The sequence below is a fragment of the Polypterus senegalus genome, chromosome 13, assembly GCF_016835505.1.
Source record: "Polypterus senegalus isolate Bchr_013 chromosome 13, ASM1683550v1, whole genome shotgun sequence".
Classification (NCBI taxonomy): domain Eukaryota; kingdom Metazoa; phylum Chordata; class Cladistia; order Polypteriformes; family Polypteridae; genus Polypterus; species Polypterus senegalus.
Window position 1 is genome coordinate 142484728 of NC_053166.1, and position 144179 is coordinate 142628906.

The window sequence follows — 144179 nt, forward strand, 5'->3', positions numbered from 1 at the left end:
TATTTTGCAATATAGTACAACCAACTGTGTACAGTCAAGTACATTACGTTAACTCTGTACATAAAGAAATGTAGAGTGAAATGGGCACGAAAATTAATTAAGCGAACAGCTTCCATCATATTTAATTTGAAACCAAATACATTGGGCCAAATGAAGTAAACAAGCTGTATAGATACACAGATTGGTACGCCATCAACCATGTTGGCTCTTTGTGCGCACGCATGCGTGTGTGTGCTCATTTCATGCTCATCGTCATCCTGCTTGTGCTCTGGTAAGGCAAACAAATTCCATGCTATCTTCAGTTTCATTGATTTCGTGAGTTTGAGTGTGCCTCCGTGTGTGCGTAAATGTATGTTTAAATAAATTATGACGTATCATAAAATCTACTCTTACAAAGTTTTTGAAAATCAAGAGTCTTGGTACTTGTGGCGTCGTATTTTTTTGGGCCTGGGACTGAAACCTTGATCTCTGGCGTCCAGCCCCTTGGTCTTTATTTTAATGCAAACCACCCACCATAACCCCCCACCCGACGTGAACGACTCGCGTGAGATCTGAAGGGGAGGCAATTACCCTGATATCTGCAAACATTACTGACGCCCCTGTCTGGTTTCAGGACTTGACAGAGCAAACTGCAAAAATCTCGGTTAAAACAGTTTCTACAGCGTTATCGTAGGACGCAGATCAAACAGTTTGGAACCCGTAATAAGACAAACAAGTCATTTTTTTCCAATGTTCTGAACATCGTAGAATCAGATTGCGAACGAATTCGATAGCGAATTTTGACGCCATCACCAAACTTCCATTTACATGGAAGTAAAAATGGCAATTTGTGGTATGTTCTAACCCGCATAATTATATGTCAAACTATGGACTGATTCCAACTTTATGCACAAGAATACCAAGGTAAGCGACTTCTCTCTTTAACACTGAATTGAATAACAATGTGGGAATGGACTTATTGACAGATCAACAAATGTTACTTCGCATAAGACAGATAGATAGTATAGCTGTATTTGTCCCTGGGGGAAAAGGCTCTTTAAATAAATACTGTAGATCACAAACTATGGTCCGAACACACCCAAATGACTAAAAAGGAATACAAATTTAAAATGAAATAAAACTTCTAACTTGGTAGTCCCAGTCACAGAGAGGCATTATGCAGGCTTATTGCTCTTGATATAAAGGAATCCCTGTAGTGTTTCTTGACACACCTTTGCTGAATAGTTCATTACCTAAAAGTCCTCAGTGTTAGTGTGTCAGAGTGAGGATGTTCAGCATTGTTTATAATGGCACTCAGTTTTGTCTTAATTCTCTTCTCCTCTATTACCTCCAGGGGCTCCAGAGTATGTACCATAACTAAGTCTGCCCTTTTAATTTGCTTTTTAATTCTGTGGGCCTCTCTTGGAGTGATGTTACCAACCCAGCACACCCCAGCATAGAAAATCCCACTTGCTGTCACAGAGTTGTAGAAGATGTGAAGGTTGTCACTTCCCACATTTAAAGAACACAATCTCCTAAAAAAGAAGAGCCTGCTCTGTTCTTTCTTATGTAGATCTTCTCTGTTATGAGACCAATGCAACCTGTCATTGATGTGGACCCCCTCTAAATCCACTCCTCGAATAGTGATTAGACATAGAGGCTCTTTAGTGTGGTGAAAGTCAAGAGCCAGTTCCTTGTTTTGTTAACGTTAAGTTGTAGACAATTCTTTCTGCACCTAGAAACAAGGTTATTCACTTGACTCATCTCCTGTGCCTCACCTCCCTTATCGATACACAGCATAAGTGCAGAATCATCTGAGAACTTTGGCAAGGGACATGACCTGGTGTTATTTTTATAGTCGGAGGTGTACAGGATGATCAGTAAAGGAGACAGGACTGTTCCTTGTGGTGCTCCAGTGTTGCTCACATCCACATCTGAAACACAGTCCTTGGGTCTCGCAAACTACAGTTTGCCCAGCAGATAATCCATTATCCAGGACACCATAAGCTCGCCCACCTATGTATCTCAGAGCTGACCCCTTAACAGGGATGGCTGGATGGTATTATATGTACTGGAGAATTCCAAAAACAGAATCCTCATAGTGCTACCAGCTTTGTTCAGGTAAGAATAAACCTTGTGGAACAGATAGATAATTGCATCCTCCACTTCGTTAAGCTCTGCTTGGAGGTGTTTACTCTGAGTGAGATGGGATATAATGGATAGCTGGTACTGAAAAGATCCAATCTGTAAATGTCATTGAAACCCTTTTATTTAATTATAGTCTTTTACATTTACATATAACATATTACCATTAAAGCGCTGGACAAAAAAAAAAAAAGATAAAGTGATTTTAAAACGTTTAAGTCATTCTTATGAATACAAAGAAGTGGAAGCACTGTAGTGGGAGAAAAGAAATTTTTGGTATGGGTGGGTGGATTTTTAAGTCAGAAATAATAGCACATCATTTGCAGCAGGGGGATCTATAGAGCATTAGCATTTAAAAGATCAATGCAAATATCTAACTTTGCGCTACATCATAAACACATTCCCATGGCACTTACTTCTTTGTTTTATTTGTAGGTTGACATGTTCATTAGGCATTTCAGCAAAAGTTTAGGATGTTTTAATGCTGTATGCAAAAAAAGACAATTTTGACCTAGTGGAGCACTTGTGTTCTGAAATTGGACACATGGATGAGGTATAAATTGATTTTCAAAACAGTCATACCAAGTCGGAGTGAGCATGGGTGTGTGTGTAAGTGGGCTCTGTGGTGAACTGGTACACTACTAGGTTTGGTCATGTCTTGCCTACAGTGTTGACAGGACTGGTATCAGATTCCTATGACCTGAAATTGGATAAGCAGCTTGCAAATGGATGAATGGATGGATATTTGGCAATGATAAACTTACAGCACTGTACACAGTTAAATAAAATGAAATAAGAGACTGCATAATACACAACAAAGACACAATTTATCAAAATACTTAACTTGATTATGTTAATATATCAAAAATATAATAATAAATAATATACTGAGTTAAAGCCAGCTGGCAAGGGAGAAAAAAATTGGAATAACCTTCATAAAATTACACCCTGTAGCATACTGCTTAGAACATGTAGGAGTAGACGAAAAAGCAAACATAAACTGTAAGAGCTTTAAATATGTTTACAGGCATGCTTTTCTGCTTGTTTTTTTAAAATGTTCAGATATAGCTGGAATTTTGTTTAACATTTTTCAGCCATAATTTTTTAGAATGGTTAATGTTATGTACAGTATAGAGAAAAACTGCTTGTATGTCGTGTCCATCATCAAACACTTGAATCACAGAATATAATGTTGTGATGTTTGGATCTGATTGTTTTGCCACACTAGTGGCCCGAGACGGGTATTTATTGAGAACTGATTAATGGCTACTCTTACAATGCTTCAGAGTAGTTAGTGCTGCAGATCACATCCCCATGAACCTTCACTAAAATTCATTCTGTTCTCTGTCTGTGTGTAGTTTTCATGTTGTCCTTGCGTTTAAATATGATTTCGTTTGGTGCTCCACTCTCGTCTCACAGCCAGAAATGTGTGTTTTATGTTGATGGGTAACTTTAAATTGGCCCAGAAGAGGAGAGCATACCGCTGAGAGGATTCCCTTTCACCGTGTTTGGGGCCTGCTCTTGACAAAATCAGTTCTTCCATGTCCTTTTAACTCAGTTTTATATAAACAACTTTGTAAATTGAGCAGATGAACTAAATAGGCTATGGATCTCTTTGTGTGGATAGATGCACATTTATTATGGAATTACAAGATGTTTATTCTTTTATAATAAACTAGCCAACCCGCGGTGTACCATACGCCGCATAATCAGGCCGGTTTTTAATGATTTTTAAGCACAGGGAGAAAATTAACATTTGAAAAATCGGTAATGTAGTAAATCAGCAAGAAAAGCAACATTATAACAATGCACGGAATGAACCAACACAGTAAAACAGTTTGCTATGGTGCACGTGTGTGCGTCGTAACGAAAACTCGGTTTTTAAAGACTGCTTACTTTATTGTGTTTTAACCTCAGTTGTAAAGGATTGTTTTGAGGATCCCATGGGATACCCCTCGCAAACCGTTTTACACGCTGCATATGGCGGTTCACCTCCGCGAGAAACAGTCTCTATGAACAGTCAACGTGGCTCGGAGGTGCCAGGAGTTGGTGGGCATGGGTCCTTCTGCGTGCGCCATAGGTGTCTTACTTGTCAGCGGCCCAGTGAGTCCACGCCCCTTCCGGCGTACTTTCCATGGTTGTCTTGCCTTAGTGAATTATATATATATATATATAGATGTAGGTGTGTCCTGTGATTGACTGACATCTCTTCCATGGTTTGTTCCTGCCTTGAGGCCAAGGTTGCCAAAACATGCTCTGCCACCTCATGCAACCATGTTTTGCAATAAGTAAGTTTGGCAGATTAGTAAATGGATGCAGTGACCTACACTGACTGAACAAATTCTTAGAAAACGCTACTCTAATACTGAGTACAGCCTCCTATTACTCTCAAAAAGCTTCTTCATGACATGGATTCCACAAGCTGTTGAAAACATTCTTTTGAGATTTTGGTCCATATTGACATGATTGCATCACACAATTTCTGCTGATTTGTCAGCTGCACATTCATGCTGTGAATGTCCCATCCTATCACATCCCAGAGGTGTTCTATTATATTCAGATCTGTTAGCTGAGGAGACCACTAAAGAACATTGATTTCATTGTCAAGTTCATGAAACCAGTTTGAGGTGACTTTTGCTTTGTGACATGGTGCTTTATCATGCTGGAAGTAGCAATTAGAACATGGCCATGAAGAGATGCACATGGTCAGCATCAATATTTTGATAGGCTGTGGCATTCAAGCAAAATCTGTTTGGTATTAATTGGTCTAAAGTGTGGCAAGAAAACATTCCCCACACCATTGCACCACCAGTGCCATCCTGGACTGTTGACACAATGCAGGTTGGGTACATGGATTCATTCTGTCGACCCTACCATCTGTGTGCCTCAGCAGAAATTGAAATTTACCAGACCTGTCTAAATTTTCCTTGTCTTCAGCTATCCAATTTTGGTGAACTTGTGCCCACTGTAGCCTCAGCTTTCTGTTTTTGACAGACAGGAGTGGAACCTGACATGGTCATTTGCTGTTGTTGGCCATCTACCTCAAGATTTGGCATGTTGTATAGAGTGGTTATCTGAGTTACCACAGCCTTTCTGACAGCTTGAACCAATCTGGACTACTCCCTATCAACAAGGCATTTTCATCTTTAGTACTGCCAATCACTGACTGTTATTCTTTTTGCCCTATTCTATTTAAACTCTAGACTGTTGTGCATGAAAATTCCAAGAGAACAGCAGATCCAGAAATACTCAAACCAGACCGCCAGGCACCTACAATCATGCCAAACTCAGAATCACTGAGATATATTTTTCAGAATCACTGAGGCATATTTTTTTCTCCATTCAACTGTTTGATGTGAACATTAACTAGCACCCCTGACCTGCATCTGTAGGATTACATTGTATTACACTGCTGCCATGTGGTTGGCTGAGAAAATACAGAGCATCCGGAAAGTATTCACAGAGCATCACTTTTTCCACATTTTGTTATGTTACAGCCTTATTTGAAAATTGATTAAATTCATTTTTTTCCTCAGAATTCTACGCACAACACCCCATAATGACAACATGAAAAAAGTTTACTTGAGGTTTTTACAAATTTATTATAAATAAAATAATTGAGAAAGCACATGTACATAAGTATTCACAGCCTTTGCCATGAAGCTCAAAATTGAGCTCAGGTGCATCCTGTTTCCCCTGATCATCCTTGAGATGTTTCTGCAGCTTAATTGGAGTCCACCTGTGGTAAATTCAGTTGATTGGACATGATTTGGAAAGGCACACACCTGTCTATAGAAGGTCCCACAGTTGACAGTTCATGTCAGAGCACAAACCAAGCATGAAGTCAAAGGAATTGTCTGTAGGCCTCCGAGACAGGATTGTCTTGAGTCACAAATCTGGGGTAGGTTACAGAAACAATTCTGCTGCTTTGAAGGTCCCAATGAGCACAGTGGCCTCCGTCATCCGTAAGTGGAAGAAGTTCGAAACCACCAGGATTCTTCCTAGAGCTGGCCGGCCATCTAAACTGAGCGATCGGGGGAGAAGGGCCTTAGTCAGGGAGGTGACCAAGAACCCGATGGTCACTCTGTCAGAGCTCCAGAGGTCCTCTGTGGAGAGAGGAGAACCTTCCAGAAGGACAACCATCTCTGCAGCAATCCACCAATCAGGCCTGTATGGTAGAGTGGCCAGACGGAAGCCACTACTTAGTAAAAGGCACATGGCAGCCAGCCTGGAGTTTGCCAAAAGTCAACTGAAGGACTCCCAGACCATGAGAGACAAAATTCTCTGGTCTGATGAGACAAAGATTTAACTCTTTGGTGTGAATGCCAGGTGTCATGTTTGGAGGAAACCAGGCACCGCTCATCACCAGGCCAATACCATCCCTACAGTGAAGCATAGTGGTGGCAGCATCATGCTGTGGGGATGTTTTTCAGCGGCAGGAACTGGGAGACTATTCAGGATAAAGGGAAAGATGACTGCAACAATGTACAGAGACATCCTGGATGAAAACCTGCTCCAGAGCGCTCTTGACCTCAGACTGGGGCGACTGTTCATCTTTCAGCAGGACAACATCCCTAAGCACACAGCCAAGATATCAAAGGAGTGGCTTCAGGACAACTCTGTGAATGTCCTTGAGTGGCCCAGCCAGAGCCCAGACTTGAATCCGATTGAACATCTGTGGAGAGATCTTAAAATGGCTGTGCACCGACACTTCCCATCCAACCTGATGGAGCTTGAGAGGTGCTGCAAAGAGGAATGGGCGAAACTGGCCATGGATAGGTGTGTCAAGCTTATGGCATCATATTCAAAAAGACTTGAGGCTGTAATTGCTGCCAAAGGTGCATCGACAAAGTATTGAGCTAAGGCTGTGAATACTTATGTACATGTGATTTCTCAGTTTTTTATTTTTAATTTAGAATTAATACATTTGCAAAAACCTCAAGTAAACTTTTTTTCACGTTGTCATTATGGGGTGTTGTGTGTAGAATTCTGAGGAAAAAAATGAATTTAATCAATTTTTGAATAAGGCTGTAACAACAAAATGTGGAAAAAGTGATGTGCTGTGAATACCTTCCAGATGCACTCTAATTGCATGGATAAGCAGGTATACAGCTGTTCCTGATTCTTTTTAAATGAAAACATGTATGGGACGCCCTGCAGTGGGCTGGCACCCTGCCTGGGGTTTGTTTCCTGTCTTGCGCCCTGTGTTGGCTGGGATTGGCTCCAGCAGACCCTGTAGTTAGGATATAGCGAGTTGGATAATGGATGGATAGATGGAGATGTATGGGAATAAGCAGATTTAGAAAAAAAACAAATAATGGATATATATATATATATATATATATATATTTTAGAAAATAGATTTTTTATGTTGTTTTGATAAAATGCCCAATTATCCATCATTTGTGCCCAATGATGTAGTGGGAGCTGTTGGGCACAAATGTAGGCCCCCGAGTTCAGAGCGCAGCTTTTTAGCCAGCTGAGCTATAGGAGACCTCCCCTCTCTCAGTAGTCGCCAGTCAGGCATCTGTGTTTTTTGCAGAGGGCTTTCTTGAATTTAGTGTCACGACAGGCCTGACATGTCCCGAGTTGGCTGCTACCTTGGAACTGATGCCCCTGAAATAGACTCCATCGTGCTGATGCAGAGTTTTGGGAATATTGCAGCGCTAAAATTCTAAATTAATTGAACAGTCTCTGGCTCTCATGTTTCTTGAGGGAATAAAGCAGATCCAGAAAATGGATGGAGGGATGAATATGTTTTTATTATGAAAGCAGACCTTTAATGCTGTAGCCATAACTGGGGTAGTGCTGTGTGATGGGCTGATGATTTGTCAAGTTCCCCCAGTGCTGTTGGGATAAATTAAATGAGCTCAAAAATAGATGGTTTATCTTTTTTAAAAAAAGTCAGTTTTCCAAAAAAATACATCACCAGTTTAATGTGATTGCATTCACATGTCTGAAAGCCTAAGATTGAGAGATTCAGGTTGGAAATCGTCTATAAACAATAAAACTTGCAGCTTAAGGATGTCTTCCACACTGTCACTTGATAATTAACAAACAGCTGCTGTATAGGATTTATGTGAAAAATAAAGAGACTAATTATGGGTCTGTACACACAATTTGTCAAAAATAATACACCTCTTTTTTTTCCATTTAGCGCCCACAGAGAGGAAATGTATGAGGCAGCTTAATGGCTAAGGCATTGCACTGTAAATCAAATGGATACCAGTGCCGTGCCCACTCACTGTGTGACCCTGAGCAAATTATTTTATTTTCTTTGTGAGGAGGAATGTAGAATAATTGCATCTCAATATAAATTTAAAGTGCCTTTACATGATGGTCACTATAGAATTTGCTATATAAATTAAACATTCCTAATTTGTGCTAAATGTTATATGTTCTAAATGTTATCACTGAAGCTGAGAATCAAAAATCCATAAAGTGTATCATAAAGCAATAAAGAAAGATTAAAGACAGAAATTCACTTGTGGTTGAGAGCTCAGTTGGAAAGGCAGCAGGGGTTTTAGAACACTGGTACAAATACAATGAGGACAGGCCATTCAGCCAAACATGTCTGTATGGTTATAGAAGACTGGAATTCAAGCAAGCAATTCCAAAGAGCACAATGTACAGCTTTCTTACAGCACTATCTGATCCTGGTCACAGGGTTCAAAAGTTTATCCCAATAACATAAGGTACAAGGCAGGAACAACACCAACCCTGGATGAAATGCCAGTCCATCACCGGGTATGCTTATGCACTTAGCCACACTCACCAGTTAACCTAAAAGACACATCTCTATGATACAGAAAGAAAATGGGGGAAACTAGAAAAACTGTGAGAATATGTAAACCCTACACAGACAGTGAGCAGTGTGGGTTTAAACCCAGACCTCTGAAGCTGTAAGGCAGTAATGCTAAACGCTGTGAAACCCTGTTATAAGACATGCCCATTGAAATCATTTTAATGATGGCTTTTCTCCAAAAGCTGAGAAATAACAGATGCATTACTGTCCTTAGATCTGTCACACAGGAAACTGAAAATGGAATATTCAAAGTAAATATGTGAAAGGACCACTGCCGTGGCCAAATTACCTTAATAGGTAATAAATGTGTTGACTGAAAAACAGACTGAGTAACAACATTGACATTGGGCACCTTACCTGAAAATTCTCTGTGGCATTGGTCCAATTTCACTTCAAAATGCTACAAAGAGCAAAATATAATTATGGAAATGCTATGCTCTTTGGATGTCTAATCATTTTCTTGAAATGGTAATATTTATAAACCACTAAGTGACAACATCAATTAAAAGAGAACAGTCATTAATTTATATATGTTTATATGCCAGGGTATTTTTCTAATGGTGCCTATTTATGTTCAGTAATTTTCAAAAATGAAAAAGCTGGAGAAAGTAGCATTATTTCAGATGTGAGTGACCAGGTGCAACATGCAGAGCAGAGAGTAGAAATTGAAGGGAACAAAATGAGAGGAACAATATAGAGAATGCAGGCAGTCAGTGCAGCAGCAATTTGAATAAGGTGTGTAATGACCTGGGCGGTCTGAGGTAAGGAAATGGATTCAGCACTTAGACAATGCTAGTGGCATATGGCTCTTAAAAGAACTGTTATTTCTTATGCATCAAAAACCACCATTGCAGCCCTAACATTGCTGGGTTCCGTTCTGTGCAGACCCATGCACTCTCGTCCACCTTTTCTGCCTTATTTACTGTGTGTATATTCACACTACCGGCTCCACCTCACACCTGTCACCTAGGTTCAGAAGCAACACCATAAGTCACACAACCCAGGCTACATTCACGCTACTACATTTTGATTTGAAAATTCAGACATTAGTTTTTGTCACCCCATTTCACCCATACTTCCTCAGTGTAAAGGCTCTCCAGATCTGTACAATTCTGAAAACACAAGTTCTGTGTTGGAATGTGGATGGGTGAAAACATAGATTTTCAAAAACATTGGCTGTAATCGCATCTTGATCTTCTTACATAGTCCTAACATGAACACATTTGCTCATTGCAACATCTTATTCCCTGATTGGTCATCCATATTCCAACATAGCAGACAAAGAAGAGTTGCTTTTCACAATGCTTGCTGTATTGCTTACCTGTATGCATTTAAATTGCATTTGGTACATTACAAATCTGTCCAATTGTGCAAAAGACATAACATTTACTGGTCGCTGCAGTTTTGTGATAAATCCTGTGGCCTGTAGAGTTTCAGTCTCCTCAAGTATTTTTCTGATGATGCACACATGCCCAGTATAGGAGACCTTCAAAGTCATAATATGTTTTCGGTCATTTTAGTTTGGCCAGAGACACTTTTATTAGCAATGTGAAAATGCTGGCGTGCACATAGTGTAGATTGTTTTTATTTAAAATGTATGTTTTTAAATGAAAATGTAGTCATGTAGTCATAGCCTCAGTGTGCAAATCCAGCGCCAGGATCCTTCTTGAGACTCACCAGCGCCCATGCACCCAGGCCATAGAGCTTTAGCAGCTGAGTGCCTCTGAAGTGCTCATATAAAAATGGTCTTGACATGTTCCCCTTTCCCTGCTCTTCATGGGGTTATGGCCAGTTTTTTCTTGTGGCTCCACTCCTTTCCACAGTCCATTGATAGCTGTTTTTCAGATCCAAACCATGGATGTTACAGGTGCTTCATCAAGGATTTTGTACTTGAAAGGTTCAAAGACATGTGCCTCAGACACTGACATTGTAGCTTATGAAAATATAAGAAGGGCAGATGTTTTTGAGAAACTAACCACCACATCTGTCACCAACAATCATACCACTGTCAGATGTGCTTAGATGACCAATCTTGCCCATTTTAGTGTTTAATTGAAAAACAACAAAAATCTTAATCATGTCTGCATACTGTGTTTATTGAACTTCAGCCAAGTCAAGGTGTGGAACATAGAGGACCCTATGGAGGCTCAGAATCATCCATTTAACCCTTATGAACACCTGAAAGTTTTACAATCAAAATGGTCTGTCCCTGAAAACAATTTTTAATAACTTCTGATGATGTTATGAATCATTCAGTGCCCATTATTGATTTTATGAGAAAATATGTTTAATTATTATTTCAGAAGTTTTTTGTTAGTGTGTTTCATTTTATTTTAACCTGTTTTCCCCACAAACACAGTACTTCTATCTCCAATGCTCTTAACAAATTAGAATTGCAGAACCTGTCTGTGACATGGAAGCATTGTAGCAAATGTGTTCAAAGTACACAAACTAAAACTCTACAAGAGGAAATAATTGTGGAAAAGAAACTTCTGGAAGTGTTGCAGAATTTTCAATCAAATGCTTTGGTGATGTTGAGCAACTCTGCCTCTTAGGACTTGGTGGGTTTTGCTCACCTACACAGTGGCAGGTATGCGTCATGACAAGTGGCTGAACAGAAGTGCAAAGTGGTTTAGCTTTTGATTGCAGATTTTGCATCCTTGCAAGCTGAGGCTCATCTACTTAAAATATGTGTTAGCATTCTAACAGTTGATTCTATAGTGTGTTCCAGAGTAAGGTGTCCGTGTTCATCCAATGCTAGAGCACCAATGAGCCACCTGATCACCACAGCACATTTTACACACTGAGGCAAATGTCTATTTGGAGGAATAAGCTATTTGTAAGCAGGAAGACTTATTAAAGTGTCTACTGAGTATATACTAGAAAACTATTGGCTGGAGGTGGCTCTTAAAAAGAACATTCACTATGTGCTGGCCAAACCTTTCCTTGCTCTCCTATTCTGCATTAGCTACCTGGGCTGTTTTGAAGTCTCCATCTGCTCACATGGAGTCAAAGGTACTGTGAACAGGTCCAAGCCAAGATCTTTCACAAGAGACCCTGAGGACCACATTCCAGGGATGATGGATTTTTGTGGAAAAGAGTAGGTAAGTACACTCCCCCCATCTTCTTCCATGCTGTGCACTGACTTGTTCTACTGCTGGCTTTTCTATAAAGTTACACATCTTCTGGCAGCTCACCTACTCCTTAGCAGCATTTCTCTCTGTCTGGTCCTGTCCATGGACTTTACAATACTATGTACAGTGTATATGTATTATGGCTTTGTATCTCTGTAGTGTCATGAATGGGAGCTGGATTGTGTACTTGTAGTCCAATTAAAACAATATGTACGTGTACAATTGCATGTTTGGCACAGCATAGTGGCAAAATGGCTAGACTGTAAAAACAATTCCAATATTTCCTAATAAAAAACAGAAGGTCACCAGCTGTGTTGGGGAATGCTGCTTTTAAAAGTAACTCAGTTACGTTACTCATTACTTACAAAATAAATATTGAAATATGCTATATAATTACTTATAAAATGTAATGTTATTTTATGTTACTGTTCACTTGATGGCATATAACACATGTACTTAACCTCTTCTTTACTAGCTGTCACTAGCTTTAGAGACACAGAAATGTAATTTGTAAAAATATATTAAATGAAGTAAACGCTCAGAAAAGCAATTAAAGTGGCTAAATGTCAGTATGAGGATATACCGGAGAACAGCTACAGTAGAAGTAACAACTCACACAAGCTTTGACCTGGGTTAGAGATACTTACTGTAGATCTGCTTCAAAGGTTATTCCTTTGCCTAAAAAAACAAAGATGGTGTGCCTCATTGACTACAGACAAGTGGCTCTCACTCCCATTATAATGAAGTGCTTTGAGAAACTGGTGCTGAGCCAAATTAAACCAAATATTACTGTTAGTCTGAACGCCTCCAGTTTGTTCATGGTTACAACTGGTCTACAGGGAGTGCCATATCCCTGGCGCTTCATACCATCCTGGCACATTTGGATAATTAAAAACTACAATGTCAGAGATTTGTTTAGGGATCTGAGCCTGATATTTAACACTGTGTTACTATCAAAGCTGATCACTAAAGACAACAAGTTGGAAATTAGTGCTCCCTCTGTAACTGGATCATGGACTAAATGGCAGAGTTCAGCATGTGTGATTCAGCACCATTATATCCTCTACATCAGGCGGTCATTTCAACTAATGTCTTAATTTGAAGCCAGTCCTTGCTGATAATGAGACTTGGTATTTAATTATGTGGCTTTTCATTATTCTAATATGAATCTTCATCACATTGTAGATTTATATTATCTGAGAACATTATCCATTTGTTTTGTGAACCAGAACATATTTGTACCTTTTGGTCCTTCCTTTTTCTCTTTGATTTATTTCAAAACATTTTGTTAACACAAGATACTTGCATATACACAAATTTAAATGGAACCACATCAGCCAGTTCTGGTGGCTTCTTTGCCATTTGCACCTCATTAACTGTTGGCTGGTTAAGATACCAGCCAACAATTAAAATCTAAATGTAGATATTTAAAACTAAAATATAAAATTAAGGGTTCTGAATCATACCAAGCAAGCTAAATAAAACAAAGCACAAAAGACATATTCCGTTAGCAAAAAATAAATGGGCTCTAATTAAGAAATTTTTATTACCATTCATTTAATCACGGCTAGTGGCGGAAAAATTATAAAATGGAAGGAGTATGGCTTTACCAAAACAATTATTGATGGCGAATCGATTATTCATAAAGCTTGAATTGGTGATCTGTTTTTCTGTGTTAACCTCATATTTTGTCATACTTCTTCTCAAACTAAGGTGGTGCGAGGGTAAAATGAATCGGAATGCGCTGATCAAAGTAATCGGTGTACCAGGAAATCATGCATTGACAAAAGCTCCCCTTTGCTTGTAATGCAAAGTGTGATTAAATGCATTATTTTTTAACGCGTTATGGAGCACATGCATCGAAGCTTCTCAGCTGTGCTTGTGCTAAGAAAAGGAAAGATTTTAAAAATAACGTAACACGATTGTCAATGTAACCTTTTGTAAGTAGTGCCTGGAGAATTCAGTGTGGAGAAACTCTATAGAGACAGCGTGTGTATTAACTTGTGGATTTTTCTGTGAGTATTTGGTGGCAGTCTGACGAAGTTGCTTGGAGGCGTTAGCTGCAGAGCTCAGCTCAGAGCCAAATGAGATGAATGGGAGGGGAGATGATGACGTGACTCCCCCACCCGCCTTAACTGTCAATCCCCCACAAACACAGTCTCTCGGAATTTGCATAAGCACACCCCTTCACCTACAATTTTAACTTAGTTATAAAGTGATCAAAACTCTCGTTTATATCCTGCGTCCTCTCATTAAACTTGTATCCCGCATTACCTGTGGGCATGTGAAACGCCAGCGGTAGCCTGTCTATGAACTTAATTTAAAGTTTAGGTTTACACCTTGCTTTCTTTCTGAGGTAGCAGCAGTCATGAATATGGTAGTATATGTCACTCGCTCGCTTCTTATTGTTTCGCTGCCTTCTCAATTATATAATGCATGTTTTCTTAAGCGCTTTTTGGAGGTCTTCCTGGTTTTCTATGCACTGCGTTGACAGTCAGTTCACGTGATTACGTGAGAGGCGTGATGATGTCACACGAAACTCCGCCCCCACGTCATTCCAGCTCCACTCCATTACAGTTAATGGAGAAAAATACCTTCCAGTTATGACCATTAGGCATAGAATTTCGAAATGAAACCTGCCCAACTTTTGTAAGTAAGCTGTAAGGAATGAGCCTGCCAAATTTCAGCCTTCTACCTACACGGGAAGTTGGAGAATTAGTGATGAGTCAGTGAGTGAGTGAGTGAGTGAGTGAGTGAGGGCTTTGCCTTTTATTAGTATAGATAGATAGATATGAGAACAACATATATATATATATAGAGATATATATATATATATAGATATATATATATATATATATATATATATATATATATATATATAGAGATATATATATATAGATAGATATGAGAACAACATATATGTATATATAGATAGATATGAGAACAACACTCATATCAATGACAAAACAATTACATTAACAATCATGTTACGTTATTTTTAAATTTTTCCTTTTCTTTTTCGTACCTTCTTTAACACACTACTTCTCCGCTGCGAAGCGCGGGTATTCTGCTAGTGTATGTATGTATATGTATATATATATATATATATATATATATATATATATATATATATATATATATATATTACATATTACTAGAGGATTCCACCCTGCTCACTTTGCTCACCAACCCCCCCCCAGCCTGTGCTACGTGCCAACCACTTTCCGTCTCTGCCACTCGCGTTATGAAGAGGGGGGCTGAACATTCCCCAAAGGTTCACTCCTCCGAAACTCCCTCTTAAACGGTGATACAAAGGGAAACAAATACAGTTTTTTTTTTTTACCTCTTCTTTGCTCGATCAGCTGCTGGCTTGCTGCTGCTGCTGCAGTGGCAACATGATCTGCATCCCACACGGTACTTCCAACATTTAAAAGCCTGCACAGCAGCTGTCCTACTCTTTGTCTTTTATTTCCGGCCCTGGGCGTGGTTAAATCTTTTGGCACAAAGTCTAATCTTGCGGGATGTGAGTTCTTGATATTTTTTAATTTAGAATTTAAAAATCTGAAAATCTAACAACATCATATTAAAGTTCGATAAATTCTGAAAAGAATGATGCCAAACATATATACGTAGGTTTTAAAATAAACCCGATTTAAACGTGACAAAAAATATGACATTAAAAGGTCACATAAAATCGTTGCACAAAATCGTTGCACTTTTAGGCTTAGGATTTTATATACTGTATATAGAATAGATATGTAGTAATATTATACATTGTATTGTGTGTCTTTAGTTGATATTGTATTACTATCTCTATTCTAATGAGGCATGTAAGAAAAGATTTACTTATACTATGTACACATGACAGGAAACTTGAACTGTTGCCAAATGACTCCAGTAAACCTCTAACCATCTAGACAAGTGCATAGAGCTCACCACTGGAATCTTGGATCAAAGAACAGTCAAGAAGATATAGCATGGTGCATTAGTAAGGCAGTTTCAGGGTTAGAAGAGGATGGAGATAGAGAATTAATTGAATATTGATTAGTTATGTAATGTACTACATTATTATAGGTGCTTACAAATATATAAAAGTGGGTAAGGATGCTTTAGAGGTAGCTGTAGAGTGTAGTTAACAAAATTATTTTACAGCAGTTATAGGCAGCATGTTGTAGCAGATTAGGCTTTGGACCTTGTACTTCAGACTGACAGAAGTTCAAATCCTACTACTGACACTTTGTGACCATAATTAAGTCACTTCACCTGTCTGAACTCCAACTGGAAAAACAAAAAGAAATGTAACCAATTGTATCTCTCAATTGTTGTAAGTATCCTTAGATAAAGGAGTTGGCCTAATAATAATAATAATAGAATACTTCAAGACCAGTAGGCTAATAGAGAGGTTGGAGGAATTGGCATTGGACACCAATGTGCATGAATGCATGGCCTTCCCTCATTACCTCTCATTTCCACCTACAGTTTAAAGATATGCAGTCAGAACTGCACAGGATAAACTGAATTAAACAAAATTATGAATGTTTACATTTTTAGACTGTATGAGAAGTTGCTGTGCCAGTATTGCAATTGCAGATCATATGCTTTGCTTGGGCCCTCTTTATAAAATATTTTGTTTTTAGTATAGTAATGCATCTCTTTGTGACATAACTGTTAGGTCATTCTTTTTGTTGTATATAGTTAATTACGAGCTGAACTTATACTATATAAAACATTACATAAATTATTATTATTATTAAATAATTTATTACTCCATATGGTACATTAAGTAGGTAATACAGCTAGAATCCTTCAAACATCAGAAAATTAAAATCAATATTTAAAAAAACAAGAACAGTTTAACATTTTTTCCATCTCTGAGATTTAATTGAAATTCTGCTCTTTTTCTGCAAGGATGTGCAAATTCATTGTCTCGCTGTGTGCCCTTTGCTAAAGAAAGGCAAACCAATTAAAGTCTACCTGCACACAGGAGAAACTCCATATCCCACTGTCTGATTTGATCCTTAGGGCCAGCAATCATGTACAGTAGCTCCAAGAAGAAGAAGCCCTGGCAGTCTCATCAGAGGCACTGGCTTGGTCTTTTTGTACTGCTGCCGTGAGCATAACACATAATCGACTACAGCCGTGATTTAGAGTGGCTAACACATAAACTGTTCAGATACATGAGACATCAGTATTTGTCAGCTTTTAAATGTCTTTATTTTGTTTTATTTTTATAAAATATTTTGTCCTCCTCCTAAAGGGACATATACATCTAATAATCCATTTTTTTAAACCTGATTATCCAAGAGCTTATTCCAGCAACACTGGGTTCAAGGCAAATCAGGAAGGGGCACACTTATATATACACCCACATTCACTTATGGAATGCTAATTTATATTTGTCACAAATCTTTGGGCTGTGGAAGGAAAACCAAAGTCTTTTGAGGTAAACTCCATGTAGAAATGGAAAAAATGAACAAATCCTAAATAACCAGTGACCTCTGTCTGCGGCACTATTCTTTCATGATGCCTTCTCCTTCACAAACCTAAAGGGCCAGTCTAGAGTAACTAGTAAAAAAAAAAAACATTCACATCTTTAGGTTATCAAGCTATAACTGGAGAAGTCGAAGAAATACCCATGCTGACATGGGAAAAATGAGTAAATTATAAGAAGACAGGGATCTGTCCTACCATGCTCTCTTGTGCTGTGAGGCAAAAGCACTAATCCCTGCACCAGCATGATATGTCATGTTTATTTTTATCACATTGTGTATTCAAGAAAAATAAAAATTAGGTAACTAAAAGGCTCTGTAAAACCCCAAGAATTTAACTAGAAACTGACCCAAGCTTAGTTTCATTGAAGTTTAGGGGGTAAAATTCTCTATTTTCTGTTTCATTTAACCCTTCAACAATTAAATCTTTCTAGCAACATTCCTTTTAATAATATTGGAGGCCGCCCCATCTCTTTTCCTCCATGAGCTGCACAGGGTATTTGCACACTCTATGATGAATGGATCAAGACATTGCAGTTACTTATGTTCAAATATTAAATTCCTTCCAAATCCTCTTCTTTTTCCTTTAGCTGCAGTCAGTTTTTAGGATATGTGGAGTCCCATTAACCTCCACCATTCACACCCATCACCTTTTCTCTTTTTCTTCATCTCTCTCATCTAAATCCAAACTTGTATCTCTTCTATCCACTCTACTTATTACAGCATCTCTAAACTATCCCTATTATTTTTAATTGATGTCGTGTTCTACCCAACTAGCTATCATTGTGATGGATCTGCATTTTCCAAATCCTTAAAAATTCTTCAAAAATCCTGATAACCAGAAGAAGCAATTTAAAACTGTATATCAATTATATTCTGCCCTACAAATCTGTCATCTAATGGTCCTAGACCCTAATCCTATATGTCACATTTGATTCCTTAGTACTCTGGAAACTTTGTCCACTTGTTCTGGGGCTATCCCCATGTGGCTTCTCTTTGATTTAATATTGCTGAGTCCACCTATTCAGTTCAATGAACTTCATGTCTTTAAAAGGCATGGTCATGACAATCAGAAAAAGACCACAGTATGATACAATCATGATGATGTCACTGACATAACACTAAAATAGTATAATCATTATCCATACTAATCACAAGTAAAAAAAAAAAAAGATTACCAAAATGAAAACTAGAGGTCCATTAATGTGGTAACTACAGCATTACCTATCTGACAGATCATTTTGTGTATCACAGTCTGAGTTTCTGTTTTCTGCTTGGAAGCTTTCCACAGGTGTGACTCAAGGGTCAGAATCAGATCCTTTTCTCTTTCTACATTCTTTCCCAAGACACCTTTGCTTAATCTCATGGTTTCTTTGGTCACCTATATACCAGTGAAACGATGATTGGCATTTCATTCTCTTCGGTTCTCAGTTATACGGTCATATCTGCAACTGCCTCTCTACCGTCTCATCATGGACCAATAAACATCAAACTGATATCTTGTATTTGCCTTCTGCTTCTCTATCCACAGATCTTTCCTTAAGCATTGACCCTGAAGATGTCATGTTCTTATTATTGGTGACTTTTAGCAATCTTGGTGTGAATCTTGACTATTTCCTTTAATTCCACCAAAATATTTCTTCCCTGACTTATCCTTACTTTTTCTTTTTTAATAACAATCACATGAGTAGAATCTTCCTCAGCACCTATAACAATCAGCTTCTTGTTCAGCTTTTTGATCTCTCTTTTCTTAACTGCCTCCTTACAGAGATCCCAGCAACTGCCCACAATACATCAGCTTGGTGTTCTCTGTTCCCTCTTTCACCCAGACCACCAAAACAGCTTCCCTCACTCCACTCCATGCTGGTACATCTTTGAGAACTTTCAACACTATTCTGACTGAGTAAAATATTACTGTTATTTTTAATACCATTGTAGTAGAAGAACTAAAAACATTGGAAAATCTATTATCAATAATATTTTTCACAACATACATCACTGGAAATACTTCTGAAATACATTAAAAATCATAATGCAAATCTGAAGTTAATATAGTCACAACAGCTCAAATCTGTAAATCTGTTGTTAAATTAAACCAGCAATCATTTACCTAGAGTTATGCATCAATGCTTCCCTCAAAACATAATATGCTGTAATCACTTAATTACCATAAATTCATGACTCATCTCTGTTAAGCCAGTCAATTCCCTTCTTTTAATTTCCTCCTCTTATAACAACTCCTACATCATATAAAAAATTGTATTTGTTTTGGTTGTTTTTTAATTGCCTTGTGCGGTTTTGGTTTAATTATTAAATATTTTAATGAGTGATGAAAAAAGAGGGAGAAAATAAGTGTTGGGGACCTGCCAGTAACCCATTTAATTGAAACAAAAAGTGTGGGAAAAATAAAACAAAAGTATCAGTCTAGTAAATGTAGAGATTCTTTAGTGCCTCTTTATTCAGGCTTCTAGGTACACTTTCAATTAAGGAGCTCCTTCCTCTTCTTTCTTGGGTTTGTGTTTGAATGGCATCTTCCAGTAACATCATTAATTCTGCATGAAATGGAATAGATAGATAGATAGATAGATAGATAGCTTGATTTAGGATGAAAGTATAAAATAGTGGAGAATTCCTCAGAAAAGGTTGTGGGACCCTTGGGGTCACCCTGTTTAATGTCTGGACAGGACTTAGTTGTCCCCCAGTGGGTGGCTTCTCAATGCTACAGAGGAAGAAAGAAATAAATCAGTTAGCGTGGGCACACCTTTTTGCCCGGGAGTGGAGCAGAGTCTTGTGGGGGATCCTCATGCGTCCATGTGTGACTTTAAATATATATATATAATATATATATATATGCTTCATAACCATTGACCTTTGCATCTTCACCTTCCATTTCATACCTGACTGTAGATGTCAAATGTCATCACATCTGATTTTTCTTATCCAGGACACGACCCTGTCTTTAGTTATCAGTTAGTTCTGGTTAGTTCTGCTGTTCAGCCTGTCAATAATTTCTGCTCAATCCTTCGTTTGTATAAAGCACACTGCAGAGCATGTAAGTTAGCATAATACTAATATCATCAACAAATGAAAAAATTATCGACAGATTAAAAAACACAGGTTGGCTAATTTCCTTTTTTCTATAATGTCACCAAATTTCATTCAAATCCATCAAGGTATTTTTGAGATTTTGGGGGTACTTAGTTTTTCTGTTGTGGTGGGGTGTACATGTACAGTAAATATTGATATATTGAAATATCATTCCTTAGTAGATACCTACTGTCCTAGATGTACTATCCTGCCAAATTTCAGCTTTTTAACTGAGTGTTTGTGTTAATGAGTTTGTGAGTGAATGACTCAGTCAACTTTGCATTACATGCTGTACATGATACATAAGGTGAGTTGGTGGCCCTGTTTAATGTCCAGTTTGGTTGGTTGAAATAATGACATTTCTTTGCAATTTGAACTCTCTAGAGACTTCTGTCCTTCTTGAGGGCTTCTTCCAGAATGACAAAGGTTGAGGTTGTTTAAACAGAGACATGGAATTAGAAAGGGTGGAACAACTATTATCCTGGTGCAAGTGACATCATTGGCCCACCAGACAGTTCACTTCCTTTCTAAAGCAAATGAAAACAGGGTTCATGGTGGTGCTATATATTAAAATTGTTCCCTGTAATATCAGTCAACCCTGTATGTATAAGACTTGCTTCTGACTGTACATACTATATATATATATATATATATATATATATATGTATATATATATATATATATATATATATATATATATGTATGTATATATATATATATATATATGTATATATATATATGTATATGTATATATATATGTATATATATGTATGTATATATATATATATGTATATATATATATATATATGTATATATATATATGTATATATATATATATGTATATATATATGTATTGTCAGAGATGTGCGGGGACACTGCCGGCCGGACGCCTGGACAGTCCCCAATGGGGACAATACTTCTCCTCGCCACGAGAGGGCAGCCGCCTGGTCTATTTGGGGGCCACGGAGACAGAGCTGGGATGCCCGTGAGAGGACGTGGCCACCGCCAGGGGGCGCCTGGTCAGTTGGGGAGTCCTGGATGGCAACATTTCCGCCACACCAGGAAGTGCTCCCGGAAACAGTTCTAAGACGACCCGGAGTGCTTCCAGGGGCTTTCCTGACACTTCCGCCACACCAGGAAGTGACGTCAAGGGGAGCACCTGGGACTCATCCGGGTCCTGATAAAAGGAGCCGCCTCCTTCCAGACGGAGAGCCAGAGTTGGGAGGAAGGAGACGAAGCTTGTGAGGAGGAGGAGGAGGTCCAAGAGAAAGAGAGAGAGAGAGAGAGCAAGAGCGAAGAAGAAGAAGAAAGAAGAAGAAAGGAAAGAGTTAATGAGAGAAGGCATTGTGGTGTAGTAAATAAAGGAGCCTGTTTCATACATCCTGGTGTCGGTCTGTCTGTGTTGGGGGTACGGATTCCGCAATGGCGCCCGAACAGGGACTAACCCCCTGCTAAAAGGGGGGGACCCCGTCTTTATAAATATTTTGTGGAGCCAACCCCGCACAGCAGACGGCGCACTACGCCGCGACACGCAAGCCTGCGCTGACGCCTCTGTAAACCACGCCAGACGGGCGTCTCTGTTATGGGGAAGAAAAGGGGCAACCGGGCCCTGAAGGTAGCGACGCCTCTACCCGGCGTCGTCGTTGCGGCTGCACGGGACGGCGGGGCGGCGGAAGAAGCCGTCCAGCGACAGCGGATTCGAGAAGACGGGATTCGGGAGGTAAGTCTCGCGTCGGAGAGTGATACGCTTGGCGGGACTTACCCTGCGGTCGCCTGGTCATGTTTTTTAGCAGGGGACTGCCCGAATCCGCGTCTGTGGCCGAAGCATGCCGACCCGTGGTCTGACAGCGAGACGGCGACGGAGGCGAAGAGGAGCCGTTCTCGACTGCAGAATGGCTGCAGGGCGGAAGCTGCCCGGAAGTCTCTTCCCCGAAGACGTCTGCTCATAGGGTGGAGGGAGCGTTGGAAGACCGGAAGTTCCTCCCCAAAACAAGTACGGGATTGGACGGTGTGTGTTGTGTCCCCGCCGGTGAGTACAAGAAGGCGGGACCAACGAACGTCAATCCTGGGACACCCGAAGACCCAACGGAGCATGCGCAGGAGCTCCACGGCTCCCAGCCGGCAGGTGAGTCAGAGAAACGTACGACTTCAGTGCCGGCTGGCTTAAGTGACTTGTTATTGGCTGTACAGGAGTTAGAGAAAGTCTTTCGTCCTGTACAGCCTCTTTTGCAGGTATTACAGAACCTGACGAGTGTACTCAAGACGCTGGAGGAGACTACGGACGCGCCCCTGAGAGCCGTACTGGGGTGGTTAACGCGGCGCGAGCGGGATTCTCCAGTAAGTCTGATGCGTCGGTACAGGTAAGTGACACGGTACCGAACAGGATTATGGAATCCTTAGCGAAAAGAACCTGGATGTAACGGAAGGGATTCAAGTAGCAAGGGTTCCGACAGTAGACCGGGGGACGAGTACTGAGACCGCAGTACAAGCAGAGTCGGGGCGGTGCCGGCTTGTGTGTCGGCACCCAGACCACCCGGCGCCAAGAAGCGGCGGTGCTCGGAGCCCGATCGAGAGGGGTGCAAACGGCAAGGGGTCCCGCTTTAATTCATAAGGGGATCCAAGCTGTTGCGGCACCCCAGAGCAACGGGAGGCCCCGGAGAAAAATGGAGGGGTCTCCGGACAGGGCAAAAAGAGTGAGCAAGAGCTCGTGTGCGAGAGAGATCTCCGAGGCAATGGAGGGCTGCCCCGAGCCAACCTGAACGGATACCGGCACGGGCGTTCCCGTCCTGTTTTCAGGCCCGGAGAACACCTGAATTACAAGGTGCGCCGGTGTTACAGGTGCCATGGAGCTGGGCATTTGTGGAGGCGTTGTCCATATGCCCCGAGCAGAAATGCCATTAGGCGGCGTCGGGACGACGTCTCCGCACCTGTGTCTTCTTTTTCAGGTCTAGACCATGGAAGATGGTACGCCGGGACGAAATGGGAAACTGTTGACCCTCGCGGGACGGGCCGCTTTGCCGGATGGGCTTCAGCTGGTGAGGGGGCAGTGTCAGAGATGTACGGGACACTGCCCGGCCGGGACGCCTGGACAGTCCCCAATGGGGACAATACTTCTCCTCGGCCACGAGAGGGCAGCCGCCCGGGTCTATTTGGGGCCACGGAGACAGAGCTGGGATGCCCGTGAGAGGACGTGGCCACCGCCAGGCGCCGGTCAGTTGGGGAGTCCTGGATGGCAACATTTCCGCCACACCAGGAAGTGCTCCCGAAACAGTTCTAAGGCGACCGGAGTGCTTCCAGGGGCTTTCCTGACACTTCCGCCACACCAGGAAGTGGCGTCAAGGGAGCACCTGGGACTCATCCGGTCCTGATAAAAGGAGCCGCCTCCTTCCAGACGGAGAGCCAGAGTTGGGAGGAAGGAGACGAAGCTTGTGAGGAGGAGGAGGAGGTCCAAGAGAAAGAGAAAGAGAAAGAGCAAGAGCGAAAGAAGAAGAGAAAGAAGAAGAAAGGAAAGAGTTAATGAGAGAAGGCATTGTGGTGTAGTAAATAAAGGAGCCTGTTTCATACATCCTGGTGTCGGTCTGTCTGTGTTGGGGGTACGGATTCCACAGTATATATATATATATGTATATATATATATATATATATGTATATATATATATATATGTGTGTATGTATATATATATATGTGTATATATATATATATATGTATATATGTATATATATATATATATGTATATATATATATATATATATATATATATATATATATATATATATATATATATATATATATATATATATATATGTGTATATATGTATATATATATATGTATATATGTATATATATGTATATATATATATATATATATATATATATGTATATATATATATATATATATATATATATATGTGTATATATGTGTATATATATATATATATGTATATATGTGTATATATATATATATATATATGTGTATATATGTATATATATATATATATATATATATGTGTATATATATATATATATATATATATGTGTATATATGTATATATATATATATGTGTATATATGTATATATATATGTGTATATATGTATATATATGTATATATATATCCTATCCAGGCAAGGGTCATCAGGCAGCTGTTGCCTATTCCAGCTATCATTGAGTACAAGGCAGGAACAACACCTGGCCACCTGTACAAGGTGTCAGTCCATGAATGTACAGTATATTTATACTGTATGCTCTTTAGAACAAATTCTGACCCTATTATCTACATGTTTTTGAAGGATTCTTGCTAATTATTATTTTCAAACATTTCTGACATTGTAATCATCCAATTTTGGTTATCACTTGCCCAACTTAGAATAATCGTTCAGTTCCATGTGAGTAACAATAGAAGCATGGTTGTCTTTTGTTGTTGTAGCCAATTATCTTCAAGGTCTGACTCATTGTGCATTCAGAGATGCCCTTCTGCATACCAATGTTACACAGAGCTGTTACTTTAGTATCGGTGGCCTTTCTGTCAGCTTACATAAGTCTGGCCATTCTCCTCTGATCTATCTCATTGCCAAGGTGTTTTCGCCGACAGAATTCCTGCTAAATAGAAGTTTTTTTGTTTATCATATCATTATCTGCAAGCTCAAAAGAATGTAGTATATGAATATCTCAAGAGGTCAGGTGTTTCAGAGATTTTGGATCCTCCATATCTAGCACCACCAGTTATATCACAATTAAAGTCACTTAGATCAGCCATTTTGCTCATTTTAATGTTTGGCCCAGAAACTTCTAATCCTCTTGACTGTATCTGCAGTCTACACCATTTCAAGGAGCAAACTATTTGTGTGGAGGAGCAGGTGGACTTACGTTAACAAAATAGCCACTGAGAAACAATAAATTATTTTAAATTGATATTTTTACACAGCTCTTTCTCTTTTACCATCCACTGATCACCCTAAAGGTACAAGGAAGACCACTAAAAAGGGGTTAATAATTACAGATGCCTGTACTCTTCTTTTATGAATGGAGTGTGAGCACAATGGCACACTTAATAAGGAAGCCCAGCAAAATTTCTACCTAGGAGGAGTTTATACAGTATCTACACATTTGTTGACACTCTTTAAATGTTTAAATGACTCAGGGTTTAAACCTGCATGGTTCCTCAGAGCAAATAGCAGTAGAATGGCAGCCATTTTCTGAGATGTAGCAGGAATTTCTGAAAGCCCAGGTGGAGAAGTTTGCTCCTGGTCTAAAAGAAATTTAAGTTAACACTTTCAAATTAAAGTCAAGGTGGATGTAGATACTTTTTGGCAGGACTAAGAACAAGGCAGCAACCAGCCTTGGAGAGAGCACCAGACTGTTGAGAAATTCACTCAGGTGGTAGCCCTCTAAGCTACATGGCTTTCCAAAGACCGCTGGGTTTAGAGTGGCGAGTACAACTAGCTTAGTCACTTAAGCTAAACTCCTTCCTTTGTACTGACTTTGAGGATTTCTTTTTTTTTTTGCTCTGCATACTTCCACATTCACAGCCAGTAAATTTACAGTCATCAATTATTCCTGTCTGTATGTTTTTAGGTTTTGAAAAAACAACTGAATTCACTAGAGGAAATCCCAAGCATATACACTGAGAACGTGCAAACTCCAAATAGAATAGAAAATGTCATGTGTTGGATTCAAACCCAGGAGGCTGAATCCATGAGGCAGCAGTGCTAAACACTGGGATGCTGTGCTGTCTTAGCTATAAAAAAATCAATATTGGGATATATAAATGGCTCAATAGAGATTTTCTGCAGCATTTACTGGGTTAGACTCAGGAATTTTAGGTCAAGAATTCCAATCTCTTTGTTGCTTAATACTGGCAGAATCTTAGAAAGAACCAGTAGATAGACCTGAGGAGAATACAGCCCCTGAATAAAAAGTATTCCATTGACATAAGGCCACCATAACCTTGGAAAGTCAATAATTCCATTTCACTTGTAGGTTCTCAGAACCCTGGAAAAAAAAATATATAAATGTGAATATATTCCCTGTGCATTTGCTGTTACAGACCGATTAACAGGGCAGTGCTAAATAAGTCACTAGCATAAATTCGTCAAGGGATCAGGTTACCATGGTAACAATGTGGTCAAAAGAAGTAGCATCAGAGGGAAATGAAAAGTAGTCAGAAAATAGGCAAGCAGCATGGCATCCTAACAAGTTAAACAACCGTTTCTTTTCTGCATTACCACTGAAGCTCTACAAGCCCTGGATGTGTAACACGGGAGCTCAGTGGTTAGAGGATTTGTATCCTGGCCCATCTGCACTAAACACCTTTTCCCAGTGTCTGCATGGGTACTCCAGTTTTCCTCTCACATCGCAAAGATGTGCATTTAATTGGTGACTCTCACTTTGCCTGTATGAGTAAGGGTGAGGAGCAAAATAGCTGGTTATTTGGCACTGCTGCCTCATGAATATGGCATCCTGGGTTCAAATTTCATATTTGGTCTTGTTTGTGTGGCATGTACATGTTCTGTAAATGTTACAATTCAAAGACATGCAGGTTAGGTTAACTGGTAACACAACAACAACATTTATTTCTTATAGGACATTTCATGCATGAAGTATAGCTCAAAGCGCCTTCCAATAAAAATAGCTAAACATAGTTACAAAAACAAAGTACAAACTAAAAGCCAGCAGTCTTAAGTGAGTGAGGGCCTCTATGTCTATGTCCTGCAATGAGTGGCCATCCTGTCCATGTTTTTTTCCCCTGCTTGAACTCAGTGCTGCTAAGATAGTCTGAGGAAATGCCCCACTGGATAGTGATTTAAAACAACTTTACTCCTTTTTTAATTAAGCGTGTTGGAAGGCATCCATAGGAAAATTTTAACTGCTCAAAGGCTGATCTTAAAAGATATTCTCATTTCTGTTTCATTCATGAATCAACTTTGTCCTTAGGAAAGTTAAAACTGAAATTTGGTTTGAAAAGCATGTGATATTTTGTAAGATCCCTTTGTAGTTTTAATCTTTTTCAAGACTTCATATTTTTGCTTATTATTGGACTGATGCCTTCATCCAAGGAATCCTACAACATCTGAGACACAACCTGATATATTTCTTTTGTTTTTCCAGTTGTAGCACAGGCAGGTGAAGTGACTTTCTCATGGTCACACAGAATTAGTGTCAGGGTTTGAACTCCCACCTTCAGGGTTTGGTCCAAAGTCTTAACCACTATGCCATACTCCCCACCTTTTCTTCTGGAATGAGTATGATCTAATTGGAGCACAGCAATATAAATTAGAACAACTAATAAAATTATTCTGAAACATAGAGTACAGTTTTGTAATCATATTAAAGTGTTTTGTTAACACAAACAACTGTCCATACATTGCGCTGTGTATTACTGAGCACACAATACAGATACTTTCAAATTGCAAGAGAAATGTGAAGATATCACTTGGAAAACCTGAGCCCATTGCGTGACATTGCTGAGATCTCTGCTGAGGCCCAACAGGAGACACTGGTCAGAATACCAGGATAAAATATTCAGGAGAAAAATCTGAGAAACAGAGACAAAAGAAAATGTCTCCATTGTATTTCTTTCTGACCTCATTGTTGTCTAGGAGAAACCCAAAAGATATCAAGGAGATCTGTTTGTTGATGTATCATTCCAATTCACTTTAACAGAAATTAAAATGTGATTTTGTACTTACCAGTTTGTTCTCTGAGTCCACATGGGGAGTGGCTGTGTGTTGTCAAGTTTAGAGTGATAGGGAGTTTCATTTGATGGGCTCTTGAGTGGTAACATGTGCCCATTGCCGACCGCCTTCATCCCGGGTTGTTCCATTGCGTTTTTGTAGTGTGGTTGTGCAGAAGTGGTGACTGGTCTGTGATTAATGCTGACATGAGGTGAATATGGTGGATGCTGGGTGATGCAAGGAGACTGCCATGTGTGCTCTTGTGAGGTGTGACATGCGCAGATAGGGTTCTGGTTGGATACATGACAAGGGAGAGAGGTGTTCGACACTGACCAGGTGATGTTTGGCCCAGGATCAAAGCAGGCCTAATTGTTATTGGGAGCAGTTCAGTTTAGGCGAACAGGAGATAGACGAAATGTTGTTATTTGAGATATGTGGGAGCAGTCTGTGCAAGACTAGAGCTGCTGTAGGACAACTTCCATACCTTTAAATTGTTATTCCTGTTTTGCCAGAGCAAGCCAGTTTTCCCTCTGAGCTTTGAATAGAGAGTGCAAAAGATTTTTTTTCCTTTTGATCTTCAGAACTGACTACATAGAGCCCATTAGAAAGGAATTGATTTTTTGAGATTTCTTTTAATGGGTGCAGACAGTACCAGTTTTAGAAAAGTTTTCTTGTGCTTCTAATGAACATTTTGTTATTCGCAGTTTTTTCACTTATTTATAGAAATATATACTGTATATATTAACTGCTCATTTTTGTATTGTATTTAAATCAATAGTGACGTCAGCACAATAAATGCACTTTTTTGCCTGCTGCACCACATGTCTCTTCCTCCCTTCTCCGTCTCGATGCTCATTGTCCTCAAGATCGTGCTAAAGCAAAAAATAACAACCTCTAGGTACTTTAGATAGACTCAGACATTCTATTACTCTGAATTAGATTAAGTAAATTTAAGGATTTACGCATGAGTAAGTGTTGGCGTACTGAAGTGGACTCACATGCCAACCATGTTTTCTGCCTGCCATATACATGATGCTGGTATAAGTTCTGACTTGCAACAACCTTGAATTGCAATGGATGTGTCAGGTATTGGTGTGGGTTAACACATTAATATGTTGGTTAGTTGAATTCTCAGTGGATACAAATCAACTTCATGACTTTTTCACATTGTATTCCTAACATCTGGTGCTCTTGCAATTCCCGTAATGCAGAGTAAGCTGATAGGGTTGCTAATTATGCTCCAGATGAAGGAACTTTCATTTTTATTCTAATAAAGTACAACATACTGACTTACAGCCTCGTACCATTAATTTGACAGGGAGAGTTTTCTGAATTGTTTGCCTTTCGATGTGAGGGTTTCATTTTCACTTTCAATGGGGCACATGCATTTCTGATGAAAAGAAAAATGCGTCCCTTGGCAGCAGTAGGTGTGGGGAGTAAGTTTAGTAATAATGCAAACAGCTGGATGTATTAATTAGATGTTGTGCAGCCTTGCCAGTCATTGTGATGCAAGTGCTCTTGTTGGCTTCACTCATAGCCCTGTGCCCAGTGCTAGCAAACACAATAGGTGTCGATTACAGATGCACATCACCAACAATTTTGTAGTACAGTTTAGAAAATAATGAAAGCAGAAGTTGACACCAATGCAGATTTCAGGATTTCTCTCCTTCCAGCCACTTCCTGAGCACTCTCTTTTTTTATTCAAAGATGGTCAGTAGCATCCAGCAAAAAGTGAGAACAAGTCCTGAATGGACCATCCATCCCAGACACCTATCCTCATTTTGCCATTCAATTTCATGAAGAGGTTAGCTAAGTTCATTGGGATCCCTGAGATATAACTCAGTATTTTTTTCTGCCATGAGAACTACAGTTCTGTAAGACTGAGGAGTATTATGGTGTTTTGTCTTGGTAGAGTAATATATTACTCTAGTTTCCCCTTTTGTATTATTAAAATGTAGCCTTTGTCAATATGCCTCAAATCTCACAGACTTACTATTGTTTATAAGTTATTGTACCATATTACTTCTCCCCACCTTCCCTTCTACATCTATAACCTCAGGCAATTAGGAGTAGTAAAAGACAAGCAGGAGTTAAGTTACACTTTAAATTATTATTGATAATATTCATAAATAACAATATTCAAAGTACATTTGAATATTGGCAGCCATACAACATGATAAATGTTGATGTGTAGTTTCAGGCGGTACACAGACTTGTTAGTTATTTAAAATGTCTCTAGTTAAGTCCTCATTTTTGGTCAGCTTTCTTCAGAACAGGCCGCATGCCTGTCTCAATATGGCTGCCGAGCTGTGCTCTTCACTGTGTTGACCTTTTCAGTTCATGATGTGTGGGATGGTCTTTCATCAGTTTGGTAAGAGAGATAGAGAGAGTGGGGTAAAGCAAGGAAATTTATAGGTTTTCTGTCCAACTCCTACAAGCAATAGGGCGTCATGGTACTTAATGGCTTTTGATACAAGCCAATTCCAAACAGCCATATTTCAGACCAATAGGGCAGCGAACACCTTCACACCTGCTCCCAAAACCATATGCTGAGTTGAAGCTTGCCAGCTAGGCAGTCTGGCTTTAATTTGGGGGATGATTGATAGAGCCCTGCAGAGAATCATTTGCCAAACTTGTTTGAGGCACTTACACCAACCGTGTCGTAAAATTCACTGTCCTGACTTAGGCCAAGGGGGTAAACATGAATGCATCTCACTAATAAAATACTAATATTACTTTGATATGCTCAAGTTACAAATAAAGACATACAAAATATTTATCAACTTGTATGCACAATTGCACACCACAACATATGGTCTCTCTGTAATCATTGTTGAAATGGCTGCTTTCATTACAACTTCATTGCCTTACCCCTGCCTACATTGTGCCTACTCTTTTCTGTTTACCTTCACTTTGCTAATTGCTTTTGACTGGTCGGTCTGTTTTTGAGGTGCTGGGGTCTTACCTTAGAGGCCTATAAAAGACTCCTGTCTGTGATGTGTTCATTACTTTGGCATTCATTTGCTTTTCCTTGCAGACCCTGTTCTCTGAGTCAGTCGTGTAAAGATACAAAATTTATATTTGTAATGAATGTTATTTTTTAACACTTGCAGAATAATATTGCCTCATTTTTGGATTTTTTGCATGTGAATTTCTCACAGTTTATTTTTAATAGTTATTCCCACAGTAGCGTTGTGTTTCTTGTTGTAATATGCTCAGTGCCATTTTGTGTTGATCTTTTGCATGGTCATTGCCATGTTGGTTACATGCGTGCCCATTGATGGTCAGTGACACAAGACTCCATCATCTTGTTCCTCCTATAAAATGTGACAACATGAATTTCCTATTTATCCAAGTGCTGGATCAATTTTTAAAACAAAAATTAAAAACTACTTGTTTTTATTTAATTTGTGATCATATTTTTAGAAGAAGGAAAAGACAATGGAATAACAATATCTAATAGGATGCAAATCATAAATCATATAAAGACCCCTCTACACAAGAGACACACTCTCCCACCTACACATACCCATGAAAAACAAATGAACAAGAAAAAGAGCAAGAGAAAATAGTAAGGAAAATGGGAAGTCAATGGACCACAGCTACCTGGTCCCCTGTTGACAGGGCTGCCACCAGTCCACACATTGATAGTGGCACTGGATATCATGTTTGTCCAAGACACAAAAAGTTACTAAAGCACTAAATTATAAAAGAAGATTTCAGGAGATTTGTGGTCTAGGGAGTTCCTCCAAATCATATCCAAAATAGGTAACTGGCACAACACTTTAAAGTCCCAATAACAATTGCAAAAAGCAGCACAATAGAAATAGTCACCATCATAGTTACAACAGAAAAAGGCAACCAAAGAATCTTTATAAAATTAAAGGTGTATTTTACAAAAAGGCTCAACAGCAAAAGAAGTTCAGAGGAGTACAAAAGGCACAGAAGGTGTTGCCTCTAAAAACAAGCAATCCAGTGGCAAACAAGGTCCAAGAAACACAAATCCACAGAGGGGCCCAAAAACAGAGCAAAAAGAAAATGCAGTAAATCAACAAAACCACAATAATCAAAAAGATAAATGCCTGCTTGTTAGTGTGTTTGATGTTGCGTATAATTAGTTTAGTCTTTACTGGTGGTGCAAGTGTTTACTGGGGGTTTGAACTTTTCACGTTCTTTTCACAGCATGTCCGTAGCATAGCCTTATATTTGCAAACCTACATAAACCATTTCATGGTTAGGATGGGGTACAGGGAAGGAGTTACCCACCAAACAGAAGCCTTTCCATGACAGGGTCCTATCATTAGCACATGTACATTTACTCTCACACTGGGCCAATTTTGAATTTAACTAACAAATGTGTGTAATATAAAATTGCCAACATACAAGTAGAAATGAGGACCTGGCATCTATCATTTGAACTCAACAAACTGCATTATACTGCAGGACATATCATTATATCATCACAGGAATAAAAACTGAATAAACGGGAGTACCTGCCAACAGCTGTGCTCAAGATTCTCCTTCAACCCCTCTTATCTCTGCGGAGTGGAGTGGAGTTCAGTTTTTATGACCAGATATGCTTTTGATGCATTAACTCTGCATGGTCGAGGCTTCTGAAAAAGATTTTAACTTTTGAATAATTCTCCATTTCACCCCTAATGCAAACTTTCTATACCCAGTTTTTCCATTCTGTACTGGTAGCATTGCGTGTAAAGGAGGAAGCAACCCTAAATGTGAGGCCAGGCTGTCACAGGGTGGTGTTGGGAATTACTTAAACTAAAAGGGAAGAAGAGTCTCAAAATGCAGGTTAGATATATGAGGAATGAGTATTTATGTTTTTTAACTATCTCAGGTTTGGATCTGAAGCAGATGTCTGTGGTTCCTAACAAAATTCTGAAAGCCAAAGGCTAAGTCTGAACTTTCGTCCCTGGAGTATCCAGCTCAGTCCTTCAGATCTTTTTTTATCTTTTGTTTTAATGCAAATTGCAAACATTATACTTATTTGCACCTTTCTAAAATCAGTGCTGACTAGCTAGGAATCACAGCCTATTGAATTAGTATACCAAACTTTAGTCACTAGGGGACACCACTGTTCTGGACCTTATCCATTATCAATAGTGGAGTGATGTCTTATGGTATTTTTACATGACTCGCCTCCATTATCCTTTGCGGGATCCACATTGCTGATCTAGAATCTGTCTGCAAAGAGCACTTAATAAACTTTTGTTTTTCTTTATACCCTTATTACTTCTCTACATACATGGATGGCTTCATTTTAAATACTCTAAACTTGTCCCTGTTAAGATGGTTCTGTAGGGTATGGTGTCACTCAAAAAGACCTTGAGGCATTTCAGACTGGCCTGCTGCACATATGACCTCTTTAAAGCAAGCCAACATATTTTTTTTTTCCTTTTCCATATGTTAGTTTAAAAAAAACATTTGCCTTCCTTTAAGGCTCTTATTATTTATTAAAAATGTAAGCTGAAACTATGATAAGCACCAAAGATCATGTAGAACAAAGTTGTATTGGTGCCATCAGTTTTGTTTTTTATTTTAACTTTAACACACAGAAAGCAAATTATACCCAAAAAAGTAATCAAAAATATGAGTTTCAGTGATCTGGTTACAAGCTCTTAGTAAATGTGATAGTGTGGAACCAATGTCCTGGTGTTGCCCAGTCTGTCTCCTCAATGAAACACAACTGGTTATAGATTGTCTGCATCCTTTGGGGGTGTAGTGGGTACCTCATCATAGCTGGACTTTCTGGCTAAATAGGGCTCTACAGGACAAGGTACAGAAAAAACTGAGATCTGGTGGGAATGACACACGCTTCACTACCACCAGGAGAAGGTTGATCCTGTATTTAGAGAATGTGGGTAGGTAATAATTACGTTATGGTACTAGCAGCAAGAAAATGAGAATGGGGCCAATTCATAATATAACAAACAGGAGATTGTTTACTCTGAGGTGGGCACCTGCTGTGTGTGTAATGAGGATAGTCAATCTTGGGAGTGCCTGTCCATTTAAAGCTGACCTGGGGCTATTAGAGGGAGCTCTATGATTACAGTCCCAAGAATTCTAGAAGGCTATACTGATAGACATGGTTAGAAGATTAACTCCGGAGTGGTCCACTTGTGGTCAAGAGCTCAGAGTTGGGAGGCTCTAAAAGTAAAGCTATTTGTGAAATGTTTGAGAAGTGAGGTCTTGGTGTGGTACAGAGGAGGGAAGGTAGCTAGGCAGCCCAGTAAATGAACGGGATAAACAGGAGCACGTCAAGAGTACACCAGTCTGGGGTTTCAGTTGATTGTAGTCTACAGTGGTGTGAAAAACTATTTGCCATGTAGGTTAGGATTTTTTTTTCTCCCTAAATAATAAAAACCATCATTTAAAAACTGCATTTTGTGCTTACTTGTGTTATATTTGACTAATGGTTAAATGTGTTTGATGATCAGAAACATTTTGTGTGACAAACATGCAAAAGAATAAGAAATCAGGAAGGGGGCAAATAGTTTTTCACACCACCTGTAAATGAATCTGAATTAAAAACACTGAATATCCAGCTAAATAAATCCTGACAAAATGGAAAAAGCATGGCACACCTGTAATTCTGCAAAGAGCAGGCCATCCACAAAAACAGATTGATCCTGAACAGGATCATGAAGAAGCCAGAGCCTATCTCAGCAAGCATAGGGCATAAGGCAGGAACAATCTGTTGCATAAACACATTGCATAAACTTGTGTACTTTACTCTGATTTGTGGTGTGTGTTTGGGTCTCTCCATCTCAGTGCTTGTAACAGTATTATTCTTCATGTTGCTGCAAAGAGGCAATAATTGCATGCTCCTTAGTGCAATATCCTACCTTCTTATCTTTTCCTTCTTTTTTTCTAACAATTATTACTAGAATTAGCATCCGGTGTTGCATGGGTATGTAATGTTGAGCTCTGGTTTATTTCTTTGCTAGTCTGGCTTTTAGTCTGTTCTGATGTTTCACTTGTTCTGAGCCTCCAGGTGGCACTTTTTTTCAATCTGTAGTAAAAAGAGCAAAAAGCAAAGGTATCTCCAGTGTTACAATTTTTGACTCAGTTTATTGTCTTACCCTGATCAAATAAAGGAGGTGTGAAAATTTTGGCAGAGACTGGTCCAGCGTTGTTGTTTTGTATACTATACTAGGCATACTCAGTGGTGGCTCTGAGTCTAGGGATCTGTGCCGGCAATCAGATGGCTGCCAGTTCAAATTTCATAAATGCCAGAAGTGGCTCTACTCCGTTGGGCCCTTGAGCAAGGCCCTTAACCTTCAATTGATTAGTCATGGGGTATGAGATTAATCTGCATCCAGCCCAGCAAGCAGGTCCTCCAACATACAGGGAAATCTTGGGGGTTGGTGGGAGGATTGGTACTCAAACCACTGTAAAAACCTCATACTCTTCTAGAGTGGTGCTGAGGAGTAACCCACTGGACTTGGGTCCCAATCCAAGTGGTTCGTTGTGTGGTGGGTGTGGCAACATGCTATCAGTGCAAGTTCCCAACCTCATATATAGTTTATACAGTACACGTTTATTTACGAGCAGGGAAGCGCTTTTCCCTCACTCCCCACAACAGCAAAGTACAAATAGCACCAAATACACAATCCCTTCTGTCTCCTTTTCCTCTCCCTTTTTGCTTCCATTCCTCCACGATCAAGCTTTGTCCCTCTTCCTCCCAAATATGGCTCCTTGAATGACCCTTTTTTATGTTACACCTGGTTATGTCCCAGGGGGCTCATCAGAATTAACTGGAAGTGGGTGTGATGGAAACCCAAAGTAGGGCTCTACAGCTTCCCCTGGTGGCCCCCAAGGAACCCAACAAGGCTGTGCCAAACACACACACACACACACATCGATTTTGACTTTATATTATTATTATCATCATTATGATGAAGTCGTACATTACTATAAGAAAGTTGTGAATGCCATTTTTTGGTTCATGATTCATTCTCAGACATGACATCCTACTTTTTACTGGGACTGGAATCAGGCAACCACTCAGAATAGGACAAATTGTTCTTCTAGTTCAATTTCTAGTGCATTTCCAAGGAGTAATTTTGAGATACAGTACTTGATACATACTGTACAGGCCCAGATCTCAATCCAGTTGGTGTTAGGATTTGAAAAAGGCTGTTCACTCACAATCAATGTGCAGCCTGACTGCGCTTGAGTGCTTTCACAAAGAACAAGAATGAGAAAAAATGACAATGTGTAGATGTGCCAAGCTGATAAGGAGAAAGACCAGTGCACACAAACTCAAGGTTGTCATGGCTGCCAAAGTTGCATCTGCTAAATATTGACTTGAAGGGTGTGAATACTTATTAGATTCATTATTTTGTGTTTTGTATTTGTAATTAATTTAAATCACTTTGCAGAGATCAGTTTCACTTTAAAGAGCATTTATTCTGTAGCTCAATGCCTAAAAAGCCAAATTAAATCCACTGTGATTTAATATTGTATAATATTAAAATGTGAAAAGATCCAAAGGGGTTCACACATTTATTTTTGTTTTTTAGTTCACTCACCCCAGTATCACAATGAAGAATGATTGGCTTCCACATCAACTTTAACAGCAGTTGCTTCCATTTCTACCATAATAAGCCATCATATGCAATTTCCCGACCCCTACTAGAAGGTTACTTCTGTAGACATTTTGGTTTTTGTAACTTTGGCTGAATCTTTTCAATATTTATTTTCAAAGACTATACTGCACTTTTGTTATTTTGTTGCTTTTAAACTTTTTTAAGTGCTTTGTAAAGTACCTTGTGATTATTTGCTCAGTAAATGAAACTATATAATATAAAATTAGTCATCTAAAACACCAAGCTGCATTTATTTCTTTTACACCTCTCCGGCTTTAAGATTTATGAAATCCTTATCCCTTGGCTTCAAAGCCTTGACTGTCAAGAAAGAATTCCAACAATGCCTCCCCATTATGGTTGGAACAAAAGCAATTGAAATGAGAATAAAAATAACTTAAATAAACACTAAAGCTTACGCAACAAAGTCCTTCTTATCTTTATGTTATTTACTTTTCCCTTTTCAAAAAGTTTGTCTCTTAAACAGGCAGGCAGTCTGACAAGATATTTACACCTCATTTACAAAACACTTTGGGATGCTTAGAACTTGATTTCACTCTTTTTTGCTTCAAAATAATTTAAAAATACACCCTGAAAAATATGCATTTGCAAGTGAATGCAGTCATCTCATATTCTTCTCTCAGAGCTCAATGATTTAAAGGGCATGAAAGGAAACCGATTTTTTTATATAAAAATGAACAATTTGGCATATGCTCAAGGGTATGAAATTGAATATGTATCTGAGAGAATAACCCCATAAACAAAAATCAAGTAAATGGTGAGTATACAGTATCTATATATATATATATATATATATATATATATATATATACACACACACACTAGGGGTTCTGCCCCCTGCTTATTTCACTCACCCACCCCCGGTTTACCGGATATACCATTTAAAGAGATTGTTGTTCTGCTTGTCACGCTGCACGTCGACCATTTCAAAGCCTGTACAGCAGCTGTCCTTTTGCCACTTCACATCTCTGCCGCTCGTGTTGTGTTTGGGGGCTTTTGGGCTTGGGTTGGGGTTGGGGTTGGAGCTAAGGAGCAGCGGTCGATTCATCTGCTGGCTTGCTGCTGCCGGTGAGCTGCGTGTTCTACTTGTCGTTGTTTTAGGAGCTGGGAGCACATGATGTCTGTCTGCCAAAAGCATTCCAATGAGTGCTTAGTTAGATGTCCGTGAACTTGTTTGAAATGTTGTCTCACTGCCTTGTCTCGTGTGACATTAAAGTGTCTTCTGAGAAGATCATGTCTCGTCTCCCTAGTCTCTTTCACAAGATTTTTTTTTATAATAGAGATATGTGGAAAAGTTTTAGGCAGGTGTGAAAAAATGCTGTAAAGTAAGAATCCTTTCACAAATATAAATTTTAATTGTTTATTTTTATTAAATTACAAAATGCAAAGTGAGCTAACAGAAGAAAAATCTAAACCCAATCAATATTTGGTCTTTGCCTTCAAACCAATGTTTTGTAGGATTATAGTCAGGTTTACGATTAACCAATTATACCAAACAGGTGCTAATGACCATCATTTTCATATGCAGGTTGAAACACAGTCATTAACAGAAACAGCTGTGTAGGAGGCTTAAAGCCAAACTCTGCTTCCATGGTGAGGTCGTGGAAGAGACTGAGCACAGCAACAAGTCACAAGGTAGTTATATTACATCAGCAAGGTCTCTCCCAGGCAAAGATTTCAAAGCAGACTGGGATTTCAAGATGTGCTGTTCAAGATCTTTTGCAGAAGCACAAAGAAACGGACAATGTTGAGGGCTGTAGATGCAGTGGTCAGCCAAGAAAATTTAGTGCAGCAGGTGAAAGACACATCATGCTTATTTCTCTTCGAAATTGAAAGATGTCCAACGGAACCATTAGCTCAGAACTGGCAGAAACCTGTGAGACCCAGGTACAGAAGAGGTCTTCATGGAAGAATTGCAGCCAAAAAACCATACCTCCGATGCGAAGACAAGGCCAAGTGACTCAATTATACATGAAAACATAAGAACTGGGGTGCAGAAAAATGGCAGCAGGTGCTCTGGACTGATGAGTAAAACTTTGTAGCAGAAGGCAGTTTGTTTGCCTAAGGGCTTGAGAGCGGTACAATAATGAGTGTCTGCAGGCAACAGTGGAACATTTTGGAAGTTCCTTGCAAGAGTGGGGCTGCATTTCTGCAAATGGAGTTGAGATTTGGTCAGGATTAATTGTGTCCTTAATGCTGAGAAGTACAAGCAGATACTTATCCATCATGCAATACCATCAGGGAGGTGTCTGATTGGCCCCAAATTTATTCTGCAGCAGGACAACAACTCTAAACATACAGCCAAACTCATTAAGAACTATCTTCAGTGAAAAGAAGAACAAGGAGTCCTGGAAGTGATGGTATAGCCCACACAGAGCACCTGATCTCAATGTCATCGAGTGTGTCTGGGATTACATGAAGAGACAGAAGGATTTGTGGCAGCCTACACCCACAGAAGATCTGTGCTTAGTCCCCCCAAGACATTTGGAACAACCTACCTGCAAAAACTGTGTAGAAGTGTACCTAGAAGAACTGATGCTGTTTTGAAGGCAAAAGGTGGTCACACCAAATATTGCTTTGATTTAGATTTCTCTTCTGTTGATACACTTTGTATTGTTAATTGATAAAAACAAACTGTTAGTACTTCTATTTGTGCATGCATTCCTAGTTTGCAGCATTTTTCACACCTGCCTAAATCTTTTGCACAGTAAACAATCCGGTTACTTCTGTGGCATACCAATGGACAGTATATTAGTTTTTTCCTCTCTGGCCTCCCAAGCTGCTGAAATAGCTGGACAGCTCCAGGCCATCAGTACTGCTGATTGTGATAAGATGGATTAGCATTTGAGGAGGTTCCTAGACATCTTGAAATGAATGACATACACAAAGTTTTCAGACCCCTTCACTTTTATCACATTCTGTTGTGTTGCATTCTTGTGCTAAAATCATTTCATTTTTTCCCTTATTCATGTTACACTTAATATCCCATAATGAAAACGCAATAAGAAGATTTTAGAAATGTTTGCAAATGTATTAGAGATAAAAAAAAACAACTGAAATCTCACATTGACACAAGTATTTAGATCCTTTATTCAGTGCTTAATTGAAGCCCCTTTGGTAGTGATTCCAGCCTGGAGTTTTCTTGCTTTTGACATAGCAATGTTCACACACGTAGATTGGGCATTTTCCTCCATTCTTCTCTGCAGATCATCTGAAGCTCTGTCAGGTTGGATGGAAACGAGACTGTAGGTGGACAACTATTTTCCAGTCTCTAAAGAGATTTTTGATTGGGTTCAAGACTGGGTTCTGGCTGGGCCACTCAAGGACATTCCCAGAGTTGTTCCTAAGCTACTCCCCTGTTGTCTTTGTTTTGTGCTTAGGGTCATTATCCTGTTGGAAGGAGAACCTTCAATCCAGTCTGAGGTCCAGAGGTTTTCATTAAGGATATCTGTGTACTTTGCTATGTTCGTCTTTCTCTTAAACATGACTAGTTTTCCAGTCCCTGCTACTAAAAAAACAACCACACAGCATGCCTCTGCCACCACCATGCTTCACCATTTGATATGGTATTGTGTAGGTGATAAGTGGTACCTGGTTTCCTTCACACATGATGCTTAGAATTTAATTAGCGGTTTCATTAGATTAGAGAATCTTGTGCGAAAATACTTTGCTTGCCTTTTTACAAATCCCTTTTATTGTATTGTCTGGGACAAATATTAGGTAACCCTGTAAAACCAGACTCGAACAGGACAGCAATTATCTTAGAGGTAGGAATTTTAAGTACTGTAATGTTAATTTTATTTTCCCAGTATTTGTGGAACACCTTCATCGACAAATCCACTATATAACATTAGAGAAGATATGTGGTGCCACCTAAAGACCACTTACATGACAATGGAATACATGGCATCAATGCCTATCATGCCCCCTCACATCTATGGTCCTATAAGTTGAATGCCTCACACTTCTATATCTGCTCAGCATTTCCTCACTCCTCAAACAACCAAAAACTTTGCAACCAGAGACACTTATAGTCATGCTGACTCTTCTTCTTCTTCTTTCGGCTGCTGCAGTTAGGGGTTGCCACAGCAGATTATCTTCTTCCATATCTTCCTGTCCTCTGCATCTTGCTCTGTTATACCTACCACCTGCATGTCCTCTCTCACCACATCCATAAACCTTCTCTTAGGCATCCCTCTTTTCCTCTTCCCTGGCAGCTCTATCCTTAATATCCTTCTTCCAATATACTCAGCATCTCTCCTCAGCAGATGTCCAACCCAACACAATCTTACCTCTCTGATTTTGTCTCCCAACTGTCCAATTTGAGCTGAACCTCTAATGTACTCATTTCTAATCATGTCCATCCTCGTCACACCCAATGCAAATTTTAGAATCTTTAACTCTGCTACCTACAGCTCTGTCTCCTGCTTTCTGGTCAGTGCCACTGTCTCCAACCAATATAACATAGCTTGTAGTCCTGCTGACTCTGTTTAACTTTAATAAATAGGTCCTCCTTCATCTCAGTTCCACAGGTGACTCCTATCAATAATGTCCTGCAGTACAAATCTTTTGCTCCACACATTTGGTCCTATAGCAGGAGCAAGTATAAATGAATTGGCCAGTGCACTGTGGCTTGCAACAACAACAACAACAACATTTATTTATATAGCACATTTTCATACAAACAGTAGCTCAAAGTGATTTACATATTAAAGAATAGAAAAATGAAAGACACAATTATAAAACAAAATAAATCAACATTAACATCGAAAACGAGTAAGGTTCAATGGCCAGGGGGGACAGAAAAAACAAAAAAACTTCAGACGGCTGGAGAAAAAATAAAATCTGTAGGGATTCCAGACCATGAGACCGCCCAGTCCCCTCTGGGCATTCTACCTAACATAAATGAAACAGTCCTCTTTGGATTTAGGATTCTCACGGAAAGGCTTGATGATGATGATGGTCACGTAGACTTCTTCCTTTTAATCCATCCATCATTGTTGGAGCATCATGAAGCTTTGAGTAGGTGGAGGTGGCGCAGGCCACCACCACAAAGAAACCGGAAAAGAAACAGAAAAGAGAGTAGGGGTCAGTACCGATTTTAGAGCCACCATGAATAGTTATTATGATGAATTGAACATACAGAGTATCAGGATTAAGTTAAATTAAGATTAAAATGAAGTTATAAAAAGGCCATGTTAAAGTAATGTGTTTTCAGCAGTGTTTTAAAGTGCTCTACTGTATTTGCCTGGCGAATTCCTATTGGCAGGCTATTCCAGATTTTAGGTGCATAACAGCAGAAGGCCGCCTCACCACTTCTTTTAAGTTTTGTTCTTGGAATTCTAAGGAGACCTTCATTTGAGGATCTGAGGTTACAATTTGGAATATAAGGTGTTAGACATTCCGATATATAAGATGGGGCGAGATTATTTAAGGCTTTATAAACCATAAGCAGAATTTTAAAGTCAATTCTGAATGACACAGGTAACCAGTGTAGTGACGCTAAGACTGGTGTGATGTGTTCTGATTTTCTTTTCCTAGTTAGGATTCTAGCAGCTGCATTCTGCACTAGTTGCAAACGATTTATATCTTTTGGGTAGTCCAGAGAGGAGTGCATTACAGTAATCTAGTCGACTGAAAACAAACGCGTGAACTAATTTCTCAGCATCTTTCAGTGATATAAGAGGTCTAACTTTACTTATGTTTCTTAAGTGAAAAAATGCTGTCCTAATGATCTGATTAATATGTGATTTAAAATTCAGATTACAGTCAACAATCACCCCTAAGCTTTTTACCTCCGTCTTGACTTTTAATCCTAATGTATCCAGTTTATTTCTGATAGCCTCATTGTATCCATTATTGCTAATCACTAAGATTTCAGTTTTCTCTTTATTTAACTTGAGAAAGTTACTATTCATCCATTCTGAGATACTAGTCAGACATTCTGTTAGTGAATCAATAGAATCGGGGTCATCAGGAGCTATTGATAAGTACAGCTGTGTGTCATCAGCATAGCTGTGGTAGCTCACGTTGTGCCCTGAGATAATCTGACCTAACGGAAGCGTGTAGATTGAGAATAACAGCGGACCCAGGATAGAGCCTTGTGGAACACCATATTGGATATCGTGTCTTCGAGTTGTAATTCCCACAACTAACAAAATATTTTCTCCCTGTCAGGTAGGATTCAAACCAAGCAGCTAATCCTCTGTTGCCCTTCAAGAACTCATGGATGAGACGGTTGTTTACAACTGCAGCTGACAACACAAATTACTGTCACATAAAGTTTGTTTGGAGTTTCATTATTTCAAGGTAGGGCCGGACTGAGGCCCACTGCTGCCCTAAGGAAAGTCCAACAGTCCCTTGACCCTTCCTTTGCTTAAATGACAAAACATTGAGACTCAATAAGTGCTGAAAGTGAAACAAGGGAATAAATGGTAGCAAAATAAGGAACTTAAGGCTCTTTTTACACAAATCAGCTGATGCGTTGAATGCTAGCTAAGAAGAGGCCAGCTATGTTTACACTTGATGGAAGTGAAACTCTTGCACCAACAGATGGAAACAAATCTGATGACACCTTCAAACCAAACTTTAAATTTTAAGTCACTCAACATGCCATAGAAAACCCCTTTTTTAACAATACAGATTAAAACTGAAACATATCAGATGAGAATGATTACAAAAATTCACATAGAGTCAAGACTACAAGTGAAAAGATTAAGGGCATCAGAGCTAGGGGTAAAACTCTGTGGTGTCTGCCCCCCTTCCTTTATTTTGGTTATTGTGCTTAGTGGTTAACGCAGGGCTGTTCCAAAGATTACTCAGGCTTATGGCGTTATTTCAGTGCCACTATTCTGAGCGCACGTAAAAAAATATTGCAAGTGTTGCATTTTGAGGAGAAATTTATTTTGAGCGTACAAAAGCTGAATTTGAGTGAACAAAATTCATTGCTGCGTGCAAAAAATGTATTTCAGTGTTTGCACTTATCCATATACACACACACAAAAATTATTAAAGATATTATCCGCAAATTGGGGTTTAATTGAGTTTAGCTGGATTTAGCTACATTTCGGACTGTTTCCGGAATGCAGCAGCTAGCGAGCTGATTGGAGACCGTAAGAGCCAATCAGAATTTTTGAAACCAAGTCTGTGATTGGTTGGTTTTGTGGCACACTTATAATGGTGTACAGAGAGTTGAGCGCTTGCAGCAGAGAATGTTGTGAGCGCAAGCAACACATTGCGAGCAAGCGCAAATGAAAAAACTGAGCGAGAGGGGGTGCTATTGTGTGTGTGTATATGGATAAGTGCAAACACTGAAATACATTTTTTGCACGCAGCAATGAATTTTGTTCACTCAAATTCAGCTTTTGTACGCTCAAAATAAATTTCTCTTCAAAATGCAACACTTGCACTTGCAATCTTTTTTTACGTGCGCTCAATATTTTTTTACGTGTGCTCAGAATAGTGGCACTGAAATAACGCCATACAGGCTCAGCACTCCATCACTAAGACTAGTCTATCCTCAGGCTTGTCTTGCTTTGATTTCTCTGCATTTTAGGCTTTGTACAAATTATTTACAGCTTTATCTTTGATTAGACTTTTTTATCTTAAATATTGTCTGGTTTTCATCAGCTTCTTTAGCCTTCTCTTTTGTTCTTATTTTAGTCCCAATTGGCTTCCATGTTTCCATATGTTCTAGGCATTCAACCCATTTTGCTCTTACATAACACTGCTAGTGGCACATGTCTCACTCAGCTGACACAAGTTCCCCATCTCTGCATGGTTATAATTGCTCAATAAAATAAAAAGTGCAGGGTCCTCGAACATAGAGGTTTATGTTCTACACAGAATGCTATTTTAAACACTGGTGTGCATTTTCAAATTGGAGCACTGCTGGGTTTATGGCCTCGCTCAGGTTCAGTGATCTGGCAATTCAATCTGGCAGCCCTTTCTCATCCGTTTTGTAAGACGACAAAGCCTCTGAAGATTACTTAAAAAGCTGTTGTTGGCAGCCTCACAGCTACAGAACTGATTTCATATCAGGAGTGGAGTTAGAACATTCCCTTTATTTTTGCAGGTACTCCTGTTCCCTGGTTTGGTTGATTAACTACTCTTGCGTGGGTGAGTGAGTTTGAGTTTGGTGCCTGACTGCCAATTGAGATAGACTGGCACATAAAGTGGAGTGGGTTTTTGTTTTGTTAGTAATATCTGCAGCACAGACTCTGGTGCCCTCAGACCCTGCTTTGGATTAAGAGATTCTGAAATGGATGAATGGAAGGAAGGATGGATGGATAGATTAAATGACTAATTTATTATAGGCAGCATATCACACTAGAAACAAAATTGATTCTGTAAGATTCCAAAACATGGGAGAAAAAACGTACAGACTGCAAAGAGAAGAGTCAAAGACAAGGTACAGGATTTAGACCCAGAATACATCTCTAAACCATTGTGGCAGTTTGTTGCTGGAAATTCTTTTTATGATATCGAGAAAAAATATTTGCAATATCCTAACTAGATTTTAAACAGAAATGAATAACTTACATACTCTTGTAATAGAGTTGAACATTTAATCCCAAGATTTATTAAAGCTGGCATTATATTTTAAGGTCATATACACTTTGAGAGATTAGAAAATGGTAATTTCGCCAGCAGTACTTTACACTGTCTCTTCTGCCATCCCTTAACCTTCCCTTTCCCCATGAATGTTTTATACAGCAAAAACATTATCTTTATGAATCTTGTGATTGTTTTCAAAGGACAAGGAACTATGCCCTCATCCTATCATGCTCCGTCCAGATGGCACGGCACAGGGCTGAATGGCTCTTTCATAATACTAAGGGTACTTTACATTGCATTAGTTCTGCAGCCTCCATGGAGGAGCCCCTCTACCCAGCTTTCATAAGCACTGTTCACTTTTAACAATGCTTTCTTGTAGGTCTCTCGGTTTCATGATTAAGGTAATGGGTTTCAGTGCTGTTCACATAGTACTTCAGAGAGAGAGTGGGAGGAAGCTCAAAGGATTAGGTCCATTAATAAAGAATGTATCAATAAACCTAAAACCCCTGAATGAAGCAAATATAACTTATGTACCAGCACAGCTCCTCCTCCATAATGGACACTGGTGAAGCTTTTCCTCTCAAATGCTGCATCAGAATTGTATACCTTGTACGTGTTTAGAGAATATATACATCAGACTACAGCTGCTTATTCTTGTTCTACAACTAAGAACAGATTAAGACCCCCATGGGCCCCAAGGTGTCAATAGCTCAAAAAACACTAGCTCACCTCACTGGCCTCATTGAAGACACTGCCACTAGGCACATGGATAAACTCACAAATCATTAACATCACATACTGTATATCAATAATAAAAATGGCACAGGGACTGAAATAGGAAAAAGTCAGAAATTTTACGTATATCAGATCAATTGCAGCTTCCCTTCTCGTTCATTAGTGCATTACAATGAATATAACAATCTACTTGATGAGTGCAACATCACATCTGTGGAAAATCATTTTTCTTTTTATAGTGCCGTGTGAGACTTGCCCGCACACCACCAGTTAGAGACCACATTTTTATAAAAGTCACACGTTTATTCATTCACAAATAACACAGTCCCAAACACGACACAATGCTCACAGCAATAATCACCCCTCTATGGGCATCTTTCTCTTAGTCCTTGGCTTCCTGTCTCCTCCTGGGGAGCTTCGTCCAGCTCCCACTCCCGACTCTAGCTCGTCGACTGTTAGGAAGCGGGCTCTTTTATTCCCGCCCGGATGCATTCCAGGTGGCTGGAAACGATCTTCCAGCAGCACTTCCTGGTGTGGCGGAAGTGCTGCCCTTTGCCCCGGAAGCACACCGGGCGTTCCTGGCAGGTTCAGCCGCCAACTTACCTGATGTGGCGGAAGTGACAATTCCTCCGGTCCGACGAGACTTAAGGCGCCCCCTGGCGGTGGCCATGGGTCCCAACGGGTTAAAATCTTTTTATCCCTTTCCTGTGGTCCTCTTTTTATCCAGGGCGGTTGCCCTCTCTTGACCCGGAAGCTATTATTGTCACCTTCCGGTCCTTTTAGACATCCCGGTTGGGTAAGAACCCCAGTCGTCTGTGACAGCCGTTAATGAACATCAATTAATCATTTTTAAATGCCTATGTCATTTTGTGGCAAAAAATTGAGATGTAACGGTACATTTTGGGGTCGCATATTTGCACCAAATAATTGGTTTGGACATGTGCAGAGTAGAGATGCTGAGTATATTGGGAAAAGCATGTTAAGGATAGAGCTGTCAGGGAAGAGGAAGGCTTAAGAGGAGGTTTATGGATGTGGTGAGAGAGGACATGCAGGTGCTGGGTGTAACAGAGCAAGATGACGAGGACAGGAAGATATGGAAGAAGATGATCCACTGTGGCAACCCCTAACAGGAGTAGCCCAAAGAAGAAGATGATTGCACCAAATAAAACAAAACCCTAGTAAGGGGACCCTTCATTGATGTTTGGTGTTGACTGGTGTGTCTTTTCTGAAGTAGTGGTCTTGTTGTCTATCACATTGTTGCTCATGTCTATGTTGAAGGAACATATAGGACTCCTCAGAAATAGCCTGCATGCTGCTGCTAAAGCTGCTGGAAGTGGTGATATTAACTTGTTCATTATTATTGTAAGGTTTGTCACTTTAGTCTCAACTACAGTTTTAGTTTGTTAAACTCATCATTTTTTTTTGAAAATGTCAGGTATAGATGTCAGCAAAACAGGGCCTTTTGCTTCTGTCTCTTTTTAAAATTTTCTTTTTTGCCGGACCACTTGCCTCTTGTTTTGAACGACAATCCATGTGGACTTTTTCTTCACATGAAATGTACAAATTCATAAAAGTAATCTATTATACATCTGCTCTAATTGTGCCTTGTTAACTCACCAGGAGTCCTATTTTTCTTTATAATGTTTTTCAATTCAGATTGGACAGGTTTATAATTGTGTGGATTAAAGTGGAGTAGAGGTGTGTGCTCGATAGCAGATTTCTTGTAAGCTCCTCTGTTATATGTAAAAACTTAAACTTTTCCTTTTATTAGGCATTTTGTTCTCTTGCATATAAGAAAGCCCCTTTGTAAGCAAGGCCCCAGGATGTACACTCAGGTCACCCTGGTGGTAGGTCTGGCCATTTATTAGATGACAGCTTGGGTTTCCTCCTATATTAGCAATTCTGATTTCTGAGATCATAATAATCCATGTTTCTTGAACTACAAGGCAGTCTCATTTCTTTTTATTCATATTCATACACACTTAATCCAATTAAAAAGACCTTCTGTGCACCAGCCAGGTGAATCTGGAATCAGGTATGGATAAGAGGCAAGGGCTCATCTGGCAGAAAACAGAAGAAGGAGCAGGAGAAGGAGAATCCCCTGGTTCAATCATAGTAGAATCAGCAAGGTGACAAGGAAGTGTGACGTGGGAAGTGGATATGTGGTTTGGGTACCCCGCACAGTAGACAGGGGAGAGTGTATGGACAGGGTTAGAAGGGCATGTAGGTTTATTGTTTGCTTTTGTTCATTTCTTACTCTGTGGTCTCCCTGATTGTTAACCTTCCCTTATACTGTTGTTTAGTTATAAAAAAAATCCTTTTTTTAACACCTTTTAGTTGATTGTTGGTTGTTTTTGGTTTGGTGTCTGATCTACTTATCCTATAAAAGGTAAAAATGGCTATTTTGATTTCTAGTTCTTACATAGATATCCAAGTGTTGCTTCATTGGTAACCCAAATCATTACAAAAAATCACATTAGAAACCCATCTGCCCTGTGAGACATGTAACCTACAGTGGCTGTAAATGAGCTGAGTGCAATGATAGTCTAAATGTAAAAGGCGGATAATACAGATGCAGAGACAAATCCATTCATCCATCCATTTTCACACTTATGTCCTACATTTTAGGGCACTGGAGTCTATTCTGGCAGCACTGAGAACCAATTAGTCACCCACACTTACTTATTGCAGGAATTAACCTAAACTGTTTACCTTTGGAATTGAGAGAAACCAGAGTACCCAGAAGAAAACCCATGCAGGCTACTGTGACGATGTGGGTTCTGGCTCCACGCTCCCATGGCTGTTTGGGAACCCTTGAACCCAACACCGTCGATAATGTAACCGAGTGAGCTAGTCAATGGAGGCAAATTACTGAGCAAGGGGAAGGTAAAAAGTGCAAAAGTGCTTTTATTTAAAAATCAACAAAAACAGTGTTCCATAAATAGTGCAGTTAATTCAAATTCTTCATCAAATAATCCATAAAAGAACGTGGGGGATAAAACCAATAAATAGAAAAAAAACACATCCTTAAAACCAGAGGTTAAAATCTTCTCTTGGAAGCAGTCTTAAAAACAACAAACAAGCTCCGTGCTTATTTTCTGTTAGCGTCTCACCTGCTTATCCCGTTTGGGCCAAGCAGCAGGCAAGACGCTCTTTGCAGCTGCCCTCTTCTAGACACACACACACGAGACTGGAGACCTCCCGATCCCTGGCTCCGGTATGGCACTCATCCCAGTCCCGGAGAACTTGGTTTCCACCAACGGCCAGGTCGCTCACGTTGGGGATTCCCACCACCAAGTCTCCCGACTTCCGCTGCCTTTCAATGGCCTCTCTGCGGCCAGTCGCCTTCCCTGGTCACTCCCGCTACCTGATCGTTCAGCGGGAGCGACATCAACACAAACACCTGGGTGTCGGCCTAACACCCAGCTTCCACGCAGCTGTCCACGAGCACTCGATCGCGCGCTCACCACACTCACGCACCGCCTGCTTCCTCTCCTGCTCCCGGTAACCTCCGTCCTCTCCTTTCCTTTTTTCTCTCTCCATTTTTTTTCCCCCCTCCACACCGACTCGCGCTTCTTTTTAAAACGTGAGGGGCCATCACAGCTGTAGCATTAGCCACGGGAGCAATCACAAATGTGGGCGGTTCCTCACCTGTGCACACGGTGAGAAACGCCCACATCGACGACTGCCCCGCGGCTCGCTACAACAACGCCCCCCTCACGAAGCCGCCTCGGGTGCGGTGATTATTTAAAAATGGCCTTCGCTCAATGAGCTGTGGACCCATAACACTACAGCTACACAGACAGTGACCAGGGATGGGATTTGAGCTTGGATCCCCTGGACCATTAGACAGCATCCCTAGCCACTTTGCAACCAAAGACATGTCATATTTGTGATTAATTAATGTCCTGTGTGTTGCTGAGCTCATGATGGTGGAAAATCAAAGCTCAGAGAAGCTGTGCCCACCCAGTCCTGAGAAATACATTCCAGCCTAAAATGGCTCCATAATGGGAAATTGTGATAACAGTAGAGTGGTGTCGATAAGAAGCAGAAGGTTCCTCTTTTTCAGTTAAGTTTAGAAAGACATTATTTCAGTATGAGTTGGAGATCTGGAATATGTGTGGATATGGAAATCCATTTCATCAAGAACTGGAGCTCAGAGTCACAGGAGGACTGTAGTGCATGAAAGGCTTAAACTGCCTGTTACTGCAGTTTACCATTTTCTTATATAACAAACCCAGATTACCTTCCTTACATCTCTTAAATTTGTTATTTTTTGATGAGCTAAAACTGGATGTTTATAAAAATATCCCTTTCTGCTTTAAGAGCTTGCCAAACACTTGTCATTTTTGTTCCTGCATCACCTTATTGTTCACATCTTGTTGGTTCCTTTTCAATTGTGATTCTTAAAAATGCTTTTTAAAACATCATAGAAAGCTTTTAACTCTTTGGCTGCCATGCTTGTGTAAATCACTTTTAGAATGGGAATTCATAAAATGCATGAAACATTTTTCAAACCAGTTTAGAATTGAAGTTGCCTGGGTAAAGGATGGGATGACACTCCATCAGATGACATGCTTCCTTACACTGGACCACTTTAGACTCACTAGTCCAATCCTGTCTCAGGGAACTGGGAAGAAATCTGAGGATCCAATGAAAATTCAAAGTGATATGCCAAGAATGTGCAAACTCTACACATATGGTCACCATTTCAGCATTCAGACTCAATTTCACATTATCAGATCAATGTTTAAATGTTGCTAGTGAGTCCTGTCTCTTGCTGCTGATATAAGACCTTCATTCATGCCCACAGATCAATAAAAGGAGAGACTGAATGCATGCAAGGATATGAAGGTGCCCACTTAGAGTGATGTGACACGAATTTCTGCTTTCACTGACTTGTGAATAATGAATGTGGAACCAAAATGCAAAACCTTTGCCTAATCTTTAAAAAAAAATGTTGTTGTAGTGAATGAGCATAAGTATGAGATGCACACTGGTCCTGGCCTGTGTATATAACCATCTGAACCTCACAGACTTCCATAATGATGATGGTGACACCCTCTGGAGGTCTTACAGATAAATTTCTGACCTTCTCAACTTATAACTAATCAGGTGACTTCCCAATATTTCCTTCTTTGGATCATATACTGCAATTCATATCTATTTATCATGCAGAAAAACAGACAAACCATTGTACATGGAATAAAGGACATAACGTTATTTTGCATGACACCCAAAGTCAGACCAAGGAACCAAATCATTAAATCATACCTTCCCTTAAGTTATAAATAGGGAAAAGCCTTGTGAGTTCAGATCTCACTTTTTTGTAAAGGAGAAGGATATTGCTCCAAGCAACTCAGTGGGAGATCCTCGGATTAAATGCCTGATCTATTTAAAGAATAATAATGTTAGCAGCCTGGCTGGGCTTACATTCTAGTCTGGAATCACATCTCTTAAGATTGTCATGTGCCCCATTCAGTAAGTATGTTATGTAGCACCCTCCATCGATAACCTTGTATAACATTCTCAAACTTGATTATTGCATTATTGAAATCTATCTATCTATCTATCTATCTATCTATCTATCTATCTATCTATCTATCTATCTATCTATCTATCTATCTATCTATTATATAGTGCCCTTCACATCTATCTATCTATCACTGATATAGTGCTTTTTTGCTTGGTTATTTAGTCTGTGTAAGGCCTTTAAGTGCTGTTCTATATAATCCTCAGCTCTAACTAATTTTCTGTAATTTCCAACAAGAATCGTAAAGAGAGAGATAAGGAATGTATGTGAAGAGACACTGGAGTGGGGTATAGGGACTAATTTCCATGGCCATGCTAAGTTACATTTAATTGAATCTTATACCAAGATCCAGTTTCTTGTGTGCTGTGCTTTACTCCTACAAGCCTTTATTTTCAATAATCCACTCTGTGCTAATTTTCCCTTTTATTAAGTCTAATGATTATTTAATGCAACAGAAAGTCAGGTAATGGTTTTGCTAAGTAAATCTATTTTGTGCCTCAGTAAATCATTCAGCATGCAGACCTCTTTTTTTATAAGTCACAAAAGTCATCTGCTAATAAAAACATATCACTTTTGACAGCCCAGGTAAGAAATGCCATCTTGGCCACAGTGCTTGTATCAGCAATAATGGTTTCAAAAGCACTGAATTATAAAAATGTTTTTGGCACCTTTGTAAAGTTAGTAGCCAATGCTAAGAGTAGGCAATATTGCTGACATTAAAAATGATCAGGGTACCATCTTTACTTTTGCTACAGTACATTTAAGTCAGGGTCTCTAGTCTCATTTACATTTAAATTCCTTTTTTATATAATTTTTTGTTAATTTGTTACCCTTTGGTTATTAACATTTATGTTATTTCTACTGATTATTTGTTTAATTTTGTATTTCTATCACTTTTTATTATTTTGTTTCTATGGGTGGATGCTTGTTCTGCCATTTCCTTTGTATTTTGGAGGTGGTTCTTCAAGAGGCATGTCCACCTAGCAATCTCAAATGAGGGGCTGCTCCCTGCCCAAAAAAGGCTGATGGCACCTGCAGTCCCCCGTGGTACATTTTAGGTGCTTGATGAGTTTTTCCTTTTTCCATTTTACTATTGCTATTTCTTTGTATTTTCTGACATTTTGACACTTTTGGTTCTATTTTTGGGATTCAGGTTTTTGGATAGTGTTTTGCGACTTTTTTTGCTTAGGATTGCCTTGTTAAGAAGTCCTTCTCAGCATCTATTTTGATTTTTGAATTTTTTGTAAATAAATTCTCTATTTCTATTAAGATTCCTGATTGAGCTTGGTTCTGCAAGCTGGAGTTCATTGTTCTACTTCTTGAGAAATGTGTTTACTGTTATTTTGGGACTATTGAGTTCTGTGAAGCAAAGAAGCATATTTTGGCACTGTATAGGGCAAAGCAAGCCACTAGAGTGAGAGCTCAGGCTGCCCTCATGTGGGCCTTCTCTGGGCAGGCACTTGGGAATTTTGGCCAGCTTCTCTGGCTGTTCTTTGGGGCTTTACACTAATTTAGGGATTTTGGGTTAGTGGATCACTACGGTTTTGACTTAGTGTGCCACCATTAATTTACTCCTTTGCAGGAGGTATTAATGTAATTTATGCAATAAATTACAAGTAAGACAGTAAGGCAGGAGTCAGTTCTGTCATCATGGGTGATGGCTTTATTCTGAGCTGTGTGGAGTACCTCCAGTGCCCCAAAGATGTACTTTTGGGTATTTGTATGAATTTTGTGATGCATAACCATCTTGATCAGTTTGTTTTTCTGGGCTTTGGATTTCTACATGCCTTAACTGTATGAGTGAGTTATCAAATGGGTATTTGAAAAGTGAGACCAATAGGAGTCCTTTGGAGCAATCCATGACACCAAATAAGCAACAAGCAAATTGAAGTAATATTTAAATGAATGGATGTTTTATTAACAAAATTAAAGACACTGAATGGGTGAACAAATGGAGTTCTTGATTTAAGCAGAGTGATGGCTCTGAGGTTAAGGGCTGTGGTAATCTCTGGAAGGTTGCTGGTTCACATTCCATTCCTGGCATTCCTGGACCTTTGAGCAAGGTGTGGCTCCATTGGTGCTGTACAATGGCTGACCCTGCGTTCTGACCTCTAAAGGTCACGAAAAAAGACAATTTTCTCTCAAGGAATAATGAAGTGTATCAAATCAAAAAACTCAAAGTATAAACTGGAACAACAACAATAAACCAAATGCCCCATGTTGGTTTAAAAGATCTTGAACTTCTTTCTATTGAATGGAGTGCTTTACACAATTACTCACCATAGTACCTCCACAAAATGCTCATTTTTCTTCTCCCATAACTATTGTCTTGTCATTCTGTCTTCTCTTCCTTCCACAGGCTGGACCGTTATGTAATAATTTTGGGTATGGCGAAACTGACAAAAACATAGGCCCATTTCATACAAAATTAAAACCATCCATCCATCCATCCTCTTCCGCTTATCCAAGGTCGGGTCGCAGGGCAAGCAGCTTGAGCAGAGATGCCCAGACTTCCCTCTCCCCGGCCACTTCTTCTAGCTCATCCAGGGGATAGTCCCAAGGCATTCTCAGGCCAGTCCAGAGACATAGTCCCTCGAACGTGTCCTGGGTCTTCCCCAGGGCCTCTTCCCGGTTGGACGTGCCCGGAACATGTCACCAGGGAGGCGTCCAGGAGGCATCCTGATCAGATGCTCAAGCCACCTCATCTGACTCCTCTCGATGCGGAGGAGCAGCGGCTCTACTCTGAGCTCCTCCCGGATGACTGAGCTTCTCAACCTATCTTTAAGGGAAAGACCAGACACCCTGCGGAGGAAACTCATTTCAGCCGCTTGTATTCGCGATCTCGTTCTTTCGGTCACTACCCATAGCTCATGACCATAGGTGAGGGTAGGAACGTAGATCGACTGGTAAATTGAGATCTTTGCCTTACGGCTCAGCTCCTTTTTCACCACGACAGACCGATGCAAAACCCTCATCACTGTGGACGCCGCACCGATCTGCCTGTCGATCTCATGCTCCATTCTTTCCTCACTTGTGAACAAGACCCCGAGATACTTGAACTCCTCCACTTGGGGCAGGATCTCGCTCCCAACCCTGAGAGGGCACTCCACCCTTTTCCAGCTGAGGACCATGGTCTCGAATTTGGAGGTGCTGATTCCCATACCAGCTGCTTCATACTCAGCTGTGAACCAATCCAGAGAGAGCTGAAGATCACAGCCTGAGGAAGCAAACAGGACAACATCATCTGCAAAAAGCAGCGACCCAATCCTGAGTCCACCAAACCGGACCCCCTCAACACCCTGGCTGCGTCTAGAAATTCTGTCCATAAAAGTTATGAACCGAATAGGTGACAAAAGGCAGCCCTGGTGGAGTCCAACTCTCACTGGAAATGGGTTCGACTTACTGCCAGCAATGCGGACCAAGCTCTGACACCAAACTCTAATTTATTAAGTCGAAGTATTCAAAATGCTTAATACAAAATATCAAATCAAAAGGAAAACAAAAGTGAAAGTAAAAATCAAAGTTCAAAAAGCAGTAAGTAATTATTTCAACAGCAACTGAAAATAGATTAGATTAGATTAGGTCAGTCAGTCATTCTCCAACCCGCTATATCCTAACACATGGTCACAGGGGTCTGCTGGAGCCAATCCCAGCCAGTACAGGGCGCAAGGCAGGAACAAATCCCGGGCAGGGCGCCACCCCACCGCAGGATTAGATAAAGTAAACTTTATTAATCCCAAAGGGAAATTCACATGTCAGATCAAGCCAGAAGCCACAAAACCCAAAGTGCCAATTCATAAATAACAAAATTAAAAGCAAGAAAAAATACAGTAAAAGTGCAAAACAAATTACAATAGACCAAAAGCACAAAATACAGCTGTAAAACACTATTACCAGGACTAATGCCACAGCAAAGAAACTGTGGCAGCAGGTAATTTAAAGGTAACCACACTCTTAATAGTTAAGGCACCTTAAATCTGTAACCAAGTTAGTGGCTAAAAAAGTTTAAGGTGTCAGGAGAAAGTGAAAAATGATAAAACAAAACATAAGGACAACCAAGCAAAATGGGGGTTGGGTTATAATTACAAACATACAGAAGAAGATGGACAGGGGTGAAGAATGGACCAATCCCTAACTTCTTGACAACAGTAATCTTACCAAACTAAAGGAGCTTTTAAGTCCAAACCAGAAATTACATCAGTGGGATCACCTTAATCTCTTTTAAGACTACATCTGGATCAGGGGACAAGTATCCAGGTGGACTAAGAACACCCTGGTAAGGCTCCATTTAGAGGGTCCTGGTGTGCCTACATTCTTAGCTTAATATTAGTCTTTAAAGTCTAAAACCTTAACTTAAGGTCCAAAGCACTAAGGTACTTAGTTGCTTGCCATTGAATGATAAGACTGTTACATTTGAATACATTTGGGAGTATGAACCTTAGTAGCATCTTTGGAAAACATAGTATGCTTACTATTTGGTTGCTTCTTCCGCCAACTTGAAATGGAGTCCATGACCAGCTGATTATCTTCTTCCATTGCCAGCATGCAGGCATACCACCTCCTTGTAGAATCTTTACATATTATATATACTGGAGCAGTGTGTAATCCCTCAGTCTTGACCCTATTGCTGCTGTACAGTTCTCTTGATGCCTACAGTACACCTGTGATGAGACAGAGTCTCTGGATTTATTGTGAGTGATGAAAGGACCAGGGGATAGTAACATGGACCATAATCATTGTGTGTACCAGGCACAGTCAAAACCAGGAGATAAATATATTCAGAAACCAAAGAACTGGGACAAACTAAAAGTCAAAGGCCAAGAATATGAAAACCAAAAGAAACCCATAGCCCTTGGCCTACTTTGACCTGAAACTAACACTAGAGATTGTCGTTTATCCAACTGAAGGATAATCTCAACTCACACTGTGGCCATATTTATACCAGAGTTTCCTATAATGTTACAGATAACAACCATGGTCACAATCTGATGATTCACGCCGCATAAATGATGGACAGAAAAAGTGAAGCAATTACATATCATTCTTAAACGAGTTTCAAACACTAAAACCTATGGAAATTGATGTGCACTTTGACATCACTTTACAACAGACATACTAGAATACTTAAAGAAATTATAATTACTGATATTGTTATTGTTTTTAAAAATAAATAAAATGTAATTTTAGATATGAATTTAATTTAAACTCAAATGTTTTGCAGACTCAGCATTTTTTTTATTTTTCCTTATAAAATACTCGTATTAGGAATTTGTTAGTTTTTCGCAAACTCCTTGGGGTCAGAATGCAGGGTCAGCCATTGTACAGCACCCCGGAGCAATTGAAGGTTAAGGACCCAGCAATGTAGGATCTCTTTAGGCAGTGACAGGGATTCAAACCGGCAACTTTGGGATACCAGTGCAGATCCTTAGCCTCAGAGTCACGACTCTGCCCAACATTATTGAGACCCTCACTTTATTTTCAAAAATTGTATGATGGATGCCAGTTAGCTAGTCAAGTGTTGGCTTATTTTGTATCTCATTATTGTTTGGCTACTAATTAAAGATAAAATAAATAACTAAGGGGTCTGAGTCTTAAATAGTAAGGCAAGTAAAATTAAGGCAAAAGAAGTTACTTGGCAGCAAAAACTAATTAAGAAAAGGGTCAGAATGAAAACCTGCAGTCAGTGTAGCCCTCCAGGATTAGAGTTGGACACGACAGACCTCTAAGGTAGAGCTGGCCCCAAGATCACTTTTAAAAAACATAACATAAAGGTTCCAGAAATTAATATTTAAAATAGCATTTAACCAGGAGAGGGGGCAGGCAAAACATGCTTTCACTGGCATAAGTTAAAATTAAAAATACTGGAGATCAAAAATCCATAAAGTTAAAGCTAGGACCAGTTTCTCAAAGCCATAACACAAACTCTTTGAAAAAGAAAGTATTCTTTTATACTGTAATATTCAAAAGTTTGCATCATTCATGTTACCACAGTGTCATCTTTTATAGTGATGATATACTGATGATAAGCATTGTGACGCCAGCAATCACATAGGCAGCAAGGCACAATGTGGCCACAGTAATAAAAAACTGTGTCCAGCTGTTATAAGTGTACAAAAGTGTACATAACTTAATCAGCAGCTGTTAAAAAATAAGATTACAACTAATGAAAGATTGACCCTTCCCCAGGAAATGATTCTGGTGCTTGGCCAATGGAGACCCCGTGATGGATTTAAGAACCACCACCATATCAGAGGCCAGTGGCACTGGTCGTCAGGATGTCTCAGGATACATCTGGTTGTGGATTCAAATTCCGCTACTGACGTTTTGTGACAATGAGCAAGTCACTTCACTTGCCTGTACTCAAATTGGAAAAACTAAAGAAATGCAACCAATTATATCTTAAATGGTATATTTCAACTTAGATAAAGGCATCAGCCTAATAATAATGATAATAATTATAGCTAGGCAGCATGGTGGCACAGTGATAGTACTGCTGTTTTGCAGTAAGGAAACCAGAGTTTAAGTTTTGGGTCCTCCCTGCCTGAAGTTTGCAGGTTCTCCCCTGTCTGCATGGGTTTCCACAGGGTGCTCCTGTTTTCCTCCCACTGTCAAAAGTCATGCAGGTTAGGTGGATTGTTGAAGCTAAATTGGCCCTCGTGAGTGTCCGGTGTGCACGTGTGTGTGTGTGTGGTGTTTGTCCTGTGATGGACCATTGCGCTGTCCAGGGTTTGTTTCTGCCTTGCGCCCCTGTGCATGCTGGGATAGGATCCAGCACCCATGGATTAAGCAGGTTATAAAATTACATGACATAATAATAATCTCTGTTTAAGAAGCAAAGTCAGGGCTTGGAGAAGGAGAAAAGTAGTAGAAGGTGAACATAGCCCAACAGTGCACCAAACACTCCGTGTGATATGAAGACAGTTTTATTTGTTTTACTTCTCTGTATTTGTATTTTGTCATCTCTATGTGTTTGTTCTGTGTAAGAAAGAATTTGGTGTTCTGTTTTGAATGAAAAGGGTTGTCACAAGGGTCCACTCCTCCCACCACAGGCTTTATTCATTTTACTCAAGAATGGAGGAAAATGAATTAAATTTTGAAGTCTTCAGTTTTTTTGCAGCTGTGTAATGAGAAAATAATGCAGAAGGAGTCCTAGATCTTATGAATGATAAAAAAAAAACCAAAACCTTCAGATGGGATTAAAATGACCTTTTGCTTCACCCAAGGGAGCATATGGTGGGGTCTGTGTTGGTGAAACTGGTGGACTGCCTCTTCATTTCCCTCTACCTTCCTGCAGGCAGTTACCAATTAGCAAGTCTTGTGGCCTGCAGGAGTCCTGATGCTCATGGCAGGGCACAAGATTGCACCCTCAGATTCTTTGTCTGTCATTCCTCATTCTGAACCTTGTAGTGTAGCAACTACAGCAGAGTGTCGACCCCACAGGGCCTTGCAATGAGCAGGGATTTTCCAACTAAGTCTTTGGATGTTCACTTTGAAGATTTCTACATTTCTATTTTATGTTTTTGGCCCCTACCAATTAGCTTTAAATTTTGGGCCCCTTTCATAGTTAAAGACAGAGCAAAATGAATGCTGTCTCCCTTCAGAATAAAGCACAAAAATAATATCTTTTGGTTTGATTTCTTTTTCAGCCTAATCAGAGTATATATCAGTCATTCAACCAATTGATTATAGTTTACTTTTTATTGCACCATTCATAGCACACATGATCACAAGACACTTTACAGTGCAAGCATGTATACAGTACAGTATGTTATCCAATGAGGCATAACGACACAGTGGTTAATGTTGGTTCTTGCCAGCTCTAGAGATGTCTGTTGGAGTCTCATTCCAGTCATGTGTATCCATAAGTTAATTGACATCTACAATTTAATAAACATGTTGCCTTGCTAGGTACATAATACTTGTGATGGACAGGTGTCCTGTCTAGGGTTGGTTGCTCTTCTGTATCCAAAGGTCCCCTGGAGTAATAATAAATTCAATTCAAACAATAGGTAGAAGTAGAACGAAATGATGAGTAAAATAACTGGATGATGAAATGATGAGTAAAACAATTTATACCCCTCTCTTCATTTATTTTGAATCTGTTGACAAGAGTGCCATGATATAAGGTGTTTCATCATTCATGCCTCTCCTCTTGGGAGCTCCAATTGATATGTGAAGCAGGTTGGCCGCCTCTCCTTATTCCTTTTCTTCTTCTTTTTCTTTGTCTTTCTGTCTGGTCTTTGAGTTGATTCCTGAGAATCTTGAGATCCCTACAAAATTTATGGTGACCCCTTTTGAGTGCTCTGCTGGGGTGTGTGTATTCCTTTCAAATGTCCTCCTTCACTCAACAAAGAACAGACAAAGAAGTGAAACTTTCAGGCACTGGATAACACCGTCTTTTGTGTAGCTGTATCAAAGCCTTGAGGAGCACTCTTATGAAAATATGTACATACTGCATATATATACCATGAATTCAGAACGTATTCAGTCTCCTTCATTTTCTATCCTGAAGCCACTCCGGCATTGTCTTGGCTATACACTTCAGGTCATTGTCCTGCTGAAAGGTGGACTGCCTCCCACTGAGAAGTCATGTGCACTCTGGAGCAGACTTTATTTAAGACCTCTCTGTATTTGGCTGCATTTATCCTACCTTCAATTCTGAGCAGTCTCCCTGTCCCTGCTTCTGAGATGCACTCCCACAGCATGATGCGGCTGCCACCGTGATTCACCATAGGGGATAGTATTAGGCAAAAAAAAGTACAACTTTTTGTCGCATCAGATCAGAGAATCCTTATTCTTTTAGAGTCCTTTAAATGCCACCATATGATTTTTACTCAGGAGTGGCTTCTGTCTAGCCAATCTACTATGTACCAAAAAATGCCTGATTGATGGTGTGCTGCTGAGATGGTTGATCTTCTCACAGGTTCTCAGAGCTCAGTGTGGGGACTTCTGAAGTTCTATTAGAGTGATCATTGTGTTCTTGGTCACCTTCCTGAACAAAGCCCTTCTTCCCAGGTTACTCAGTTTGGCCAGACACCCAACTCTAGCAAAAGACTCCTGGTGGTTCCAAACTTCATCCACTTCACAATTATTGATGCCACTGTGCTCTTGGAAACACTCAAAGCTTTAGAATTTTTTTTTATAGCTTGCCCTGATCTATGCCAAAAACAATTTGATCATGGAGGTCTACAGAGAGTTTAGCTTATTTTTGTCCTGACATGCAGTGAGACTTGTGGAACCCTAAATATTTAGGTGTTTACCTTTCTAAACAATGTCCAATTAATTCAGTTTACCTCAGGTAGAATCCAAACCAGTTCCAGATCCATCTCACAGGGAATTAAAGCAAACAGGATGAACGTGAGCACAATCTGAAGTTTTAAAGCAAGGGATCTGAATACTTATCTGCATAAGAGATTTCATTGTTTGATATTTAATAAATTTGCAAACTTTTCTGGAAAAAATGTTTTGACTGTCATTATGGGTTTTCGAGTTTAGATTAATGGGCAATTTGGCACATGTATCCATTTAAAATTAAATCTACAATACAATAAAGTGTGTGTAAAGTGAAGGGGTCTGAACACTTTCTTAATCTACTGTGTGTATATATATATATATATATATATATATATACACACAATGCATCTGGAGTTTCTCTGAGTTTTCTCCCTCATCCCACAGATGCAAGTGTTGGATTGATTGGCCATTCTAAACTGGCTGTTTTTTGAATGATGGACTGGCACCCTGTTCAGTGTCCCTTCCTGTCTTCAGCCAGAAGCTGCTAGTATAGATTCTGGTCTCCAAGTATTAAGCAGGTATGATAAATAGACACTGAATGTAATGAATCAAAGGTTAAGTGTACTGCAGTGAAACTGGTAAGGACTGGTAATATTTTCCAAACATTTGTCTTTTTGTGTGTGTATTGATTGCGAAAGTTACCTTGGGTGTGGTTGTGCAAGATGTCAAAAACAGGCTGATGCAAACATTTTAGAAGATCTTAATTCTTTGCTGAAACCCTCAATTGAATTATTCCCATCACATAAATAATTTGTTTCACTGCAATAGTTCCAAAACCCTGGGAGTCGAAAGCAGATCGTTACTTAATTTAGAGTTATAAATCACACTTGGAAAAAAACACGTGGGAGTCAGCTGGCAGAGAGCTCAGTGATCTGACTGACCGCCGACTGATTCTGACTTCAGTCCGCAGTTAGGCTCTCAGTCCACCCGTTGTTTTTGGTACATGAGAGGAATTTCAATTCGTGCCAGCTGTCAGTTTGACAGGAAAAGAGCGGCAGTCTGGGAGGCTGCATTCCAGTTTACTTTTTTAATTGTGCGAAGGATTTCAGGTTTTGGCACATGTTGTCTTCTATAATGTGATACAATGATAAAGAAATACCCCAAGGGGATCCATCAAATTTATAGCATGGCTTTTACTGCAAAGGAGATGATTATGGTAATAATCATTATCATAAAACTTCATTCCCTGATATGCTTTATTGTGTGGATGGAGTGAACGCCTGCCAGTCATCAGCTTGTGGCTGGAGCTGGATGGTCTCCATCATTCAGATTTCATTGGCACCTTTGCATCTGATGTCTTTATAGCAGAAAGTGTGGGAAAATCATTGTCTGTGGAGGCAGGACTTAAAGATTTGTTGTTCATGACTAAGTTTCTGAATATATACAGTAAATTATATTCCCACATATACATATAAAGGAAAAAAGGTTAAATGTTATTTCTAAACTAAAAGAAGGTTTAAAGACACACTGTTTCAGCTATAGAGCCTGTATCAAGTATGCAACTGAAAAGGAAAGAACAGGTAACACATATAAGAAGGAACAAAGCCAGGCAGATGAAAATAGAAAAGATGAGTAAAGGCTGCCATTAGAGATAAGGAAGGCAGACTGAAAAGTTAGTTGGTGATTAAGACCTGGTTAAATTTGTGACTCCAGGATGAGAATGAGCTTAGCTTCTTCTGGTTTTCTTTGAAAAGTGTTTTTGAATCCCTGTAAAAGTACTCCGACAGAGATATTAGTTTAATTATGATCAAGGGATGTAAAGTTTCACCTGTCTAGATGGCTGGACACTTCTTACAGGAAATGCAGGGGAGAAGATTTTTAGACTGGCAAGAAATCTGTTGTTTATATTGAATTTACCAGAGGGACCAAATGCAAGGATATTGTTGGTGACACGTTTGCAAGTGTCAAGTGGCTCCTGTTACAACTCAAAGTGCCTTGGGGGGAATGTAGCTCTCCTCTGTAAAGTGAGCTGTGGACAAGATGTGTGCAGTTGATAGAAGGAGATCAAGAGATGGTTTGGAAAAAAGGTTCCAGGAAAGGGTCAGTCTGCAAAATTAGGAAATTTTGTTTAAAGGCCTGTGTGAGAGATAGAGTACTGTGATGGAATAGGAAAACCGTCAGGATATGGGCTTCACTATTAAGGTTTCTCTTAAGGTGGATGGTCTGAGGTCAACACCTGGCTTGACAGATGGCCCTGTCAACAATATGAGAAGGATATTCACAATAAATGAAGAAATTCCTCATTGAATGGATATAACATGCGCTCCCTTCTCAAACGATGGCATCTCAGTGTCATTTGTTTTGTAGTAGTTGACACCTATCAGGTGGCCCCTTAGGAGTGAATGAGGCTGAGTGAGTTAATGTGAACGGCATCCCCATCCAGGAATGGTTCTTATCTTGGTCTTAATATTGATGGGTAGAAGGAAATATTACATATTGTCATTAGGAAATCTGTGTTATAAAAATAAACTTAATAATTTTCTTCTAGTGTGTAAAACACTGCATTTATTCAGGTTACATTTGATTTGTCATATTCATGTAACATGAAATTGCATAGTTAGCATCTGGGTAACCAGGGTGCAGATTTCTAATTACTTGCCATAGCATTCTATAGGTACTTTATTTTCCTTTCATATCTGAAAGAGATCTGCTTCAGGCTGTTAGAGCTAAATAAGGGCTGTTTTATTTATTCCCATTAGGACTGTTTCATTTATTCCCATTGTTGCCAGGATTGAGGATGTCGCTATTCATCTCACTGCTTTACTGTAAACAAAGGAAATACAGAAAAAGAAGAAATAAACAATTGAACATCCTTTACTCAACTTTATAAACCATCTTATTTGATTCACAATTATATGAGAAGACTGGGAACAAGGTGGCAATCAACCACAAGCTGAATGATTGTCCATCTTAACGCATATTCATACATACTCTCACCCTCATTCTTAAGTAACAATATGCAGTTCTAAATGATTTAACACTTTTATTTGAAAGAGAGTAACAAAAACCTAGAAAGAACATCCAAACTCAATCTAGCAGTGCCTGTGCCAGGATTTGAACCCATACCTCAGAATGTGTGATGCAGCATCATTAACCACAACACATACAAGCTTGATAATTTTATGTTAGATACCCAGTGATGCTGAAATGTGTAATTGCATTAAATGTGGTGAAGGATAGATAGATAGATAGACAGAAAGAAAGAACCTGCTTAATCCAATTCAGGTTTGTGGGTGGCACAAAGAAGGAAACCACCCCAAACAAGGTTTCTGCCCATTAAATATATCATACACTTACACTGAGGCAATTTGAAATCACTAACAAATGAAAACTGCCGGTAATATTAGCATAAAAAAAATCTAATAAAATTTAAAAATTATATACAAAGGTAATGATATACAGTGGTGTGAAAAACTATTTGCCCCCTTCCTGATTTCTTATTCTTTTGCATGTTTGTCACACAAAATGTTTCTGATCATCAAACACATTTAACCATTAGTCAAATATAACACAAGTAAACACAAAATGCAGTTTTTAAATGATGGTTTTTATTATTTAGGGAGAAAAAAAATCCAAACCTACATGGCTCTGTGTGAAAAAGTAATTGCCCCTTGTTAAAAATAACCTAACTGTGGTGTATCACACCTGAGTTCAATTTCCGTAGCCACCCCCAGGCCTGATTACTGCCATACCTGTTTCAATCAAGAAATCACTTAAATAGGAGCTGCCTGACACAGAGAAGTAGACCAAAAGCACCTCAAAAGCCAGACATCATGCCAAGATCCAAAGAAATTTAGGAACAAATGAGAACAGAAGTAATTGAGATCTATCAGTCTGGTAAAGGTTATAAAGCCATTTCTAAAGCTTTGGGACTCCAGCGAACCATAGTGAGAGCCATTATCCACACATGGAACAGTGGTGAACCTTCCCAGAAGTGGCCGGCCAACCAAAATTACCCCAAGAGCGCAGAGACGACTCATCCGAGAGGTCACAAAAGACCCCAGGACAATGTCTAAAGAACTGCAGGCCTCACTTGCCTCAATTAAGGTCAGTGTTCACGACTCCACCATAAGAAACAGATTGGGCAAAAACGGCCTGTATGGCAGATTTCCAAGACGCAAACCACTGTTAAGCAAAAAGAACATTAGGGCTCGTCTCAATTTTGCTAAGAAACATCTAAATGATTGCCAAGACTTTTGGAAAATACCTTGTGGACTGATGAGACAAAAGTTGAACTTTTTGGAAGGCAAATGTCTCGTTACATCTGGCGTAAAAGGAACACAGCATTTCAGAAAAAGAACATCATACCAACAGTAAAATATGGTGGTGGTAGTGTGATGGTCTGGGGTTGTTTTGCTGCTTCAGGACCTGTGATAGATGGAACCATGAATTCTACTGTCTACCAAAAAATCCTGAAGGAGAATGTCCGGCTATCTTTTCGTCAACTCAAGCTGAAGCGATCTTGGGTGCTGCAACAGGACAATGACCCAAAACACACCATCAAATCCACCTCTGAATGGCTGAAGAAAAACAAAATGAAGACTTTGGAGTGGCCTAGTCAAAGTCCTGACCTGAATCCAATTGAGATGCTATGGCATGACCTTAAAAAGGCGGTTCATGCTAGAAAACCCTCAAATAAAGCTGAATTACAACAATTCTGCAAAGATGAGTGGGCCAAAATTCCTCCAGAGCGCTTTTAAAGACTCATTGCAAGTTATCGCAAACGCTTGATTGCAGTTATTGCTGCTAAGGGTGGCCCAACCAGTTATTAGGTTCAGGGGGCAATTACTTTTTCACACAGGGCCATGTAGGTTTGGATTTTTTTTTCTCCCTAAATAATAAAAAACATCATTTAAAAACTGCATTTTGTGTTTACTTGTGTTATATTTGACTAATGGTTAAATGTGTTTGATGATCAGAAACATTTTGTGTGACAAACATGCAAAAGAATAAGAAATCAGGAAGGGGGCAAACAGTTTTTCACACCACTGTATTTGTATGTGTGTGTGTGTGTGTCTTGGTGTTTTTAACATTTCATTGAATATTATTTTGTTTCATGATGTAACTGTAATAATTCAATTCTGTTTTTATGTAAAGTTCAGAATGTCAACAACTAATATTTTCACTTACAAAGTTTTTATTCAGAGTAGTGCCATGGTTAGTGCTTTTGCCTTACAATTCCAGAATCTTGGGCTCAAATCCTGGCCTGGGCTTTGCTTGGATATAAAATGCATGGTTGCCACTGTGAGATTTTTAACCTGCCATATCCAAAGGAAATGGCCACTATCAGTTGGCCCAGAATAAAGTAACTGTGCTCTGTTATGCGTTGGCATCCAGTCCAAGGCCATACACACAAGCAATCTGGGTATCCTGTGAACCTGTGATGGATTTGCAGGTCTGATGAAATATTATATTCATAGGTGTGTAAAGCACTCTGAATTCAATCGATAAATGGAAAATATGCCATGTCAAGATAAAGTCAATATTTTCATTCTAATATATACAGCCTGACTTTTATTCAGATTGAATTAGATTTATATTAGTAAACAACTTAGGATATGACCCCTGGCTTACAGGTAAGATAGAAATTTGGTGCACAAATCCAGAAACTTTGGGCACTTCTGCTTTAAACCCTTTAATACAACACAAACAAAGGTTGCATTCCAGATGCGGGTCTTAAGCTCCCAGTGTCTTCACACTGAAATTCATTGTTGGTGTGCCATTCTTAGCTAAATGCTTTTCTGCACTAGCAGCTGTCATTTTGATATTTACATTGGCATCAGTTGTCTATTTAAAACCAAACTGCTGTCTGTCAAAAGCTTTTTGAAAATGAGACTCAGATTGGCATGTGAGCTGTCTGACTTATTGCCTAATAGAGCTATCCTACATTCACCCATCACAGTGATGTGAATTTAGCCTTCATAATAAAGGCTCATCAGTTATTCACGGTGCTGAATGATTTTATCAAGTAATCTTTAATTTATATAGCACTTTTCACAGTGAGCACTGTCAGTAGACACTTTACAGAGCAATTCAGAACATTACAGTGCAGATGAGGTGAATGTACAGGACTGAAGATTGTGATACAGTCATATAACAAACAAGACAACACAAAAGCATGAAGAGGAGAATGAAGGTGCCAGGTTAAAAATGGTATTTTAAGAAATATTGAACATGTAATGAGTTTTTCCATCAAGGTGCATGAAGTGCAAGGTGGCTCTTCATAGTAAAAAAAAGACGCAAGAGCCTCTCTGTTAGGTGCTGCTTTGGTATTAATGACTTGTACCCCACCATACAGGTCCTCATTCACACAAAAAGTGACTGTGAAGATGGCAAAAACTTTTACTGTTGCAGCAAGCTTATGAAGAGGATTGTTTAACCAGCACACAATGTTACAAATGGTATCAATATTTCCAATTGAGCGGATGATCCCAAAACTGGACGATAAACTGGACGCTAATTGCCTATCAAGTGGCTAAAGAACTAGGTATTAGAAAAAGTTTGTGTCATACAATTATGATTAAAAACTGCACTTTGTTGCTGCAAAATATTGTGCCTCATCTGTTGACAGATCAGCAAAAAGCGAACTATGTGAAGCAGTCAGTCAAGAGTTGTTACATCATTGAAATGCTGATGAAAACATTTTGAAACATGTCATAACAGGTGAAGAAACGTGGGTGCACAGCTCCTGCAGCCTGGGGTCAGTCCCCACCTGGTCAAGTCAGTGTGACTGTTCTCTCCAGGTTCTCTGGTTCTTCTCTCATATTCTTTTAGATGATGAGTTAAAACTGGTGTAGTGGGTTCTAGGAATATGCAAGTCCTGTGATGGCAGATATAGTCACTTTGCAACCCTGAACTGAATTCTATGGACACAGTAAGCAGATGAATAAATACTCTAGCTATTTCCTTAAACAATTGTTTTAAATGTAATCTCAAGACTATTGGAAAATATCGGACTGAAGGGAGGGGAGATAACTTGCTGTCACATTTTGGTTTCTTTCACAAGCCTGAGAAAAGGCATTTGGCTCATAAATGTTACAAGACCCCAAGTGTACAGCATTTTGTAATATTTGTTTTTTTCTTATTTTCAGGAAATGAGCCATCTCATTTGCCAAAATGAAGAAGTTGTAATGTAGCCCTGAGAGTTCCGCACTATATTTAAATTTGCATCTCCACAGAATGTTTTATTTCCGTGGCAAGGAATTCCTAAACAAATCATGACATTTATACACACGTTAAGAGTACGTAGAATTTTGCAAGTCTCAGCTCTTAAATGTTGCCTGGAGCGCGTGCTCATCTAACACTGATGTAACAGCTTTGTATCACTCTCTGGGTGGCCTAGTAACACTTCCAGAAGTTGCAGCCAAGAGAATAATTTTGTATTTCCGAATGCGTGAAAACAGCCTTTGTGTGTTTCTTAAAAGAGTGATGCCATTATATTACTCATTCATAACCATCTTTCTAATGGCAATGAAGCGAGTTGCAGTTTTAATGCATTATTATTTTGTTTTAATGCATTAATGTAACTTTTGTTTGTTTATGTTACTTCCTTGGCCCAGTTGCCTTAACAGTTTTCCAAACATGTTGGTTGCACTTTAATCGATTGTTTCATCTTTTAGTGATAAACACACTAAAAGTGCAGCCTTTCAGGGACCAAAGAAACATGAAGGGACAGACTGTAGGCTGCAATATTAGCAAACACAAGATTAGAAGTGAAAGTAATTTCTTATTGTTTTTGTTTATAAGTTTTGATTGCATTCATTCAATCATTTTGCAAATCAGTTTCTTTCAATATGAGTTTATGGGCTTCAATGGCCTATCCAGTCATTATAGAATGCAAGGCAGGATCTAAACATTGCCTGCATGTCAGTCTTTTGTAGGCCATCTTTTGATTGTAATCACTAACACTTTGTCAAGAGTGTGACCAACCTGCTAGCCCAATCTCATCTTGTCTTATTTTCTGAACCATTTTCCTGGTGAGGATAGCAATGGCACCAGCCCAAGTAGGTCAGCCCAGACTTCCCTGTCACCAGCTACGAGTCTCAGCTCTTGCTGTGGATTTCCCAGATATTCCTAAACCAGCTGAGAGATATAACCCCTCTGGTGTGTCATGGTTCTGCTGCAGTGTCTCTATGCCAGCATCTTTATGACATACCCAAACCACCTGAAGTGGCTTCTCTCAACCCAGAAGAGCAGCCACTCTACTCTGAGGCTCTCCTGAATCAATGAACGTCTCACCATATCATGGAGTGTCAGTCCAGAAAACCCCACAAAGAAACCTGATATCTACTGCTCATACTTGCAATCTCATTCTTTTGGTCATTACCCACAGCTAATTACCATAGGTGAGGACAGGGATGTTGATCGACTGGTAAAATGAGAATTTTGGCTTGATCACCACGGACTAGTACTGAGCCTACAAAACAGTGTCTGAATCTTCAATATGCTTGTTGATCTCACATTCCTCCACTAAGGACAGTCATTTTCTCCCTCACCTGGACCGAGCAATCCATTCTTTTATGCGAGTGAACCATGATCACAGTCTTGGAGGTGCTAGTCATAATCCCAGTTGCTTCACACTCAGAGGTGAATTCCTTCAGTTTGTGCTAGTGGCCACAGTAAGGTAAAGGGGACAACATCATCTACATAAGCCAACAATGCTATCCCAACCTCCCCAGCTGGACACTCTCACATTCTTGGCTGCACCTTTGATATCGTGTGCAAGAAAACCACAAGCAGGAGGGTAAAAAAAAATAACTGCGATGGAGCCTGACACAATGAACGAATTCAACTTAACACCAAGTATTTGGACACAGCGCTCACAGCATTCATATAGGGAAGGAGTAGCATGCAAGAGTGGCCCTGTTACCCCCTATTCCTACAGCACCACCCAACACAAACACAACCGAGGGACGCAGTCAATTGTTTTTTCCAAAGCTACAAAGCACATGTAGACTGATTTATGATACTCCCATGCACCCTCCAATGACTGCACTAGAGAGTAGAGCTGATCTAGTGTTCTATGTTGTTTCTCCTGTATCTTTGACTGAGCCATTGAACAGTCTTCTCTCCAGCACTCTTGCATATGCCTTACCAGGGAAGCTAATTAGTGTGATCCCAGTGTATTTGGAACACACCTTATTGGTCACGTTTCTTAAATACGGAGACCACCTCACCTCCCACATGACATTGAATGGATGTGTTAACAAACTGAAGAAGACACGGGGTGGTGGGTCTACTCTTTTTCATAGCAGGGAATCCGACTATGAAGATCGATTATGCAATCAAACTGCTCCCCCCACCCTTTCAGTTCTGCTATGAAAAGGGTCCCAAGGCCAATGTCAAATATCATAGTGACCCTCCTGAGAAGAAGATACTCCTGGCATCAAACACAGAATGATGGTTGGATCAAGCAGAGTATGTTGGCATTGCAGTTACATTTTCTGGGTTTTAATTAATCAGATAAATGTTTCTTTTTGGCAGGTCAGTCTTTTGCAGATTTGTTTCATGATATCTTTCATCTAATGTCTTACTCATTTTGTCCAGTTAGTGGTTCATTGAAAACACAAGACTATTTGATCAGGAATGGGCACAAAGCAAAACCTCAATATGGATGTGATGACATCCCATCATATGATATACACACACTGGTCTGTCACTCTACCCAGATGTTGTTTAGGCATTCCAGTAGAAAACCGGTGCCCACATTCCAGAGGTGGGCTACTCTGCCCACTATGCCAATCTGACAAAACTGAATATACAGAGTTACAGGGTGATTTTGTTTACTTACCAAGCACTGGAAGCGCATTAGTACATTTTGTACTATTCTTAAGCCAAGAAGAATGAAGGGATACTGATTTAAGACCACCAGTTTGACCTTTGCCTACATCATTCATTGTGTTCTAGATAAATCAGCCTGTTTTAAACAGAATGTTCATATTGATATGCATTACAAAGCTGGTTCAGTGCTTTAATTTTTGTAGGTGCTTTTTTTTCTTTCTCAGTGGATCTATCCAAATTGAACTTACCCATCCATTTCCTTGTTGGTGTTTTTATTCCGTTTCATGTATCCACAATGTCTGAGCCTTAAAATGATCCCAGCAGAAGCCTATTATAATTCAGAGTCATTTTCTCACAAAGCTGTTTGTGCCCCATAACACATAATTGAATTGTCTGAATTCATCTGCAGATGCTTACCGATGAAATAAAATTATGTAGGTTAAGGATAAATTAGAAAGAACTTGAAGACAAGACTGCAATAATCATGAGCTCTGCACTGCCCAAATGAGAAAAAAGACATGTAGAGGCAATTCAGTGAATTACATAGGCTTTAAAGTTTCATTTCACAAGATAAAGCAGAAGGTCACAAATAGTATTAAGTGCTCACTAGTATCTTGTATAGTAAGGCCTTAAAAATTATGGCTAGGGTCTGGGGCAGCAGCAGTGGAGCTATACCAAGTGGCACAGCACCAATGCTCCCTGGCATTGAACTGCTAGATCTCCATTAGAGGCCTGCATTCCTATGGTAGCCAGTATTTGCAGCACAGTTCATAATTTTAGTGCTATAGCCAGAGCAGTTGGCCAAAAATTAAAATGCACGATTAAGTAAGTTTGAGTATAGAAAAACATTTCTGTTTTCCATTTGTCTCATAAAAGTAATAGAGGTGGTGACCTAATTTATTGTTATTGAGATCCATCTCTATCTCTGTTTTGGACAGTGTGACAGTTGCCAATATGTCATTATATCAGGGCAAAGAGGCAAACAGCAGGGCATTCACCTTTTGTGCCAATAGCTATACATTGATTACTTGAGCTATGAAGAGAGAATGAAGGGGTTAAACCTTTTCAGTTTAAACAAATAAAGATTAAGAGGTGAAATGAATGAAGTGCTCAAATTATGAGACACAGTTGGAAACCAGTTAAGGGCAGAGTTTCCACAAATCTCAGAAAGTTTTTGTTCATGCAAACAACCATAGACATGAAGTACATTACCAAGGAGTATGATGGAGCATAAGACTTAAAGGACCTTCAGATACTGGCTTGATGTTACTTTTGAAAATCGAGGCAAACAGGATGGACAAGCTTGTTGGGCTGTGTGGCCCATTATTGTCACAATTTTTCTAATGTACTATGAAAATGCAGCTAGAATTAATATCAAAAATGCTGAAAGCGGCCCCTGAGGTTACAGAAGACCCTGTGTTTTGCCGGCAGCATGTTTGTGTTTGGTTGCATTCCCGGCCCTGCCACTAAACCTTACCCCTCCTCAGCTCCCTTAACGAAATTAAAATATAAATATGGAGCTGTTATCACTTTCAGTTATTAAAATACTTTAATCAACTTTGACATGGTCCCAGTAGGAATAGTTTAAGAAAGTTATTCATTTAATTAATGGGTTGGCACAATGGGAAAAAGTTAATGCTGCTACCCAAGAGTGCTCGGACCAAAGATTGATTACTAGGTGTGTTGTCATCTGTGTTGCAGAGAGTATTTTCTTCAAGGACTATTGCTACTAAACTATTCCTGGCCTCCTGCTGGAGAGAAACACTGACTCTCTTACTAACTAAATGGAAATTATAGTTCTATAAACTTACTCCTCTTGAATACTGTGCTATGAAATTTAATGATGCATCTGACTGAAACATCAATGCCTGGCAAACTATAATTAATAACATCTGAGACTGGCTCTCATCTCCTGATTTATAAACTCATGTCACCGTTTCCTTATACAAGATATCTTTTTTTCACTTTCTTCTCTTCTCTTCTCTTCCCTATTTTACTACTTTTCCATATTCATAGACAGAGATGGGGTTCATTGTTGAGGTGTTTTTTCCTCTTTGTACCCAGAATGTATTTCCTATATTTTATAAATCATATTATATTTTGCTTATATAACACTATGCATTGCTAATGAAAGGTTTCAATGAAAATGGTTAACACAGTAATTAGAAAGTGTATACATGGCATAACATTCAGGTATGTTTGGGGGTTTAGCTAACTATTTTGATGTTAGAGCATTTTTAATTTTGGTATCTTCTGAATCAAAGACAAAAATAAGATAAAGCACCATCCAATACGTTTGGAACTTATGCAAGTCAGCCGTTAGCAGTCCCATCATTCATGAAGAGAAGTCTGCCGGGACCTGTGGCAGACATATATGTCCAAACCACAACACCCCCACCGCCATGTTTAACGGATGAGGTGGTCTGCTTTGGATCTCGGGCAGTTTCTTGTCATTTCCACACTTTGCTCTTGCCATCATTCTGATTCAGGTTTGTCTTGTTTGTCCACAAGACCTTTTAAGTCCTTTTTTACAAACTGTAATCTGTCCATCCTGTTTTTGTGTCTAAATAGTGGTTTGCATCTTGAAATTTGGCCTCTGTTTTTTTAGTCATGAATTCTTCTGCAGATTGTCGTCTTTGTCACATCCACATCTGCCTCCTGAAGACTGTTTCTGATCTGTCACACAGGCGTTTGGGGCTTTATCTTTACCATAGAGAGGATTCTTCAGTAATCAGCAGTGGAGGTCTTCCTTGGCTTACAAGTCCCTTTGCTATTACTGTGCTCACTAGTGTGTTTTTCATTTAATCTCTGAAATTTCCTGGTGGGGTAGTTTTGCATGGAATTACGTGCAAGCATCATGAATTATAATGGCTGTCAACGCTTTCCCTTGCCACTATCTGATCTCTATCTGGTGCTTACCAGAAATAACCATTGTTGAAACTGATTGTTCTCATTTACTACTATTCAAAACACAATTGCCCACCTTTGCATCCAGCGTAGGTGCATGAAATGGCTAACAGATTTACCATCAAAACAGATGACAGAAAAGATTTTGTTTTAATGCACTAATGTAACTTTTGTTTGTTTATGTTACTTACTTGGCCCAGTTGCCTTCATTTTTCCAAACATGTTGGTTGCACTTTAATCGATTGTTTCATCTTTTAGTGATAAACACACTAAAAGTGCAGCCTTTCAGGGACCAAAGAACCGTGAAAGGACAGACTGTAGGCTGCAATATTAACAAATAAAAGATTAGAAGTTGGGGCTTTATCTTTACCATTGAGAGGATTCTTCTGTAATCAGCAGTCGAGGTCTTCCTTGGCCTACCAGTCCCTTTGCTATTACTGTGCTCACTAGTGTGTTTTTTCTTCTTAATGATATTCCAGACAGTTGATTTAAGTAATCTTAAGGTTTTATCGCTGTCTCTGATGATTTTTTCTTCTTGTTTTTCAGCCTCATAATGTCTTCTTTGACTTTCTTTGGCACAGCTCTTGTCCTCATTTTGAGCAATGCCAACTACAGGAAGCCGAGGTATTTTATGAGCAATAAAAACAAACGTGAGTGATTACAAACACCTGTGATGACAATTGTCCTAAACATTATGGCGCCCTGAAGTGGAGGCCATGTCTAAAAAGTCTTGTCATTTTCACTTGGTGACCGATACATATGTAAACACCCTTACATGAAAGAATGCAATGTGCACTTTGACCATGTCTGAATAGTTTGATTTGTAATTTTAAACTGCATTGCAGAGGGATAAATCAAGGCAAAATGTGTCTTTGTGCCAAACGTTATAGATGGCACTATAGATAGATGTATTGTTGTTAGCTGTAGGTTTTGGAGGGTCTGTGGGTAATTATAGTTCATATTTTTTAAACATTCTCTAACATTTTTAAAGAAGTCATTGATTGAGTGTTAAACCCTATGGAGAAGTCTCAAGTAATAATTTTTAGCTGCAATGTTATTGACCATGATGGATAGCAGTTCATTGTGACGCTTAGCCAGTAGATTGTATTGTCTGTGAAATACTGAATCAGACAATGTGGTGACGGGGTTGATTTTAGTTCAGTATAAATGCTGAGCACAAGTTTATTCACTGCAGAGATAACAGGTTACTGTAGCTACTTTCCTCTTCTATCCACTTCAATATAAGTTACAAATTTAACTTTTGAGGGTATGAAGATCATTTAACTTATAAGGTACAACTGCAGGCAGCAGAGCAAGTGAGTTCAGGTTACAGATGTTATGATAAGATTTTCAAGTTTTTTTGTGCCCAACTCTGCTGTTGTGTGTTTTGTCACCAGGGGCCTCATGTATAACGCCGTGCGTAGAACTCGCACTATAACATGGCGTAAGCACAAAAGCCGAAATGTGCTTACGCACAGAAAAATCCAGATGCAAGAATCTGTGCGTACTCCAACTTCCATGTTCTTCCGCTACATAAATCCCGATCAGCGTGAAAACTAACGCTCGTGCACGCGCTTTATGTTACACCCCAACTACTCCCAGAATTACGCCTCTTTGAATATGCAAATCAATATAAATCGTTATTAAGCGCAGCCTTCTGTGAAAAGACAATGGGAAAAGCACGGGGGAAAATATAAGAATTTCAGCGAATACCAAGTGGAGGCAAAGGAAAAACATACTATTTGTTCAAATAAACCGTGATATTATCAACAAAAGGAAGTTGATCGAGTGACATAGCGTGTTGGAGAAACTTGAAAGCTCACATTCACAAATTGCACAGTGCCAGAAATAAAAAAGAAGTCACATATCAAAGTCGCCGTGAAAAGCCGAGTTGTAAGCCCACTGTCTGAGTGTCATATGAAAGATTATTAGGGTACAGAGAAAAAAGGCACACAGTGGGAAAAAAGCACGAAATGTCAACTTCAATCTTGACATTTCCACTTTAATCACGTAGTTTATTTTGTCATTAAAGTATAACATCATAAACTTAATCTTAAAATCGTTTAATTAACCAGTTTCTCAAATCACATCGTAATTAAAGTAGCACGTTAAATGCTTTGTTTTGTATTTGATCTTCTTTGTGCTCTATGTGTGTGAATCACTACTTGCTTCTTAAACCGGCTCTCTTCCTCCAACTGGACACAGAATCCATTACATTCGTGATATTACAGCTCTCTGAATAACTAAAATACTGAAATGTATACGTGATATCATTTTCATGATGATAGGAGTTAAAGCACGTTATTAAACATGTGTTTCACTTCGATGAAATAATTTATTGCAGCAGTACTCAGGGGCGGCTCTAGGCTTGTGGTGGCACTGGGCAGAGGAAGAATCGGTGGCTCCTTCGCCCGCCCGTCAGTAAGGTAGCTTATGCACGGTGGATGGCCACGTCCGTTCCAGACACTGCATAGCCGCCTCATGCTCATGACACAAGCATTTAACTTTTGCAGAAATTTGTCGCTGCGTTTTTAGCTGTTTTGTTATTTTCTCTTTCTGTTTTATATTCAATATATATTGGCGTAGCCGTCACTGCAGTCAGTGCTTTTCTTTCCCCAAGTAACCGATCACCATACAATCAGCTCTGTAATAGGCGTTAAGCCATCTGTAAGCTTAGCGCCGATTCTTCAAAACGTTTAAAGAACATTGAAATATCTTCGTAGTACATGTTTAATTATTCTATCCTTAACGACACTCCCAGTGAAGAAGATACATTATTTAAATGAAGTTAAAGTTTTATCTGTATAATTTAATAAACATATTTTGCTGCATTTCACCTTAAAAACGATATCGTCATCATATGTAAATACGCGCTTTATAAAGTGACTCAGGTTGTGCGATATTATAACTGTAGTGCAAGTTTACAGTGGGATGATTGTACTTATAAGTACAAATAGTTCTACAAGGTGCAATTGATTGAGTGCATTTAAAATTCTTGGGATGAAACTGTTTCTGAACCGCGAGGTCCGTACAGGAAAGTCTTTAAAACGTTTTACAGTGGCTGAGACAGCATGTCCTTGAAGCTTTATCCCGATAATTCTCTTTCCGATCAGCTGCTGCTGTGATTCACACTCGGATACAGTGATATAAATACTCCGAGTGGTGCAGTGAGAGAAATATGGAAAAAGATGATCCGCTGTGGCAACTCCTAACGGGAGGAGCTGAAAGAAGAAGAAGAAGGAGAAGTGAGAGTAACAACGCTAAAGCAGTTATGGTATTTGGAATACTATTGTTGTTCCCTGGACCATTATATTGTTACAAGTTAATTACAATCAGATGCATTACACTAATAAACAATATGCGGTTAGTTTCGGTGTATTTATAAAGCCGCGTCAGGAAATTAAGGTGTAACCACACAGGAACAGTAGCACTGCTTTGACGCTGGGTGCTGCCAGTCTGCAAAACCGAGTGGAGAACTTGCGTACGACAAGGCATGAGGTATGGTGGAAAAGTGCGTGGCTTTACGCCAAGTGTAGGTTTTATACATCACGATTTGAACGTGGAAAAGTTCTTACGCAACATTTCTGTGCGTACGCACCGTTTATACATGAGGCCTCAGGAGTGGCTATCAGATGAATAAAAAATCAAAATATATAGAGAGTTGAAATAACATCACTGAAAGTAAATTTAGAAACATTAAATTAATTATTACTTGAAGTTGGATAGAATATTTCTCTATTTTATTACATATGCTTTTGAACATCTGTATTACTGTAGGAACTCACCAGGTTCTTAATTGGATTGATGAACTCTTGCACCTTAAGCTTAACACACACCCACCCACACACAGATTCTCTCCACACATGTACAGTACATATGACTAATGCCTGCTTTTCCAGTAATTTCTTAGTACACCACAGAGGGACTGTGTCTTAGGCATTAACAGCCTACGGAGTGTCTCCAGAAATAACCTACACTCAAATGCTACTTTAGTCCTCAAGAATATCCCATGATACACCCTTCATTATGTGCCACTTTCCAACAAACAATATTTTACTTGTACCACACTGTTCTTTCATTGATGAGCCCTCCTCATCCTGATACCGCTGTAGGAAAAGAATCTCTCTTACTCCAGGTGCCCTGTATTTACTTTATTACATCAATCCCTCTAGATATAAAGATAAAGGGCAGACTTTTCAAATGAATGTGGTATTTATTAAAGCAGAATAATACTAGTAGAATACAGTTTGATAGAAAATATAAGCAAAGTGCATAGTCTAGATGTAAGTAGTCTTAGCAAAGCTTACTCAAACGTAGCAGCACTGTCAAATGAGGATGTTGTCCTGGATGACTTTTCAATCCAGCATTCGGGGTGCTGCATGAGGTTGTGTTCTTCAGATCCAGGTGAAAGCGTATCTCTCTGTGTCCGACATATCCCTCTTTCTAATGTCACTATCTGGCCCTACAGACTGGATGCTATTTGTGTCAAAAATACACATTGAGTTCCAGAACTCACAATATTACACACATATGATTGGCTAGCTATCGTGATGATGGTGCAATCACTTGTTGTTTCTCATTCTTTTGCTATTAAGTTGAAAATTCTCTGACCATTTTAAACTAGAAGTACCATAAATTACAAGAAAGAAAAAATGTATAAATGTAGTTCGAAAACTTTAAACAAAATCAGTCCAAAGAGTGCTGTGTTGTATCATGCAGTCAGACAGATGGACAGACAGGCATGATGACAAAAGCAGTTGCTTTTCTGCAATCTTGTGTTCAGTTTTTGATTCCCCTGCTATTAGAATATGCTGAAATAAAATGTGAAACCATTTTAACTGTTGACTGCTAGGATGGAGGAAGTTCGCTTGCTGTTAAACTTTGAACATTTAAAAATGGAGTCTGTGATACAATACGAAAGAGACATTCACCTCTGCACGAGGTAAATCAATTCTATATGGGTTATGCACTATAAATTATTCTCAATGACTTGCAAAAAAAAAAAAAGAAAATCAACTGATCATCTCCCCCTTTTCCTCAGATTTCTTTCTTCAGACTTCTTTCTGTACTTTTGTTAGAATCACCTTCAAACTCTTTAAAAATAAAACCTCTTGAAAGCCAACATTTATTTCTTTATTTCCCAAGGGTGCTCAGTGTTAGAACTATAAAGAGGGGTTACCACAAAGAGGAAGAATTTCCCAGAGAAGCTTATTCAATTGCTCTGAAATGACTGAGTCAATAAAGAAACTGGCAGCAAACACCTGGCTCCTGATTTAAAGCCCACTTCTCTTCTGTCCCCACCCCCACCCAGCTATAAGAAAGACAAAGTCTGGTTTATAGGCAGTTGTTTCAGCAACTATGGCGATGCTGCCATTTTAAACATTCAGCATAAGACTGACCCTGTCTGTGAATTCGGCTCCTTCTGGGAGTGACTTCTTAAGCCAGTTCCAGATTTCCCCAAGAAGGTTCATTGCCATTTGGATAAGCAAACAAGGCTAAATTACAAATTGGAAATGAATTATAAAAAAATATATATATATAAAAAATATATATATATATATATATATATATATATATATATATATATATATATATATATATATATATATATATATATATATATATATATATATAATCTTGTCACACATGTTCACATGGGAGGAAGTTAAAGGGCTTGAGTAAGGACAGTTCCGAGACATACCGGTATGTGGCAGAGTACACTGACTCCTTTTCTCCCTTGCCTGCAGACCATTCACGGGAGATTCCACCTGGCTCTCTTGACGTCACTTCCGGGACCGGAAGTATATATATAGTATGAAACTGATATTTAAAAGAATTGTATTGTTAAAATTATTGCTTCATTACTTGTTGGCCCTTCCACCCCTGTAAGCAATCTTGGAAACTACATTCTGTCAGGTCTGTCAGCAAACCAGTTATAGTCCTTTGGATTTATTCAATTGGTTTTAGTTTATTTTATGGCAAACCTCATACATATGTAATTATTGCTTGATCCTGTCCCACATTTTCCAAGAAACTTCTTTTCCAACCATATAAGCAGAGAAAGTTAAATTATGGATTGGAAATGAATAATAAATCAAGTTATCATCTCCCTCACAATATATACATGTTGCAGGAAAATTGGAAAGTCCAGCTTATTGCAATTAGCCCAGGTGTTTTGAAATGAGCAAGGCAAATGGAAGTAATATTTTTCTGATAGCCTCGGCTCATTGAAATGAAGCTATAAGTACATGCTCCGATTGCAAAGAGTCTGAGCTATTTGAAAACAAAAAAAAAAGTCACTGTCTTTTCCAGTTAGCCTGGCAATGAGAGGGATGTTCCATCTATAACATATATATCTCTTTCTTTCCCTTCGGCTTTTCCCGTATACAGGGTCACTGCTCTGGAGGTCTCTATCTTTCTTTTTACATATTGTAACCTTCTATTTCCTGGCCATCTTCTTACTACACTCACTCTTCTGTATATCCTTCACTACCATATCCTTCCATCTTGCTTTTATTCTCCTTCTTTTTCTTTCTCCTTGCAACTCTAATAATCTCCTATATATGATATTTTCATCTTGTCTTATTCCAGCCCATTGGGTCTCCTCTCCATCATCTTCAACAGTATCCCTTTCACCTTTAAGCGTCCCCTCAATATGCCTATTTTCAGATCGATTTATTTTGATCACATCACACTCATCCATCACAGCACTTTTATCTATTGATCCTCCATTTTTTCATTCTCTCTTGTAGTTGCTGACCAAGTCTCTGATTTATACAATATTTGAGGCCTTACTACCATCTTGTATATTTTTCCTTTTATCTTTGCAGCTATCCACTTGTCACTGAGTATTCTGCCACACTTTCTCCATCCCACTCTGATTCTCAGTCTCATTTCTGCCTCTATCCATCTGTCCCTTTGATCCACAGAGTACCACAGAGACTCGACTTCTTTAAGTCATCTGCTACTAGCTTCATTTTTCTAATCGTACCCGTCCCCATACCCCCATTATAGTTGCAGAGGATATATTGAGTTTTTGATCTACTTTTCCCTGTATGCATGACATATTTATGGTTTAAATGGGTTGGGGAATGCTATGTTATGGTTGATAGTTATGTTAGAGCTCACTGGTTAGGGATAAACTTTCTGAATTTTGAAGTCTTGGTTGCTTTTCATATGTTCAATGTGTGTTTTTGTGAGATCTCCACCAGTTTCTCTAGAGTACTCCTTAAGATGTCCAAGCTGCAAGGTCTGTTAAAGGCACTACTCTTTCATGTCGGACTGGGCGATTAGATTTGAGATCACAAAACAACTGTGGGATGACCAATTGCTTATAATAAAAATCAATAATATTCCAGTAAAAACTCTTGTTATTTTAAATATGAATAAAAATTAGGACATTAAAAATTTTGTTCTTTTTTACAATGTGAAGAAAATGGGACAAGACCACGTAATGTGTTGAGGTCTCTCTATGAAGCTTATTTAATAGCAGCATTGCTAATAAGGCTCAAACAAACAAGATGTAATGAAAACAAGGAATGAAGCTCAAACATCGTTCCTGAGTCTTCAAAATCCAGGAGCTTCTGAGGTTCAGCGTGACTCCAGTAGATGCGATTTCAACAATAAACACTGACTTCTGGCCATCTCATTGCTTGTACAGGGACAGAACCAGAAAAGTGCAGGGCTTCTGGGATGATCTGGAGGAGAGGTCATTTTTCTTCTGTGGGCTCCTCCTTCATTCTCTGGCCTGAAGAAGAAGAGGAGATGTTAGGACCTGCAGTTCAGCATAACGCATCCCCAATGTGTTGTTTTGTATAGAGCCTCCAACACACTCCCACAGCGGTTCTGCGTGAAGTATTAAAATCCAATTATAGTGTTATTATTTAAAGATGTAATTTCCAAGTGCCAGATAATCAAAGTACTGAAAAATGGAACTGGCAGATGTAGAACAAGCAATACAAAACTGCCCAGCATAAATGGCAAGTCAAAAAGTCAGGCAATTGGGACAGGTTTTTACTGGTTTTTGAATCTGGATGTAAAGGAGATTAACTACCTAAACTATGGGGAGAAGTTTTAAGGTAAATGCATAACAATCAGGTACCTCTAGCTTGATGCGACCTGAATGTTTAGTGTTGCCCAGCCATATCAAAGTGCGATTTACAGAAAGAAGCAGCATGTGCTCCCAGTTAGGTTTAAAGAAGAAACAACAGCAAAGTGTGTTTAACTGTGAGTCAAGATGTTTGTTTTGATGATCTTCTAGATGGTAAACGCTGTCTGCAGTTTGCTCAGTACTTTGTTGACAACTGCAAAATCTGGTAGATCTGTTTTCATTAAAAAATAAATGTTAATAAATGTTGGTTGACAGATTTTTTATTAAATGTATTATTTGTTTATTTTGGGGGTGAGATTAGAAAACAAAGTATTTGGCCAAAGCAGTGTCTTCTGGAGCAAGTGGGTGCCAATTAAAAAACAGTGCTGCAAGTCCTGCTACACAGCTCCATACATTTTCTACTGGTGCCATGTGTCCTCTAATTGCACTAAATATTGACACTGATGGTATTTGCTCCTTTGTCACTCTCTCTGTGTCTTTTAGAAGAGGGTCAGGCATTCCTGTCAACTACTGGGTTGCCTAACGCCATAGTGTCCCTATTAATCATGTCTCCATATAATGTCCTTGCAAGGCACATCACACATATGCAAAGCTCATTTGCTTCCACAATGACAAATGGAGAATCTTGTCTGTTTGGTGGTGGTGCTCCCTCTGCTCTGGAGGCTTTCTAATGGCCTGGTACCTACTTTGTACCAACTCAGTGATGCCCTTTGCAGTAGTTATGTCTTGCCAGTTGAGTAACCCATCACTATTGTCTATCTGTCTCTCTCTTTCTATATATATATGCTTACTAGATGCACCAGTTGTTGCTGTAACAGGGTATGATGCATTATCAACCTGATTTGAATTAAGCATTTAAGCAGACTTGAGAATGTTATACCATTTTACATGCAATGCTCCTAAGGCATCTACTATGGAAGGTGTGTCAAGAAGTGTTTACAGGGTGAAGACCCAGCAGCAAATCTAGGACACAACTGTCATGGTTCAGCCAACATATTCCCCTGGCTGGGGTTCAAAGTTGTGTTTCTTATTTGTTTCATGTTATTTTATGGTATTTATTTGTATTAGTATTTATTTTGTTTATTATGTACATTTTTGTTTGTGTTCATTTGTCCTTGGTTATGTCCCTTGTGTTTTGTGGGTGGTCTCCAATTTAAGCAGAGGAGACACCTGCTAGTCACTGCCAGGAGTGGCCATCCATCCAATTTAAGGGAGGGCCTCATTGTATGTACAATAATATTTAAAGTAGGAAAATGGGCCCCAATGGCCAAGGCTAAAGGTTTACAAGGCGTTTCAGAACACACAATTCATCCTACCCTTTAATGAATTGTACATGTGCCAAGTAATGACCCAACCAAGTTCCAGAGTTGTGAGAAAAAAAACAAGTTTATCCACTGGAAGACTAGAGAAACATGGTCTCATCTGACAAATCACAACCCCACTGATTAACATTCATGGAAAGACAAGGAAATGATGGCAACCCTATCAGTCCATTTGTCGATAATGTAGGGTAGTGGTGCTGGCACACATTGGTTTATTTGACATGAACACATCAACACACAAATGCTACAAGATATCTGAGTCGAGAGCATCTCTTCATGGTAACAATGTACCCATTTTAGGAATGCTGCTGCTTCATGCCATAAGGTTGGTAATGTTCTGAGATGGTTCCAGTGTCATAGGATCAAACGCTTGTTTTAAATCAGATTAGATAAACTTTATTCATTTTGTGACTTTGCTGTGTAGTCTTGGTTTATTTGTATCTAAGCCTGTGTTATGTGCCATGTGTTTTGTGGGTGGTCCCTTAAGATGCAGGGCCACCTGCCAATCATCACCAGGAACTGCCCTCTGCCCTATAAATCTGGAGGGTGTCATACAGTTCCCGGCAGTTCATTGTGAATGTACTCTGCACTGTAAAAAATAAAATGTTAAATTTATGGTAAAAAAGAAGGTGACATTTTTTTTAGGTCTATGATACAACTTTACAGTAAATAACTGTTTTTCTTTATAACACATTACAATAGAAGTGAATGTTTAACCATAACCTGAAATACATACACTGTAATAAATACACCAATTGTAAAACCATTAGAAAACACCATCTTATTGGGAACTCTTGAAAATGGGTTACACTAAAAACTTCCTGCCATGTTGCTAATGCTCTGCATATTTTCTCATGATGAATATGCTGGCTTCCAGTTCTGGTGATGATTATGTTATCATAACTAATCCACTATGATCTAGTGTTAGGAAAAGTGATCTGTAAAATAAAAATAGTCACCATTATAAATCAATCCAAAATCGATGTCCTTTATTACATTAGAACATGAGAAATTTGACAATCATTCAGTCCATGAATCTTGTTCATTTAGATAGATAGATAGATAGATAGATAGATAGATAGATGTCGCATGCGGCTGGGGGTGGAGCCCAGCCCTGACGCCCAGGAGGACCGGAGGAGGGCTTGTACCTCCTCCAGACCGCGAGGGGGCGACCGCCCTGTTTGTGTTGGGGGCCACGGGTAGAGGGCTTGGAAGCCCAACCCTGTAGGGACCCATGGCCACCTCCAGGCGGCACCCCGGTGCCTGAACAACCCTGGACCTCAGCACTTCCGCCACACCAGGAAGTGCTGGGGGGAAGAGGAACAGGGACACCCGAAGGGCTTCCGGGTGCGCAGCCAGCACTTCTGCCACATGGAGGTGTGTCCGCAGGAGATTGCCGGGAAGCAGCTGGAGCCCATCCGGGTTCCTATATAAGGGGCCGCCTCCCTTCATTCAGCGGCGGAAGTCGGGTGGAAGAAGGACGGAGCTGGAGAGAGAACTGGAGGTGGCTGGAAAGGCATTTGGACTGTGAGGCCTGGACTTTGGGGGATCGGTGCTGGAGGCACTGGGACATGCACTGAACTTTCTTGTAAATATTGGCATAATAAATATGAGTGTATTAGGTGAAACAATGATGTCCGTCTGTCTGTGTCCAGGCGCCCTTTCACAATAGATAGATACTTTATTAATCCCAAGGGGAAATTCACATACTCCAGCAGCAGCATACTTATAAAAGACAATATTAAATTACAGAGTGATAACAATGCAGGTATAACAGACAATAACTTTGTATAATGTTAACGTTTACCCCCATGGTTGGAATTGAAGAGTCGCATAGTGTGGGGGAGGAACGATCTCCTCAGTCTGTCAGTGGAGCAGGACGGTGACAGCAGTCTGTCGCTGAAGCTGCTCCTCTGTCTGGAGATGATCCTGTTCAGTGGATGCCGTGGATTCTCCATGACTGACAGGAGCCTGCTCAGCACCCGTCGCACGTAACAGATTACCTGTCCCAATAGTTAATCCAGGTCATCAAGGATTCTGCTTTGGTTTTCAAAATGTCCTAAAATAGTTAAACAGATCAAATGTGAGGTTCATAGAATAGGACTTCTTTTGTCATATATAAATTATAATCAGAAAACAAAATTAAAAGTTAATGATTCAGGATGGCCCATGTAACAGCAGGCAGTTTCAGGAACTTTACAGATCCATACAACAAGTTTTTCCCTTACACTAGATAAATAAAGTAACATGAACTTTAGAAGCGATGTACAGAAATAAGACTCCAGATGTGGTTTAAGAACTGGACAATTGTAGTTTGCATTCAAATATGATATTACTGATATGCCCCACTGTGATATGGCTGACCATATGGCCCTGCTACCCTCCTCCATGTCTTTTTATATGAATATGTAATATGTTACGATTGCTGTCTCCTTGAAAGTGGTTCCAGCACTGTGAATTGATTTTCATTGCAGCACTTGGTGGATTCACTGGCCTCAGGCTTCAACTTAAAATTGATTTTTATCCAATATATATGCCATTGTCACAGTAGCGTAATATTAAAACTAGTCTCAGATAATAAAGCTAGACAGCTGTCATATATGTGTAGTGAACAGGAGATTTACTCTTATTACATCAGTTTTTTTTTTTTTTTTTGGTAGGTACTATTTTGTCCATCCATCCATTCACCCATATCATGAAGCCACTTTGTCAACTACAAAGGCAGTGCCTGTCACAATGGGCTCAAAGGAGCCTGCCAGTGTAAATAAGGAAGGCACCTTTCACCACAAAGAAACCAGGCAGACAGGTAAGCTTAAAGGGAAGCCCATTTTAAAAGACGCCTACCAGCCAATCAAACATCATCCCAAAACATTATCATAATAAACAGTACCAATCAGTAAGCATGAAGAAAACAATTTCCTAATACTACATATACATCCTAGGTTTGTGGAAACTATAGCAAATTATTATTATAATATTGTAGTGGTCAGCAGAATAATCCCCTTAGGTTAGGCTAACTATGTGCTGTGATTGAGAGCTTTCCAGGGACCCATGGACAACCTGGGGTCATTTTGTAGAAGTTTTTTTTAAGGAAGTGAACAACTTTACAGCACTGGTTAAAAAGGAACACAAAGCAAAATAAAGGAAAAGGTCTTGATGACTGAAGAGTAAGGAGTCTGGTGTGAGAAAAGGAGAGTTGAGACTAGAGGCTGTTGCAGGAGCAGTGGTGCTTTAAAATGAGGTTTAATGTTGGACTAATGAGAGTAGGGGGGTACTGATTCTGCAATCTGGGACATCAGTTCAAGAGGACTATGCAACTATGATACACACCATAAATGTGTACCTACAGAAACAATCTATGTTTTTCCTACAGAAAACAGTGACATCCAAATTGCACTGCACTAATTCATTTCAAGTCAGTGATTTGGAAACACAAAAGAAATGTTAGTATGAGTTCAGGAAAGCAATTAGAGTTGGCAAATGCCTGTATGGGGATGAGGTGGAGACCGAGCATTGCAGGAGTCATATTTTAACATACAATGTGACTGGGTTAAAAATGCTCACAAATTAAAAACTAGTCTATTCCAATCACATCCATATTTTTTTCCCAGATTAACCCAATGCTTCTTATTCCATTTCTCTTCCCAATAATGAGACATTTCTATTGCAGTGGTCTACTGCACTACATAATTCACCCTTCTCTTCTTTGTTAATGGTGTAAGGTGGATTACCACAAAACCTCTGGTCTGGGTGGAATATCAGGGCTTATAAGAATAGCTGGAATGATATTAATTGAAGACCAGGAGATGAAACATAAGGCAGACACATGCCAAATTCTAAACCAAGAAATCAGACCAACCTTTCGTCAAGCCAAAAGCAAAATACTAAACTATAGCTGAAGCAATGTAGCTAAAGAATCAAATAACAGGAAAAAAATAAAGTGCTAAATGTGGCAATGCTGACATCACAAGTCATGACCTCCAACCCAATTACCTTAATAATGCTGTATCAGCCACACCACAAAATGGCAGTGCCCACAAAAAACAAAATGACACTAGAAGAAGATGTAATAGAAGGCAAGCCTACCCCTTGCATTCTCACCAGATTCTACTGGGGCACCGTCAAGATTCTGACCAGATGCATCACTGTCTGGTTTGGGAACTGCATTGTCTCTGACTAGAAGGTCATGAAATGGATACTGCACTCAGAATCAAAGACATCCTTATTAAGCATTGCATCTGCAAATCTTATACCATTTTGAAAGACCACTTCCACCCATTCCATGGTCTCTTGGTCCCTCTTCTATCTGGCAGATGGTTTGGAATCATCCAAACCAGCTTTTCCAGGTTCTGCAACAGCTTCTACACCTTGGCTGTCTGGACTCTGCACTCTGTGCTGCCCTCAGATCTGCTCCTAGTAGTTTATTCATGTTCAATACATTTGTTACACTTGATATTTCTGCTGTTTTTTATTTTTAGTTGTTGTTGTTATTATCTATTAATTTATTACTCTCTGTAACATGATCCATAAATAGTGTCAGACATGCATGCCAGAGGGTCACCATCTGGGCTCACCTAAAGTAAGTAGTACCACCCTGGGACAAGAGGGGGTGTTGCCACCAACAGATTTGTCCCCTTCTTCCCTCAGAGCCCTGAGAAACAGCCCATGAACATCTGCCCCTTGACAACACCGAACCCAAAGAAGGCCCACCCTTTCTGGTCCGTACAGTATAAAAGAAGAGCGACTACAAAGCATGGCGTCTCATTTTGATGTGGATCCGGCTTTAGTGCTGACACAAGCCTGAAATCTCTTTTGTGATCATCCTGCAAGAACCTTCTTTTCCAAGCTGCACACTGAAGTACTTAAGTTTTGTTATTTTTCTATCTTTTTGTTCAAAATAAACAGGGTTTTATTGCCTAGATGGCACCCAAGCACATTATCTTGTCCTGCACCATCATTTTGCCCCATTACAATAGCTGTGAATAGTTTTAACAGATTTGTGAAATATCAATAGGTTCCTGAATCTGAAGGTGAATTCAAGAAACAATGTGTACTTCATCTGGGTGCAGAACATGGGACCAGCTTTTTACCCTCATAAGGATTCTGGAGGGTTCATGGCAGTATGCCCAACCAGTCTACATGTGTTTGTGGATTTGGAAAATGTTTACAGTATCCATCAAGATTTTCTTTGGGGGGTGCTTTAGGAGTTTAAAGTACTAGTCCAGCTGTTGGGGGCCTTTCAGTCCCCGTACAACTGGAGTGGAAGCTTAGTTTGCATTGGTGCAAGTAAGTCCGACTCATTCCTGGTAGGTGTGGGACTGCCCGGGCTGCCCATTGTCACCAATTCTATTCATAATTTTTATGGACAGAATTTCTTGCTCGTGGTCAAAGAGTGGAGGGTATCCAGTTCGGTGACTTCAGTATCACATATCTGCTTTTTGTTGTGGTCTCACTGGCTTCATGAAGTGGGCCTTGATGAGGATCAACTCCTCCAAGTCTGAGGTTATTGTTCTCAGCAGAGTGTCCTCTCTGGGTCGGGGATTAGGTACTGCCTCAAAGAGAGAACTTTCAGTATCTTGGCTTCTTTTTCACAAGTGAGGTAAGAACAGAGCAGGAGATCAACAGGCAGATTGGAGCAGCTTTTGCAGCCTTGAAGTGAAGAGAAAGCTGAGCTGAAAGGCAAATCTCTCAATGTATTTGCTCCTATCCTCACCTATGGCCATAAGGTTTAGGTAGTAAATGAAAGGACTAGCTTGTGGATACAAGCAGGAATGTGTTCCCTTCACAGCTTGTCTGAACTTAGCCTTGGATATAGGGAAGAGGAGCACAAACATTCAGGAGGAGCACACAGTAGAGCCACTGCTCCACCGCATCGAAAGGAAACACTTGAGGTGGTTCGGGTTAGAATGCCTCCTGGGGAGATGTTTCAGGCATGTCCAACTGGGGGTGGAGGGCACCTCTGAGCAGACCAAGGCAATCTGGACAGATTATATCTCTCGGTTGGCCAGTGCGCCTCCAGTGGAGGTGAAGAAATGGGACATCTGGTGATCATTGTTTAAATTGCCATGGACTTGGATAAGCATAAGAAGATGTAAAGCTGGCAATGAGTTCCTGATTTTAAAAGGAACGTTCAAGTTGTCTTGATTTGATGTATCCCACTACTCTGTTAAAAAGAAAAGTGTCAGAGTGGTTCTTCAGAGTGATGCCTTAGGGGAACCATTTTTGATTCCCAAAAGACTTATCCACATGAAGGTTCTGAGAAGAATCTTTAATAATTTAGATCTGCAACAGACTCAAAACAGTAAATAACAATGAATAGGTGGTAGCAGGTTTGTGAAATGCCAATGGATCATGATTTTAAAAGGCCTCTTGCTCCATTCAATAGCATAAGTTCACTCTGGTATTGCTTAATTTGTTAGTGCCCTGCAAACATTCTTAAAAATAATGATTTAATTTAATTAAGGTGCAGAAATTGTTCAGACTCAGCCCAGACCCAACCTGTAATTTAAAAAAAGATGGTGTCAGTGAACACCAACTCACAAAAATATATGATTTATGGCTTGCTGGGCCCCTCATAGCTTTCAGCCTTCTCTGTAAGGGACTCATAGATTACATTCGTCATGAATTCCTGTGAATCCCTAGCATGGCGCTTAGCAGGCAGACTTTGTGCATTGACCTCAGGCTATTAAATAAAGCATGGAAGCAGGGGATTCGCTTCAGCAAATCCCTCAAATGAATAATGAATGTGCAGCTAAGTCACTCTGCGACATGATGATCGAGCCTGGACTCCTCTACTGAACTTCAAGGTGTTTCTGTAATTTGAGCATCCAGAATCTTTACGCTGACTTTGCCATGATGTCTCATTCTGCTCTTGGTGGCAATCTAAAAAAATGACTGGATCCCTATAGTATTTTTTTTTTTGCATTTATTTTGCATTAATAATAATTGAGTTAAAAAATACAAAGTGGAAGGAGCTGTTGCATGCCTCAGGCCTCTACACCTGGTTGTAATTTGTGTCATAACGCATGCATTTTGTATGGTCTCCTCGTGCACTTGTGGCTTTTATCCTTGTAAATCCTGATGGTTGGATTCATCTGTGACTCTAAATTTGCCCCGTGTAAGTGATTGAAGGATATGAGTGAATGTCCTGGAGTGATGAACGCATGCTTTTTTCACATTTCATGTTTTTTATAATCTGAACATTTGAGAAATCTTTGTATGACAAAAGTTTCTCTATTGCATCACTCTGAAGAACCAATTGGGCACCTTTATTTTTAAGTGTAGTTCCCACTTGGACCTCACTTCAGTTCCTAGTAGAGGTGTTTCCACTAGTTTGAACATTGTCCCCATGAACAAGGGGACTTCCTCCACAGTACAGATAGCAGAATGGCAAAAAAAAAAAATCTAAATGTTAGTGAGTATGGTGGTGTCCTGTACAATCCAAAGGCGTTTGAAAACTGGAAAAAAAACTCTCTGATAAGAAGATCTACACACCCAAAGTCACAACCCAATCAGAAAACAAGTTCCTATGGTTCACCAACTTGTGTGATAGGTGTCTAACAGCACAACAGCTTCAAGCACACCTTACTGTAACTGTGCAGGTCGAAAAAAGCAAGTCTCAGTTTCTACTGTGAAGAGGAGACTTTGCCCAGTCTGCAGTAGTCCACAGTCGGTATTTCAAGGCTGTATTTTGTCCATTAAAGAATGGCTTCCTTACTTCCAGTCAACCTGTCAAACCTGCAGCACAACATTCAATCAGCAAATCTATTGTTTATCAATCCATAAATTTAAACTTGGCAGCAGATTTACAGTAAGCATTCTGCTGATATTTCACAGATCTCCAGAAGCCTGTATTACTTAAATGAAGTAAAAATTGTGTTTCTCCAGTAGATTTCATTCATTATCTACTTCATACTTTCAGTATCACCTTTGAAAATAAATTGCTATTTGAAATTTGAGGTGATGAAGAGGTGTTAAAGAAACCACTGTGTCACAAAATGAAAAGTTCCTTATTGACACGTTAGCCACAAATATGTGTTGATTAAGGGCACAGTGCAGTGTGGCAAATTATTAGACAAGATAAATTGCACAAAGTTGAACTTTGTGGTGTAGTTTTCACAGTTTCGACTAATATTTTATAAAGTGGGTTTATGGTTAGGAGTAGGGTTAGGGCTAAGGTTAGTGATAGTACTAGCGTCCTTATTCAGATCCACAATAGCTATCACGTTCTCCTTTTGTCTACATATAATTGTTCTCATGGGTAGTTTGGTGTTCCCTTGCATATCTCTGATTCATGCATGATAGTTTGGTGAATTGACTTGCAAAGCTGACTCCCACAGGCGATTTACTGTGATTTCTAATAAGAAGTTTCATATCACATTTGACCACCTTCATTTTTACATTTCTGAGCAAGACAGGCTCCTTTCTTAAATCACAGTTGAGTTTTGCCTGGAATAAGTAGTGTGTAAGAAAATTCCGAGGAAGACAGGAATAGTTCAATCAATTTGATTTTTATTCAGCCACAGATGAGTACCTGGATTCTATGTTGCAAGGCAGAAGAGCAAAGTTACATTTTATTTTATTGGCTTTTTATAATTTCTTCTTCCTCCCCCTTCCCCTTATTTATAACAAAAAACATAATGTCATTTACTTAAGCATTTTATCTTATTACACTAATGGGCCATCTGTTCTTATTTTTTTCACTTGTCAGATAGACCTTAAAGAAGGAAAGATCATCATTCCTGTGTCAAATAGATGCGTTCCTAAAGAAACTAGAAATTTTCCTGGTTCAGCTTACTGCACCGTCTTATGACAGACACCTGTATGAATAACCTGCCATAATATCAAAACGGCTTTGTCGGCTATTAACCCTTAGTAGCTTGCAAGCAGTTAATTTTTCTTTCACAGTAGCTAGGAGAAAATAACTAGGCAGCCGAATAAGTAGCTAACTTCGGTCCTGTGAAACAATCCCAGGCCAGGGCATCACATTTTCACAAGTGCTGTGAGACATGTGTGAGAATTAAAAGGGCTTAACAACGTTAGTTGGCCAGGTGCTTTCAAAAGAGGGGTGCATGCTTTTTCAGTGAGATGTTGCTAGTGGGTTTGGAGCAGTATGGTATGCATGGATGATACCTGTTTCTTTCATGTTTAATAAAAGTGTCTTCGGGTTTTTATACAATATGCCTTCTGGTTATTTGTTCTACTGATTCCCAGTGGAACCCACAGCTACAAACATGACTGCACTCATCTGGAAACATCAGAGCGGCTAACCTCACTGCTGCGCACACGCCAGTCTTTAAGAGGTGGGTGGAAATCCTGAATCCTTCAGAGGAAATGCCTGTTAAACTAAACACATTTACAGTATGCAGTATGAGCAGGTGCTGTTTGTCACTTTGATTAACATTAAATCCAGACATTTTTATTCAAATACCCAGAGTACTTTACCAGGGAATTAATCCATATTCCTATTATTTTGATGCTGTGCATGATGGTCCAGTGATTAAGGCGATGAAAAGAAATGTCAGCGTTAGGGCCAAGCTTTCATCAGATTTTCTGCACTGAGCTTTATTGTTGAGTACACGACACACACACACAACCAGAATATTTATAAACTGGTTTGTCTGCTATCTCGTGGATTTGGTATCCTCAGTTCGAATCCCGAGAACAATCATTGGACATACGGACTTTACATGTCTCTCCATGTTCGTGTGGGTATAAAGATGCCCCGCTTCCCTGAATTTCTTAAAGCAGGTTCAAGAGTGTTATGTTTTACTTTTTGTCTAATATTTACAGTTGGCAGAGTGATAATCACTTTTTTTGGCATGGATTAAATATTGTACTATTTAAAAATTATGCCACTGGCATCTCTACAAGAAATGCACCTGCTTACCATTTCTTATTTTTAGTGTTGTATACTAACAAAGTAGAAATACTTTGTTACTCTACCTGAGTATGTTTTGGAAATATTTCTCCTTTACTTGAGTATACAATTTTCTGTCTGCTTTCACTTTTATTTCACTACAGTTTCAAACACAAATGGCTTCATGGACTTAAGGCTGATTTACACTTTTGTGCCAAGTTTGTAGCTATGGGGCAAACTGACACACAGCTCCTCATAAATGTGACCACATATTGCATCAATGCAGACCCTACACAGACACCCACAACTCTCATTGGCCAGTCTGGTTACTATGTACTTCCTAAAACATTAGCCTATGGAAGATAATATGTAGCAAGAGGAGCGATGATCTTGGAGGCCACAAACTGCCTGCATTGTAATGGATCATTCACTTTTCTTGCTTTCGACAAACACTGCCAACTAGTGTTCAGACACGTGCGTACAGCGTGGTGTGACTCAGATAAAATGCCTATGGTGTAGACTATACATATACAGTAGCTAGAGTGTAGGTTCGACACAGAAGCATAAATCAGAATTAACACCCCATCAGCCACTGCTACACAGTGATTCAAAGTACACCTAACCACAGCCTGTGAAATAGGGTGGAGCTGGTGATTTGAGGGTGGAGTTGGAGGTTTGAGGGCGGGGCTGGATATTTGAGGGTGTGGCCGAGTGTTGGACACACACAATCCTTTAGTTTCAGTTATGTCCATGACAGATGCTGCTGTGGTCAGATGCTGTGTCCTCGTGGCAGCCTGCTAAGTGTGACAGGCACAGTTACCAGACTGAGCGGTTTTTTACCCACTTGGGTTATTTTTTAAACTCCTTTGTGCATAAAAACAATAGCTTGTGTGAAACGATTTCACGATTTTGTTAAGAGAAAAAAATGTCCATTTGCATTTCCACGTCCTTTTAGCCTATGAAACAGGCACTTTTTCTTTCCAGCCTATGACAGTGAAACATAACAGAGTTCCCTTCATTTAAAGTTTAAAACCTGTCAGTTTCATTGGCACAGCTATGAACACAGCTACTATTATCCAAGTATTGATAACACTGGGCATTGTTTTAGGTGTCTCCCAATTACACTAATGAAATGGCCTGTCTAAAAAGGAAAGCACAGATGGGTGTCCAAAGCAGGAATGCAGAGGTGGGGGGACTCCAGCACAGAACGTATTTTTGTGGTAACTCTACTACTGTTGGACCATGTTTTGTAAACATTTAGGAATATATAATAATATTAAAAAAATGTATGGAAAGGTAATCCTGATCAAAAACAATTGATCACATCTGTTTTTTGAAACAAGACAAAGGTAAAAGGCTTCAGCTTAGTTGTTATGTAATCCTCTTTTCTTTGAATGCCACATTTATAATGAAACATTAAACTATTTTCACACATTTTTAAAAGGATGGTCCCTGTTTAAAGAAAATGTGTTTTGCTTCCCCATAACATCTGCAGTTGTGTTGCTTGGGTTTAGTGGTCTCATACATTTTCAAGAAGGTTATTTCCAAGCTGAAGTAAGGACAGAAGTTAAGAGATATAACGCCTGGGTGACACACCTGATGATAGCTGTGCTGCTGAAATGTCAGGTCTCTTACCTTCCTTCCTTTCACTGAAATAACATTTACATTTTTTTTCTGACAGAGCCTTTCACTTTCTTTCTGTTATGCTGTTTCCACCTGAAAGAAAAGAAAATATCACAGATGAAGCCAAATGAGCTCTCGTGGTAATTTGTTTCTCCTGTTTATCAAATTTATTTAAAGAAATTCATTAAAAGGTTTTGCTTCGTAGGTTGTACCCTCTGGCGGGTTCCAGCCAATTGGAAAAATTACCCTTGAAACAACAAGTTTAGCCCCACCAACTCATGCATATGAAGTATGAAGTCACCAATCAGATGAGTGACATTCACAGATATTTGTAGCTTGGGGGTGGCTGAGGGTATGTGGGTGACGCTTAGCTGGCTTGAATTGGACTGACCAATGCCAGGCCAGAATTTGTGTGGCAATTTGACTGTAATTGGGCAGTAAAGTGCCTGTCAAATCTGAGCACCCTGGGGATGGGGCTGACCTGCTGGCAGGAGTGAGGTGTATGTGTGCCTTCACATGCTGCGGTTCACTCACCTCATCATGTGTGTTGCTCAGATGTCTTTCTGTATTATCCTGGGCATCACAGATTGTGAAACAGGTGGAAAAGCCCAAGAGAAAATGAAAAGTCTTTCCATTAAATGTCAAGCTAGAAATGATAAGTCTAGGGTAAGCAATTTACTAAACATAATGTAATGTGGGTCGTATTGGAATTAGTTTTGATGAATACTATTATTATCAAACTAACAGGCTGTGCTACCCATCTAAGATGGGTTGAAATCTAAGTAATCAATTTAGACTTTAACATTAATTATTTGCAGTGCACCATATATGCATTTTGTACTGCATGTAATAATAAAACACTTTGCATTTGTCATTCCAACAGGTGGCACATCACAAACATTTGTAGTAATAAAACACATTACTACAAATGTTTGTGATGCACCATCTGTTGGAATGAAAAATTCAATGCATATGTCTCTATTTAAATGCCATTTGCTATGGGATTCATGAAGGCAGTGTTAATATTTGCGATACACCGTCTGGTGAAATGACAAATGCAATGCATATTATTACTACAGATGTTTGTGATGCTCCATCTTTGTAATGTCAGGGATACACTGATACACATACACTTGTCCTTTAATTAAGGTGGATAGTTTGGTGTTACTAGGGCAAAGACGGGGGCCATTGTTACAACTTTGACATTTCTGAAAATTTGAAATTCACTGTAATTAGGTTATGAAAATTCACTTCATGAAGGGGCTTTCTGGATTTGAGTTCCTTGCACATATCATATCTCCTGTTATGACCCTGCTCAGTGAATTAGAAGACCATCATTAAAATGCCCACTTATGCCGAAGGTCACAGCTTCAAGCTGCAGTTACTTGACTCATACTTTAGTGATTGTGATATGACTCACACACAAAGAGAAGCTAGCCTGAATGATTTTAAGTAGGTAAGAACAGCTTTGACTACTGTAGATATACTGTAAAACACGTAGAACATACACTTACTTGTACTTTTCATACTTTTAAGTACACTTCATATCAGATACTTGAAACTTCTAGTCAAGTAGTTTTCTCACTGACATTTTACTTTAACATGAGTCGCTTTCCAGAAAGCCATCTCTGCTTTTCCTCAAGTGTGGCTGTTAGTTACTTTATATAACACTGCTTTTTTCTATCCTTATTTTTTTCAACTTGCCTCTTTGTGTGGAACAATTTAGGTAAGTATAAGGCACGCTGGACCCAATACAGTCAAATGGTGGCACTTCATAAAACTTTAAAACTTTGGATTATGTTATAAATGGTTATTGATTTCTAGGAAATAGGATTTGTTCAATTAGTGCTCTTCAAAGAAGTTGTCAACATATTGCGGCCAGACAAAGTGGCACAGAGGGCACTTCAGCAGGCTTACCAGAGATGGTGTGCACTTCTTGGTTCATTCGTTCATTTGTTTATTTTCTGAATCTGATTATTGCAATACAAGGGTATGGCAGCATCGGTGGGCAGGCTCCAGGACAACATTGCAGGGCACACACACATCTGAACAATCGGGAGTACTCAGTTAAACAGGCACACATTAGGATGTGGGAAGAAGCTGTAGTGCCCAGAGAAAACTGGTGTGGACTTGAGAAGGAGGTGTAAACACTGGAACCGAATGGCAGAAGTGCCAACTGCTGTGCCACTGCACCTCCAATTGTTATTATAATCCAATTCCTTGTCACTGGTGGCCAGAGCCTTTCCCGGAAACACTACACACAAGGTAGGAAACAACCCTGGATCAGGTGCCAGTCCATTGGTGGTGGCTGAAAGCTCTAAAATCCTGAGTTTGAATTGGAGCCTAGTCACTTGTTGATGTGGAGTTTACGTATTCCCCCCAGGTTTGTGTGTGCTTTTCTCCACACAATCCATTTTTCCTTTAGCATCCCAAACACTTGAGTGGTCAGTATGGACATAATCATAAGTGTGCTTGTGGGTAGGCTTGCACCCTGTACAGGCTTGACTGCTGCTCTGTGAACTGTGCTGCTGTATCCCTGAGCTGAATAAGCAGGATAGAAAATGGACAGATTGTTGACTGCATCACAGGTATCAACTTTCTACATGCTGGCTATTTCTCTGACATATGTTTCCATAATTTAAATCAATAGCCTGCTCCCGCCGGATATTAATCCGAAAACACTTCCAATTGAGAAAAACCCATACCATGAGAGTGCAGATTTCTGCCTGCAGATTTTTATTTTGTGTTGATTTCCCTCCATAAAAGGGGACAGGCGACATATTGTACGGTGCATTCCAGAAGCTCCATACAGATGGAAACCATCTGCTTTTAGAGCAAAATAATTGTCTTTGTTTTGATTTGAGTTCAAAATCTGAACGCAAATCTGATTACAATGAATGCGTCCAATTCCATTTAAAAGGCATAGGAAATTTATTCGCAAGATTCACGTGTTAGAAGCTCACTGAAACCATTAAAGAGATGAACAGATGGGCCCACCAGACTTATCAATTATCTTTAAACAATTCATTGACTATCTGCCCAGCAAATGGAAACTGTTGCCGCAAAAAGCATTTTCACAAGTTTTCATACAGCATGTACACACCTGGGGCCTGTGTGAAGTACATGAAGTACAAGTGCTATATAAGATATAAATGGATTGGTTACTTTATATACTGGTGATCTGACACATTTAATGATGGAGTATCTTAGAAACTTTAAATAATTGACACTTCAGACCTTTAAGCTATTTGGTCTTTGTCAGCATGAGGAACAAATGCAGTCATCATATTTTTAAGTTTGGCTCATTTGTTTTCAGTTCTCACATATTTCACCTTGGTTACATGATTTGCTTGCTTGACCTACATGTTCCATATGGACACACCTGGCAGCATGTTGACCACAGGTACCCTCGTGATCCGCTTAGATACTTGCATTCTTGCAGGATCTCAGCACTGTCAAAGATGAAGGAATCAGAGGAGACCCAAACAATAGTTGGAGTGCCAAGTGGGCCACCTTGTTTACTGCTGAAAAAATAGAATAAAAATGATCCTAAGGTGGAGCAACAGATTATAGTCGAAATAAATGCTCACATAACCTATTGGTTGGTCAAAACGATCGGGCCTCTCAAGTGGATGTATATCGGAGAGCTCCATCAGGCGGGATCACTTTCCCTATCTGAGCTCTCGGCCTTATATGTACCCAGCTGGAACAGACGGAGCCTCTTAGGGTGTAGCGGGATGGGATTAGCTGCTCTTATTGGTAGGATTGCCAGATAGCAGTTTTCAAACTCAATTGGGCTAATTTTGAAAGTGTGGAGCAAAAAAAAATTTTGAAATGGTGGTTTGATTTTTTTGGTGCTATTTCCACCTAAACCCCTGAACCACACCAGATTAGTTTAATCACCCTAAGACAGCGAGTTTGAGTTTAAGCCATGAATTTTACAGATTTATTCATTGGGCTGTTACTTTATTTATTGCACTGTGTTTACACTTTTTCACATTTAATTCTCGGTTACTAAATAAACTACTTTGATTCTGATTTTAAAGTTTTTCTTGTCACCTTAAAGGGTCAAAACCAGCAGATCAAAGAAAATTATGCATAAAGGCCAAAACGAAGAGCAAGAAGCAAAGGAAAAAAAAATCAATACACATTCGAGGAAATCATAAAGATTTTTAGTAAGTGATAGAGTTGTACTATTTTATCCGCAGCTTAGATAGGGAAGGATTGTCCTGGAAGACCTTTTATATCTCTTTCATCTCAGCACCCAGGTCACGACCTCTAAGGACACGCCCATAACAACCATTGCATGTCTTAACAACGAGTGCAGTAAACATGCACAACTGCTTGTAAAAGAATAATTCCTATCACTCCCTCACCTCCCAAACATTTTGGATTGAAAAATCATCTCCAGATTAAACAGGTGTAGGTGTTGTGTTTCAAGCAGGGATGTGTTCCCTGGCTTAAGTATATTTTCTGTTTTATTATCATTTCAGATTTCCATATTTTTTTCTTTGATTTCTGTCAGTTGGATTATGAACTGCCTGAATTCGTTTTGGGTTGCCTTTTCGGCCAAACCCTATTGCCTATTATTTGGTATTTTTCTACTTGCCTTTCTGTTTTTCCAAGTGCTTTTTTATTTATTTAATACATTCATTAATATTTAAAGTGCTTTGTTTAATTTTTGTTCCAAAAGCCAGAGGTTGTTGGTTATCCTCTCCCTTGAAGGATATTTCTGTATATTTTAAATAGTATGAACCTTTAATATTTGAGTCTCTTCTTTTTGGGCCTGTGCAGGCTTTGAATCCTGACTTTTGAGTTTGGTGCCATGCTGCCTGATTCCAGGCAGACCAGTAAAGTCCCAGTCTGGTCTCTGCTTATTTTGAGGCCTGTTTTCCCTGCTTTGCAATTTGAGCTGTGGAAATCACAACAGCTTGTAAGTGAGTTACGAATGGCATCCCCTCCAGCCTCCTTCATGACCAGTGCTGCCTTTTCTCACTGCTTGTATAGAAGATCAGGCAGTGTGCCTCAAAGGGCAGACAGTGTAGAGCTTCATACTTCATACTCACAACCTGCTACTGACACTGTGTGACCATGAGCAAGTCACTTCATTTGACTAAGGACAAAGGAAATGTAACTAATTTTGTAACACTGTCCCAGATGTTGTAAGCTGCCTTGGATAATGGTGTCTGCCAAGTAATAAAAGCACATTCAGCAACTGGATAGATGAAAGGGTCTTCTTCTTCTTCAAGCACATTCATGAAATTCCAGATAAAGAGCTAAGTAGCCTGCAAGTCTAACAATCTAAATGCACAGGGGTGCAATCATAAAGGATACAGCTGAAAGTGACATCTCAATAACAGGAAGAAAGACACACAAGTGTGTCTGCCTTTATTCAGGGGATACTTGGTTAAGTTATTAAGCTGAGGCGATCAAAACGTTAGCATGTGTCAAAGCAGTATAGCCTACTGGTAAGGATTTTGGTTGCAAAGCTTAGGCTGTTAAGTGAGTGCCCTTCAGTTCCCCCCAAAACAGGTCACTTTTACAACCAATTCACAGTTGCAGGACACAAGAGAGCTTCTCTACAGAAGTGCTCTATCTCTTAGGTTTTTTTGATAAACTTTCTTTTTTCAATGAATATTACTAATTAGATGGTGCTGTGGTAGCGCTCCTGCCTTGCAGTAAGGAGACCAGGGTTCATGTCTCGGGTCCTCCCTGCGTGGAGTTTGCATGTTCTCCTCGTGTATTGTGTGAGTTTCCTCCAGGAGCTCTGTTATCCTCCCAAAGACTTAGCTGAAGGTTAGCTGAACTGGTGTTTCTAACTTGGGTGCTTTGTGTGCCCTGCTTTGCACCCTGTTCTTTGTGGGAATGCCTCCCGGCGCCCCTGTTCAGGACTAAGCAGGTTAGGATATGACTGACTGATTCTTAATTAATGATGTTTAGTTTTTAGCCTCTGGCTTGTTACTTGTTAGTACGTTGCTATCATTTTTTAAATTGAAGATATGCTGCTGTCATCATACACCCATGTTTCGGCCCATCGGAACTGCTTTTTGGCCAAGGTGCGAACTTCAGAGGTGTCACGGGTTGAGCATAGTGGTCTAAGAGTACCTTATGTCTACAATATTTCTGTGAAGAATCTGAGGAACATCTTTTTTTCCCTTAAAATGTTGTGTGCAGCTGAGCAGATCAACATTACCGAGACCTTCACCTTTCTTAATTTTCAGCTTTTTCTATGATGACCATGGATTAGCAGGTTAGGTGTTGGATCATTTTGTATTTCATTATTGTTTGGCTGCTAATTAAAAAAAATGAAAACAACTGAGGCGTCTCACTCTTAAGTATCATGTCCATTACAATTAAGGCAGAAGAAGTTAATTAGCTGTAAAAACTGGTCATTAATTAAGGAAAGGGTTAGAATGAAAACCTGCAGTGAAAGTAGCAACCAGGACTGGAGTTGGAGACCCCTGAGTTACTCGGTGTTAAGTGTGACTGAGGAGGTGCTGCCTGAGGTCAGCCAACTTTTATCCAGTCACGCATTCATACCTTTAACTCTTTCAGGGCTGATGTCGACTTTTGTCAAAAGGAGGAGTTGACGATGGTAAACTGTGACTAAACCAGCCGTTATGTTTTAGTTGGACTCTCGTTAGGAAAGAAGTAAAGTTAGATTCATTGGTTTTGACCGAGATTCCCTGCGCTCACGTGAGTAGCAAGGCACAAACAACAGCAAAATCTGACATCTGGCAAGAGAATAAAGTGAATGCGTAAAGCAAAATACTCTGAACAATGTTTTTTGCCTATTATCTCTGAACTGGACTGTAACTTGTCGGACTCAGATTTTGATACAAGTGATTGAAAACGAATGTGAGGTTCCAGCTTCATCTGATTGGTCCCCAGCTAAACGTTGTACTGACAGTGTTTGCCAGGGAGGACTGCCACTTAACAATGATAAGAGGCAGAAACCAGATTGCAATGCACTGTGATCGTGTCACAAACTGGCAGCCACAGCATGCAGCAACAGACGTTTTATGTTGATTTCTGTGTGAAACCTATTGTTTTTCAGAAACTATGTTTTATATGGAAAAACTATTCAGCCCTCATAGAATTACAGAAAGAAAGGCAAGGCTCTCTTTTGCAGCTCTCCTCCTATTGCTGGATTCCTGTTTAGTAGATGGGCATCTCTCCAAAAGGTTTGACCCATGACAGATATCATTCATGGAAATGCTAATGACTGTCATATGCTAAGATATTAAATATAACAATGTGTAAGATGTAGGCAATGTTTTCACAGGCAGCTTAAAGATTGCTTTCAGAGCCAACACCTCTGTCTCCATGGCTGCCTGGCTGTTTAAGAGGGGACCAGCATATAATTTCTTTACAGGTGTGGGCTGGAATTCTATATATTTTGCTATATTGGGCTCACATGTTGAAAACGTAATTACATTAGTCATTTTGTACTTTTGACCTTTAGAAGATGTTCAAATTGCTCCCTTTGTGCAGTTGTCTTTTTTTTGTTACTTTCCTGAAAGGCTGCGCAAGAGTAATTGAAGTGGAAGAGCCATTATCAAACCAAAGGTCACTGGTCTGAAAATGGAAGAAATGACATCACTGCGTAACCACAGGGGATACCGTCAGTCTGTAGGGCTGAGGTGTGAGAAGTGAGATGCACTGGCAACTATGGAGGTCTCAGTTCTCGGGACTTACTGTATGCAGGTGAAGCTACTAGGGCACAGCAAGGTTCCAAAATGTTAGGTCACAAGAGGTAGAGCAGCATGAGTGTTTCCTCAGCTACCGTTAGCTTTTCCTGGGTGAATGTGACAGGAGCTACTCAGACAAAGGAGTGCACTCGCAATACCAAAGTTAGCATTTCTGAACTGTCTGGTTAAACCCTCACTCAGGATTAACTAACTTTTTACCTGTGTGAAGACTCACATTTTGTTCTCTTCCAGTAAAGACTTAAAGTGTTTCATATTTAATTCTTTTAGATTTTTTTCTAACTCTGGTGCAATTTCTCTGAATGTCCAAGTCATTTAGGTAGATCTGAAAACACCAATCACATTCTGGTGCAAACTAAAACAACAGTAATGGAGACCCTTTGGAAGGAGTAGTCTCAGTGTGGTACCAAACAAACCCTGGAACAGTGTGCATGAGGTATGACTGTGACTGTACCTAACTGTCTGAAATACTGTGTGTTATACGTGAAAGTGTGCATGCTGTGTTTGTCAAGATAAGCGTCTTCTGTCTGTAATTAGGGAATCAAGTTCACGGCATAATGTTTAGGATCAACATGGATCATTAAAAGAAATAGAAAGGTCAAAATACATACTGTGATGTATGGCCGGCAGCTCATCCCGGCTGACACATCTAAGATGCTAGATGGCGTCTTCCCTGCACCATAGGAGATGGAGTTCAGCTTCACAGCCCTGCTGGGTGCCATGGGTGCCATCGTGGGACGCTGCAGGGAGACGCGGGGATTTATATTTTCCCGGTAGCCCGGAAAAACAGAAGTACTTCCGGGCTGAAGAAAAATATAAGTCTTTATCTGACCCGGAGGTGCTATGGAATCACATGGACAGAAGGACAGGAGCACTTCTGGGTCAAGGACTATTTGCTGCTGGGAGTGGAGGATTGGTTTATTGCAGTGGATTAAATTGTATTATTGATTATTTCTATATTGTGGTGGACGTGGTGCTTTAGAGGCACTATATTGAAGAAAATTAAAATACTTCTTGGTGCTTTTAAACCAGTGTCTGCATCTTTCCATTGGATTTCACGGGACAACAGCGACCCCTAGCGTCCACTCATTGACAATACACACAAAGTATAAAACAACTTGCGTAAAACAACTCGCACATTGCAGAGTAAGGGTAGCACCTGATTGAACTGCACAGATTGGACAGGCACTTGTAGAACTCAGAGAGGAGGTGAGAAATGAATACTACTGGTGAGACTGACCACAAAGTGATGGGCAAAGGTCCTCTTAATGCGACTGCTTTTTGGGTGTGACGTAGATACGGAGGCACACTAACTTTGACATAGGTAGTAATTGTTAGTCAAACTTTCCCAAATGCACATTGTTAATGCATATTTACAAGAGTTAAGAGAGCTGACATGTGATCTGAGAGAAACTAACAAGAGGTTATGGTGGCAGCGGAGAGTAATACACCACCTTATACAGCTGAATAAAACTCGCCTGAAACGTCTACTGTAATAAAACTAAAGCACATCACTGGATGACCTCAGCCGAGCCTGCCTTCTGTTGTATCCTCGCCTAAATGTGTCCTTTTCATATCATGTGTAGTATTGCATTATTCCACTTGTTCAAAAAATAGTGTTTCACTCAGAGAGCTGTGTTTGGTAAATAAACCAAATAATTAGGGAAAATGCGATGGTGTACAAGCACAACTGTTGATGACCCTGCATGATTTTTTTTTTCCACGAATAACTATTTCTTCCCAGTGAAAGAAGTCCCATGGAAAGTTTACTGATATGTTTAGAACGCTTGAAAGTTTACAATGTGAAACACAACCAAACCTAAATTGAAATAAAGGAACAAATAATTCCCTTATTTAGAACAAGCCAATGAACTGTGAGTGTGAAAACGCCTTAAAATGTCCTACTTGGGTTTAAGGTGAGTGTGAGAGTTAACACGTATTGATTCTTCTTGTGAGAGACACTTAAACCAGTTATGTACTTGCCTTTCATATTTCTGAGCATATCCAACAAGGTGAGCGAACCTGGCATTTAGACTGCAGGTAATGGCAGCCCATGATGTACAATACACCAAACGCAGATAAAAAATTGAAACATTTAAATCAGCTTTTAAATTGGCAGCCTCATACAAAATATGAGTGCACATACAACTTCCTTTACATAATAAAGCTACTACGGTGTGTTTTTGTTCATTTTCAATGATTATTTTTAATTTTACATTATTTCTATAAGTTTTGCTTATTATTGTGCTATTTAATGTTCAGCCATTGTGTGTACTCTGTGGCTGGAGTCCTAGGAGGCGGGGCCACCCAGTGGCGTAGCTTAAGGGGGGACATCTTTCCCTGGGCGCAGCATCCAGGGGGCACCAAATTGATGTTACGAAATTTTAGAATGAAATGTTTTCCATTCTTAAATGCATTAAAAAGTAAATAAAAAACATTTGCATACTCCGTCCATCACTCCATCAGTATGAGGATATCTTTTTCCTATGTTGTTTTTTTTTGTCTCTTTCTGATTTCGAAGCACGTATTAGTTCTATATACCCAACAGAAAATAATTTATCTCCTCCACTACTCTAGCATGCTTGACTCCCACCCAGAAACATATTTGATGTTATTAAACAGGTCACGCGACTGACATGAGGGATTAGTGCATCATTGTCTAAGTTGTTGCAAACATTATTTCTGTGTTCCAAGTGGTTTGTGTTTATGTGTTTGATAGAAAATTGATTGGGCTGTGGTGAAGTATTCTAGTAGATGGCTGCAAAGGTCTAGATGTTTCCCCATCATATTTTCGTATGAATATATTGTAAGTAATGCAGTTTTTATAAATATATAATTATTTTGCTTTATAATTTGCTATATACTTTCTTTAAAATCATTTTTAAATGCGGAAAACGATTTTTTTCATACAAAAACTAATGACGAATTTAGATTTTAAAGAACACGAGGTGGCGTTATCATTTTCGGAGACTTATATTAAATTTTTTTCTTAAAATACTATTATTTTTAAATACATTTTTTTCAATCATCTTTCCCTTCCCCATTGCATTTTGGCAAACAGGAGGGGGCGCGAAATCTTCAGTTGTCCCCGGGCGCTGAAAACCCTATCTACGCCCTTGGGGCCACCCAGAGGTCACTACTACTTGTCTGGCTTTATAAGGAGCTGAGACTAAAGGATTCAGCAGCAGTTCAGTGAAGTTGTTCAGAGTTAATAGAGAGTATTGATTTTTTTTTTTTTGTCTTGTTTTATCGTTGTTTTCTGCTCTTCTTTCTGGATTCTGATTACAGTTTGTGTTTTGGGACTTTTCCTTTGTGGATTGCCTATTGACAGATGTTTTTTTTCTTTGCTTATTGAAGCATTTTTTATTTTCTGAATTTATAAATAAAGAACTTATTTATAAAGATTTGTCATTTTAGTTTGTCTTTAAAAGGCAGATGTTTTTGGTTTCTCTCTTTTTGGAGACATTTTTGAGACTTTGAGCATTTTAACTTTAAAAGGCACTTTCCCCTTTTTGGGCCTGGTCAGGGTGAAGCCTGTAGGTAGTGGCTGGGGTGAGACAGTCCTGGTCTTCTTTTTAGGATATTTTTGGACGTCTTGGACCCTTTCACCAGTTCTGAGACTCCAGATTACAACACAGTGGATTTCAGCAGGTCATTTTAGAATTAGTTCATCACGGATATGTGAACACATATGTGTGACACAGGTTGGCCAGCATCTTGGCCAGAACTGATGGTCCCTTTTAGAAGGATGTGGATGGACATGCATCTTGGCTGGGTGGTTTGCTGGTTGTGTTCTTGATCAGGAAGCCATAACAGAAGAACAGAGGGAGACTGCCTCCTTGGGCCATGTATTCCCCCTATTCACTTGGTGACAGTATCCCTCTGGTGGACCTCCCATCAATTCTGCGAATACTTCTATGAATGAGAGTTGTCAGTTTTTGATTTTTCAAACATTTGCAGACCTTTCTGAAAACACTGCTTCACTTTGCTATTATGGATTACTGAGGTGGGCGGCACGGTGGCGCAGTGGTAGCGCTGCTGCCTCGCAGTTAGGAGACCCAGGTTCGCTTCCCGGGTCCTCCCTGCATGGAGTTTGCATGTTCTGCCCGTGTCAGCGTGGGTTTCCTGCGGGCACTCCGGTTTCCTCCCACAGTCCAAAGACATGCAGGTTAGGTGGATTGGCGATTCTAAATTGGCCCTACTGTGTGCTTGGTGTGTGGGTGTGTTTGTATGTGTCCTGCGGTGGGGTGGCACCCTGCCCAGGATTGGTTCGTGCCCTGTGTTGGCTGGGATTGGCTCCAGCAGACCCCCGTGACCCTGTGTTCGTATTCAGCAAGTTGGAAAATGGATGGATGGATTACTAAGGGTAGATTTATGGGTAAAACTGCAAATATATTAATTTCAAATTAAATCTGCAACACAGTGAAGTGTACAAAAAGCACAGGGGTCTGAATGTCTCTCCTGTACACACGTTCTCCATGTTCCATTGCTTTCAACATAATCCAAGCCTTATTGGACTCCATTAAAATAGAGATCAGTTCCACTTATTGCACATGTACATTCATTGATAAACCTGGGCAAGCTGTTGCTGACATGACACATTGACCTGGGGGACTCAGTGAAGACCAGAAGAATAGCCTAAATACAACTAAAACCAGAGTCATGGATAACAAAGACCTAAAAATGGACAAGAAATGTTAATTGTTTCTCTGCTCCCAACCCCAGTTTAATGGCCTTATTCTAATCGCAAGTCTCAGGAATATTAGGAAAGTTCATTAAGAGATCTGTCACACAACATTTTTACAGTTTCCTTTTCTTTTTGTACATTGTTGCAATGTTTCCTAATGGATTGAGTGGCTACCTCTTGTCAGGCTGCCATGGCTGTTGACCTTAACCTGAAATTCATTTTGCTCCTTTCTCATCATCAGTGCACACACTGCTTCTCTGCCAGCTGCTTATTTCTTTGCAGAGCGCAGTTTCTTGATGAGCAATAAATAAAATAAATTTGTTTGTCTTTTGTGCAATCACATTAATAGTAAGCCAACATCAGATTTCAAATAAAGAGGACAATATCTGCATCACTGCTGAGCAGCGGGACGTGAAAGGCTGGATTCGGTGAACTGTGAACTGCAGTTATTAAATATGAATGTCACGCACGAGGAGGGCGCATGAGGTGCCCAACGTGACGGCTTTTTCTGGCTTTCCATCCTGCGCATGTGGAGCTCTTACAGGTGTTGAGGAAATTACAGCTTTCAGATTCAGAATTGCCTGGACAGCCCACAGATGACTTGGGAGGATGGAGGCCATATTCCTTGTCACATGCCACTTATTGAATCTCTGAGCTGTAGAAATATCTGTATGTTTGCTTGTCTGCCATTCCCATTCTGTTTAAGCAGCTGGGTGAAGTTATTCTGTTGTGATGGATGGCCGGCTTCATATTCTGACCCTCACCCCCAGGCCGCCAGGAGGAGCTCTCCCGACAGCATGGATGGGCCCCGAATTCCAGCAGGGCCTCATGGACTATGTAGTTTTTATGCACAGCCCTGCTGGATACCTTGGGGACCACTGGGAGTCGCTGTCAGGAGGCCAATAGACTCATTTGTGCCCAAAGGAAAAGCGACAGGCTTCTGGGGTGAAGAAAACAACTTTTACCAGGATCACATGGACTGGGATTGGGAACACTTCCGGGTCAGGGAATGTAAAAGGACTATGGGAGTGATTTATTGGATTTGTTTGGTTATTTATGAGTAGTGTGGAGTGGAGGGTGCTTAGTGCACGTAATTCTTATAATAAAAAGAATAATTGTAGCACTTTTACCTGGTGTTTGGCGTTGGTACCTGAGGGTTCAAGGGAGCGTTAGCGCCCCCTACTGCTACACTGTATATTTTTTACCTTGAGAATAGTTAAGAAAAGTCTGGATGAGATATTGGGCCTGCTTATCTACTGGCTGAACATACCAGCCTGATGGAGTGAGTGGTCTCCTCTCGTTTGCCCAAGTTCTTATGTTCTCTGTTGTATTCAGTTGTGTCCTGAGTGATGCAGTCAGCTTGCACTACTTAGTATTGAATTACAGACAGGATTTTGTTCCTCGAGGTTTGTATTTCTTTTCTATTTTATTATTGTTTTTCTTTATTTTAAACAAGCTGTGTTCACGGTGTTGCCTGGGTAAGTTTATAAAACAGTAGGCCTCAATTGTAGTGCCATTGGATGTACCAGAAGTAAGCCGGTGCTTTTCAGTAGACCATATCTGTAGGGTTTTTTTTTTACCAAAGGCTGATATTATTCACTGGCAGTGTGGTGTAGCAGTTAAGGATTTGGATTTCAAATCCCACCACTGACACCATGTGACCCTGAGCAAGTCACTTCATCTGCCTGTACACCATCTGCAAAACAAATGAAATGTAACCAGTTGTGTATCAACTGTTGCAAGTCACCTTGGGGAAATGAATCAGTCAAATCTCTCTATTTTTATTATAAAAAACTTGGGACGAGACCTGTTCAGAGAGACGAGACGGGACATTCTCAGAAAGACACTTTCACGTCCCACGAGACTAGACTTTGTGCCAAGAGATTTACTGTAACCACGCCTGGGGCTGGAAAAAGACAAAAGAGTAGATGACAAAGTAGAACGTCGCAAAGAATTTAAAAATGTTGCCGCAATACACATGAAGAGCAAGTTAGAGATAACAGAAGTAGGAAAATTCAAAAGTCTCAAAAAAATGATGGCAAAGATCACATTAGCCCAAACAAATGGAAAATATTACTCAGTGAAATGACGGAACAGAGAAAAGAGATCAAATAGTGCTTGAGGATGTCTGGGGGAGAAGAGAGACAAGGCAGTGAGACAAAAGGAGAGCTGCTGTACAGTACAGGCTTTTAAACGTTTGAAGCACCATGCGAGATGCACATCATGCAGCACAGCAGCAGCAGTAAGCCAGCAGCTGATCAAGCAAAGTGGAGGTAAAAAAAAAAAAACAGCTATTTGATTCCCATTATATCACCATTTAAGAGGGGTTTTGGAGGAGTGACCGCGTCTCCTTGGGGTGCGTTCAGCCCCCCTCTTCACAATGGTGTGTAGCGCAGGCAGGGGGGTGAGAATGGGGGGTTGTCGAGTGAAGCAAGCGGGGGGCAAAGCCCCCTAGTAATAAGTAATAATAATGTTCTTAAGTCACTGGAGCCATTTGCTCTTGAACATGCTATTGTGCACAATGTCCACAAGTTAAACATTCCAGCATTACATCCATGACGGTTTTTCTTAGTGACGTGGCTTTTGTTGATGGTGATCACAAAACACAATTTTACAGTAAAGTGAATTCTTTTAAATTGGATAATCAGCAGGAATAATGTGAAATTTGAGCACATATCATTATTATAGGTTTACAATTTTCACTTGTGTACATCATTCTCTCAAGTATTTCTTTTTGAGTTGTTCATCAGTTGTATGATGAAGGCTGAGTTTTTATTACTTTATTTTTTTTTTTTATCATAACCATAGGCATAGGCAGAGTGGTGGCTCTGAAGCTAGGCATCTGTGCCGGCAATCAGAAGGTTGCCAGTCTGAATCGTGTAAACTCCAGAAGTGACTCTGTTCCATTGGGCCCTTGAGCAAGGCCCTTAACCTGCAATTGCTTCATTCAGGGGATGACATTAAGTTGCCTCCAGCCCTGCAACTTACAGGGAAAACATGAGGGTTGGTGGCAGCCATTGTAAAAGAACCTCAGACTGGTCCAGTGTGGTGCTGAGGTGTCACCCGCCGCACTTGGGTCCCAATCCAGGTGGTTTGTCGTCTGGTGGGTGTGGAATCACGCTATCAGCAAAGGCTCCCCATCTCTCCTCATAGGCAGACAAAGTTCGACTACATCACATTTTCTTTTAATACAAACAGCAATGACGTTCACAGACGGCACATTTAAGCAGCTCATGTACTGAACTGAATGTTTTATTTTTGGGGTTATTTTCTTTAGTGTTTGAAGTGGATGAAAATAACTGCTGGTATTATATTTTGGAGGCTCCTTAAACAATTGGGGTCCCTCTGTATGCAGTATGCATATATCAAAAATTTTGGGGTTGTCAGGGGCAACATTTATTAATATAGCACATTTTCATACAAACAGTAGCTCAAAGTGCATTACATAATAAAGAATAGAAAAATAAAAGACACAATTATAAAACAAAATAAATCAACATTAATTAACATCGAATAAGAGTAAGGTCCAATGGCCAGGGGGGACAGAAAAAACAAAAACTCCAGACGGCTGGAGAAAAAATAAAATCTGTAGGGATTCCAGACCATGAGACCACCCAGTCCCCTCTGGGCATTCTACCTCACATAAATGAAACAGTCCTCTTTGGATTTAGGGTTCTCACGGAAGGACTTGATGATGATGGTCACGTAGACTTCTGCCTTTTAATCCATCCATCATTGTTGGAGCATCATGAAGCTTTGAGTAGGTGGTGGTGGCGCAGGCCACCACCACAAAGAAACCGGAAAAAGAAACAGAAAAAGAGAGTAGGGGTCAGTACGGACACACATGTAAATGTAAACACATTTGTGAGGCAGGGTGGAGTCCCCTTTAAAGGTCCGTAGATGGGAAGGTATATCATAATGGAGTAGCTCATGAGGGACCCGCTAAGTTTAAACTTACATTGTTGGTCCCTGCTTGTTTTGGACCCAGGGACACAGACGAAGACAAAATTAAATCAGCGTTTTTCCATTGTTTTCTCTTCACATTCCAAAGACACGTGTGTTAGACCATTTAGTGATTGTAAATTTGACAGGAGTAGGTGTGTACTTGAATGGGCACTGACATGGACCAGACTCCTCAGCAGTTAGGGACATATTTCCTGCCTTGTACTGAATGCTGCTGGGCTAGGCATCTGCTCCACATATCCCTAAATTGAGTAAGTAGGTATGAGAATGGTTGGCTGTAAATAAAATAGCAAATCATCATCTCCACCTTCCATTTACATCCCCTAAATTCAGTCACCACCTTTAAGGTTTTTTCACTGGTTACTTGCAGGCATCCTTGCCTTCCCAATCACTTGTTTGGCCTTTGAGAAAGCCAGAAAGACCCAAGCAGACTACTGACTAGTCGTTCATTTTAAGTGTTTAACCCCCACGGCCAACCCATCCCCCTTGACAATTGTAAGTCTAAAGAGTAGTTCCTTCATACCTATTATAAATAAAATCTATTATTATTATTATTATTATTATTATTATTATTATAAAGATGACAATTTCTTTTCACAAGTCAGCATGGCCACCATTAGACTTCCAGACATGTGGTGCATCTCCTGTTAACACGTATTGATTCTTCTTGTGGCAGACACTTAAACCAGTTATGTACTTGCCTTTCATATTTCTGAGCATATCCAACAAACTGCTGATAATTTTGTCACCTCCTGCTGCTCTTCAACAGGAAAATTTAACAGATTTGAAACTCCTGACTTCCATTCTTTACTATGGGGGCCAAGAAGATGAACATAACAAATTTGCTTGAGACTATTTTTATCATTTTCCTTTATATTCAGACTAATTATCAGGCCTTTAGGGCTTCCATGATCACACTTCCCATGGACGCTTCATTTCAATTCTTTTTACTGTTATGAATGAGTAGCAGCACATAATAGCAAATATGGCTGAGGCCTACAAAAAGACCCACAAAAACAGTTCAAAATCCTGACTAGATTGCCCAAAACAGTGTCAAAAATTATAAGACATGTCCCACAATATAGCCGAAGTCCCACAGGAGAGAAGATAACCCTAGCTTGTAGATAAAAGGGCAAACAAAGCATTTTTTAAAAGAGAATATTTATTAACAGAGCAGAAAAAAATTAAGTAAAGGGTCCAATCTATACTAATAAAAGGCAAAGCCCTCACTGACTCACTCACTCACTCACTCACTCACTTATCACTAATTCTCCAACTTCCCGTGTAGGTAGAAAGCTGAAATTTGGCAGGCTTATTCCTTACAGCTTACTTACAAAAGTTAAGCAGGTTTCATTTTGAAATTCTACACGTAACGGTCATAACGGTCGACAAAGTCTGCCATGTTGAACTTTCTTATTTATGGCCCCATCTTCACGAAATTTGGTAGGCGGCTTCCCTGCGCTAACCAAAACAGATGTACGTAGTTATTTCGGTGGTATGACGCCACTGTCGGCCACCATATTGAACTTTACAACGTCACTAGTTCTCCACCTTCCCGTGTAGGTAGAAGGCTGACATTTGGCAGGCTCATTCCTTACAGCTTACTTACAAAAGTTAAGCAGGTTTCATTTTGAAATTCTACGCGTAACGGTTATAAAGGTTGACAACATTCGCCATGTTGAACTTTCTTATTTATGGCCCCATCTTCATGGAATTTGGTAGGTGGCTTCCCTGCACTAACCAAAACCGATGTACGTACTTATTTCGGTGGTATGACGCCACTGTCGGCCACCATATTGAACTTTCCAACGGTCTTTGTTACTTATGGGCCCATCTTCAAGAAATTTGGTACGCGGGTTCCCAACGCTAACTGAATCCTACTTACGCACATATATCGTCCATAGCCTGCAGCTCGGTCACCGTGTGAGGCGGTGTTGGGTCCCCCATCCCAAAGCCTCCCACGTTGTTGGCTGCCTGCCTATACAAGGCCGTCCGTCGCTCCAGTCTCTACATTCCCTTCCTTGCTTCGCCACGGGATTCACGTCTCCCTGCTGATAACTACAGCCTTTTTATTTAATCCATGGCTTCTCCGCTGTTTTATTGTTCATTTATTACAATTATAGTTATTGTGTAGGTATTTTAGACTTACTTTACATTGTTCAGGTACCCATTTCCTTTATCATTCCAACCGTACTCTCATTAACATGTCTATTGAGGTGATCACCATCGATCAAAGAACTGTCACTTATTGAGTGGTTTCCATGCCCGGAGATGGCATCTGCCTTTTCCATTCTCTTTGTTACATATTGCACGGCCATATCAGGCTCACTCTTGATATCTGGAGGAACATTGTGTCTTATGTATTGAATGACTGGGACAGGTTCAAGGTGTGGACTGATGATGGTACAGGAGATAATTATACTACACAGGAGCACTAGAAGAGTGAAATGCTTAAGCCCTTCACCTATGGTTCTGCATGTGAGTTGATGGCTCCCGCTGAATTGTTCGGTTGTCACTTTCAAGTGTACCTAAAGGGCCAAATATTTTACACCTTTCGACAACCGCCAATGCCTCTTAAACATCTTAGATTCACAGGTGACGATTTCAGTAGTGGACACTTTGATGTTTATGAATGTTTAAACTCTCAAAAGCTGGATGTGAAGTTATCGATGAAACAGGTTGTATACTTACAACGCTTGACAGTTGCCGAATGTCACTTCAACACAACAAGTCCTGCAAATACTGTCGTAATGGAAACAAACCATGAAACTCAAACCGATTATGACAGCAGCAATCCAAGCTGCGAGATTTGAAACAAGATTACTGTTCACATGGCCAACTGTATGTTGCATGCTCAAGAGTAAGCTCAGCACACAGCTTGGTCATATTACAACCGGAGGGCCGAACTTACAATGTGGTATACAAAGAGATCCTTAACAAATAAGTATTGGTATATTTTCCCTCAGTTTAAAAAGGTTTAATTTTCTTCTTATTTTTAAAAAAATTTTAAGGCAGTACTTCGCCGCTTTGAAGCACGGGTATTTTACTAGTTACCAATAAAAAGGGGTTACTAGAAAAGTAATCCTAATGTGAACAACTCCGAAAACACTATCCAGAAACTGAAAGCCAAAAATAACAGTAAAGATAATTCACAAAGCAACAAAATTATGATACTCATAATAAACTCTGTGGCAAATTCAAATGAGTCACATAATGACTCTCTTTGTTAACTCGCCTTGAAAGGCAGGGGGCAGACACTTATCGGAGATGCAAAAGGTGGTCCTGTCTCCTACGGTGAGCAAATCACTAATCTAACTTTGGAATGTAGTGCTTCGAAACCAAACAGCAATGTAAGGATGGCAGTGTTGGCCTACGGGCGGTAGTTGTGAGTATGTGATGATCTCCTCGTCTCCCAGCATACATTTCTCCATCATTGTCGTTCTTGTATTCTTTATCATGGAGTATGTGTGGCACATCGCTGATCCATAGTATTAGCCAGCTGCTCACAGGTCATTTTTTTAGCAGGGAAAGCCAGGAGGAAACGATTAGAATGGCGTTGTTTCATTAACATTTTTTGATGATTAGGAATATGATTTCAATGATGTTTTATCTGTTTATTTTATTATATTCTCTTTAATTTTATCATTATTGGACATCATCCTAATGACATTTTGTTTACCAGTATTTTCACATTTTGAGCAGTTTTCTTGTAACTATATTTTGACAATGTAATTTACAACACATGTTCAGATAGGTGACATTATCATGCTCACATTACTTAAGATGGTGGCGCTCTATGATTGAGCATTCTATAATTGTACAAAGTAGTTAAAACAGGATTTGTGCTATTACATTTTTGTACTTTTGATGTTTTGCCTTATGTTTTGTGTAGTTTTTTGAGTCTTTCTCCTGGTTAGGACATTTGAAAGATTTTGACAGGCCATATAGTCCAACATAGCTCACCAATCCTAACCACCTAATTTATCCAAAATAACTTCAAGTCGAGTTTTGAAGTTCTCTGATGTCCTACTCATCACCACACTACTTGGTCCCTTATTCCTGTGTGTTATAAAGCTTGAGCAGAACCTCATTGAACTTCACATATCAGGGTGCTATATAACCTGCCATTCTGTTAGACTTCTTAATGGCTTCTAACCACTGTCTGGCAGTTGATAGTGACGAGTCCACCACCACTCCTAAATCCTACTCATAAGGAGTGTGTTCAATTTTCAGACCTCCCATTGTGTATTCAAATCTAATATTTTTACCTCGTACATCTATTACTTTATATTTACTGATATTAAATTTCATCTTTTACAAATGTGCCCAGCCTTCTATGCCGTCCAAGTCCCTCTGTAACAACTCAGTGGATTCGAGAATATCTGTCAATCCACCTATCTTGGTATCATCTACAAACTTAACCAGCTTGTTATTTATATTCCTATCCAAATCATTTATTTGTTAAAAATAGCAGCAACCCTAGCACTGACCCTTGCTGGACACCACTATTAACATCAACCAATTCTGAAAGGGCTCCTTGCACCATAACTCTCTGCTTCCTGTGCCTGAGCCAATTTTGTAACCATCTACACCATCGCCCTGAACTCCCACTTCTTTTAGTTTGATGCCCAACATCTCATGTGGCAGATTATCAAAAGCTTTCTGAAAACCAAGATGAATAACGTCATGCACGCCACTCTGAAGCTTTTGTTGCTTCCTTGTAGAATTCCAGCATGTAAGTAAAACACAACCTCTCTCATCAAAAACATAAGCTGACTGTTCAGTAAAACTCCTATTCTTGCCACATGTTGTTCAATCTTTTCATTAACAATTTCTTTCATGAATTCACCTGTGATGCATGTTAAGCGTACTGGCCTGTAGTTACTTGGATATGCCCAATCAATATTTTATTAACAGGAAATTGTTTGTCAATTTCCAGTTCTTAGGTGTTTCTCCAGTGTGCAGTGACCTCCTAAAAATACGCATCAAGGATTTATATTTGCATTCACTAACCTCTGGTCCTGGTGATTTGTTAGATATCAACTCATTTAATCTGAGCAGCACTTCTCCCTCTACAATTTCCAAATCACTCAGTACTTCCTTAGTAGTCCCTGTTACTGCTGGGAGTTTATCCACTACTTTAAATTTCACAGCATCTGAAGGTTATGGTAAGTCTTTTCTTTTTTTGCACAGTCCTTTATTTTACTCTTTGGCCAGGGTAGTAGCCAGCCTAGTAGCTGTTTGGAGTGTCAGGCCTTTTAGAGTTTGAGGTGCTCCTAGTGGGCATTACTGTCTTTAGTTTCTAGTAATTTTACGACATCACTGTACATAAAGTAATGAGCCAAGCTGTACATTCTGAATGGCAGTGATTGTGATATGCTGGTCTTGCAAAGCCAAACGTATAATATATATGTCTGGAGACAATCAAGAGTCTGTGGTGGGCTGGCGCCCTGCCTGGGGTTTGTTTCCTGCCTTGCGCCCTGTGTTGGCTGGGATTGGCTCCAGCACTACTGACCCTGTAGTTAGGATATAGCGGGTTGGATAATGGATGGATGGATGGACAATCAAGAGTGATTTTTGCTTAAAACTACGTAGGAACAATTAGACGGCTCACTGAGTGTTACATTTCTAAACTAATCCAATACCTCATAACGGTGGTGCTCAAAGTAGCACATAGCAATGGCGCTCTTGTTAACATTGTCTGACAGAGAGCAAGCTTCTGATTATAGTAAACTGTCTAAAGTCGCTTTTAAAAGACCCCTGTTAAACATTTAAATGTACAGAAAACACATTACCTTTGCTAAAAAATAAACATAACTTGTTGCAAGGGAAAAACCTTTCTGTGAAATCAGATTATAAATCAGCATTCATAGACATCAATGGCCGAGAAGTAAAAGTGAAGAGGTGCTCTCTGTGCTCTCTTGTTCACAGTTACTACAATAGTGTCAGATGTAAGGTTGAAAGAACTAGCAGCTACATTTGTGAAATTATGAATTGTAACACCCCATCAAAAGGACTGCCATTAAGAGAACTGATAACAAAGAGGCTCGCAGATTTCAGTGCTCAAAACACCCGAATGAGTGAATGTGCCTAAAGACACCAGCAGAACAATGGACGGGGCTGCACAGCATCCACCTTCTGAGTGCATGTCGAAAGGAAAAGCTAAAGTCATTTAACATTACTGTCTAATTGGAAATGCAAATAGGCCACGTCAAGGTATAGCCTCAGCATTTTAACACATTAAATATCCGTAGACCACAACCTAAATTCTGTTTGCTGTTGTTATACCATATAGTGATGCAGTAGTCCAAATGACAGACAGATTTCATAGTGGACAGAGGCACTTCTCAAATATATGGAGCCCGGGGCCTGTACTGGTCTGTGTGGGCCTCTTCTGTCGCCGTGCGCATTACAACCTACAAATTAATTGTTAAGCTTTTGTTCAATTGTGCTACTGAGCTCCTGAGCTGATAACAGTAATGTCAGATTTTATTTTCTCATAGTGTCGGGTCTTTTGTTCAGTTTCTTTTGCCCAGACTGGCAGCATTTTGAGTAGGTTTTTAAGAAGGAAGCCAGTGGGCAGAGCTTTGCATTGGTGGATTTCTCCGATATTCACTACAGACCTTTTAATGAGTTGTCCCCTCGTTTTGAGACTCATGTCTGACCACATGAGCCCAGGGTTATGCTGGCTAAGAAAATGTGCTGATGAACCTTAGGAAAGAAAAAAAAAAACAACTTTCATTTGCATTTGAAATGTGAGGAAGTGGAACGCCCTGTCATGGTGAAAGAATACCAGGCACTACAAGCGACATTTGGGTGGTTTTGATTTTTTTGTGTTCATTCTTTACTCCCCTGTGGGATTATTTAAAAAATAAAATTAATTTAGTCCCCAAAGTTACTTTTATCTCAAGTCAATGCTGATTGCAAGGAGCAAGTAGAGGGCACACACTCTGACAGTACATAATCTGTTCCCACGCAGGAACAAAAAAAGCTGGATGAAACGGGGGCAAAACCTGATTATTAAAATTGAATTAAAATTAATGGCAAAATGAACAGATGTAAGGCTAGCAGTGATATTAAGTGTCAGCGGAAATGACTCTTCGGATTATCCAAGCAAAGCACAGAAGCTATTAAAAAGGCTGATACCTTTTAGGATCTGCTCATAAAATTTTATTTGCAGGGTGGTGTGGTTATCTGGTTTTTAAAAATGCCATGGTGACGGGCAATGACAAACGGAGAAAAATTAAAGGCAAGCAAAAAATTGTGGGAGTCACAAAAAGAAGACTCTGCTCCTTGCAATTAACACCTCTAGCCGCCCCTGCTTGTTAGCCAAGGCAACTTCATTTGTGTCTCAACTAAGAGGACAAAAATAATAAAAATGCCCTCTTTATGAGGCGGGCAGCAAGATTGTGCGATGGTTAATAATGCTGTCTCATTTAGTGGCCTGGGTTCATGTCGGATGCCCATTCACTGTCTATGTAATGTTTCTAATTTTTCTTACCTCTACCCAGGTTTTCCTCGAGGTGCTGGCATATTCCATTTTGTCCCGATTGACCACTTATCTTTCAGTGCCACAGATTTAAGTGTTGTTCAGAAGGGAGGTCAAGCAGTACACAAATAGACGAGAGACATGCAGGGTTTGTTTAATCCAAATGCGAAACCACAGATTTCCTGACAAGAAGCATGTTAAAAAGTCTCTATGTTATATTTCCACAAAGTTCAGAAACCGCTTTATCCTCACAGATATCTTATAGAACATGGCTGCTCTGATGACTCTGTGGTGTATGGCCGGCCGTTCATCCCGGCCAATACCCCCAAGCCACCAGGTGGAGCTCTACATGCAGCATGGAGGTGCCCCGAAGACCAGCAGGGCATCATGGACATTGAAGTCTTTATCCACAGCCCTGCTGGATACCGTGGGGGCCACTAGATGAAGCTGCAGGAAGGTACTATAGTTATTTACCCCTCGCCCCGGAAGTACGTCCGAGTCACATGGACAAGGGGAATGACGTGCTTCCGGGGTGAAGAAAAGGACTTTTTATCGGACCAGGAAGTGATAGGAGATCACATGGACTTGGGATTGGAACACTTCCGGGTCAGGGAATATAAATGGATTTTGGGAGCTCCCAGATGGCGAGCTGAGCTGGGCGGAAGGGTGGCAACGCATCTGGGAGAAGTGGATTGTGATTATTGATTGTGTATTGTATTGTTACATGAGTATTGTGGAGGAGAGGGTGCTTTGTGCACTGTATAGAATAAAAATAGTCTTCTTTTGGACTTTTATCTGGTGTCTGGCATCTTGGACAAGGGTTCAAGGAAGCGATAGCGCCCCCATCTGTCACAACTCACATAATAATAATAATAATAATAATTCTTTGCATTTATATAGCGCTCAGCAATTGCAGGTTAAGGGCCTTGCTCAAGGGCCCAACAGAGCAGAGTCCCTTTTGGCATTTGCATGATTTGAACCGGCAACCTTCCGATTGCCAGTGCAGTGCATTGTCATGACCACAGTAAGAACGAGAAAACACAGATAAATTGTTGGGGCACTGTGGTGATGCACGTGTATTTGACGGAATGAAAAAAATAAATCATAAAGTCAAAATAAGTACTGCAATTAAGTTGAGATGATCTTCATCTGGCTCCAAGATGGTGATGGAGCCAGTTTTCACTTGGGAGGATGGAAAGAAATGGGTTCCATTTGTTCTGTAACCGGAAGTGATGTGATTAGGGACCCGACCGACAAACACTGCTTCTGCAGAGGAAGAGAAAAGGCATTAGGCAACTGCATCAACCACTGTTTGGGAGTGTAATTACATTTATATAAGCCCTGAAGTTGTCTCTCAAGCATGTGTGACCCCAGATACTCGAAATGACATAACCCATGAGCTTATTAACTTGAATGTTACTCCAGGTTCTTAATCCACAATTTAAAGTTGGCCCCCATGTGGGTGTCTACGTGGGTGTGAATGGTCCTTGTTTTAGACCTACTGTACCTCCAAAACCAGGGTTCCTGCCATGAGTGTGTGTGCGTTGAAACCCCCCTGGCTTGTGGAAAGGATCGAGTGTCTACGTGCCAGAAACACAAAGAGAGTCCCACCCACCCCAACTCTTGGAAAGGATTAAGTGTCCTTTCAAGTAAACCAAAATCTCCAAGGTGGAATCCCCCCAGCCTAGTATCTGCGCATGCTGACATAAAGAGTGGGCACTACGGCGCTGCATGAAACAACAAGGTGGCAGGGGAGTTGAACTCTCTGGTAAAGAGCTCACTTCACTAAGTCACCTGTGGAGGTCTTAATCCAGCCAAGGGTCCCACCTACATACACACACTCTCACAGGGCCAGTTTGGAATTGCTAATAAACTAAGTGATGTAAGAGGAAAAAAGTCACTGTGACAAAGGGAGGACAAGCAAACAGTTCATAGAAAATGAGTTGATGAGGGATTTGAACCCAGGATGCTGGGTTGGTAAGTAAGCAGTACTAACCAGTGCACCACTTGCATCATAAGAAGCTGCTAGAAACCCCGATTCAGAGTGTGTGTATTACTGACACCAGGCAGATCACTAATCCTGACGACGTGCATTCATGGAGATTCATTGAGGGCTGCTGCAGCCTAAGTGGCTGTGAAGGAGATGAAAGCAGAGGCAATCAGTATCTCCTTAACAGGCACTGCCACTTCATTACTAAGCTTGATATCCTGTCTGTTTTAGCAATTTCTAAGCCTGAAGGACAATGCATCACATATGGGCCGAAGGGATCCCCTGGCTCATCTCTTTGGGGATGTGCATTTCTACAGACGTCACAAACGGCCAAAAAGAAGTCAATCAAATGATAACAAGAAGCTTCCGGTTGGTCACGTCGTTCTCAGGGGGAAACTTGTGGAGCATCTGAAGGAGAACTATTAACAGGAAAAAGATTAAACCTTACTCTTCAGTGAATGTCTGGAACTAAGTATATTTTCTGTCATAAGCCATCTTGTAATGTTACTCGGTGAAAATGTGATGTACAGCAAAGCGATAAACAGCACTGAGAGCCAAGCAGGTGTATTTAAAGAACCTTTAAATCACTTGAGTCTGCTTATAGAGTTAATGGATGAGAGGCATTTGTGATCTTTTTTTTTTTGTTTTATAGGTCTTTTGCTTTCTAGTGAGGGAACAGATGAGGGAATCCATGTAACGTTTATTCCAGAAAAATCTATAGAAATAAAAATACAAGAAACTAATTTGAGACTAACCACTTAGTCCAATAAAAGGGGGCAGTAACAACCAGGATTTATTAAATGTTTCTTATTTATTTCAATGCACTAGTAAGTTTGTGCAAATTATTATTTTTATTTATCTTTATGTTACCACGATGCCAGTTTGTTTCCATGAACGTCGCAGTCTAATGGGCTCTATTGTCTAAACTCTGATCTTCACAATTACAAAATGTCCTCTCTGTGTCATCACACCACTGTAAATCTGAAATCTGGATAGCAAAACTGAGAAACATTTAACATACATGTGTCTCTTTTACTTATCCCTGATGTTGAATTCTCCATTCTCCTTTCTGACTTGATTCTTGCTTTGCGTTGTGGTTCTCGATTTCAGTTTGAATTGACTTTTGGATTTGACTTGTCTCTGTTCTCTGACTACACTTCATGTCCTGGTCCTGTGTGTTGGTTATGATTTCTACACCAGTAAACTATCTAACATGACATTCACAGTTTTTACTTGCTTCATTGTGCTTTACAAGGCGTGTTCTCAATTTAAGTGAATTTCTTGTACCTTTGTTGACTTCCGCATTCTGTTGACTCTTTGAATAAGGAGGTTTGATAGGCTGTGGCTCATTTCCTTTGCAACAACATGGCGTGATGGTCACACATTCCTTACGGTCAGCTTGATAAGATGCCACCTATCTATCGCAAAGTCTCAAAGTCGTCATCGTCCAACTCAGTGAGCAAACCTGCTGAATGTGTGCAGTATTTCCTTAAATACTAATATTTCCCGTTTTTCCAATGTTTTTAGCAGTCGTTATTTTGACTCCAAGTTATGCATCTTGGCCTTGTCTCCCTGGTTAGTGATTCTTTAGTTACAGACTTTTTGTTTGTTTAGACACTGATTTTTGGCCCTATCTTCAGGTCTCTGCGGTGGGCTGGTGCCCTGCCTGGGGTTTGTTTCCTGCCTTGCGCCCCATATTGGCTGGGATTGGCTCTGGCAGACCCCTCGTGACCCTGTAGTTAGGATATAGCGGGTTGGATAATGGATGGATCTTCTGGTCTCTCTAATTCCTACTGTGGTCATTTTAATGGTTTAATCTCTTTTGCACTATTCAGTTCTCTGGCAGTACATTTAGGATGCAGAAGGACACAACTATACCCGATGAAAACAATCTCAGATATAAAGTAAACAGAATGAGAAAGCACCATACAGAGAGTTGTAACGACGCTGCAGAAGAAAAGTAACAAAAAGGGTGATCAGACCACCAAATACCACCAGCCATACCAAATCTTCACTGAGTCTGACCACAAAAAAATGGGCCTCAGGGTTTTAACAATTCAAAATAGTTTAATAGCAAAAGAAAAAAAAGGCTTTTCAAGGGAGAGGATAATTGGAAACCTCTGGCTTGAAAAGACAAAGCCAGTGATGTTATTTAAGAGAATGAAAATATGAAAACAAGGCAAAAATAAGGCAAATGGGGGTTGCCTAAAAATGTAAGGCTAACAAGTTCAAATATGCAATCCAGTAATCAGTAATCAAAGATACAGAAAAAAAATCCACAATAAACCAGAAGAAATCAAATATAACACCTGTGACTGAAATGAACTCCACAACAATAAACGAATCTCTGAGGGACTCGTCTCCCCAACCTCAGCGGTACAGATTGGGTTGGACTATAAAATGTGGTTTGTGCATCAAATTGGCGTACCTGCATTGTTAATCTTCATCTTCAGGGCTTCAGCCAGGTAAGAAATTCCACACAAGTCAAGAAAGGTTGCTGTCACTGACATAATCTCCTTTTACACCAGGGGTTCAGAGGGATTCCAGCCAGAAGACAAATGACCCAACTACGACACAAAACTAGGAAACTCCGTGGGCGTTCTTTACAGACCAGAGGGTCATGATCAGGCTTTGGCTGACTCTTTATTGATTACGGTTTTTTTAATGTCAATGTCAATGTCAATTTATTTATATAGCACATTTAAAACAACATAGTAATACTGCGGCCAAAGTGCTTTACAATAATAGAATAAAAGAAAAAACAAAAACAATAAACAATAAAACATAAATGGTAATAAAATATATGAACATAAAATAAGATAGATAATAAATAGAAATAATGTTATATTATCACAAAGAGGAAACCATCAGTATTACTGAAGGTCACAGAATGCAAGTGAATAGAAATGAGTCTTTAATCTCGTTTTAAACAGTTCAGTTGTAGACGACTCCTTTATGTGACAAAGTAAAGAGATCCACAGGCGAGGAGTGGCAGCTGCCAAAGTCCTGTCTGTCCCCCTTAGTTTGACACTCGATACGAGGGACAACAAGAGACAACTGACCAGAAGATCTAAGCACTCTGGATGGCTGGTGTAAAACACAGAATTTGGATAAATAGGTAGGAGCAAGGCCATGTAAAGATTTAAAAACTAGTAACAAGATTTTAAAATCAATTCGAAAACTGACAGGCAGCCAGTGTAAAGAAGCTAATATTGGAGAAACAGAATCAGACTTTCTTGCCCCAACCAGAAAGCGAGTGGCAGCATTCTGGACCAACTGTAACCTGCGTATCAGAGATTTGTTAGTCCCAGAATACAGCGAGTTGCAGTAATCGAGGCGAGAGAAGATAAAAGCATGAGTAGCTTTCTCAAGATCCCTAGAAGATAAAAAAGGTTTGGTCTTACCTAATAGACGAAGCTGGAAAAAGCAACTCTTGACAACAGAATTCACTTGTTTCTCAAAAGAGAGGTTACTGTCAAAGATAACACCAAGACTGCGGACTTGAGGTTTGCAAAAGACAGAGAAAGAGCTGAGAAGTTCAAGACCAATGTGGCCTTTAGCTGATGGACCCGCTATAAGCACCTCCATTTTCTTTTGATTTAGATCAAGAAAATTATTAGCCCTCCAGGATCTTAGTTCAGACAGACAGTTGTGGAGTTGATTTGTTGCAGAGTTGCAGACGGGAATATAAACCTGAGTATCATCAGCATAGCAGTGAAAAGAAATGTTGAATTTCCTAAAAATCACTCCAATAGGGTGAAGGTATATTCTAAAGTGTTGGCCTTCGTTTTGTGTAACCATCATTAGCACTGCTTTCCCCATTTCTAAAAATGTGGCCTCCTTAGTCATGACCTGTGTGATGGGATCTGCTGGAGGCTTCTTTTTCTGTCTAATCTGTGGGTAAAAAAAAGAAAAGAAAAGAAAAGAAATATTAATTACTAGTTTCTCTCAAGTTTTTTTTGGTTTGACCTCTTTCTCTGTCTTTGACTTCGATTCTCATCTCTTGTTTGGACGTGATTGTTATATTTTTTCATTTTTGTTTTGGGTCCCTTTTTTATGCATATCTTCTGGTTTGCTCAGTTAAATTTTACTTGCCCTCTCCATAGCAGGACGCCCAGCCTGCAGAAAATGAAACTCTGACTCAGAAGCGTCATTTCTTTTAAACTGTTGGCTCCCAGCAGACACCATTGTTTGCACCCTTGTGTGCTCTTTTCTTTAACAAATGTAGTATTTCACCATGAAACAGGGTTGTACCCACCATCTTTGTGCTGACTCTCTCTTTTTATTTTTACAGCAAGATACATATTGGACAGGGCATGCTAGCTGGGCAGTCACAGACGCTACTGGCTTTCGGACTCTGTCCTTATTTTTACCCATTGTCTGCTCGATTTGAGTTCATGGAAAGGTAGAAGTCCACACAGGATGCATCTTTCTACTACTACATGTTTGACTTTTACCACAATTTTCGGAATCTCCTTCCCTTTACTCTTTCTAAAAACACAAGCTGTCATGTGTGAGCCCTTTGATAATTATAAGGTTATCTTTATAAAAATGAATGAGTGAGTAAATTCCTATAGTATATTTGGTTAAGTTCTGAGAAGTGTAGCATGGTAAAATCTTGAACTGAACATGAAAGAAAGAAAGAAAGAAAGAAAGAAAGAAAGAAAGAAAGAAAGAAAGAAAGAAAGAACATACCATCGATTCTCAATCTAACATGAGTGATGTATCACCCATTATTCAGGGTGTAGGCTTCTCTTTTCTTTGAAATTAATCCGCATGTCAGTTACTCTCAGGATTAAGACATCACAATGTGATGAATTATTTTTCTCTGCAATGTCAGGATTTCTTGGACCGGACTAAACGTTTTTTACCGATTTGCACACAGAACAAAGAAGGGAGTGGGGGATGCCACAGCAACACTTATATAAGCAAGACTGCCATTCATAGATTTCTCTTCACGTTTTTCTACAGTCCAGGCCCAGACCACCTAATTGATAAATTCTGCAGAGACCCTAACTTGGTTGGGTAGATTCTGGACTTTTTAGCTAACAGAACACAAACAGTGAGCATTAGTGACTGCTTTTCTGATAATAATAATACAGCCATGGGGACTCCTCAAGACTGTTCTCTGTCTCCTCTTCTGTTTATCTGATACACAAATGAATGCAGGAGTTCACACAAGGACAGACGTACCTTGAAATCTGCAGATGACTGATTGTGAGTCTTCTGCAAGACAAGGAGGACAGCCGTGGACCGCTGTCCGTGAGTTTGTTCAATGGTGTGGTCGTTCCTTTTCACAGCTAAATATCTCTAAGGATATGGCTGGAGATTTGAAGGGCTCCTCTCCTCCCACCATCTCAACTATAATTAAAGGGGAGACTGGACAAGACAATCACTGACAACAGGCTAACGTTTGATCACAACACAGAACACATTTGTTAGAAGGGGCAGACTTGGCTTTTCTTGCTTAGGAAGCTCAATTATTTTAATGTGAACAAAACCATAATAACACTTTATATATATCTTTTATTAAGTCTGTTGTTACATTTGCTTTTATATGTTTATATGACAATCTTGGCTTTAAGAAATGTAAACTGTCTTAACATCATTTTAAAATTTAGCATTAAAACAATTGATTTTTCTGCCGGCCGCTGTCACTGCGCTGCATCACAAATGGGTTAGAAATTAGGCCGACTCAATTCTGTCAGACAGGCGACATCCTCTTTTTCCTAAATTTCATCAGCTTCTGCCCTTGGGCTACAGATGTAGGTTTCCGAGAATAAAGAGCAATAGATTTAAGAACACTTACATTCCTAGAGCTATAAGCAATTTGAACTCTGCTACTTGTAGAGCTTCTGCTGAATTCTGAATTATTACTTTCTCCACTGTTAAAGGTAATTATTCTTCTTGAATGTGTGCTCTTTATGAGTATTTTAGCTTTCCATTGCTGTGTCTTTGCTTATTTTCTTGTGTCTGTGTAATAATGCCTTACATTTTGTACTTTGCTGATCCAAATTTTCCTCTAGGATGATAAAAAGTCTACTTAACCTAATATAACTGTGGCAAAAGTGCTTTCTTGGTGTTGACCTGACACAGACTGACAGTGGAGGCATGTATAAAAATGAACAGAAAGATTGTTTTACCTTCACTCGTGTCCCACAGACCCTACACAGTCCCCAAAACACACCAAAAGAAAAACACCACAAAAATCACTCGTCTTTCTCCTCCACTCCTGCTAGGCAGCTTTGTCCTTCTCCTCCTCCCGACTCTGGCTCCTTGAGTAGTGGCGGCTGGCTCCTTTTATAGTCCACCTGGAAGTGCTTCAGGTGATAATTAACCTAATTAAGGCTTTTCGGTGGCCACAGAGCCCAACGGGGATGAGCTCCGGTGTAACACAATTGTGGGACGTAGTGTGCATCCCATGGCTGCTCCCCCAGATCCAGCGTCAAAGGGATGTCCTGCCAGGTATGGATCCCGGCCATCTGTCACATAACCTAATGTGGTCATAGTAGAGGCTGCATGGTGGTGGTGGTGGTGGTACTATAACTGTGGAAGAAAAACTAGACTTAGGGGTCACCTAGTCATTTAAGATGAAATTCTTTGAGACTCTGTCCACATTAAAATATAGCATCCGGTTTATAAGTATAAAAGGGTCAATAAATGTCAGAAACCTGTTCAGGCATATCAGGAAACCAGATAAAGGACAAGTGAACAACAAAGACAAAAATGTACAAAGAGCAGGATGATGCAATACACCAAATATAAATGAAATAAAACTGAACAGTTGTCACATACACGGAGATTTCAAGGGCAATATCTCAAATAAGAGATATTGAAGAACAAGGATATAATGGAGAACAACTTTAAATTAGGCTGGTTGTGCTCTGTACTAAAGCTGCTCATGTCTTTTAACCAATCAGAGCATGATATATAAATATTAATCAGCAGTGTTATTTAAATTTGGTTATCAATGACTATGAGCTTTTGCTTTTACTCTGTGATCATTCTGTAATGGACTGCAGTGACGGATCAGCATGGCACCGCGAGAGTATACATGACACGGTGAACAGCTTTTCTCCCGCCTGATTGCTGATTCAAAAGGTTTTATCAGACTTTTCCTGTTGAAGGACGTTTCTTTCTTGAATTAATATTTCTACCACATAACCAGAAGAATGTATCTGAACCCGGTCGTTGTATTTCATTCCCTTTATTCTGTACTAGCAAAATACCCGCGCTTCGCAGCGGCGAAGTACTGCCTTAAAATTTTTATTAAGAAGAAAATTAAACCTTTTTAAACTGAGGGAAAAATATACCAATAATTATTTGTTAAGGATCTCTTTGTATACCACATTGTGAGTTCGACCCTCCGATTGTAATATGACCAAGCTGTGCGCTGAGCTTACTCTTAAGCATGCAACGTACAGTTGGCCATGTGAACGGTAATCTTGTTTCAAATCTCACAGCTTGGATTGCTGCTGTCATAATCGGTTTGAGTTTCATGGTTTGTTTCAGTTACGTTAGTATTTGCAGGACTTGTGTTGAAGAGACATTCGGCATTTGTCAAGCGTTGTAAGCATACAACCGGTTTCATTGATAACTTCACATCCAGCTTTTGAGAGTTTAAACATTCATAAACATCAAAGTGACCACTACTGAAATTGTCACCTGTGAATCTAAGATGTTTAAGAGGCATTGGTGGTTGTCGAAAGGTGTAAAATATTTGGCCATTTCGGTACACATGAAAGTGACAACCGAACAATTCAGCGGGAGCCATCAACTCACATGCAGAACCATAGGTGAAGGGCTTAAACATTTCACTCTTCTAGTGCTCCTGTGTAGTATAATTATCTCCTGTACCGTCATCAGTCCACACCTTGAACCTGTCCCAGTCATTTAATACATAAGACACAATGTTCCTCCGGATATCAAGAGTGAGCCTGATATGGCCGTGCAATATGTAACAAAGAGAATGGAAAAGATAGGTGCCATCTCCGGGCATGGAAACCACTCAGTAAGTGACAGTTCTTTGATCGATGGTGATCACCTCAAAAGACATGTTAATGGGGGTACGGTTGGAATGATAAAGGAAATGGGTACCTGAACAATGTAAAGTAAGTCTAAAATACCTACACAATAACTATAATCGTAATAAATGAACAATAAAACAGCGGAGAAGCCATGGATTAAATAAAAAGGCTGTAGTTATCAGCAGGGAGGCGTGAATCCCGTGGCGAAGCAAGGAAGGGAATGTAGAGACTGGAGCGACGGACGGCTTTATATAGGTAGGCAGCCAACAACGTGGGAGGCATTGGGATGGGGGACCCAACACCGCCTCACACGGTGACCGAGCTGCAGGCTATGGACGTATATATGCACGTAAGTAGGATTCAGTTAGCGTTGGGAACCTGCGTACCAAATTTCTTGAAGATGGGCCCATAAGTAACAAAGACCGTTGAAAAATTCAATATGGCGGCCGACATTGGCATCATACCACCGAAATAAGTAACAAATTTCAGCCTTCTACCTACATGGGAAGTTGGAGAATTAGTGACATTGGAAAGTTTAATATGGCGGCCGACAGTGGCGTCGTACCACCAAAATAAGTACGTACATTGGCTTCGGTTAGCGCAGGGAAGCCGCCTACCAAATTTCGTGAAGAGGGGGCCATGAATAAGAAAGTTCAACATGGCGGACGTTGTTGACCGTTATGACCATTACGCGTAGAATTTCAAAATGAAACCTGCTTAACTTTGTAAGTAAGTTGTAAGGAATGAGCCTGCCAAATTTCAGCCTTCTACCTACATGTGAAGTTGGAGAATTAGTGACATTGGAAAGTTCAATATAGCGGCCGACAGTGGCGTCATACCACCGAAATAAGTACGTACATTGGTTTTGGTTAGTGCAGGGAAACTGTCTACCAAATTTTGTGAAGATTGGGCCATAAATAAGAAAGTTCAACATGGCGGACGTTGTCGACTGATATTGACCGTTATGACCGTTACGTGTAGAATTTCAAATTGAAACCTGCTTAACTTTTGTAAGTAAGCTGTAAGGAATAAGCCTGCCAAATTTCAGCCTTCTACCTACACGGGAAGTTGGAGAATTAGTGATGAGTGAGTGAGTGAGTGAGTCAGTGAGTGAGTGAGTGAGTGAGTGAGTGAGTGAGTGAGTGAGTGAGGGCTTTGCCTTTTATTAGTATAGATTTGTGTCAGTTTTTCTCTGGGTCCTCCAGTTTGCCACCCATAACCAATTCATTTCAAAGATCTCCCATCATGCAATCCCAGTGCCAGCTCTCCAGTCCTCCGCCAGGCTGTTCTCATTTTTTTCATTGCTTTCATCTGATTTTTCGGAGAAATACCTGCATCTGCCAGCACAAACATCCTTCCAAGGCAGGGAGAGCAATGTTTAACACAAGCAACCCTCAATCTGTGAGGAATTTATGGCAGCAGCCGTTGTTGCTTTTTTTAATCAAGTTAAATCAGCTGTTTGAAACAATTCAATTCTGATTTTCAATTAAGGGAATTGTTTGCATAATTAAGGATCTGTGCTGAATCACAAAGTAGGAGGCACAGTGTTTAGTCAGAGCAGGGACTTAAGGCTCAGCTAATGGAGACTCGGCGTGTGCTTCATCCCGCATAATGTCACACTGTTCACAGCTGACACTGTGGTGTCTTTCTAGCTGCTAGTGAGCAGGCTGTCAGGTGTATTTTCAAAACCATCTTTTCTTTGCAAAATGTGCTTTGAAGATGCCATCTGGTAGGCATACCGCACACAGCAATGTAGATGGCTACAAGAAAGACAAATATCTGAGTATTTTTAGTGCAGTTGATTTAAGATTGGCACAAAGTAGGGCCAGAAGATTATTCCTCATGTGCTTTCATAATTTTATTTAATCTATAATATAATATAATCTTATATATAAACGCCTATGTGTGGAAGTGTGTGTGTAAGTCCGTCTGGACTGGAAGTGTGAGGCTACAGCATGAAGCTCATAGAAAGCGACTCTGTTGCCAAAGTTAAACAGCCGAGAAAAGAGAAACTTGATTAACTGGTAATACACAAGCGAGGTGAGCACATCGGCAAAATGAAACCTCCGAGGAGAGAAAAACTCGCTTAGCCGCTGATGCACAACCGATGCGATTGATTGATTGAAGTGCCAGAATCCATGGTTTCTAGGAGCCTGGGCTTTTTACAGCTAATATAATATAATATAATATAATATAATATATTAATATAATATAATATTCGGTGGGGCCGTGACAGCATGGCTGCCACACAACAAGAGGGCCAAGGTTCAATTCCTGAGTTCTCCCCACATTTAGTTTGCATGCTCTCCCCATGTCTGTTATGTTACACTGAGGGTTTATTCCTTGGCTCATGTTCATTTGTGTTTTATTGTTGATTTTTTAATCTGAATTGTTATTTTTCATATTTTAATGTTATTTCTGTTAGCTTATTTATAATTTGTTAATGATGTACTGTATGTTTAAATGTACTGCCGTTCCATGTATTTATTGCAATCGTTGTGCAGTAAAGTTCTCTGAATATGTTAGGCAAACCAGACTCTGATTCAAATTGCTTTTGTTTTTGGAAAAACGTGTTATGTTTTACTGTGGTGGGCTGGCGCCCTGCCCAGGGTTTGTTTCCTGCCTTGCGCCCTGTGTTGGCTGGGATTGGCTCCAGCAGATCCCCATGACCCTGTAGTTAGGATATAGAGGGTTGGATAATGGATAGATGTTATGTGTTATGTTTGTACATCTTACCTTACAAAAACTGGATGTAGTGCCTCGCCGGTCACTTAATGGTGTTCTGCACAGCAGGCATGATGGAGTGAAACTTGTCAGTAATATTTCTGAGCTTGTTTCCTTTTAAGGGGCGATATAGCTCCCTAATTGGAATAAGTCCTTTTATAATTGCGGCGTTTTAAGTAAAAATATAGAGATATGATATTAAAAGGCGATATCCCTCCCATAGTGATACGACGGTAAAAAATCACATAAGAGAAAATAACTTAGCTTTCTTTACTGACGATTTACACGGCATTACAAACGGAGGAAGCCATAGCATGACAATACCAAGGTGGGAACTTGATGTAGACAGTCTGCCATTTTCCGTCGCTGCACTGAAAGGATTTTCGGGACGAATGACGATATCACCCATTCGTCCTTCGGCTTTGAAGTGTTTGGCTGCTGTCCAAGCCTTTTATACTGGTTCCTTCACGTACAGCCCCCCACTTAGGTTCCAAACAAGGAAAGGAAAGGATTCAATTTCATCTGTAACATACAGAAACAGTACAATGCCTATTTTCGCAGTTGTTCCCTTCTCTCTCCAAATGCTAGACTAGCAGTTTCTAAAAGCCGACAGCCCCTTTGTACTAACTTTGGCCTGGCCTGTACATGTGAGTGGATTTCTAAAATAATTTTTGTGCAGAGCACAGTGACATTAAACTTACATTCTTATTACAGAGCAGTCAGGCAGTGCCTTGAAAAGCAACAACAGGTAGAATACATAAAGTAATAAAAAAAACAACAAAAAAAAATTTTCCGTGCAAATATGCAACATTGATCAGCTAAGAAAGGGAACTAAAATACAATCTATCCATTATATAAGGTGTAAATATTTGTCCCATCAATGTACATTATAATAAGCACTCGATGATATGAGTTATTATATGTGCTAATTGTCATTTACCTGGTCTGGCTGCATTTCCCAACTTGATGAAGGGTATTGTCATTTCTCATTTTCTCTGAAATGTTGCGTACACACGAGTCAGAGTTGCCGTAAATAGTAAGCTTTTGTGTCAAGTTTTCTTTTATAAATCCTGATGTTTGTGTGAGAAGTTGTGTACGCACATTTCAAGCCTCTTTTTGTGCAATACAAGCTTTATAAATGAGGCCCCGAGTGATCCTGTGGCTTCAGGATTTCATTCTAACCCTTTTCTTATTTAGTGACCAGTTTTTGCTACTAATTAATGTCTTATCCCTTTTTTTACTTGACTTTTTTATGATTCATTCCTCCAAGTTGCTTCATTTTTTCCTTAAACAGCACCCAAACAAAAATGAGATATGAAGGGAGCCAACAGATGACCAGTTAAGTGGGGCCTCAAACTCCAACCAGTTTCATGCCAACCTGTTTATCATTTAGAAGTCGATTCTTGTTTTTAGTTCAACTTGTTATTTAATTTCATGGCTTCTTGCTGCTGTCATTCTGCCACAGCTGACATTTCCAAATCTATTGATTTTTTTTTTGCACAAATACTGTCAAAATGTTTTCTGGACCGGAGAAGATCAACATTACTGAGATTTTCACCTTTCTTTATTTTCAGGTATTGTATGATGGGCACAGTTTAGCTAGTCAGGTGTTGTTCTAATTGAGTATCTCATTATTGTTTGGATGTTAGTTAAGAAAAAAATAAATAAGTAAAGGGTCCGAGTCTTAAATAGCAAGTCAATTAAAATTAAGGTAAAAGAAGTTAATTAGTATCAATAATTGGTCACTTATTCAGAAAAAGGTTAGAATGAAAACCTGCAGCCACTGTAGTCCTCCAGGACTGGAACTGAAGACCCCTGACTTAGGATATCAGCTATCTGGCATCTTGATGCAGTGGTGTGGAGGTCTTAGTCAATCACATGTGACTTGTCTTCTGTGCTTGAGCCTGTGAAATAATTCAGCCTCGGACACACAGAAAGGTTTGCGGCAGCCACCCATATATTATACCTAGCTGCAATGGTTTTTAAATAAGCACAGGTTGAATTCTCAAGTTGAACTAAATCATTTAGTTAAAATGGTGTCTTTATAGAACAGGTCCCAGAAACGATGTCATCTTGGATGCCGGGACCGGACGTGATGTTTCCTAATGGCGCCGGAACCAGAAGTGACGTCTTTCGGGGTGCCGGAACCTCAAGTGACATCTTTCTGGGTGCCGAAACCGAAGGTGACGTCTTTGCAGGGAAATCAGGCAGGTTTTCCCGTATCTGGTCTGCAGAGGAAACAGAGGAGAGTTTAGTGCACTCACCATCCCCTGGCCTGGCGTGGAATTACCTTCTTTTAGTCCACTCAGCGTCCTCCTATTGCACCTCCTTTAAGTTCTCACAACCTAACGTTAAGGCTGAATTGTTGAAGGTGAGTGACACTCCAAACAGGGCACCTCTAGGTTAGGATGAGCTGCCACAGTCTTAACAGGGTGTGATAAAGCAGAGTCCATATTTATTCCTTTGTAGTTCCCCTTCAGTATGTGTTTTGCAGTCAGACATCTCTGCTCAAACTGCTTCTCCCACAGGCAGCAGTATGTCGCTTGCCCAGATGAATGTTAAGTAAAATTTACTGTAATATTTTGAAATAAAATTCAGATACTGCCAGAAAGCAAGCACAGCTCTCATTTATAAGAGGCCTTAATGTATCAGCATTATGAATGTCATGGCACTGGTTTTGTTACACAGTTTAATTTGTTTAATACAGCCTAGAAAGAATTTCTTTCTTTTCGTCTGTGACTATTTAGGAGAGCCTGTAAGTATCAATTACAATTACAAAAGGCCCTGGCTATGAAAGTATGTAACATTAATTTGTGTTTTTTTTTTTTTGTAGATTGTTGTGTAATTACCTTTTTTTGCTTTTTGTTGTATTTTAACCAGAAATAGCCAGACGTTTTGCTATTTGTGAAATTTCCTTATATTTTGGAAATCTTGACAACACTATAATAACATAAAGTTGTAATCTAATATTCCAGTGTAAGAAATGCTCCCAGCAGTTCAGTCACCTTGGTAGGTGAAATAGCAGGAATTCATTTCTAATTAAAGTTTGGCCATATTGCACACTGTATCGGCAGAAGATAGTTGAATGAAAGGCTTGAATGACTGTTTTCACTGAATTGAGATGGCAGACGACCTTATGCTGCTCTGTATGTTTTGCATACGGGGATCCCCACAATAAGTTGTTATTTAACATTTAGGATGCTTGTTATTTCTGTAAATGTCTTACTATACAATGTTTTTCATTGGGAATATGACTAACAGACAAAGATACAATATACACAGCTAATCTGCAGCTCTAGTCAAGGTATTCTAGACTAAAGTACTGAGACTTTTACCTGAAGTTAAAAACTGAGATTGAAGGATTAGATTACATTAATGCATCACTTGTTACTACATTACCCCAAACCACTGTTATTTTACACTGACGCTGGAATAGGATGGAAGTGTCTTGCAGTAGGCCATATTCAAGAATATATTTTATTGTGAACATTCATAAAAATATCAGTATTTGAAGACTGAACATTAATGATAAAACTGGAAAGATGTGAGTAGGATTGTGGTAGTGTAGTTGTTGCGCTGTTGTCTTGCAACAGGAAGCCCAAGGTTGCTGTCCTGGGTGTTCACTTGCTTGGAGAGTGCATGGTGTCCCTGTGTGTTTCTTCCAGTATCCCTGACAACCTCTTATAGTTCAAAGACAAGCAGGTTGGGACAACTGGCAATGCTAAATTGGCCCCAGTGTGTGTTCACCTTAAGATGGGCTGGTGCCAAATTCAGGAAGTGTTCCTATCTCGTGCCCGATTCTTGCTTAGAAAGACTCCAGTTTTCCTACAACCTTGCTCTGGAAAAGTGGGTTACGAAAATGAAAATGTGCAATTATTGTAAAGAAAAATAAGCACATTAAATTTGAATGAATTGCACTCAGTCGATGTTGCATTAGTTTCAGGGGCGCAGTGGAGTGTGTAATGAATGATTTTCAGAATATAAGTCGATAAATATTTTGTGTCTTTATTTGAAATCTTAAAGAGTCAGGAAACTGGACAAAATAGTTTTCTACCCCCAGAGTTTCATTGATAGGGAAAGCACCATCTGGGCCATTGTTATAACTTAATGGTTTCCTTTCTTGGCACTGTCAGCACAGCCTGTAGAGCAGATGTTAAGGCTGCAGCCCACAGCATCTAGTCTGGTGCTACAGATTTCTCCATCATCCACTCCATTCCTGGAACCAGAAGCTTTAGTGATGGCCTTCTGAAGGAGCTAGCTGTGGGTTCTCCCTGCCTGAGGAAAGATATCTGCTGGTTTGCTGCTGAGCTCTTGTGGTTGGCTTCAAGCAAGTGCAATTATTTTAAAGCAAAGTTTTCTTTTATGTGAAATAACATTTTAAGGTGGAGAGTGAAATGTTCTAGATTTGCCACCTGCCCCTTAGAACTGAATTTGTTTAGTATATTTGGATGATGTGATTGATGTTTCTTCAAGATGCGGCCTAACCCATCAGTAATACTTTTTAGCTTCTGGCCTTCTGCATCTCGTATCCCTCCTTCCATCTCCAGCATGAACGCCAGTATTCCTCGTTACACTAAATAACAGCAAAAATCTAATCCCTGCTGCAGATGTCTGAAGATAGAATAAACACGTGGAATAAACGTGATGAATGGCAGGTCTGAAAAGTAAAAAATAGTCAGTGTGGCAAGAAATAGTTTATGATTAAATTATAAATCTTACTTAGTCTTGCAGAACAACAGCTCACTCTTTCCTTGAAGATTCTGGAATGTTGTGTGGAGATCAAAAACACTTCCAGAAATTCCAAGGGCTGGCTATAGTTTTATGTGCATGGATTTAGGAACTGGCACCCTACCCCTCGACTGAGTAATAGAAAAGTGACTTCATATGTATGGCTGGAGGGAGAAGTATAGGAATGTCATATTCCATCAGTTTTATGTCTTTCAAGTAAGACCCTTGGCTTCAATCTACCTGGCTGTTATCCGAGTCTCCTTTTGTCCGAATTGGCCGCATTATTTATAAAGAACCTTCAGCCAAAGGGTTCAGATCCCAGCACATTCACTGTTTACGTGGAGTCTGCATGTTCTTTTCAAGTCATCGTGAAGTTTTTCTTCCAGCTTTTCCTTCTACATCCAAAAGACTTGCAGATTGGATTGACTGGTGACCTCTTCTACATCAGTCTACAATGAGTGAGTGTTAGTTTGTTTCGGTCAGTGTGTCCTGCAAAAACAGAAACAGAGGTGAAAGGTTGGGGCAGCGAATGATGATCCCCATATATTGTGGTACACAAAAAACGTAAGTTGATCACAAAAATGTGGGAAGAGGGAGGGGGAGCCGATATGAAGTCAGAAAGGGTTGGGTCCCGGCGCCCCAAATCTGGAAGTGATGTCCTGTGTCATTGGCCTGTGATTCTGTGGATCTGCAAAAGGAAGGTGGGGAGGTGCAATTGTTGTCTCCCAGGCAGACGTATGTGACACCACCTTGTACCCCTAGTTGAAGGACTGAGCTCCGATTCTCTATAACCTTCAACTAGATTACAAGAATTGCAAAATGAATGGAAGGGTTGAAAAAATGGATTAATGAATGACTTGTTTCACATTTATGAAGTCAGCTTCTGATCTGACTACTCTATGTTGATTGCTTTTCCTGGCTTATGTTTCTGGACTTTTGCCTTTTTCTCTCACAACAAATTATTTGCCTGTCACTCTGGCTGCAGATGGCTTGCTGTGATTTAATTCTTACTTCTGTATTCCAATACCGATTGGTTTGTTTTTGCTGCAATAAATAGATGTCGTCAGTTCTCATCTCAGTACTGTTCCTCCCCAGGTGAAGCTTTATTGATCATCTGACATCACACATTGCCAGAGTGAATTTCTGCAAGGATGTCATTGATGTGCTACTATATGCCAAAAAATAATGAAGAAATGATAGATGAAATATTCCTCCTTCAAAATTAAAAAAAATGTAAAATTATTCAAAGTGTATCACTTTGCAAAGTTTAAAAACGACATTTCTAGCTGACCTCGTTATTATTTCTTAATTGATCTTCTTCTTCTTTCGGCTGCTCCCGTTAGGGGTCACCACAGCGGATCATATTTTTCCATATCTTGCTGTCCTCGTCATCTTGTTCTGTCACACCGACCACCTGCATGTCCTCTGTCACCACATCCATAAGCCTCCTCTTAGGCCTTCCTATTTCCCTCTTTCCTGGAAGCTTTATCTTTCACATCGTTTTAATGAATGACATTATATATCGAGGCTAACTGAAAACTTTAATTTAAGAAACATTGTGTTTTCCTGTTTATTCCACGGTGCACACCTACTTTGAAGGGTGTAATCTTGAAATTTCCCACTGAGAAACATCTCTTCTTGTCTGTCTCATGGCATGTGAATGCAGTGTTATTCTAGCAGCATCAGGTACGAAGTAGGAAGCAGCCATAATTTGGGGCGCCTGTTTATTACAGGGCCCACTCACCTAAATTTGCCAATTTGAAGCCTGGCGAATGGGAGAAAAATGAATTTGAAAAGATTGTGCAGACTCCACGTAGGCAGGAGCCAAAATGGTGATCCAAACATTCTCCTAAGAGGCAGCATCATCGACCACTAACCCACTGCAATTTTACAAGTTATAATAGTATCTGCTCACCTTAGAAGCAAATACACGTTGATGAAATTATGAGAGATGCTCCACAGTCATTTTCACTATTGATCCATGGCTGCTGCCTGAATACACAAATATTGAAGTGATGCTCATTAAACATGCAAGTGTAAATGAAGCTCCTTTTGGATATGTTTGCAAAAATCAAGCATAACCTTGTTCTTTTTAGGGGACGATAGCTCCCTAGTTGGAATACTTCCTTTTGTAATTGCGGTGTTTTAAGTAACCCGAAACTATATAGATATAATGTAAAAAAGGCGATATCCCTCCCATAGTGATACGGCGGTAAAAATCTTTATTCATTTCTTTAATGACGATTTACGCAGCATAACAGATGAGGAAGCCATGACAACACTTTGTGTATAGTTTGTCATTTTTGTCAGTGTGCTGAAAGGATTTTCAGGACAGATGACGTAATCTCCCATCCGTCCGTCGGCTTCAAAGTATTTGGCTGCTGTCCAAGTCTTCTATACTGGTTCCTTCACGTGCAGGCCCCCACGTTGGCATTATAGTCCATTTCCAAACAAGGAAAGAAGATTTTGTGCTGACTTTTAACAGAGGACAAAATAGTATACACCTGTCTTTAGGCTGACTGTACATTCCTCCATCTGTCTTTGTCTATCTTGTCCTATGCTTGGCCCAGCACTTCTAAATGCCGAGAGCCCCTGTGTACTAACTTCGGCCTGGCCTGTACATGTGAATGGATTTATAAAATAATTTTTGTACAGAGCACAGTGACATTAAACTTATATTCTGATTAAAAAACCGTCAGGTTCAAGTGACGAAAACTTCCTAATATTTTTGAGAAATTTACCCTTAACAAGTTTCCAATTGTGTCCCCGTGTTCTTGTTGAACTCATTTTAAAATAAAAGTCTTGATCCACTGTACTAATTCCCTTCATAATTTTAAACACTTCAATCAGGTCACCTCCTAGTCTTCTTTTGCTTAAACTGTAAAGGCTCAGTTCTTTTAATCTTTCCTCATAATTCAACCCCTGTAGCCCTGGAATCAGTCTTGTAGCTCTTCACTGGACCTTTTCTAGTGCTGCTATGTCCTTTTGGTAGCCTTTAGACCAAAACTGCACACAGGATTCCAGATGAGGCCTCACCAGTGCGTTATAAAGCTTCAGCAGGACCTCCTTGGACTTGTACTCCACATGTCAGGGTGCTATATAACCTGACATTCTGTTAACCTTCTTAATAACTTCTGAACACTGTCTGCCAGTTGATAGTGACGAGTCTACTATGACTCCTAAATTCTTCTCATAAGGCGTACTCTTGATTTCCAGGCCTTCCATTGTATATTCTGTCCTGGGTTTGACGTTATTCTGCATCCAGCCCCGCATGTAGGCCCTCCAAACTGCAGGGAAAAACCTCGAGGTTGGTGACAGAATTGGCACTCCAGCCAACATAAAAAACCTCACACTGGTTCTGTTCCATCTGAACTGGTGTGGTGCTGAGGTGTCACCCGTCACATGACTGCACTAATCTGGCATCCTGTGTTGGTTTGTCATGTGGTGGGTGCTGCAATGCGCTGTATCAGCGTGTGCTCCTAACCTCTCTCCTCTCTCATTGTGCATTCAAACCTAACATTTTTACTTCATACGCGTAATACTTTACATTTACTGACATTAAATTTCATCTGCCACAAATCTGCCCAAGCCTGTATGATGTCCAAGTCCCTCTGTAATAATTCAAAGGATTCAAGATTATTTGCCAATCCACCTAGCTTGGTGTCATCTATAAACTTTACTAGCTTGTTCTTATATTCCCATTCAAATCATTTATATACTTTGTTTGTGCCAGAAATATTTCTTACATGTACAGCATTTTCAGACATGCTTAACGGCTAGGAATTGATTAAAGTTTGTTCACATTAGTTACATTTCATATTCTTGGATCAGAAAATGGAATTCCAGTGTTGTCATTTACACTTCACTAGGCAAGTACTGTACTGACTTTTAATTTATATGAAATTTGTTTATGACCAGCTGACAGTGGAGGAGAAGAAAACAAGAACTTCCATCAGCAGCATTCTTGGAGAAAATAAATCTCTTTTCATCTGATGATTCCAAGGCTTCCAGCATCTTAGGTGAATTTACAGCTTGGCAGCAGAGCAGTGGCACTATGTGCCACAACAATATACTGTGAAGAGAAAAAGAATAGGCAGGGGTTATTAACAAATCACAATTATTGCATTGCTTAAAATTTTTGTAAAAATGACTAACAAAGCCCTGCGGTGGGCTGGCGCCCTGCCGGGGGTGTATTTCCTGCCTTGTGCCCTGTGTTGGCTGGGATTGGCTCCAACAGACCCATGTGACCCTGTAGTTAGAATATAGTGGGTTGGATAAAGGATGGATGGATGGATGACTAACAAGCAAAGATACAATATATACTGCTAATCAGCAGCTCTAGTTAGGGTATGCTAGACTAAAGTATTAAGTCTTCCACGTGGAGTTAGAAGCTGAGATTGATGGATTAGATTGCCTAAACGTATTACTTGGTACTACATTACCCCAAATCACTGGTATTTGGCCTTGCACTTCCAAGAAGCTTTCGTTTTTATCAGACTTAAAGGACTGATAACCAGCAATAGCAAACTGATTGTCCTATACTCACACCTTTGATTTCAGCCTTTAGGGGCTCATATCTCTCCTACTGGCACAAAACCCTGTACCCACCCAGCAACACAACAGCTGGGCACAAGTGGGTACACATGAGGAGGTGAAGGTATAATGCAGAGGACAAATTCTTTGACTTTTGTACTTATATTTCTATTTGGGTCTTTCTTGCAGAATGCTGGATTTACAGATCCACAAGAAAAGCTTCATTGCTTCTCTTTTCTCAGCTTGTGTCAGCATCGGTCACCATGTCCTTCAGAAAACATAACAAGCAAGCCTCTAATAACGTGGAGGTTATGTCCCTGGAAACGAAAGCAGAATGAAAAGAGACACAAGGTCAACTGAGCACACACATTGTTCTCATTTATATCATTGGCGATTGTTTAAACAGAAGGAGATAGTCGTTTTTTTGACCACAGACATTTCTTAAAGAAAGTATCCATAACAGAGAACGTTTTTTTTTTTTTTTTGAGAAGGGCTACATGTTAGCACTCGGTTGCTTCAGAAAAAAAAAAATTCATAACACTTGTTTGAGAACGTTCTGTCTTGCCAGTTCCATGACCACTTGGCTGAGCTTTGTCTTCAGCTTGTTGATTTGTCTTGATTCGTGAGCTTCTCTTCAGCAGCCGTTGTGCATCACGCAGAACAGTTGGGTTGCTGGCTGAATGCAGTGTTATTGCTTGTATTTTCTAAAATAATGCTCTCGTATGACCAGCTGTTTTTTTTCAGTAGAAGTCACACATACAGACTTTTATAATAATAATAATAATTCAGGAATTTATCCAACATCACCATTTTCCTTAGGTCAGCATACCAGACCTAAGACAGACAGCCAGAACGTGATCCTACAAAGGTGTTCGTGAACCATCAGAACCAAAAATAGTTGACACTCTACTACTGTGGTTAAATTTAATCCTTAAAGGATGCTTTTTAATAAATGTTATTGATATCACGAAGCACAAGTCATTAGATAAAGAAGATGGTTGGAAGAATGAATGCCTAGGTAAACCAAAGCTTTCTGTTGTTAATCCATTTTTGTACCCCTTGTAACTGTATTTGCCAGAGAGATTCCAAGTAATTCAAAACAGTTCAACTGCAGCTAACAGAAACACATTCCAGCAATAGTAGGATTCATTATACAAAAAAATCCCTCTACAATCCAAGTGTCTTAATATAAAAGATTTTAGTGAAATTCAAGGCAAACTTCACACAAAAAAAGACACCAAAAAAGGGAAAAGGGAACCTTGTTGTCAGTGGTATTCCACTTGAGGCTTAAGTACCTGTGTTGCATTTCTTAAAGTTTTTATATGTTATCTCAATCACTACACATACATACATAGTCAGAATAGTGTATGCCCTTAATGCTTATATGACCGACAGTTCAAACTTCTCTCTCGCCGTCTAATGTCACACAGAGAGCTAACATTAAGAACATTACTCTTGACTTACAGGGAGTGGAACAAAATCTTCCATTTTCTATTGTGGATGAGCAGAAAAAAACACAGGATGACTCTATGAAGTATTTGGGTGCCAGTAGGGCCACCCTTTATAATTGTAGAGGCAAATAGCAAACAAAATAAGCCCTTTAGTTTCACAAAATCTAATCTAAAAAGTTTTTTGTGGTGGGTTCTGGTTTGTATGAGTGGATCACAGTGTCAGAGCTCCATCCTCATGGTAGTTTGAGTTTTGATTGCTCTTAGGCCAGAAGGTGTGGTTTAGTTGCCTTCATGGGTTGCCTTCTGGCTGCAGTAGAGGAGAAAATTGAGGAAACTTTTAGCGGCAGCACCCCTTCTTACCCTGGCAGGGTATTGCTAACCTAGGATCAGGGGCGGCTCTAGGCTCGTGGCGGTCCTGGGCAGAGAAAGAATCGGTGGCCCCTTCGCCCGCCAATGTCAATATGGTATCTTATGTATGGCCGATGGCCACGTCCATTGCAGACACTGCATAGCTTCCTCGTGTTCATGACACAAGCGTTTAACTTATGATAAAGTTCAAGATTGCTCCTTCCTGTGACACAATGAAAGTCTCCTGAGCCGAATTTCTCTTTCGTTTCGAATAACCAGATTCGTGTACTCGAAATATCTTCATTTAGCTTAGAACGGTTATGCGAATGTCTTGTGTCCCCTATCCGACCAGATATCCACTATGACTATCCACTAATACTTTAGGTGAAACAGTAACTTGTAAGATGACTTGTCCACTTGCACTTCAGCTGTCAGCTGTGTCGTTATTTTCTCTTTCTATTTTATATTCAATACTAACGACTGGGAGCCCGATCGAATCGGGCTATAAATTCTATGTTTGTGAAATTCATACTTTCTCTGCAAAGAATTATTTGTTTTTTTAAGTCCTTGAAATGATTTTGTAATCATGGCACTGATTTGTGCTTAAAATAGACCTTTTCGGCCGATGTATTGAAGAGCTTCATGTTTTAACGGGGCTGCAAGATGTGAACTCAGCTCTTCGGCGCACATCATTTGATTTTTTCCGGCCAACAAATTTTCAAAACAAAACCGTATTTTATGACTCTAATAAGAGTCGGAGTAACAATCATGTTGGCATGGTCATTTTAGATCTGAGATCGGCTAAAATTTAAACAATGACTGTTGTTAATATCCAGCCGTCATTACTCAGTTTGCCAATAGATGTAAGAAGGATGGATGCCAAAACCGAATTGGCCAAAGATAGATTTTGACGTACCAAGCAAATGGCGATACATCCTAAATTACTTACGTTTCCGGAGCTGTCGAAGGGTTTAAGTCAGTCGACGATGTTAGTCCTGGAAAGTGCACCCCACCAAACCAACGTTCCAAAAACCAACCGAACTTACTGTTATCTGCTCGAACCAACGCTGACTTACTATACTCAGCCATCCAGCGGCGTCACTGAAACATTCGAACATTCTTAGCCAATCATGCAATACTGCGTCCGCGTTTGCCATGTTATGTTCTAACTACAGAGGCAGAGTCCCATTGCATGGTTCTAACTTGTATTGAGTTGAGGTATTGATGCGAACACCATACATACGGGGTATTGACGCGAACACCATACACATGGATAGTATCAAATTATATATAAGGATATATTGGCATGGCGACCCCTGGGATTTGGCGGTCCTGTGCAGGTGCACAGTTTGCACATCCCTAAGGCCGCCCTGCTTGGATGAGCACTGAAGGTGTCTCTCTGACAAACATATATTAAAGCTTCATTATATTCAAGTTCACACTTGATGTTTAGCGAACCAAGCATGGTTCCTCAGTGGAATCGCTTTGAAGAACCTCTTTGTAGATGATTCTAACAAGGGAATTAAAAAGTAACAAGGATGTCTAAAACACTGTTATACTTTATTTTAATGTTATACACTGTTTTATGAGCAAAAACACAATCAGAGCGAAGATAACTCATTTTAAAAATAATTTTCTTGGGTGGCCTAAGAAGTTTGCACATTACTGTATATTTCAGAATAGTAATCTTAGCTGAAAATAATTAATGGAAATTAACTGAAATAAGAATCACATGTCAAAATTGTTCCTTTTTGTAACATTTGGCAGAGCAGTTAATTTTAGCACGGACTCTCGTAAAACATGGCATGTCAAGCTGCTCCTCTAAAGTTGCCATTTCACTCCTGTAACAAACATAAATAGTAACACGGGAATTAT

The 144179-nt window shown here is 39.8% G+C and overlaps 1 long non-coding RNA gene across 1 annotated transcript; it reads left to right on the forward strand.

The window, feature by feature from the left end:
* The first annotated feature begins 207 nt into the window (after nt 1-207).
* On the forward strand, nt 208-68205 carry LOC120542635. Its single transcript, XR_005636217.1, has 3 exons — nt 208-271; nt 11898-12033; nt 68146-68205. It is a non-coding gene; the product is annotated as an uncharacterized LOC120542635 (long non-coding RNA).
* The last annotated feature ends 75974 nt before the right edge of the window (nt 68206-144179 follow it).